The sequence below is a fragment of the Eschscholzia californica genome, unplaced genomic scaffold (genome assembly GCF_041429995.1).
Source record: "Eschscholzia californica isolate CP2 unplaced genomic scaffold, dmEscCali1.0.p SCAF_6, whole genome shotgun sequence".
NCBI classification, from domain to species: Eukaryota; Viridiplantae; Streptophyta; class Magnoliopsida; order Ranunculales; family Papaveraceae; genus Eschscholzia; species Eschscholzia californica.
The window spans coordinates 4702415-4816238 of record NW_028238483.1 but is presented as its reverse complement, the minus strand read 5'-3'; the positions used below and the strand labels follow the sequence as shown (position 1 = coordinate 4816238).

Sequence of the window (113824 nt, the reverse complement as noted above, 5' to 3'; positions counted from 1 at the left end):
TTCAGAAATCATTATATTACCGCGAAACATGCAATTGACGCTAGTGGGTTTGCCTTCAACAATGTAACTTTTCGAATTGAGGCAGATGACGATGCATGGAGAGAATACGTAGAGGTATTTATTTTATTTATACTCTCTTAAAACATTTACAAATAAATTTTGATTTTGTCCTTCACATTGCTTATTGTCGGGCACACCCTAATGCAAAAAATTTGCGTACAAAGAGTTTCCTGTATCAAGAAAAATTAGGAGTCATCGTTGGAACAGAACAAGCCACTGACAATAGACAAGTGGAGGCTGATGATATTTCTAACGAACTACCTGGTTAGTCAATCATTGAAAATTATCAACTTCTAAAAGTTTTAATCATTTTAGTAACACACTAATCATATTTTTGTTATAGGTGAAAATGCTAATATGACGTCCATCAATCTGGATGAAGATGAAGGGCTATGCTCTCCAACTTTCGTTAATCGAGATCAATTTATAGCTCCAAAACGTAGACGACGGTCAGAATCAGATGAAACATCTATTTTACTTGCGCAAGCTGCAAACAAACTTGCCGAAGCAGTTCAAGCTCCTTCAGTTCGTGGTGTGGAAGATGCGTTGATGGCAGATCAAAAACTTGGTGGGCCTAAAAATAGGTCTATTCCCGCAAGTATACGGGGTCAAGTTATAGTATTTATAATAAGATCGAGTATCGTCCCAAGAGATAGGTAGGTAACTTCGAATATTGACGGCGAGTTTAACCCAATAATCAAGATGTCAATAGCTAACTTAGATTAACACACACACACCCCACTTCATAGAATTGATGATTGATTTGTAAAATAAAGAAACAAATAAAACTAACTAAACTATCTAAGAAAGAGGTAAGAGGATATCTAAGGTTATAAAATCCACCGCATAACTTCACTTTATAAAACAAGCACTTAATTACTTAAATCTCTTTTGTATTTACTCGGGATCTAATATAATGAACTATTTGGATTCCGGATGATGTTCTAGATAAAACAATTTTATAATCACTAATTCTAATTGTCTACCTTATTGAGATCCGGATTGCTAAACTATTATTCATCATCTAAAAAGCATACTCCATCTAACAACTTAACGAAAGTATGAAATATCTAATTATGAGGCATGAGTAATGGAAAGAAAATCCAATCCATATAGATAAACAATCAATAGACATTAAAGCACATCAAAGGATTTAATTAATCAAGAACAAGTATTATAAAGATCCAAAATGGGTTTCATTCACAACCTTAGATTGCTAAGTTAACTATACATGGAATCTAGAATAACATTCATTGACATTGTAAAATAAATGAAAATACTAAGAAATTAATGGAAAGAAATCACCAATCAAATTCCATATCCTCATGTATCTCCAATTTGTCTAAGATTTGCTCCATTTGTACTCAAGAATCTTACTCCAAGAAATCCAAGTAATAGCTATTTTATTGCCACCCAAATAAGAAAAAGAAAGAGAGGGAAGAAATTAGATCTAGAAAGAAGTTGGAAAGAGAGGGAAGAGGTTGTGTTTGATAGCCGTTTTTTCCCGAGAAAGTAGAAATTTTTTCTCAAAATTTGATATTTCCTTCTGTTTGGTAGCCAATTTGGAGAAAATAAAGCTTAGTGTCACGTGACTTTTTTTTCTAAAATTTCTCTAAAACCGGTGAAATCTTTTACCCATCACCTACTAAAGAAAAGCTTTCTCTGATGGGTAAAACCATGTAACTACCCTTTCTTGAACTACTCTTCTTATTACATTTCTTTAAACCAGTTACTTATTTCTTTCTCTAAAATTTCTCACCCACATCCTATAACATTTCAATTCTATTCTTTCATTCCTGTTTTTGCCTTCACTGCCCCATCTTCTCTCTCTAGTTTACTTCCATTTTGTTTTTAATGTGAAAGGTCATAATACATTTGAAGCTCTAGAAATTTATTCTTTCTTGCAACGATGGTACTCTTTTCATTACCCTTAATTTGTGACAACTCTAGCTTAAAGTCTAACTTTCTCTCTCTACATACATTTGTTTTTTGTTCTCTCTCTAGATTTTTCTTGTTTTGCTTGAACAAAGAGAAAAGAAGATGATAAGTAACTAGTTTAAAGACAAAATTCCAGAAGCATCTCTGCTTGGTTCTAAACATTCTTTATTAGACACTATTATCTCTCATAAACCAAATCCAATAGTTAAATACCCATCTTTCATCTTGTCTTCCTCTTCTTATTCATTCTTCTTTCATTCTCTTTCTCTCTCTGGACTCTTATGTTATGTACTTATGGCTCACAACATCCTTTCATGGCTACTACAACAGAATTCTTCCTTTTTTTTTATCCGAACAAAAATCTTCCATAACAACAATAAAAATGAGGTTAATAGACAAGAACGATATAAATATAATCATCTTCTTTGTTTATGTTTAAATCTGATTATTCATGAATTTTTTGAGATGGGTTTTTGGTCTTAACAATTGGTAAATTGAGTTCGGTACTTGAAAAAAAATTATTCCCTTGGCGAACCAAACGGTGGAAAATACGAAAATATTTATGGAGAAACTGATTCTCGGAGAAAAAGTTTCTCCGAGAAAAATTTACCCTATTTTTTTTCCTTTTCCCAAATTACTATCAAACACAACCGAAGAGGGTAAAGATGATAGAAGAATATGGAAGGAAGAAGAAGAAGACTATTAATGGAAGAAAGAATAGTAGTAGAGAAGAGAGAAAGAAATAGGTAAGAGGGAATTGAAAGAGGAGAGGGAGATTGAGTAAGAAGAGGTATGAGAGGGTTTGCAAGTCTAGGTTTTAATGGAGGAGAAGGGGATTTATTTATAGGTGGGTTAGGGTTTTTGGTGGGTTAAATGGTAGAAAAGATAAAAGGAAGGGTTATTTTGGGAATTAAAGGGTTAAAATGCACAAAAATCCTAAATAACAAAGTCTGGTCGGCGGCTGGGTAATAAGGTTTTCAATTTCAGATTATTTGGTGTAGCCGGTTGTGAGATAATAAGATGGGACAACACAACAACCGTTCGATCTTGAAGCGCGCGGATCTGGAGGGACGGGAGAGAGCCACGCGTCCAGGAGCACGCTTTTAAGTTGTTTCGGGTACACGGAAAAGGAGTAAAAGGAGCGGATGCACAGGAGCCGTCCGATCTCAAAAACACGGAAGGGTGAGGCTGCGATTAAAACGTGAGATCGGGGCTACCCGATTAAGTTGCAACGGGCTACACAGAAGCATTAGATTGAGAAGGACGCTCAGCAACCGTCGATCTGGGACACGCGGATAAGAACGGTCAAGATTAAAACGTTGAAGTGGGACTACCGAAGAAAGTTACTGCGCGCTCCACCGGATCAGGCATATAGGGTCCACTTCGATGCTTAGCGGAAACACGGGATTTAGATGCACCAGCCTCCATAGCGCGCCACGTTTCTTCCTCCATACCGCGTGCCCGAATCTCCACCGAAAGTCTCCCACCTAGTCAACAACATTTGACTAAACTTTGACTTTGATTTATTCCTTCGTCCGGACTCCGATTTGACTTCCGTTTTCTCCTACGGGCTCGTCTCGACCTCTACTTTTCAACCACGCACTGACCTTGACCAAATTACCAGAATGTCCTTGACTCAAAATGACCAAAATACCCTTCATGCATCTTTTCCTCGTTTTTAACCGTTTTTCACACCTAACTCTCCAAAAGTCACCTAATCAAGAAAACCAACCATTTTATTATAATAAAGACTCGAAACCGACTAACTTGGCTAAATTAAACGACTTAGATGGGACATTTTCATGACCCATCAAACATCCCCAAACTTAGATTTTGCTAGTCCTCGAGCAAAACAAAATAAAAGAAAAAGACCTAACTCACTTTCGGAGGAATCCCGGTTGCATTTAGCGTATGCAACAAGCCGTTAAACCCCTAGGTTGCCCTAGTGGACGAGTGTGGTCTCGTGAGGGTTTCCATAGATGATACCCACAAACATCATAGTTTCAAATACACAAGGGTCCAAAATCCAAATCGTAGATAAGCATGATTGATATAGTAAAGGGTTTAAGCATGTCAACACATAATGAATCAAGTAAATAAGCTCTTGTAAAAGCTAAAGGCCCCTTCACTAATGATCTTACCCTAAAATGCAAGTGTCATACCATAATGAGCACATCTATGTTCCGAAGTCACAAAACCTTGATTCCCAAGTTAGTACATTTCGCCTCGACTTCGGCCTCACGGACATACACTCCAAAAATGAAATCACTCAAGAATGGTTCGCTCGTATGTGTGAGTGTGATCACTTAACTAGGACTCAACACATAAAAAGGGGTGAGGACAACATTTTGGAACGAATGATCTTCGAAAAGGAATTAGCCACTATATAGAGTGGGGAAGCTCACTCGCCCTTCTCACCCATTCTACCCTCTAAAAATGCCTTCTAAAGTTTAGCGGATACTAGAGATGGATGACGATGGTGGATTCCCGAGAATTTTGACCTCTTCATTATGGTAGAACCTCTTAAGCATCTCAACGTTTGTTTCTTGCTTCGAATACTTATTCATGAACAAAAACACCAACACATATATACAATCACATCACTCACACAAAAGAGCTTACACATGCTCAAACATACACAAAAATCACTTTATTTCACTCTTTTTCTTTCTTTCTTTTTTTCATATCACTTTTTTTTTTCATTTTTCATTTTTTTTTTCATTCTTTTTTTTTTCTCTTTTTTTTTTCTTTTTCTTTTCATAACACAAATATAGTCAACCAAAACAAAATACTACACACACAACTCTATTCTTGCAATCAACTTTTCATTTCATACTTGCTTTTGACATTCTTCATTCTTTTATCTCATGTTTTCATTCTCGGGATATAAGATGATGGATGGTGATGGAGTATCCGCTTTCCTCTAGTTGGCATTCTCATTGGGTTTCATGGACTACAAGGGCAAGGTTAATTCGCTATCCTAATGTCACTCCTAGTGGCTAAGGAAATTGAGCACACGAGATCAAATGAGCTCTTTTACAAGTTACGAGGTTGAGTAGCTCTTCATTCTACTCGGAGTTAGCGCAGAAGAGTACACTCGAATGGCAATTTAGGCTTTGAGCTCTCACATGGGTTAAGTCTCCACTAATGACTACTTTAGGTCTCTTAGAAATGTTTCTTCTTCACTAAGATGTAACTCACATGGCACAACACAAACACTAAAAGACTCGACTTTCATGGAAAGGCCATTAGCAATCACAAAACTCATCAACTCGACACATATACATCAAAATTCTTAAAACTATCACTAGAATCACATGCAAATCTACTCAAAATGTTCAAAATTTTCAAATTTTGGCTAATTTGAACCCTTTTGTCATTGAAACCCATGGTCATGCATTGGTTATGGTCATATCCCGCATCCCCAAACTTAAAACTAACATTGTCCTCAATGTTTTAAGCATATACTCACCAAAAGATAAAGAGACACATCAATCTAAAGAGAAGAGTGGAGAGATATTACCATAACCGAAGGAGATAAAAGATGATACTACCAAGGCTCATGTATAAAGAGGTTCCAAGTTGATGCCAAGTTCGCGCCATCCCCAAACTTGGAACAAACCACGCCTTAAAGTAAAACATATAAGAATTGCTCCTAAAATATCAACAAATATCATGAGAATGAATCACATAAAAGACATGACCACATACAAAGCTACCACTAACGTGGGTATACACGATTGCATTGAGCTATGCAATTAGCCTTTAGTTCTCTTGATTTCACACAAGAACACGAGTTATGTCTCGTGGAGGGTTTCCAGAGATGATACCCACAAACATCAAGACCCATTAATCGGCCTAACGATCATAAAGCAAAAGACGAAAATTTTGGGGGTCAACCCAAAGAAAGCTATATGCAGGTGCTAATCGTCTCAAAAAAAGATAAAGAATACGAAGTGCACATGAGACGATAAAAGAAAACAAGCCATCCCCAAACTTAGTGGGTGCACAATCCACTAAGTAGGTATAAATAGAAGGAACGACAACAAAGAAATCATCAAAAGGATCGACATACATGTGAAGAGTCAAAATATCAGTCGAAGACAAAAAATCATCTGGAAGCTTAGTGGACAGAATATCCACTATGTCCATAGACGTCTTCGGGAAGACGACTGAAATGTCCCAAAAGGGATCAACAACCGAGTTTGAGATCATGTGGAAAGTCGAACTAGACTCTAAGGGTAAGGCAATAGGCTCGGGGACCAAATCAAGGTCCATGGCTTCCTTAGGCAAATAGTCTGACAAACTATCCAACATGTCACTAACTACTACATCATCAATATCCTCAAAGGCATCTGGAGCTTCATAATCAATTATAACATCATGTACAGCATCTAAGACTGACTCCTTACAAGTGTCGAAAATTGGAAAGTTCAAAATAGTGTCATCCCCAAACTTGTTCATAGAGCCACCATCTTGCATCTCAAAGTCTAATATAGTTCTATCATGATGAGATGACACATGGTGAGGAAACGAGACAACAAGGTTATCAGTTTGTTCAAGCTCTTGGGTCCTCTCAGTTAATTCGTCGACATTTAACTTAGTACTAGGGTTAGACGTATTACCCTCGCCATCGGACCTAGTACCCTCTTGAGTTTGGGGTGGTGAAACCCCTTCCTCGTCGGCTAATAACTGTGACATCATCATCTCTAATGGATGATTTAGAGATTCTAATTGATGATTTAGAGACTCAAACCTCTGATGTAACTCTTGTTGCATTTGAATCTGCGTCTGTTCAAATCGATCTTGTGTCTCTTCAAGTTGTAACATCATTTCAGTCAGACGACTCACAGACTCTAATTGAGATTTATCTTCAAGAGTCTCTTCATGATAAGGCTCACAAGTGTAATTAAATGAAGACTCTTGATAATAACTCCCACCGTACATACTAGGATCATACCTGCCTCTAAAATCATTGGTCTCAGAAAAGTGTGAAATGTAAGGTCTCTCATACATATTTGATGTCGGACCATATCTATCACTAATCTGATCGTCTCTATACATCCATCGGTATTCTCCTAGGGTCATACGAGATCGGTCAGGCTCAAATGGTCTATTCTCCTTACTAATTGGAGCATCCCTACACATCCTTTGGTATTCACCTAAGGTCATATCAGGTCGGTTAGTGCGGGGAATCCTCGAAATAAGCTCATCATCATCATCAAATGGCCAACCGTTATAAGAACGTGCCATGATCTCACAATGCTCAAGGAACTAACAAACAAGCTATCAATGCAAATCAAAACTTATCCAACCAATCACACACAAGTAAGAAAGAAAGAGATAGAATACGATACTAGCGGATGCTCCTCTCGTTTCGTTCTTCCTTCCGATTCCTTTCTGATTCTTTTGTTCCCCTTCGCTCCTATGTTCCTGTTTTTTGGCTTTTCTCTTAAAGTGGTACCTGAAAAAAAAGAAAAGATAAGAAACTACGAAAATAAAGAAAGAAAAACGTCTAAGTTAACAAATAACACTAAATTAATGAACAAAACAAGCAAACAATATCCGAACTACTAAACCTATCCCCGGCAGCGGCGCCAAAAACTTGTTGGGCCTAAAAATAGGTCTATTCCCGCAAGTATACGGGGTCAAGTTATAGTATTTATAATAAGATCGAGTATCGTCCCAAGAGATAGGTAGGTAACTTCGAATATTGACGGCGAGTTTAACCCAATAATCAAGATGTCAATAGCTAACTTAGATTAACACACACACACCCCACTTCATAGAATTGATGATTGATTTGTAAAATAAAGAAACAAATAAAACTAACTAAACTATCTAAGAAAGAGGTAAGAGGATATCTAAGGTTATAAAATCCACCGCATAACTTCACTTTATAAAACAAGCACTTAATTACTTAAATCTCTTTTGTATTTACTCGGGATCCAATATAATGAACTATTTGGATCCGGATGATGTTCTAGATAAAACAATTTTATAATCACTAATTCTAATTGTCTACCTTATAGAGATTCGGATTGCTAAACTATTATTCATCATCTAAAAAGCATACTCCATCTAACAACTTAACGAAAGTATGAAATATCTAATTATGAGGCATGAGTAATGGAAAGAAAATCCAATCCATATAGATAAACAATCAATAGACATTAAAGCACATCAAAGGATTTAATTAATCAAGAACAAGTATTATAAAGATCCAAAATGGGTTTCATTCACAACCTTAGATTGCTAAGTTAACTATACATGAAATCTAGAATAACATTCATTGACATTGTAAAATAAATGAAAATACTAAGAAATTAATGGAAAGAAATCACCAATCAAATTCCATATCCCCATGTATCTCCAATTTGTCTAAGATTTGCTCCATTTGTACTCAAGAATCTTACTCCAAGAAATCCAAGTAATAGCTATTTTATTGCCACCCAAATAAGAAAAAGAAAGAGAGGGAAGAAATTAGATCTAGAAAGAAGTTGGAAAGAAGAGATGAAGAGGGTAAAGATGATAGGAGAATATGGAAGGAAGAAGAAGAAGACTATTAATGGAAGAAAGAATAGTAGTAGAGAAGAGAGAAAGAAATAGGTAAGAGGGGATTGAAAGAGGAAAGGGAGATTGAGTAAGAAGAGGTATGAGAGGGTTTGCAAGTCTAGGTTTTAATGGAGGAGAAGGGGATTTATTTATAGGTGGGTTAGGGTTTTTGGAGGGTTAAATGGTAGAAAAGATAAAAGGAAGGGTTATTTTGGGAATTAAAGGGTTAAAATGCACAAAAACCCTAAATAACAAAGTCTGGTCGGCGGCTGGGTAATAAGGTTTTCAATTTCAGATTATTTGGTGTAGCCGGTTGTGAGATAATAAAATGGGACAACACAGCAACCGTTCGATCTTGAAGCGCGCGGATCTGGAGGGACGGGAGAGAGCCACGCGTCCAGGAGCACGCTTTTAAGTTGTTTCGGGTACACGGAAAAGGAGTAAAAGGAGCGGATGCACAGGAGCCGTCCGATCTCAAAAACACGGAAGGGAGAGGCTGCGATTAAAACGTGAGATCGGGGCTACCCGGTTAAGTTGCAACGGGCTACACAGAAGCATTAGATTGAGAAGGACGCTCAGCAACCGTCGATCTGGGACACGCGGATAAGAACGGTCAAGATTAAAACGTTGAAGTGGGACTACCGAAGAAAGTTACTGCGCGCTCCACCGGATCAGGCCTATAGGGTCCACTTCGATGCTTAGCGGAAACATGGGATTTAGATGCACCAGCCTCCATAGCGCGCCACGTTTCTTCCTCATACCGCGTGCCCGAATCTCCACCGAAAGTCTCCCACCTAGTCAACAACATTTGACTAAACTTTGACTTTGATTTATTCCTTCGTCCGGACTCCGATTTGACTTCCGTTTTCTCCTACGGGCTCGTCTCGACCTCTACTTTTCAACCACGTACTGACCTTGACCAAATTACCAGAATGTCCTTGACTCAAAATGACCAAAATACCCTTCATGCATCTTTTCCTCGTTTTTAACCGTTTTTCACACCTAACTCTCCAAAAGTCACCTAATCAAGAAAACCAACCATTTTATTATAATAAAGACTCGAAACCGACTAACTTGGCTAAATTAAACGACTTAGATGGGACATTTTCATGACCCATCAATGGCCGTTCCAAACTTGAGCGAACAAGAGATTGAAGATGCTATGTATATGTTCGGAGACAAACCCGAACTTACACGTATATTCCTTGACTTTCCTCAATCGAGAAGAGCATCATGGTTCAAGAGAAAGTTAACCAACGGTTAATCGAGGGTCAATTAGCTGCACCTTTTCGCAAATCGATATACTTTAGTATGACTCAACTTAGCATTAGTATTAGTGATTTAGGAGATTGGATTTTAATAATTTTAGCCACTTATTCGCGTATTCGTTTGACTCGGTTTTAGTTGTTAGACATTTTGAAAGTATATTTTTATGGATTATATGGTTTTATTTTGATGTTTAACAAAATATTTTTCTTGGTAAACCAAACATAGATAAAAGTAAAAAAAGTAAGAAAAATATTCTTTTTCCCTAGCGACCCAAACATTGGAAAATTAAGAAAATTGAGAACTACAAATTTTTCCCTTAATGAACCAAACAATAGAAAATTTGGAAAGTATTTACGGAGAAAAAAATTCTTAGAGAAAAAATTACTCTGAGAAATTTTTTCTCTGTTTTTTTTCCTTACCCCAAATTGCTATCAAACACAACCTAAGTTAATGAACTTGATGACTTTTATTTTTTGACAAATTATGGTGTATACCCGGTGGCAGCCCGACAGGTGCCCGACATGTCCGACTAAAAAAAAAGGCCAGCGCTTTGGGGAAAGCAAAATAGTTTTCGGGGTGTGAAGACTTGGTCAAAAATTGGTCAATTTTGTTTGACAATTTTATTTAGGGGGAAAGCAAAATAGCTTCTCCACCTAAGCTCTCTCTCCACTTCACTTCTCTCCCTCCACCTCATCTTGATGCAGGGGCACCCGGCGTGGACGCTTTTTGCCGTGGCCTAACGGCCACGTAGGCCAATCGCCATAATGATTAGATTTAGGAAAGTCCCAGTTTTAGCATGATTCGTATTGAATCTAGGTTTAAGAAGTTACATTATTTCAGTATTTCCATTAATTGGGAAAGTCTAGTTTGAGTCTATCTATTTAGGAAGTTGCAGTATTTAAGTATTTCCATTATTCAGGAAAGTCCAGTTTGAGTCTAACTAGGAAAGTATGATATCCTATAAAAGGAGGTCTAGTCTGTCTTTTATTTTCATGTTGAAGAGAAAACCCAATCAAGTTTAATCGAGTTTACAGTTATTTAGAGTTATTTAATCGTTATTTTATCGTTCTTCGTATTAGTTTATTTTATTCTTAAATTCCGCTGCGTTCTACATCATGTGGTATTCAGAGCCACCAAAGTTTTTGGCTAATGATTCTAGAAAAATTTTTCCAGACCAGTTACATCAGTATCAATCGGATTTCATACACTGTTCGTGCAAAGTGGGAGTTACGAATCACCTTGGTGGTATTCATCGTATGCGGGTCCATCAAATTAATTTCTTCGTCGAAACGGTTCGGGACGAACCTCGTGGGAGAAGGGGAAGCTGATGCAGGGGCACCCGGCGTGGACGCTTTTTGCCGTGGCCTAACGGCCACGTAGGCCAATCGGCCATAATGATTAGATTTAGGAAAGTCCCAGTTTTAGCATGATTCGTATTGAATCTAGGTTTAAGAAGTTACATTATTTCAGTATTTCCATTAATTGGGAAAGTCTAGTTTGAGTCTATCTATTTAGGAAGTTGCAGTATTTCAGTATTTCCATTATTCAGGAAAGTCCAGTTTGAGTCTAACTAGGAAAGTATGATATCCTATAAAAGGAGGTCTAGTCTGTCTTTTATTTTCATGTTGAAGAGAAAACCCAATCAAGTTTAATCGAGTTTACAGTTATTTAGAGTTATTTAATCGTTCTTCGTATTAGTTTATTTTATTCTTAAATTCCGCTGCGTTCTACATCACATCTTCTCTCTCTCTTCTCCGATAGGTCGCCGGCCGGAAAATTTTCCGGCGGGCGACCATGAAAAAAAAAAAAAAATTTTCACTCACTCACTCTCTCTCTCTCTAGAAACTCCGGCGAAGGGGTTTCCCTTCGCCGGAGTTCCGGTCTGTTCTTCAACAGACCAGTTCCAGTCTGTTGAAGAACAGGCTAGATCCTGTCTGTTGAAGAACAGACCGGAACTCCGGCGAAGGGAAACCCCTTCGTCGGAGTTTCTAGAGAGAGAGAGAGTGAGTGAAATTTTTTTTTCATGGTTGCCGGCCGTCTATCGGAGAAGAGAGAGAGAAGATGAGGTGGAGAGAGAAGATGAGGTGGAGGGAGGTGAGGTGAGGTGGAGGGAGGTGAAGGGGAGAGTTTTTTATTTTGAACCATATTCCCCATAAAATATGTTTCCCCGAAAACTTTTCAAAATTTTGCATATTCCCTTTAAAATTTCACACCCCGGAAACTATTTAGCTTTCCCCAAAGCGCTGGCAAAAAAAAACTAGAAACGGACAAACATTTTTACGGAGAAAAATCGAAATGCCCGTCCGGTTTGTGGGACTGTTACCCATCCCTAGCCCAACCCGTTCAAGCGTCCAACAAGGAATGCTATTCCTTCCAAATTAGGGATGACCGGACGAGTGCCTGCTTACTCTCTCTTAATGAAAATGGTAAGCGAGGCAAGAAATTTGGAGCCAATAAACGAAAAACAGGCACTCTGATCAGAAAAAAGATAGTCTATAATTTCGATTGATAAAAAGAAAAACTCTTTAACAAAATGGCGATTTTGAAGACAAGGAGGAAAAATTATCAACAAAATGCATACACTTCATGGAATCAATTGTTTCCAAGATTTTCTTCAAAAAGACTCTTCCATTTGCTTTTGATTCTTGCTTTACTAGCTGTAATTCCTCCTATTTTCTTTCATCTCAGACTCAGACGATTCCAACAGGTTATAAACCTTACATTTTGTCCATCTGATTACAAACCCTAGAAACTCATTTTGCAAGCTTCTCTTAACATTTTAACCAAACCTTTTTATTCTGTGCAGTTACAAATCAAGAGATGCAGCTGGATAAATAATCCTCCTCTTGTTTGTGCTCATGGTGGTGATCCAACCCAAGCGTTTCCAAACACTGTAAGTACATATTAGGTTCTATGTTTCATTCACTTGATGGATAAATTCTAGTACTATTCGAGATGGTTCATCGAAAGAAGGGTTCGTGATGTAATTAGGCACCAAGAAAAACATAATCACTTCTTTTACTAGGTTCCTACTGTTAGACATCAAGGAATGAAATTTCGGTAGACATGGAAATATTTCAGTTATTTCGACTGAAATATTTTGAAATTTATTTCCTTAACAATTAAGAGAAACTTAGTTAAATTTCGGTTTTGATGCAAAAAAATTTCGGTAGGCATGCATTTTGAAATTTAATTCGTTGCTATTAGTAAGTCGCTGTAGAGCATAAGGACTGTTTTTTTTAAGGACATCATGTCCTTACACTCATGGTTACATCGTAGGGCATTTATTCATCACGAGGATTGAATAAGCACATAATTAATGAGCCATCGGAGAGATACCTAGACAACCCATCACGAGGATTGAATAAGCACATAATTAATAAGCACATAACTCATGAAACTAACCCTAGACAAGCCATCAAACAACTAAGTAGCACTTTTATTTTTTTTTGAAACTTTGAATTAATATTAAACAAGGAAGACTATACAAGGGGTGGGAGGTTAATGGACAGGTTAGCCAATCCACGCCTCCCAATTGAAGACAACATCATTGAAATGGGAAGAACCAATACAATTTAGGTTTTTTTGCCCAGCCAAAGATAACAGACTTAATGTCCTCTACATCTAGGTTCGAGTTTACATTCCCATCCTTAAAAGTCTTGTTATTGCGATCTTTCCATAGGCTCCATACTATAGCTGCTGGTATTAAGTTCCATATCTCCTTCTTTCCTCGCGGCTTAGGGTTATTCTCCCATTGATCGAAAAGGTTAGCCACCGAAGATGGAAAGCACCATTTGATACCTGCCGAATTGAGAAAGTATGTCCACAGACCTTGCGCCACCTTACAGTGGATGAACAAATGAGCACTAGTCTCCTCGCTATCCTTACACATGATGCACCGATTGATAATCATAAGACCCCTTCGTCTGAGGACATCCACCGTCGGGACTCTATTGATGAAGATCGCCCAAAGCATAAATCCAACTCTCGGAGGGATACCTTCCTCATGAGGATCTTCACTAGTGTTGGATGCATGATTTGGTCTCCTGTTTCCATCAAAGAGTAACATTGCTTGACCGTCAATTTCTCTTTCTCCTCCCTTATCCACACCCTAGAATCCTGGTTACTATTTAAACTAACCTCCTGGAGGATCCCTAGAAGCTCCACATAGTCCGTAACTTCCCAGTCATTCAAGCTTCTCCTAGTTTTGATGCTCCACACCCCGGATTCTAAGTCGACCATCTCACATACTTTCGCCTTCTTCTCCACCGCGATGGAGAAGATGTTAGGGAAGCGATCTTTTAGCGTCAAGTTACCTAGCCAAATATCCTCCCAGAACATTATCTTCTGACCACTACCCACTTTCCACTTGGTAATTCTTCTGAAGTCAAACAAATTATTTTGGATTCCTTTCCAAAACCCCACAGCCATAGGATAAGTTTTTAACCTTCTTCGCCCAAGCATCCGGCTCAACTCCGTACTTATCCCCAATTACTTCCTTCCATAATTTGCCATCTTCCTTTTCGAACCTCCAGAGCCACTTAGTTAGAAGAGCCTGGTTCATAGTCTTGAGATTCTTGATACCCAAACCCCCTTTAGACCGGGCTGTCTTTACTTTGCTCCAGGCTGCCCAGTGGATCCTCTTGGTCTGTGATTTTCCATTCCACAAGAAGTTACACATCTTAGAGTCGATCTCCTTCAGGACACCCATGGGAATGGAGAACAGAGACAAATAATAGGTAGGGAGTGCCTGCATCACCGATTTTAGAAGAGTTAACTTCCCTCCTTTCGATAGAACATGCCCTTTCCAAGAGGCCAATTTGCTATTAATCCTCTCCATAACCGGGTCCCACAAAGACTTAGCCTTATATCTATGACCAAGAGGCAGTCCTAGGTATGAAGTGGGGAGAGTACCTATAGGACATCCAAACCCTTCGAGTACCACCATATTTCTATTGCTTTCCCCAGCCTCTAGCACCTCATAAATAAAAGACTTCTTCAGATTCACTTTCAGACCTGAACATAGCTCGTACCAAACCAGAATGTCACGCAGCTTCATTAGCTGATCCATGTCTTCATCTAGAAAGAACAGTGTGTCGTCCGCGAACTGCAAATGATTGATCTTCCTACTCGAGGCTGCGACTTGAAAACCCTTAATCCACCCTCTGACTTCCGCTTGTTGCATGCATTGACTCAGGACCTCCCCAACCAATAGAAATAGAAGGGGGGATATGGGATCCCCTTGCCTGATCCCTCGCGAGCTCTGGAACACAACAGAAGGTTGCCCATTGATCAACACCGAAAAGGTGACTGACGAGATGCAAACGTAAATCCAGACCCGCCATTTGTAGCCGAATCCCATACGGTTCATGATCTGGTAAAGAAAATCCCAATTTATACGATCATATGCTTTTTCTAAGTCCGCCTTGAGTACGATACCTCTGCGACCTTCTTTCCTCCTTGAATCAACCAACTCGTTGGCTATCATGACACCATCCAGTATTTGTCTTCCACCTATGAATGCTCCCTGAAAAGGGGATACAACTTTATCCATAACCGACGCCAATCGAGAGGCTAGAACCTTAGAGATGATCTTGTAAGCCCCTCCCACTAAACTAATTGGTCTGAAATCCGTGAAGGAAGAACTCTGCTTCTTCTTGGGAATCAGAACTATGAAGGTCTGATTAAGTCTCCAATCAAGTTCTGCCGAGCTTGAGAAAGCCTCTACCATTGCCATGAACTCTTCCTTGATGATATTCCAGCATCTACTGTAGAACGAAATAGGGAACCCATCCGGACCCGGTGCCTTGTCTTTAGCCAAGTCGGCTATAGCCTTCCTTACTTCCTCCTCTGAAAAGCTCCTTTCTAACCCGTCTGCCTCGTCGGGCGAAATATGAGGGAGATTCATACCTTCAATACTAGGTCTCCAAAATGTAGGTTCGCAGTAGATCTTACTAAAGTAGTTTACTGCCTCTTTCATGATCTCTTCTTCTTTTGTGATGTTGCCATTATCCTGAATGATGATGCTGATTCTATTTTGCCTAGCCCTACATTTCATTATTTTGTGAAAATAGGCTGCGTTCTTGTCTCCCTCTTTGAGCCATAAAGCTCTGGATTTCTGCCGCATGCTAATCTCCTCCTGAGCCATTAGACTCTCCAATTCTCTTTTCATTTTCTTCCTATCCTCGAATTCTGGTTGGGACAAGGTCTGTTGTTCCTCTTTCTTGTCTAGCACACATATATCCGACTACAGTAGTACAAAAGCCTTATGGAACTTGCTGTATTTCTCCCTTGACCACCCTTTGAGCTTACCTTTCAAGTATTGGAGTTTTTTCCAGAACGTATGGCTTGGAGACGAACCGTTAGGACCTTCCGCCCACCAAGTTGCAACGGCGTCCATGAAATCCGTCTCCCTCATCCACCTCTCCTCCATCCTAAATGGGGGTGGATTAGATTTAACTACCTCTGTCCTCAAAAGGATGGGAGCATGATCTGAGATGGGCCTAGGAAGGATGAGTTGCTCCAACTTAGGATATTTGTCTTCCCAGGCTCCACTGATGAGGAACCTATCCAGGACGTTAAGAACCGGATCAATTTGATTATTAGTCCAAGAATATTCCATCCCTTGTTTGGGAAGGTCCATAAGTCCATTGCGATCAATCCACTCCCCAAACTCTCTCATACTAGTCGTAACTTTCCTGCCTCGTTTCTTTTCATGGATAAATCTTATTACATTAAAATCACCCCCCACACACCATGGCATCTTCCACTTAGACGAAACAAGGTCCAATTCCTTCCAAAAATCTGCCCTGAGATTTCTCTGGCAGGGACCATACACTCCAGTGAAAACCCATTCAAAATCATCTAAAAAATTCTTAAAGTGAAAGGAAAGGCTAAAAGATGTTTTAAACACTTCCTTAACTTCCAACACACTACTATCCCACATACACAAAATACCACCGGAAGCTCCTATTGCTGGGATGGCATCCCATCCACAGCTTCCTTTACCCCAAACAGACCTAACAAGAGACTCAGACACATCTACTACTTTAGTCTCTTGAATACACAAAACAGAAACAGCAAAATCTATAACTACTTTCTTGATGGCTAACTTCTTGGCCGGGCTACCCAGGCCCCTTATGTTCCAACTGAGAAGGTTTAGGGACATTTAAACTTGAGATCCCCCATACTTGGTGCCGAACGAGATCGAACCAGAGATGACGGAGGGTCCGACATACCCCAAGTGAGATTCTTTAACTCCCTGTTCAGCTTTCCTGGACTGGTCTTCTTACCACCTCCCAACTCCTTCTCGTCCTCCTGAATAGCAATAGCCATACCCACCTTTTCCTTTACACCAAAGCTCGCCCCCTTACTACCACTTGACTTATCCATCTGACTGACTCCTGGCTTGATTATGGCTAGAGGTGTTGTGTTGAGTACATCCTCCTCCTGATTAGTCTTCTTCTTCTTCTTTTTCTGTTGTAGCTCCACATCCTGAGCTGCCAACATTTGAACCACCCTTTCATAATCATCCGATCCTGAAAACCCTAACTCCTTGCCTGTCTTAAAGAACTGGGCCATCCTAGCTTCCTCATCGGCGCCTGCAGAAACATGAGTCCCTCCTTGACCTTGATCTGTTGGAGTAACGGGCTCTTCCACCTGCTTCGGCCCAACTGCCTTTGGGCGCCTGTAGTTTTTGGAAATAGTTCTCTTTACCGTTGGGATTCTACCCAAAGACCATAACTTTTTCTTGGACAAATCATGACTTTTCTTGAGGCGTTTGTACGTAATTGACTTTGTCCACTTGTTTGAGTCATTGACCATCTTAGTCAGAGCTTCCACCATTACTGGTCTGATTTCCACCCCCCTCATGTCAGGCATAGAGTGCAACTTCCGGGTTACTTCCTCAGTGCTGACCTCCTTAAAGCCTGCAACTTTAGCTTTTCCTTTCCTAGGATCTCTCTTGGGACTCGAGTCTGCCTTACCTTTGTCAACTTCAGTCTCCATCACCTTATCCTGTGGTAGGTCTGTTTCCATCGGGTCAGCGATAGGGTCATGTACCCGGGCCTCGAAGTTCGAACCTTTGGCAGCAACCGTTGTCTTCTCCGGTAAGGTGTTCTGGTTTACCGGCGAGAAAAGCACCGACGTGTCCTGTCTCCTCTCAGCGACCACTTCCGTTGTGATCCAAATCTGATAACTCTCACCATCCACCAGCAAGGTCTTCCTTTCCGAAATAGACCCGTTCGGTTTTACGTCCACCGACACGCATGCATAACGGAGATCCAGGAGGTGTGTAGTTTCATAGCTTACTGCAACTATCTCACCCAAATCTTCCACCAAACTAGCAAAAGTTCTGTCATTCCATAGGTGAAAGGGGATACCGTACATCTTGACGTCCATCAAAAGAGGGGTAACGATCACTGAGTTACAGTGTGGGTTCCATTTTCGAATAAACACTTTCTTGCCCGAGTTTTCCTCCACCAAAAACTCCATCGCCCTCAATGCGTCAGTAGGAATCCTCGTCTTTACCAAGGCTGCACCACTTTTGAATGGCAAGATCTCCACATCATTCGAACCTAATATTCCTTGCACCTTCGATTCCACCGATTTCCAGTGCGCCGACGAAGATTCTCTCTCGAGGATCACCGCTTTCGACCAATCCATGTTGTGAATATCTACAGATGCCATGTTTAAGTTGGGAGCAGAAGAGTGGTTGGGGGGTGAAGAAGAAGATGAAGGGTATTGATTCGACTGCTTAAAAGAGTGGGGGTATTTATAGGGGGTAGTGGGTTTAAATGAGGGTGGAACATTCTTGCCATGCATTGGCCCAATGAACGGTGGTGGTTGAGAGTTATAATTCCTATCACTGGATACGCCGGCTTGAAGATTATTCCTTTTTGGCGTGTAGGGTTTTGTTCCCTCTTTCCTAGGGATTCTCTTAGACAAATCTTCCTTCACAAATCCCACCTTGGCCTTATCCTGATCATCGATTTCTCTAAGAATATTGAATTTGTTGGAAGATCTAGGGATTGGTTCTATCATAAGGGCCTCTTGAGAGTTTTTCAAGTTATAGAATATGGAAGTCACCTCTGCAATGGCTTTCTCCATCTTGTTCCGCCCTTCTCCTTCCTTGCCTTTCGGAATGCAAATAGATCTCTTACTGTTATCCCCATCCCCTATTCTGTGAGCCCAGATGTACTCTCCCCTCTTGTTACTCATCATCTCCCACATCCAAAGACTGGATCCATCACGGAAGATGGCTAGTTTCAGTAACTCCTTCTGGTTTTTGGTGGCTTTGATCGCATTAAAAGTGAACTCCTTCAAACTATTCATACCTCCCAACGAGAGAGTTATGGCCCACTCCCTGTAATATCCTTGTTCCGAGATAACAAAACGACCTCCGTTGAGTTTGGAGAAGAGGAATCTCTTTCTATCTATGTACACATAGATACCATTCTTGGCTGCCATCGCTTACCTCCGGCAAGACGGTACCCCCCTTTTGATACCACTCAGCACACCAGACGGCGCTATACCTGAATCCAAGATTCAGTGCAATGGCCTTAGCGGTGGGCTGGTTTGCTGCGATCTCCAGGGGAGAATTGCTGCCGGCAATAAACGACGAACACCCTTTTCCGATGAAGGTCCCGAGACACAGAACTTCCTTTAGACTAAGTAGCACTTCATTTACACTTATTATAAATTTCACAGGAGAGGGTAAAATGCATCCCCCAACAATCAAGTGTTGTTATTTTGTTATCTCATCGAAATGTGTTAGTGATTTTGTTGTGAATTTCTAGGAAAGAGTTCAAGATTTTTCTTTAGTTTATAACGTATAAATGAAAAAAGTAAGTTTCTTTGTTAATTTTCATTCAGTGATAAGGTGCTGTGTTGATTGTTCCTTCGTACAAAATAATTATATTTCTTTTTATTTGTCTCCGAAATTTTAAAAGAGGGTGTTACTGAACTAATCCTTTATTAGTTGGTTATATACTTATTTATAGTCTAAATGTTCTTATCTTTTACCTCATATTTAACAGATTTCAGCATATCGAAGTGCTCTTCTTTCTCAAGTAGACTGCATTGAAGTTGATGTTTCTCGTTCCTCAGATAGAGTTCTATTTGCTCTTCATGACAGGTACTGTATCGTCTTTAGTACAGAAGATTCTTACCTTGATTTCTTTTAGGTTTACTACTAAAGATATCAGTCTGTTGCTTGACTTAATTTCTTTTAGGCTTTCTTGCTTCTTGCACTGTAGAAGAAAAGTATTCATAGGTACTAGGAATTCTGATTTCTTACTGCTTACTCAAGAACCACATTGGACTGGATACTAGGGTTTGACTGTTTAGTATTAACAAAAAAGCTAGTACCTAGAATTATAAACCTATAATTTGTGTCCATGAATCTAGTTAAATAGGAAGAATAATATAGAAAGGAGAGGTCCAATATTGCCCGTGATGTTCCTTATGGTGGCAAAAGTCCTTAGTCACTACACGAGGAAAGCAGGGGAGTAAGAATGGTTAAGAGGATTTTAAGTTAAAGAAGGAGGAGCTTCAGTTTATCATCTTCAATTTGCAGACAATACCCTTTTCTGCTTAGCCGCTGAGGAATCTCAACTCCGGAAACTAAAGGATATACTCATTGGGTTCGAACTAGCCTCGGGATTCAAAGTTAAATATGACAAGAGTAGCATCATGCCGGTGAGAGAAGTTGGGATCTTAACAATTTGGCGTCAATATTTAGATGTGCAGTAACCACGCTACCAACCATGTATATTGGGCTTATGCTGGGATACACTTATAGGTTGAATGCTATCTGAATCTTGTTCTAGGACGGACAAATAAGAGACTTTCAGCTTGGAAAGCAAAATATTTGCCTGGGAAGGTAAATTGGTGCTGATTAAGGCAGTACTACCTGCTCTGCCAATGTACTATCCGACCTTGTTCTCCATACCTGCAGGAGTCTGGAGACACATCTATACGAAGATGAAGAACTTCCTGTGAGACAAATTAGAAGAGGAAAAAAGAATTTCATTGGAAAGTCTGGGAACAGGGATGCAAGGGGATAAGAGGCAGAGGCTTAGGAATTAAAAACTTGAGAAACATAAACGATGCACTTCTAACCAAATGGCTTCGGAGATTCTGTAGCAAACGAAAAGCTCTGTGGAGTAAAATATTAGAGGAAAAGTATGGTTCGACCATAAGTGGAAAAAAACCAAAGAAATCCACCCAGACCTACGGTTGGTATGGATGGGCATTATGAACATGCAGGATAGATTTGAAATCATAACCAAGTGGAAACTGGAAAGTGGGGAACAACAATTCAGTGGACTTCTGGAATGGCCATTGAGTTTTTTATTTATTTATGTTGTTTATCAGTTTTGTTCGAAGTTGTACTGCAAAATGGACTATTGAGTATCTTCTTCTCTTCATACTTGTGAAATATGAAGCAAATGAATGAAAAAGAGGTCAATTAAGTGGTCAGGCCCGGGCTGAAACCGACAGATACCCGACGAGCCCGATATAGTTGCTGGTCTCGGATGGGCTTTAGGCACAAGGAACCTAATGTAAGCCCAGCCCTATTTGCCCAACTGCCCTAATGGATTCTCCCTAAGAGTGTCCGAGCCACCCGGCCCCTTGAAGTTGGGGGCCAGTGCCACCCGGCCCAACTTGATTCCCAGTCCTAGTGAAAGATTGAAAGCTAGTTGAGTTTCTAGCTCTTGATTGAAATTGTTCCTGACTGAATCTTTGGGCCACTACTGGAATCAGATGTTGAACCAAAATTCCACATTTGATTATGTGGAAGACTCTAACTAAACCAACATGGACAGCCTTACTTGGCTGCAGGTGGGACCCATGTAGCCGATACGCTACGTAAGGTATCCATAAATTCTTCTAATCTTCTGATACCTCTTAGGCTTTTACTACTCAAGCTTATGAAGATTACTTGGAGGAAGTAGGGTTTCAGTAAACTACATCTTGTCTCAGTGTTTTAGTTTTTCGATTGTCAATGGTCAGATAGCAAATGTTTCCGGAAATTAGTAGGAGATTTGATTTTTACATGTCACAGGCAGGGATTTGCGAAGGATTTCTGGTAACATGACTGTAAAAGTTGGGGACTTGAGCAAGAAAGAGGTAAGATTATTACATGTCAGCATGTTTTTCCAAGGTCTTGATTTTTAACTCATTTTAAAGTGGCCTTGTTTAATGTACTCAACTTTTCTTTGTTGATTAGGTTTCCTTATTTTCTTAATGTATTGTATGTTCTGGCTGTAGATAAAAGAATTGGGTGCCAACCATCTATTCCAACAAGAGTTTCATGAACAAGAAATGTCTACAGTCGAAGATGCTTTGAGGGTATTTTTAAGACCACATTTCTCTCAATATATATTAAGATGGATATGTATGGCATATGTTATGATAACCAGATAAGTCACCCATAGTGGCTGTGCTTATTTAGTAAAATCAAATGCCAATGCATGTAATCGTTGTTTACGATCCGTTTGTGCAGACATAATCACTCTCCATTTTTGTATTTGTTTGTTCTTTTTGCAGTTAATATCTAAATCAGTTCGATATGTGATCCTGGACGCTAAAGTGGGACCACCATCATATGAAGAAGGGCTAGCAACAGATATTCTTTCCATAGTAAGTTATTTATGCTTCTCTGACCTAGTTTAAGCACACAAATTTTGTAGCTTGAGGTTCCGACTTTGAACTTTTGCAGGTAGAGAGAACTCAGTGTAAAAACTGTCTTGTTTGGTCTAAAAGTGATAGTTTAGCCAGGGAGCTAATCAGACTCTCATCAGATATTTCTGTAAGAATTATATCAGCTGTTCTCATCTTTCCGTTGCCCTAATTTGATTTTATTTGATGTATTTATCGAGGAAAACTAGGATCTCAGGTAGAGCCCGATATTACTTAGTTATCGGGATAACTACATGTAGATATTTTAAACAAATGCGTATAGAAATTCTCTAATTCATCAAATTGAAATTTCGTGTTTGTCTAATTTCACGGGCCTGACTTGGTCCTAGTTTGGGTAAGCTCCTACACTTATATTCTGAAGCCTGCTATTGTTTTGGCAGGTTGGTTACATTGTAATGAACGACCCTTCGACCGGTAGTAGAACCAATTTGTTAAGAATGAAAAAAGCCAGTCTTGTTGGTGTTTACCATCCTTTGGTTGACCAGAAACTCGTGAAACTTTTGCATTGGTATGAACTATGAACTCCAACTAAAAATTCTTTTATGTGTCTGGAAGTTTGATATCTCAATTGTTGGAAGTTATTCCCTAAGTTTCTGGATACCATTACTTTCAAATTACAGAAATGCTATTTGTACTAAGAAACGTATTTAAGAGGTTCACTGAAACAGTTATTGCACTTAATTTTTATAAGTTGATAAAAATTTATGGTGGGGACTATGTGCATCACATTTTAACTCAAACCACAAATAAGGCATTTTTTGCATAACAACTAGATCTTCTTATCATGTACAGGTAATGTAGGGAATTCATTGTGCAGCCATGGCTGCTTACAAAGGTGTCCGTACCTACCAGGGCATTTACTGAATACAGTTTTAGGACGCCTATATCTAGACTCATTCTATTTATCTTATAATCATATTTGTAGTTGTTAAAAAACCTACTAGTACAGTTTCAGTCTAATCTTAGGTCGTTCACGAGAGCTACATTAACAGGCTTGTCTGATTTATGTATTAAAAAATCACTTGTTTTTGATAATTTTTAACAGGAGGAATAAGAAAGTGTATACTTGGACGGTGGATGATGCAGATTCCATGAAAAGAATGCTTTTTGAAGGTGTCGATGGCATTGTTACAAGTCACCCACAGATGCTTCAGCGGATCATGCAAGATATACGGACAGAATGCATTGAGGAAGGTTTTCCTTTGCCAAGATGATAGCTAGGCACACCTGGTAGTTAGATTTTGTATGTTCATCTTATGTGTACCTGAACAAAATTGTATAAGGTACATAATTTTTTGCTCTAGGTTATTTGAATAAAAGGTATTTGAGTAAACTGGAGGAGTGGGAGCGTCTATTGGCGCCCCTTTTTTTTAAACTCAATCCCGCTTTCTCCCTTGGCACCCCACGGACTAGTCAAGTCTGAGTGCCCTCGGACTAGGCGTAATCCATGGGCCCCGGACTGTTCAGTCCGGTCCGGAGCCCACGAAAAGTGCTAAGACTGAAGGTGGGCCTGAGTAAAAAAAGGAGGAGCGCCTAGAGGCACCCAAAGGGTTAGGGAATAGGAATAGTATAGAAAAAACAAACAGATGAGGTGGCAAACGGACATTTCAAGTGTGAGGTCCTTTTTAGTTTGTCCTAACTGGCTTTGGACTGCTCTTTCACGTTTTCCTTGACAGGAGTTCCCCCTCTTCAATTCCTTCTTCTCTCTCTCTCTCTCTCTTCAAAAAATGTGTATTTCGTGAAGGCCTCTCTCTGCACAAGTTTTCTTCTTGCTGTTTTGTGTCAACAACTTGGAACTATGGCTGCAAGATCAAGAGGTCTCTCTCTTTCTTTCTCTTTATATATATACATATACCATTCTCTCTCTCTGTCGAACGGATTTGAGTTTTATGTTCTTTTTGTTTACAAATGGTGGAATAATTGGATATATTCCGGATTTGCAACCCTAGAGCCTCCAAATCATTCTTATATGGGTGTTTTTGGGTTTACCCCTATCAGTAATGGGTAATTGAGTTACCCCTGCATCATTATCTATTTAGCTTACCTACTTCCGTGATGACATTATGTTAGACCCATTTTTGGTGACCAAACTTCCCCTTACATGCGGAAATTACGAAATTGACCCCGTGAGACTCCTTCGTAATGATGGTGATACAGAGTCTCACAAGGTCGTAGGAGGTAAACTCAATTACCTATTACTAATACTAATAGGGATAAACCCAAGAAACCCTTCTTATATAGTGCTATAATAGAGAACTTTGCCTATTATAGCACCCATAACCAATATAGATGTCTCCAATAAGTGTTAAAAGTGCCTCTTTCCCTCTTGGCAGATTTTAAAGAAAATTTGCCTGGATGGAGACGCCTTGAAAACTTCCCATTTGTTAATCAAATTGGTCAGTTAAAAATAAATTGAACTACTATTATGTAGGCCATGTTAACAGAGTGTAAGAATAGGTAGGGGGCTGGAGTTTCTAATCTACTACTTATTATCTTGAATACACTAATCACTATCGAACCTTGGCAGGTTAGATTGAATCCATGGAAATATCACCAAAACAGTCCATACAAGATTCCACGCCAGTAACAACGTACGTCCAAGCTGATACAAATAACTTCCGCGAATTGGTTCAACGTCTAACTGGTTCATCCGACGACAGTAGCAAAACTACAACTTCAAATGTACATCAAATAAACAATGAAGGTGAAGGAGCGCCCATCAAAGGTATAGGAGTTAAAAAACCAACATTTAAACTCCATGAGAGAAGATAATACTCAAAATCTAAGCTTGAAATATTAAAACCCAATTCTCAATTCAAATCGGGTTCGCCTCTTTCCTCTCCATCTAGAACCGGTTCTCATACATCTCAATCGGTGTATTCCCCTACTAATATTGGTCTTCTTCCAAGTCCTTCAAACACTTTTTCCAAGTTATCCATCTTTGAAGAAAAAGAGGAGGAAAAGGCGATTAGAGAAAGACGGTTCTATTTGCACAGTTCACCCCAATCTAGAACCGGTTCAGAACCGGAACTACTTGCATTATTTCCACTAACATCTCCAAAATCTAATCAAGGTTGATTTTATATTCTTCGTTTCCCATTAGAGGACATGAAGATTTTGCAAGAGTGTGCCGCAGCTTTGTGTTGCTTGTAAGTTGTAGTGTAAACGAAGAATTTATTTGTTTGGAACACTGCTGACTTAATTCTATGATTTATTTTATGTTCATTAAATTATTATGATTGGTAGTATGAGTAGAAGGTGGTGGCTTTAGAACATCCAAAAATATTGTTGGGGGGCATAAAGACTCGTAGGGAATGTTCTCTTGTGAATTCAGTGGTTTCGTATAGAGGGGCTTTCTTAACAAATATTGGAAGCCCCCATAAAAATTCTCAAACATTATTTTGAGTCCAAAAATTACTTTCTTGATTTTTCGTCCCTAATCTCCCTCTTCACTCTCACCTCTTGTCTTCATTACCCTTCTTGCCATCGCCGCCCACCACCTTCCATCGCCCCAACTAAGTTACGACCAAAGCCACTCCCAAACAAAGTGGTCCCCTTAATTTTATGACCAAATGATCTTCCATAACTAGTGATGCTTAAAAGGCCGGGTCGGGTCGGCCCGGCCCAGGCCTGTCCAGGCCGGGCCAGTAACCGAGCCGGGCCTAGTCAACCCGGGTTGAAAATGTCCCGGGCTGGGCTCAACCCGGGTTGGCTATACAAGGGCCCAGCCCGGGACCGGGTATAGACCCAGGCCTGGCCGGGCCGGGTTGAATCCGGGCCGGGCCGGGCCAGCCCGGATTTTCTATAATATATATATATTTTTTTAAAATATTTGAAAAACCAAAATTTAAATTAAAAAAAATACAAGTCTATTGTTTATTTTGAATATAAAAAACTAAAACTTTAGAGGCGATTTTCTATAAATAATGACATGATTTAGAAATGACTTTTGGAAAGATTTTAGGAATAGTTAATAGGATATAATTTTCATAAATAAGTATAGAAAAGATTTTTAGAAAGAATTTTTTGAATTGATTTTAGAAATTACTTTGTGGAAATAATTAATAGAGGGTGACTTACATAAATAAATTAATAAGTTTAGGAAAGATTCTATGAAAAAAATTTTGGGAAATGATTTTAAAAATTATATTTTGAAACTAATTAGTAGAGGATGATTTATATAAATAGAAGATGATTTACATAAATAGGTTAACAAGTTTAAGAAAGATTTTTGAAAAGATTTCGTGAGAGTGATTTTAGAAATTACGTTTTGGAAATAATATAGAGGATGATTTAAACTGTAACATCCCGTGTTTTTAAGGTTAGTTAAGGGACTATTTGACATTTGGGTCAAATCAAAGGAGGGGCTAAATCAACAAAGAGTGCAAAATAGGGGGTATTTTGCAATCCTGCCAAAACTAGGGACTAAACAGGAATTTCGTGAAACTTCTTTAAAAGAAAGAAAAATCAGAACTTCTTTCTCTCTCTGGTCGACTTTTCAGCAAGGCTAGGGTTTGGAGGAAGCAAAAAATTTGATCAAGAGAGGAGTTGGGATGATTTCAAAGGGGAATACTTGATTTTATCGAATTCAAGCATGAAGAGATGATTTAAGCATGGTTACATGGAATTTGGGTAAGAGATTTACTGTTTCTCTCTCTAGAACCCATTGTTTCTATGGTTTGAGTTTTAATTGAGTTTCAATTCGAATTTGTAGGAAATTTGGAAGGAATTGATGAAGATAGGAAGTAAACCAAAGACAACCTAGGGTTCAAGGTAACAAACCAATGAATTAGATGTTTTGATGTAAATATTCTTAATTCTAGGGTTTAAGGTTTATGGAATTTGGGGATTTTGATGATTCATGTTGTTTTAGGATTTATCTAGTTGAGAATTATACAATTTTGATATAAAAGAAACTTTAGAGAGATTATGTGATATAGGTTATCGATCGAACGACAACTCGAGGGACTGAATTAAACCTACTGTCCGAGCCAATCTGGGATTGATATGTTGCTCGTACGTACTTTCATAAAACACGAAAGTCGTAGCTTAGGTTGTTAGCTTTCCGAAAAGGTATGGTACAAGTCTTTTCGATAATGGACGAAGGAGTTATGACTGTTTTACCGAGCAGCACGCAGTTTACCAAACATGAAAACTGCTTACTGTTTTTAGTAGTTATCTAATCATAGATGTTTCAAATGTTATTGGAGTCTTCTCCATTATTGTAGCTTGTCTCGATACGATTCCAGAAAGGTATAGTACGAGTTTATTGGAGTTCGGATGAGGGAAATATGAGCAATTTAATACGCAGCGTACGATCAGTGAAACTAATGCGCTGTTGCGTATGTTTTGTGATTTTCGGAGATGTCCTAATTGAAATTAGAGGACACACCTTTAGAGGAAAACTTCAGAAATGTTATAAGCTTTCCAATGATATAAAATTGGGTTGAAACGAAATAACTACGAGACAATTATGACTGTTTTACCGAACAGTGCGCTGTTGAGAAAATTCAGTTTTGTTGTTGTATGAATTTTGCAAATTTCGAAGATGGCTAACTTGGAATTTGGCCGAGACCTTTAGTTACTAAATGTTAAGGATATAAGTAAGTTTTCAACACTATTTCATCGACTTGAATTGGACATGGCTATGAAGTTAGACGATGGATCGATATTCGGTTATAGTTGAAGTCTTCGTGAGTTAGCGGTTTTGCTATTGTTTTAAAGATTTCATCGTTTTCTTTTAATTATTGTTTTTGTCGTATGAAGGTTCTTATCGAAGAACCTAATGTTTATCTCTTTTATTTATGGATTGGTAGAGGGGGGAGCCGGAGCTTATCGTTGACGATGATGTTACGGTTTCGGCGGAGCAGAAGTACCGCCAGGTAGGGGTTCTGAATCCTTTATCCAACATGGTTTTATAGATAATGAATATGCTAGATTCTATAGTTATATATGCGCCACTATAACTAGAGTTTAGGTAGCATGAAACTCGATTTTAAATGATGAACTGGAATATGGTTGAATGTTTTTACTGAGATATGAGAAATGCTTTCGAACTGTTTTTACTATGATTGCGAACTACTTGGGATTTTCTTGTATGTACCCGACTGCGGATTATGTCAACCTACGGGCACGTAGCCATTGAGAGTAGGATGACATGTGGACACGGGTGTGAACCGTGTGAGACCGGTGAGGTGGGCGACACTAGTCATGAGACCTGTGGGAGTAGAGTGCTTCACTTGCTGGCCATTGGTGCTCGTGCCTCTAGCTCGAGGCTCAGGGCCGTACACCCTGACCGCTCGTTGGGGAGGCGACATTGATTGGGATCCCTCTGCTTTGTGTGTGATATGGCTATTGGTTGTTCCACTTCCGTGTTTGATAAGATAATGAATTGAATATGAATATTGGTTTTGATATACGAATGAAACTGATTTTGAAAGATCGCATTAGATGCATGACAGGGTACCGAAGAGAATGAGGTTCAGGTCCTTCCATGGGTATTGGGGGACGGCTCTCTTATTCGAACTCGGTGATCAAAAACTTATTTAGATACTTAAGGTATATATGTATCATGAGGTAAACTCTTCAATGATTGCGGAGTCCCTTAGTGGGAGAGGGGCTTATCGGCTAGGGGTAAGTCTCTTTCTCGAGGAGACGTAGTGCATTAGCTAGTGCCATAAATGGGCTGGTACTATCTAACGCACTCTAGGCTCTCCTGAGGAACTCTCCTCTTATTGGGAGCGCACCATGGGTGGACAGCTAATCACTGCTATTGCTTGCTAGATTAAGGAAAATGGTTTTGTATATAGTATATATGGTAACTGGATTGATAACTCGTTTTGTCATGATGTTTACAACTTATTAAATGAACTTTTGAAAACGTGATGGGTTTTGGATTGGTCTTCTACCAGAATAACTCGTGTCGGTGAGTATTCTGACCCCCTACCAGTTGTTAGTGTGCAGGTGCTTTGTCGTAGCCTCGAGGCGGAGTTGTATTCCAGCCGGTGATCGTGTCTGACGAGGCTAGTGGCGTTGTGTCGTTTTCTTTGGTTTTTTTGCTTATATGGTTTTTCGTTATTTCCAAGTTATGTATTTATTGCAGAAACCAAACTCTAAAATGTATATATATAACACTTAGAGTGGTTATAAGTTGTATCGATGTGTAAGAGGCTTTTATAGTTCTTTTTGTGGTTCGGGTTTCGACCCGAAACTGAGTTGAGTTTGTTTAGCTTCCGCTCCATAGTTTATTTTTGGTGTATGCGAATGTATGGTTTGCATGACAGGTTTACAGGTGCGACCGGTTCGATTTACAGAGGAGACTCTGCCGGATTTTAGTCTCGTCTGTGAATTGCCGGGGCGTGGTCGTGTCTATTTTGGGACACGGGGCGTCACAGTTGGTATCAGAGCATTTAGTTCTGGTGACCTATATCAGAGCAGTTAGTTCTGGTGACCTATATCAGAGCAGTTAGTTCTGGTGTCCGATAAATCGTGTATAGTTTAGAGCATTGACTGCTCTAGACTTTAGGGGAAGATAAAAATGGCAAAGACTAGGTGTCTAAAAGCTTCAAGATTAAAAACTATCAAGAATAAAAAAAAAGAAAAAAAACAGGTTTTGACGGGCCGGGCCTGGCCGTCGGGCCCAAACCATAGGCCCAGCCCGGGCCCGGTATAGAACCCGGGTTGGCCAGACCCGTTTTCCGTACGGGCCAGGCCGGGCCTGTACGGAACGGGCCGGTCCCGGGCCCAACCCGGGCCTTTATAACAACACTATCCATAACCATCATCACTATCTTCGCCACCACATCATTCATAAAGAGATTGAAAAAACTTTGGGGCTAAAGTCATACTCACTAACATAGGTTACTAACTTTGAAACAAAAAAAAAACGACCACAATGTTGAAATTTAAATAGAAAACTAGACTTAAAGAGATAAACAAGTTGTATATGTTTTCCCACTTCTATAACTCATACAACTATATATGCTCTTAGAGAGAGAAAGAAGTTACAAATAAAAGGTACTTGGGAGAGAAGAGATGATCCATTTTGTACATGGGGTAATACCTATTTATAGAGTTAGTAAGGAGGTGGGAGAGATAAGACGGTTTATGAATCCCTGCATGCAAACCGCCTATGCAAACCGCCCATGGAAGTAACCTGCTAATTCCTTCCTCCCCAAGTTTCAAATGTAATTGGTTGATCTTTGAGGCAAGTATTATGCTCTAGGCACCCATGGCAATTATTCTCTTGGCAACCACTATAGATAAATATAACACCATATAATGGGCAACCAATATACAACACTCCCCCTTGGATGACCATTGCTCGAAGTAATTGCCTCATTAAAACCTTATCAGAAAAACCCGGTGGGACAAAATCTGATGAAGGAAAAAGAGTACAATAGCATAGATGCTGAGTGGTGTTGGATACGCGAAATTCTGCCTCGTTAAAACCTTGCCAGAAAAACCCAATGGGACAAAAACTGGACGAAGGAAAAAGAGTACAGAGCGTAAATATCCAGTGCTAACGATGCAAAAATCTCCATATGATAATAGGCTCCCCCTGATGAATATCAGATAGACTGATGTAGTCTTACATCGTTAAATTATTCACACGTCGCATACCGATGCCTTCGACTAGTTTTCGGAACGTTGTAGTAGGCAAAAACTTGGTGAACAAGTCAGCATAATTCTCACATGATTGTATCTTCTGGATATCAATCTCATTATTCTTCTGGAGATGGTGTGAATAAAACAACTTCGGAGAGATGTGCTCAGTCCTATCGCCTTTGATGTATCCTTCTTTGATTTGGGCGATGCATGCCGAATTATCTTCGTAAATAACTGTGGGGGAACTTGTGATAGAGACAAGACCACTTGAGCTTCTAATGTGCTCAATAATGGACCTAAGCCATACACATTCTCTTGTGGCTTCATGGAGAGCAATAATTTCTGCATGGTTAGATGAGGTTGCAGGCATAGTTTGTTTACTTGATCGCCATGAGAAAGTTGTACCTCCGCTTGTGAAAACATAACCTGTCTGTGAAATCCCTTTGTGTGGATCAGAAATATAACCAACATCTGTGTATCCCTTCACTTGAGAATCACCAGATAAATTCTTTGAGTAAAATAATCCTAGATCAGTGGTTCCTCTAAGATATCGAAGAATTTGCTTTACTCCGACCCAATGTCTCTTAGTTGGTGCAGAACTATATCTGGCTAATAGATTTACTGCAAAAGCAATATCTGGTCTTGTGCATTGAGCCAAATATGATAATGCGCCAATAGCACTCAGATATGGTACTTCTGGACCAAGAAGTGTTTCATTTTCTTCTTTAGGACGAAATGGATCTTTCAGAGCATCAAGAGACCTAACAACCATGGGAGTACTGAGTGGATAAGAATTTTCCATGTTAAAGCGCTTCAAGACCTTTTCAGTATATAAAGTTTGATGTACAAGTATGCCGCTGGTACTTCTTTCAATTTGTAAGCCAAGACAGAATTTTGTTTTTCCAAGATCTTTCATCTCGAATTCTTTCTTCAAATATTCTGCAGCTTTAGAGATTTCTTCTGGAGTTCCTATAAGGTTGATATCATCAACATAGACTGCGAGAATAGCAAATCCAGCATCCCCTTTCTTGATAAATATACATGGACAGATGAGATCATTTACATAACCTTCTTTAATCAAATATTCACTAAGACGATTGTACCACATTCTTCCAGATTGTTTCAATCCGTATAATGCTCGATTGAGCTTTAGTGAATACATGGTACATGGGTTGCCTTTAGGCAATTTAAATCCTTCAGGGACTTTCATGTAAATATCAGTATCTAATTTTCCATATAGATACGCAGTGACCACGTCCATTAAGTTCATCTCGAGTTCTTCCAGAACTGCTAAACTGATCAAGTATCGAAATGTTATTCCATCCATAACTGGAGAATATGTTTCTTCATAGTCGATCCCTGGCCTCTGCAGGAAACCTTGTGCCACGAGTCTAGCTTTATAACGAACAACTTCATTGTTCTCATTTCGCTTTCTGATGAATACCCATTTGAAACCTACAGGGTTTACATCTTTGGGTGTCGGGACTACAGGTCCAAAAACATCACGATTTGAAAGTGAAGTCAGTTCTGTCAGTATTGCTTCTTTCCATTTTACCCAATCAGACCTTTTCCGACATTCCTCAATGGAATGTGGTTTATAATCATCATTTTCAGTGATAATATCAGTGGCTACTGAAAGCGCAAATATATCATTGATGATTATGTTATCTCGATTCAACTCTTTACCATTACAAGCATAATTTATAGATATCTCTTCATTTGGAGATAACTCATGCTCTTCAGGAGCTTCTACCTCTTCTGGGGCTTCACCCACTTCTAGGGGTGTATTAGCTAAAGGTGTAACTTGTTGATTTGTTGTCTCTTCTGGAACATTACTTACTTGTAGTTGATTTTTCCTCTTCCGGGGAACTATATCTTTAGAACCGATTGGTCGTCCACGTTTCAGACGTGTTTTGGACGTTTCATTTGCTGTAATATTTTTATCTTGTCCTTCAGGGACATCTATCCTTGCTGGAACATTTGCAGCAGGTATATATGATTTTGTCACTCTCGCTGCGTCATTAAATGCGTCAGGCAATTTATTAGCAATCTCTTGTAGATGTATTATCCTTTGTACTTCAACTTCAGATTGATTAGTACGAGGATCAAAGTGAGACAAATCTGGAGTAAACCAAGAAAGTTCCTTTTTAGTAATATTTGCTTCAGGCAAATTTACTCCCCCTAATGGCGGGAAAACTGTCTCATCAAAATGACAATCGACGAAGCGTGCAGTGAAAGTCTCGCCCGTCTGGGGTTCGAGATATCGAATAATAGATGGTGTATCGAAACCAATATATATTCCTAGTCGGCGTTGAGGCCCAAACTTTGTGCGTTGTGGAGCTGATATAGGAACATATACAGCACATCCAAAAATACGCAAATGAGATATGTTGGGCTGCTGGCCTTGAACATATTGCAAAGGTGAATATTGGTTATTTAAAGTAGGACGTAACCTTATCAATGCTGCAGCATGGAGGACTGCGGGTCCCCATGCAGTGACAGGTAGTTTCGTCCTCATCAACATAGGTCTCGCAATCAGTTGGATATGTTTTATGGATGATTCAGCTAGACCATTCTGAGTATGAACATGAGCTACAGGATGTTCAACATTAATTCCAACTGAGAGACAATAAGACTCAAAAGTACTCGATGTAAATTCTCCTGCTCCATCTAGACGAATCGACTTGATCGGATAATCAGGAAAGTGAGCTCGTAAACGAATTATCTGAGCTAATAACTTTGCAAACGCCTGATTTCGTGTCGAGAGCAGATTTACATGAGACCATCTAGTTGATGCATCGATTAAAACCATAAAATATTTAAATGGTCCACACTGCGGGTGTATAGGGTCACATATATCACCTTGAATCCTTTCCAAAAATTTGGGAGATTCGATATGTACTTTAGTCAGGGATGGGCGAGTAATAAACTTCCCCAATGAACAACCTGTGCAAGTAAAATCTCTATCTATCAGAAACTTCTGGTTCTGAAGAGAGTGTCCTTGAGAGTTCTTTATTATTCTACTCATCATGGTAGATCCTGGGTGTCCCAGTCGATCATGCCAAATCTTATAAGTATTTGGATCGTGCAACTTCTGGTTAACAACGACATAGGATTCGACTGTTTTAATCTTTGTAAGATATAACCCAGAAGAAAGAGCTTCAAGTCTTTCTAGAACATGCTTCTGGCATGATATACTTGAGGTGATATATAAATATTCTTTATTATCCTCAGACCCAGTTTCGACGTGATACCCATTTCGGCGTATATCTTTGAAGCTCAACAGATTCTTCAGGGATCTGGTCGAGTACAAAGCGTCGTCTATAATTAGTTTAGTACCACGAGGCAGTATTATAGTAGCTCTTCCGGAGCCCTCTATAAGGCTTGATGAGCCAGCGATAGTTATCGCATTTGCCTCACATAATTGTAAGGTCGAGAAATATTTTGTATCTCGAAGTATCGAATTTGTGGTCCCACTGTCTGCTAGACAGGAATCTTCATCACTTTTAGATATGTTTCTTCCGGAATCCATACCTTACATAAGATTTGAAGAATATAATATAAGATTCAAACCTCACTATTTATATTGATAAAATAAACAAAATCTATTTATAACTATATAAGCTAATATCTTACAAGCAAAAGTTAGCTTACATATTACACGATAACATTATAATAGTTAGGAAAGATAACACACTAATCAGCAATATTAAACATAGCATCTGTTTCATTGGCTCCTTGAGGGAGATAATCTGCAACACACAATGGTGGATCAAGCTCCATAAGATTCATCTCTGGTGCAGCTTTAGATTTCAGAGATGCTTGATATAGGTCAACCAGGTGTTTCGCCGTACGACAGGTACGGGACCAATGACCTTCCATACCGCAACGATAACAAGCTTCTTCACGAGCTTTGGGAGGGGTATTATTCTTACCCTTTGTTTTATCAGGCTTTCCAGCTGCATAATTTTGTGAATTTTCTCCCTTTTCCCACTTCCGGTGGTAAGGGGTTTGCCTGTTTCTCTCCCATTTATTCGTGCGGGATCCACGTCGGTTTCTTCCAGAACCACGTTTCCCTTTGTAATTTTGTTTCTTTCCATGATCATTAGATAATATTGCATGTGCTTCAGGCACAGCCGCAGACCCAGTGGGTCGAGATTCATGGTTATGTAACAACAACTGGTTGTTCTGTTCATTGACCAAGAGACATGTCAATAACTGGGAGAATTTAGAGAAACGTCGCTCTCGGTATTGTGACTGCAGGACAATATCCGATGCATGAAACGTACTCAATGTTTTATCGATCATCTGCTCATCAGTGATGATATCTCCTCCCACTTTCAATCGTGAAACAATTTTACAAAGACTCGAATTATAAGCAGAAATAGAAGAAAAGTCTTGTAGTCAGAGATTAATGAAATCATTTCGAGCTTTTGGAAGGATGACCATCTTCAGGTGATCATACCTATCTTTTAATATATTCCATAAAGCTATCGGCTCTTCCACATACAAGTATTCCGACTTCAGGTCATCATGTATGTGTCGCCTTAGAAAACTAAAAGCATGAGCTCGTGACATTTCGTCTGCAGTATTACCTTCAATGATAGTATTCAAAAGATTTTTATATTTTAGGGTCAGTCTAGCTTCGACTGCCCATTCCATGTAGTTCTTACCTGTTATATCAAGAGCTGCAAAATCTAGTCTAGCTAAATTAGACATCTTGAAAAAAAAATATTATACCTTTCACTGGGCAGAGTAACGGCTTAACTGTTCGATATTTGACGTCGACAAACGGGCAGAGTAACGGCTAGTTTATTCGACTTGAAAGAACGAAGAAATAACGACCTCTCAGTTGGCTAGAGGCTCGTGCTGATAACGTGTTGAAATTTAAATAGAAAACTAGACTTAAAGAGATAAACAAGTTGTATATGTTTTCCCACTTCTATAACTCATACAACTATATATGCTCCTAGAGAGAGAAAGAAGTTACAAATAAAAGGTACTTGGGAGAGAAGAGATGATCCATTTTGTACATGGGGTAATACCTATTTATAGAGTTAGTAAGGAGGTGGGAGAGATAAGACGGTTTATGAATCCCTGCATGCAAACCGCCTATGCAAACCGCCCATGGAAGTAACCTGCTAATTCCTTCCTCCCCAAGTTTCAAATGTAATTGGTTGATCTTTGAGGCAAGTATTATGCTCTAGGCACCCATGGCAATTATTCTCTTGGCAACCACTATAGATAAATATAACACCATATAATGGGCAACCAATATACAACACACAAAGATTACTAACCGAATTAGGTATTTTAAGAAGATGTTAGAAGACTTGTCTCCTGTAATCTACTAGTGCATTTGGATGCATGAACCCAAAGAGGATTCGAACTAAAATTGGGACACACTAGTCTAGGAATGGTGATTCCTTGGTTTGTTTGCAACAAAAATATCTTACAAACATATCAACCATTACTAATTTCTAATTTTGTTTTGGACAAAAATCCAAGTCCAAAGATTCAGTGGCACTTTCGCTATTTGGTCTAAAATCTATAACTACAAACACGGTAATCCTATTATGTTTAAAATGACAATTTTACTCTTCAACATTAACAAATGACATTATTTTGCAACAAAAAAAATGACATTATTACTTCATTATGGGCAAACTGATTTTTTTACCAGTCAAAATGACATTTTACCTTCCATGTTAACAAAATGACATATACATATATATAATAAGGGAGGGGCCCCTCCTCCCAGTGGTTAGGATTTGGCCTCACTAAATTATAAAAGATGCTTCAGATTTGTTTTGTTAAAGAATAAGGGAGGAGGGTATTTCCCCCCCACCCCCCTCTCAATGGCTAGGATTTGTCCTCACTAAATTATAAATGATGGCTCAGATTTATTCTGTTAAAATTTAATAACTGAGATTTCAAGAACAATTGATCCTAAGGGTTTTAAATGAAATGGGGAGAGAAAAAAAATATCTTTGAAAAGATGCCATTTTTTAAAGTTCTTTCCCTAATATCTCCTTCCCGCCCATCTCCCCCTTCTGCGTCTCTCAGTCTCACGCAAGCCCCCCTATCCTCTACTCTCTCATCTTCCTTAGCCTCTCTCCCACTCAATCCCCGCAGGTATCTTTCTCCCCTCTCTCTCTCTCCCCCTCACTCTCTCTATGTCTCACCCTCTTTGTCGAGTTAGGTCTTGAAGTCGAGCACCTAAGAACATCTCTAATACCATATAAGATTGAGGAGGAGACATCTCAGGTATTTTCTTATGCAATAGGGTTGTACTAGATTGGTAGTATTATATCCCTTGAGTCGAATAATTAGTTGACATTTAGGGTTTCTCATTATGCACGACTGAAGATCCAAGAATTCCATTTGGACGTTTTAATAGGGTATGTTTTAATACTTCTCTATCTTTCTAATTTCTAAGTTTTTCATACTTTTAAGTTAAATCGTAAAATACCCATGTTGTTTCAACCACTTCCTCTCCTATATACTTTCTAAAATTCGCTTTAGGTTTTAGATTGCAATAGGGGTTCCAACTTCCAGTCTTCAAATGTTTGCGCGACCGTTAGCGCTACTGTAGTCTTAAAATGTTTGATGGGTTCTTCATTATCACATCACAACTGTTGAAGTATTGAACCGATTCGTGTCATTTTTGGTGATTTCTTATATGAAGTGCATAGTGTCTTTTTTGGTGGGTCTGCTGTCTATCGACTTGGACAGATTTTGGCAAAGATTTTCATTCATTATCTTTTTTCCTTATTATATATATGTTCTCAAAGTACCTAACAATATTAGAGAAGCTCATTAAAACACAACTTTGCATGTTATTAGGAGAGTAGTTGAGAACACATAATGCAATACAGAACTTCATGAAAGAATGGATTGGCCTTCACTTATTACCAGAATGATGAAAAGAGGAAAAAAGATTAAACTTGACACAACAAAACTACTGATGTGTATTGTTGATATGATGTATTAATTTTTCCTTTTTTCATTGAATTAACTCTTCTTATTTGCTACTGAACATCTCTGAGATGCTTGAAATAATTTGTCTGGAGGGACATGTTCTTACTTGGGCAGAAGTTGTTCTGTCACGTGATATTTTTTGAAAGTTTCTTGAATATGAGTTTGATATCTAACCTGGTTTACGACCCGCCAAACCCGCTTACAAGGGTCTCGGCGCGAAATTTTGGACCCGTTAGTAGAGCTGATTACTATGACATGGCTAGTATGCGAAGCAGGGCTCTGAGGTAAAGCTGATCTCCGAGACAGAGCTGGTATGCGGAGCAGAGCTTATGACTGTTATTAGTGTTAGCGTATCCATGTGCATTTCGGTTAGTAAGAAAGAGTCGGTGAGGCAGTGGGATTAGGGTTTCAGTGGCTATATAAACTAAAATCCTAGGAGATATCTGTGTCGAATTCTCATGAATCTCTTGTGTAACTTGTTTGTTTATCATACAGGAAATCATCGCGCCGTTGTCGCCGTGAAGTAGGTCTCACCAACCGAACCACGTAAATCTCTTGTGTTCTGTGTGATTTTTCTTTATTTCCTATTGAATTTCTTGGATTACTTGATTTCGCTTATAACAAACTGCTTTTTTCATAACAAACTGGCATCAGAGCTCTGGTGTTGAGGTTTTTGTGATGGCAAAATACGAGATAGAAAAGTTCGATGGAAGTAACGACTTTAATCTGTGGAAGATTAAGACGCGAGCAGTAATAGTTCAACAGGGTTTGCTGGAAACGTTGAACGGGAAGGATGCACTTGCTGAATCGTTATCAAGATCTCATGGAGAAAGCTCACGGACAGATTTTGTTGTGTTTGAGCAATGAGGTCTTGCGGGAAGTAGCGACGGAAACTACAGCCAGTGGGCTCTGAAGTAAGCTGGAGGCAAGGTATATGACGAAATCTCACTAATTGTTTGTATCTAAAGAAGAAATTATTTAGTTTACAGATGTTAGAAGGGGAATCTTCGAAAGACCATATGGATGAAATTAACCGAGTATTTTTGGATTTGGCAAATATAGGTGTCAAATTTGAAGATGAAGATAAGGCAGTACTATTGCTTGCATCCTGCCACCATCATATGAAAGCTTTGTTGATTCTTTTATTTCTCGTAAAAAAACTACAACATTGGAGGATGTTAAAGCAGCATTGAACTCCAAGGAGTTGAGACGAAGGTCAATGGAAGAAAGCACGTCAGAATATGGTTTGGTGGTAAAGAGAATGTCGCAACAAATAGGCGATGGGAAGGGCCGGTGTAGATCTAAATCGAAACCTAGGAAGTACATGTGCTTTAGTTGTATAAAGGAGGCACAATTCAAGAAGAATTGTCATGAGCTTTGAAAGAAACCAGATGAGGTAGCAGTCATTGAAGAAGAAAACGACGATGATACTGTCTTGGCAATCATTGGAGAATGTGATGAAGCTATTGCAGGGTTATGCCTCTTCTACTAGTGTTTTATGCGGATAACTTGACATCTAATGTCAAATACTAGTATCCCAGGATCTCATGCATAAGCAACAATAATGAACTAAGTAAAACTACCACATAAATACCCTTATCACTATTTTCCCTTGAACCTTGCCGATCGCTATTGAGAAGACCAAAAGCTTCAATTGTAGCTTCTCTACTTGGGACACCGAGTAATCACCTTGATCTTCCACCTTGTTTATTAGCTAGAATAACAATGGTGGTTAGATGAAGAATTCCTTCTTCATTGACTAGATAGATAGTTATGAAAATTAGCTCACTTTACCTTCTCAACTTGATATGGTAGAGCAAGAAAGCTTTATGAGAAATTCCACACCTTATTCAATACCCTAAGGGTCCTTATATAGAGTTTTAAGTTAGAGTCCAACCCTAATTAGATTCTCAAAAGACCCTTTTGAATAAGATTAACGAAATAGCGAAATTTAGAAACTAGTTTTTAATTTCTCTATTCCCTTTGTTTTGGCCGCCCCACCCTTAGGGTTTATAGCCTGATCTGGCCGGCACCTTGTGGCTGCCCATATCACTTTGGTCGGCCACTCTCTTGGGCCCAAATATCCCTTTTGGTGCCCCGACCCAAAGTCCCTTCTTTCGGGCCTTTCGTACTATCTTTGCCTAACCTCCTTTAGGCCTTTGGACATATCTCTATAGGCATCATCCATGTATATGTTGGGATTTACACCCTTCTACTAGTGTTTATAGCGAAAGTAAGACATCTAATGTCTACAGTAGTATTCCCAGGATCACATGCATAAGCTCATAATAATACTAAGTAAAACTAGAAAGATAAATACCTTATTCGCTAGTTTTCCCTCGAACCTTTCCAATTGCTTATGAGAAGACCAAGAGCTTCAAGCGTAGATCCTCTACTTGGGACACGAGCAATCAACTTGATCTCCCACCTTGTTGTTTAGCTAGCACACCAATGGTGGTTGGAAGAAGAACTCCTTTCTTCTTGACTAGATAGATAGTTAATGGGAATTAGCTCACTTTCTCCTCTCTACTTGATATGGTAGAGTAAGAAAGCTTAGAGAGAAATTCCACACCTTATTCTCTTCCCTAAGAGTGTTTATATAGAACCATAATAATAATCCACCTCCTTTTAGGTTTCCTAAAACACCCTTTAGAATAAGATTTAGGAAAATTGTCGAAAATAGCAACTATTGATATTTTCTCAATTCCCTAAGGAGGAAGCGTCCAAACACCACGAAAATTGTCAGATATAATATTTATTATATCAGAAACTAACCCTCCAAAATTCAGCCCAATCTGAGTCCTAGAAGTACCCGAACCGGCTTAGGCCCAAAACCCTGTTTTTGGCATTTTTGTACTATCTTTGCCTAATTCCTTTTTAGGCCTATGAGATATGTTTATGGGACACTCCCATGATTATATCTCACTCCCACTAGTCATATCCTAGATCAATTTTTCACTCTTATGTGTAACCCGTTATAGGATCCGATCGAAGTTCGCCGCGAATTACTTCGTAATTCGACGATCGTAGTTGGCCTCTAGCTACAACTCTACGATCCCTAAATCAATCGGACTTGATGATCTTCTACATCAATTGTCCTATCTGACAAATTGTTCGCATTGTCACCTTGATCGAAGGACATCTCCTTCAACTCCTTCAGTATATATGTCTAAACCCTCTAGCTATATCTTCCGATCAAGTTGACACTCTTTGTGTAACCCGTTGTAGGATCCGGACGAAGTTAGCCGTGAATCACTTTCGTGATTCGACGATCGTAGTTGGTGTCTTGCTAAAAATTACGACCCCTAAATCATTCGAATTTGATGATCTTCTCAGTACAATTGTCCTATTCGATAAATTGCTCTCATTGCACCCTTGGTCGAAGGACATCTCCTTCAGACTCCCAATTGTACTTAGAACAAGTGCAATGCTTGATTCCCATGTCACTTCGCATCCCATCTGATACATCACGTCATTCAGAGTTTCTTGATCTCGACCACAACTGTCAAAACAAATGATTAACTTTTAATCCATTCGAGCACGACCATGCATTTTTAGTTGCTACACGTCAAGTGGTCTGGAGAAACTTTATCCTAATTAAATTAGGAGGACATAGTTCATGCTTGTGCTCCCACTCAACTTCATGTTTATCCTGCCCTTCCCAGTATTCGCTTTTATAACCTCCTTTTACGACACGGCGTTTGGCGAAACCAAAGTAAGACATTCCTTACATAAGACGATCAGAACACTCATGTTCTGAGGAATCTCTAATCTTGTCAATGAGAGACATTCATCGCTTAGATGTGCTCTCATTTGTTGGTTATCCAGTGTATAATATCCATTACACACCCATGTAATCGAGTTGAGTACCCTATTCCTATAGCCCATGAAACTGCGCTATCTCATCGACTTCCCGTGCTAGTCTTCATAAGTCATTGTTGTCCATGTAATGACCTGGACTAGGGAGATGATAATGAAATAATTCCAAGTTCACTAAATAGGATTTCATTTATCAGATCGCGTATCTGACAAGCATATTCGAAATATTTCTTTATCAGTGGACTGTCTCTTAAATACTAAACCTGATTTAAGTGACAAAATAAAACTCCTTTTGTTTTATATATCAAATGTAACTAATTAGATACATAAACTCCTTTATGAATCTAAATTAAATTTTTTTCCATTCCCCAATGTGCTTTATACCAATGCCCCTCATGTGTGAGTTGTGTTTGGGCTAAGGTAACGATTTAGTAAACGGATCGGCTACATTGTCATCCGTATGAACTTTGCAAATGACCACATCTTTTCTTTCTGTGATTTCCCTAATCACGTGGTACTTCTTTTGGATATGTTTGGATTTCTGGTGTGCTCTAGGTTCATTGGCTTGGGTGATTGCTCCATTGTTGTCACAATAAAAAGTTATTGCTTCCTCTATGCCTGGGACGACACCAAGTTCTATTATGAACTTCTTGATCCAAACTCTTTCCTTTGCTGCTTCCGGAGATGCTAGGTTTTCTGCTTCAGTGGTAGAGTCTGCAACAGAACTTTCTTTGGAATCTTTCAGTTTACTGCTCCTCCGTTCAGATAGTAGACATAACTAGACTGTTGTGATATGAAATCGTCTCTATCCGTCTGAAAGCTTACATCCACATGGCCTGCAACCTTGAGTGTCTCTTCCCAGTCGTATACTAGGAAGTGATCCTCAGTCCTTTTCAGGTACTTTAGAATATTCTTAGTAGTGGTCCAGTGTGCTTCTCCTGGATTCGGTTGGTAACGACTACACATGCTTAAGGAACATCTACCATGTATTTTAGCTCATCAGGTTTCACAGAACACTGACTCTTGCTAAGCGTGATGCCATGTGACATGGGAAGGAATCCTCTTTTAGAGTTTTCCATACTGAATTGGTGTAGAATCTTATCTATATAATTTGAATGAGTCAAATCATCCTCCTTGATCTATCTCTATAGATCTTGATGCCCCATATGTATTCTTCCCCCCTAGATCCTTCATTGACAAACATTTCTGAAGCCAGTCCTTAACTGAATCTAACATCTGAATGTTGTTTCTAATAATTAATATATCATCGACATAAAGGACAAGAAAATTAGGTTGCTCCCATTAACCTTTTTATAAACACAAGATTCTTTTGTATTCTTGAGAACCAAATTCTTTGATTGCCTCGTCGAATCGAAGATTCCAACTCCTGCTTCCTTGCTTTAGTCCATAAATGGATCTCTTAAGCTTGCAAACTTGTCTAACATTTTTGGAGTCTTCAAAACCTTCAGGTTGTGTCATGTACACATCCTTTTCCAGGTTTCCGTTCAGGAAGGCAGTTTTTACATCCATTTTCCAAGTCTCATAATCGTAATGAGTTGCAATTGCTAGAATGACCCGAATGGATTTAGGCATTGCGACAGGGGAAAATGTTTCATCATAGTCTATACCATGAACTTGTTTGTAACCTTTTGCCACAAGTCTAGCTTTAAAAACGCTAATGTTTCCATCCTTGTCAATTTTCATCCTCAAAACCCATTTGCAACCGATCGGTTTCATCATAGTCTATACCATGAACTTGTTTGTAACCTTTTGCCACAAGTCTAGCTTTAAAAACGCTAATGTTTCCATCCTTGTCAATTTTCATCCTCAAAACCCATTTGCAACCGATCGGTTTCGCTCCATCGGGAAAATTGACCAAGTCCCATACTTGATTTTCTGACATGGATTCCATTTCCGATCTCATGGCTCTAAGCCATTTTTCAGAGTCGGGGATCGTCATAGCTTCTTTGTAAGTGCTCGACCCATTATCTTTCTAACAGTAGGATATCTGTTTTTCTGACATAATTCCTTAAGTCTTTGAGACCTACGAGGGGCTTGAGCAACAATTTGAGTGTTCTCAACTACTTGAGATGTCTCCTTTGTGTTGGATTGAAACTACTATTTCATAGTTAGAAAATATTAGGATTTCCCTTTGAGGTTATCCCGTATCTTTGATATTTAGGAGTTCCTTTGTTTTAGGATCCTTCATAAATATCTTTCTCTGTTGGTAGCTCCTTAAGGAGATGCTTCCTCCTCCAAAGACTCTTGAAGTCCAAGTTAGGTAAATACTAAAGATCCTCACCAACTAAGATCTTTGATTATATTCGGGATTAAGTCGGTCAGTTTAAACACATTTCTACATCCCCATGTTTCAGGATTAAGGTATCGACCCTGCTTACGTCGACTTCCCTAACCTTCTCGTAAATCCCCAGATAGACTTGGTTGTATTTGAGTTAGGGCAGAGCTTAAGGCGCCTAGGACACTGGTGCGAACCCCCAAGTTCTGGGCTCGAGTGACAGACCTACTTCGGATTCAACCTCCATGTTGATTTGACGCGGGTTGACCCACGGGCTTTCGGTATTTTCTTGACTCATTGACTTTAGTCAACTGATAACCATCTTTGGGATCATCATATCTGAGGTTGCGTTTACTGGTGGCGTTTACACGGGTCAAATATCTAATATAACATAGAAAAGAAGAGAGATTGGTGGCATTTACTGGAAAGACCGCAATACAAAAGTATTCCAAGGTGAATAGATCAGCCTCCGAACCATCATTCATCAAGCTAAGCTCAAACCGAGAGGTTACACTAATCGATCCACATATAACACTAGCACCAGTATACCAGCGTGGTCTCCACCAACAGATGGTTATATTAATATCAACTTCGACGAATCATACTTAGTACAGGGACCTGCCATTGCAATTGTTGGCAGTGATTGCAGAGGTGGAAGGATAATAGAGAGGGTTAAGAGTATAAAAAGCAGTTCGACAGAGCAAAATGAGGGCTCTTCTACTAGCAATGGAAGTGGTGGCGGAGAGACAAGAGTATTTATAGTGGAAGGGGACTGCAAGAGTTTGATCAAGATGGTATCCAACGGTCAAAATCAAGATCCATGGCGAGTGATGCCCTAGAGTTAGAGGGCACGTCGGCTCAACAGAACAAAGAACTTGAGGGCGCTCCAGTACTACCCACGAGAAGCAAATAGTTAACTTCATTTTGTAAGATTAATTAGCCATTCCTGCATATATATACATATGAAGTTAATTTCCAAAAAAAAAAATCAACCCTAAAACAGAAAAACTGACAACTCGAGACCATCTTTTTCTGCCTAGTCGCCTTTTGTACCCATAACCTCACACTTACACTCTACCCACTCGCGACCCCTTATATATATAAACTAAAATTTACGCCATACCCCCTCACCACCCCTAATATGTGCATTCATATATATGAAGCCCACCCGTTCCCAGTTCTTGCTTTGTGACACCGTAAGCTTTATGTTCGGATGGTACAGAAGAATTGTCATCACTCCCCGTGTTACTCCATATTTTCCAACACAAGATGACACTTGATAGCGACGATCACTAAACACCACCACATCAGCAAGCCAGTCCTACCACTGAAGATTGATCGTCAGTAGCTGTGGCATCATCACGATTTGGCTTACCTTCATTTGCATCACCCTGCAATGGTAGGAGCTTCACTTTGTGAGACAGTTTCTTCACCTCCTCTGTCGTGTATATGAAGATCTTCCTCACCATCCCACAGAACTCACTGTCCCACAAAAATTAAATAATTTGTCGATCAGAATTAATTGCCTTAAAGTGGTTGAAAACTAGCTACTAGACGATGCTAATTGGTATCTACAGTTCGAGTTTCAAATAATCTGATCCACCACCTCCTCCGTAACTCCTTCAATACTAGATTCAGGGGGAATTTGTTCAAATAACCGAGTTTTCCTAGGGTGTGGCCTTGCCCGACCCATTAGTAAGGTGCATTAAATTGTGTCACCTACTTGCCTATAAAAAGATAACACTATTGACCCACTTGGAACTTTCAATTTCTCTACATGGAGGAAGACCTCATCTAGATTTCGAGTTCTAAGCAGAAATTTCGTTATAAGCAATCCTAGATTACCCATTACAGAATTTCTCATCTTCACAATTACAGATAAGAAACACCTCGTAGAGTTTTCATATCACAATCTAATACGCAGTTAGCTAATAATTTGATGAAGAAAGAGTAAATAGTACTTAACTGCCATGGGTCGTCTCCAACCATCATCATGTCATCCTCATTATCTGTGTAAACCACCTGCCATTTCTTCGATGGACCACAAAGTTCGCCTTCGATGCTAAACATACCCTCAAGCTTCATAAGAAGGTCCTCATAACAGTCAAACCGTGTCAAATCAACTGCTCTACCGACAACCATTCCTTGCATGTGAACTTGGATACATTTAATATTAATTAGAAAGACCATACATCATGCATGTTAATTAGAAAACCTAAGTAATAAACATAAACCATTAACAACATGCACGTAGTTGTCCAAAGAGGTATAAATGCAGAGACCAGTACATGCCTAAATGGATAACCGAATGTACAGTATCGAGATGGAATAGAGATATGTAAAGGTCTACTCTCGAACTTGGTAGAGCAAATACGACAAACAGATATATAATCATATACCAGATCAAACTGGAAAAAAAAATTAAAAATCAAAAAGAAAAAACATCTCCGTTGTTGCCATTCTGTGTACACATACTTGTAGGACAACTAAGATTCATTCAGTGAAAAGAGACTACCAACTTTTATTGAGTTGCATATTATGAAACATATTCCTTTTTGAATAAACTCTAAGCAGCTTAATCGCATATTTTAAATTTGCTCAAGCGATTGTATATTTGTATTACCTTCTTGCAGCTCCGAGTTTGCTTGCTATACATCTTCTGTGGAGACCTCAGGCATGACTTCTCAGGGTCACTGCTTACTATGGGAATATCAGAGTGGTTGATATATGATGAGAGAGATAGACGGTCAGACTCTTCATCCTGAGAGATAACTAATTGGTCTTCCATCGTTTCGCCGAACCCAGTCACATCAGCTGAAGTTTCCTCCATTATAGTGCTATCAATTAACTAGCTGAATCCCGAAGAGTCTGTTTCCATTGCCAGTTTCCTGTTGTTTTTCGTTAGATTCTCTATTAATTGTTGGCGTGAAAGAGTTCACCGGTGTTTGTGTCTGGTCAGACCAATAAACTGGATTGCTGGAAACTGCCACAGGGGAACTCCTCCCACTGAACCCAATGGTGCTTGCTTTTGTAAATGAGGAGAATGTAGATATTGAATTGGGTGACTGGTATAGCTCTCGCCCTCTTTTTATACCAGATGGTGAGAAAGTTGAAGGTTCGGCTTGAGATTTCCACATTCCTAATGAGAACAGAGCATCCCCTCTATAAACTTGTGTGAAGGGAAATGAAGGGAAAAACAAAATATCTAATTTTGATACGGCACTCTAGTGAAGTATCATACCGAATGCCGACAGGTCTGGAATTGGTGGAGGTAAGACCTGTGGTCGAGCCCGTTTATTCCTAACAATACCACTTTCCAGGAGTAAATAAACGTTGGCCAAGTGAAAATGAAACCTTAGTAGTTATAGTAGTAGAATCTTAAGATTAAACACAGGAAGGTAAGAAACTATCTTACTTTTAAGGATCGCCATTCCGAACCCGCCCAACACTGAGATGCATTTTCTCTGAAACCAATTATGGTCCCACTAAACCTAACCAACCATAAGAATAAGAAGCATATTATTAAAGTTTATAGGTCAGAAAAAAAAAGAAATGACAATGAAATATACCTTCTTTACGGGGCTTCCTCGCCCTCAAATCTCATATTAAACCTCATCCCAACGGAAAGCTTTTGTTCCCGGGCTTCAAGGTACTTGTTAACACTTACAATAAACTCCGAGCGGCTTGTTCTGCCGATAAAATAATGCACGTTGAGTGAAATCCTTCAAATCTTTAACACAACTAGTATCTGAAAATAAGATCGAAACAATGTTTTTGAAACTGAGAATTAATATATTAATGATTCGAAAGGAATGCAAGATAAAAGGAATTATTTGTTCCTCACTATTGTGAAGGTTATAATTACAAAATTGGGTTAACTCTGTTTTGGGCCTTTTGGCCCCTATTTGTGACCAGCTGGCTGTTACATAATCGTCCGGCAGTTCGTTTTGGCCCACAAGGGCAAAAAAAAATTAGTTGTTTTCCCAAAATTACCCTAATGGCGTTTTGTTAAATAATTACTTTTTATCTTTTATCCACATCATCTTCTTTCTGTCCTCCACTTTACTCTCTCAATCCTCCACTTCATCTCTCCCTCTCTCACCTCACTTCTTCTCCCTTACTACAAAGGTCGTCATAAGAAAAAATTATCTCAATTTCTTCCTTTTCTTACCAGCACCACTATCTTTTTCCCTCTCTCTCCGGACCTCCCTCTGTCTCCCTCCTTCCGAAGAAGGGGAAAATTCCCTTCGCTGCAAAAAGCTTCTTCTGAACCTGTGATTTCTAGATCCGGGAGAAGCTTTTTCCAAACAGCAAAAAGGAAGAGAGAATGGATGAGAAAGAGAGTGGAAGAGGGGGGAATAGAGAAACAACAAGAGGGGAGAAAAGATGATGGTGGTGGTGCTGGTGGTGAGAAGAGTAAGAAGATGAGAGATGTTTTTTATAAAGGTCATCGGCCACCCCAAATTGGCTGGTTGGAGGCTTTCTGTGTCGACCTTATTGAGAGAGAAGAGGTGAGGTGGGGAAAGGGAGAGATGAAGCGAAGGAACGAGATAGTTAAGAAAAGAAAGAAAGATAATGTGGATAAAAGAAAAAAACTATTTACAGAAATGCCATAAGTGTAATTTCGCGAAAAAGCAAAATATTTCTAGTTCTTGGGAGCCAAAACGAACTGTCGGCAGCTTGTCTAGTGAAGCTTGTCTAGGGCAGCTCCGTACCCTGGATAGCCTGAAAAGGCGAGGGCTGTCTATTACCAACTGGTGCACTCGTTGTAGGATGGATGAAGAAACGGTAAGCCACCTTTTCATCCACTGCAATGAGGCGTCGAAGCTGTGGAATTTCTTCATCGGTGCGAAGGGAGGGAAATGGTGCTGCCCCAAGTCGGTTTCTATGATGATGGACTCTTGGAGAGGGTTGCAAACTATCAAGGGCAGGAGGGACATTTGGTCTCTAATCTCTCACGCAATCTGCTGGTCGATCTGGAAAGCCAGGAATGAGGGTATTTTCAAAGACTCGTCTAAGAGTCTTAGGGTGGAGGTGGAGAACATCCTTGGGTTTCTCTTTCACTGGACTAGAAACTTAGGGAATTATAGGAACTTGTCATATCTTCATTTCTTATCCAATTGGGAGAATATCATGAAGTAACATCTTCACTATATGATTCCCCTTTTTTTTTCCTTTATTGTATTATTTTTCCCTTCAATATTAGTTCAAACGTTTCAAAAAAAAAAACGAACCGTCGGACACTATGGTGGCCAACACGGCCAGCTGGTCACAAATTAGGGGCCAAAAAAGAATTAATCCTACAAAATATAGAGTCTCTCAGTTACAAAGAAAGTTTGTAGAAGAGTTTAATTTGGCCCAAAGATATTCCTACTCCAGTGGAATAACATCCCTTTGATATGGTTTATGGTCTCATACATAGATTTTCCATTTTCTATGAAAATTAAATTGCTTCTTCCCTTCCATATACAGAATATGATGGCTACAAAGATTGTATTCCAAATTTCTTTTCCTCCTTTTGGCTTTGTCACGTATTCCAATTGCTCTTGAGGCTCCTTCAACATCTCGTGGGCAGCACCAACTAAAGCCAAGAGAATTTGCTAAGTAGTTCCATCTCCCATGTATGTGAAGGTGTAATACAGTGTAATAGCAGATGGTTGATGGTTTCCTCTGGTTCCTTACACATCACACATTGGTTAACCATGACAATCTCTTTTCTTGTAAGTTCGTCATGGGTTGTTGTGGCCCACAGTGTAAAGCCTACAATTGGAGGGATGGGGTATCTCCAAATAATTTTGCTAGCCAGGAAATCCTCTCTTTCAACTAATTATAACTATTGTAATAATTCCTGACAGAGAGGTCTTCTTCCTTGTTTTCTTTCCAGACCATCTTGTCCTCTTTTTCTAAAAGCATAATTCCTTCTAAGGTGGACATCAGTTTGTAGGGATTTACACCCTTCTACTAGTGTTTATAGCGGAAATATGACATCTAATGTCTACACTAGTATTCCCAGGATCACATGCAAAACTAGTAATTAATCTAATGGAGATAGTAGATTACCTTAATCGCTTTTCCCTCGAACTAGTTGAATTGATTGAAGAAGACCAAGAGCTTCAAGTGTAGCTCCTCTACTTGGGACACGAGCAATCAATTTGATCTCCCACCTTGTTGTATAGCTAGCACACCAATGGTGGTTGGAAAAGAAGAACACCTTCTTCTTTGACTAGATTGATAGTAATGGGAATTAGCTCACTTTCTCCTCTCTACTTGATGTGGTAGAGTAAGAAAGCTTAGAGAGAAATTCCACACCTTATTCTCTGCCCTAAGAGTGTTTATATAGAACCCTAATAAGAATCCACCTCCTTTTAGGTTTCCTAAAACACCCTTTAGAAAAAGATTTAGGGAAATAGTCGAAAATAGCAACTATTGGTATTTTCTCAATTCCCTAAGGAGGAGGTGCCCAAACACCACGAAAATTGGCAGATATAATGTTTATTATATCAGCAACTAACCCTCCAAAATTCAGCCCAATCCGAGTCCTAGAAGTACCCGAACCGGTCTAGGCCCAAAAACCCTGTTTTTGGCCTTTTTGTACTATCTTTGCCTAATTCCTTTTTAGGCCTATGAGATATGTTTATGGGACACTCCCATGATTATATCTCACTCCCACTAGTCATATCCTAGATCAATTTGTCACTCTTATGTGTAACCCGTTGTAGGATCCGATCGAAGTTAGCCGCGAATTACTTCGTAATTCGACGATCGTAGTTGGTCTCTAGCTACAACTCTACGATCCCTAAATCAATCGGACTTGATGATCTTCCACATCAATTGTCCTATCCGAAAAATTGTTCGCATTGTCACCTTGGTCGAAGGACATCTCCTTCAACTCCTTCAGACTCCCACTTAGACTTAGAACAAGTGCAATGCCTCGATTCCCGTGTCAATTTAGTATCCCATCTGATACGTCACATCATTCAGACTTTCTTTATATCTGAGTACAACTGTAAAAGACAAACGATTAACTTTTAATCCGTTTGAGCGCGGCCACGCATTTTCAGTTGCTACTCATCAAGTGGCCTTGAGACACTTTGTACCTAATGTGATTAGGGTGACACAATCCATTCTTGCGCTCCCACTTAACTTCATGTCTATCCTGTCCTTCCCAGTATCCGTCTTTATAACCTCCTTTTACGGCGCGGCGTTTAACGGAACCAAAGTTGGGCATTCCTTACATAAGATGAGTGGAGCACTCATGTTTTGAGGAATCTCTCCAATTGTCTTTATGAGAAGTATTGACGTTCATCACGAGTGATGTACTTCTCATTTGAGGGTTATCCAGTGTATAAACCTTTTATACACCCACGTAGTCGAATAGAATATACTATTCCTATAGCCCATGAAACTGCGCTAACCCATCGACTCCCGTGCTAGTCTTCGTGAGTCATTGTTGTCCATGCAATGACCTGGACCAGGGATTTTTGATAATAAATATTCCAAGTTCACTTAATAGGGTTTCATTCATCAGATCACGTATCTGACAAACCTATTCGGAACGTTTTATTATCGATGGACTGTCGTTTAAACACTAAACAAAATTTAGACGACTGGTGAAATAACTCTATTATTTCTGATAACGAGAGTTGTAAATCTGAGCCTCTTCCGTAAAACTCTTTTTACCCACTCAGTTTTACTTGTCGAGGTTTAAAATTATACCTCATGCCTTAGACTGTGTATGAATCTCATACTATGTCTAAGGTGACAGTTTAGTTTGACTACCGTGGTAGTCGGTTTTAAACTTTGCTTATTATCAATTAATTTGAAGATTACTATCTTCAACCTTGATAATATCTAGTAATCTTTACTAGAGTTAAGGCCTTTAATTCTTTGTGTAGTATTTGCAACAGTTCCCGGCTTAAAACACTTTTAGCCTACTTTCCTTCCATGTCTGGAAGTTTGCTACGATGACATGTTCAACTTTGTACTACTTCATCCTTTAGCCTTCTAGGATGTACTAAGTAGTGTTTCGGTTTTCCAATCCGAATTCGGATGTTTAAATGCTAATCATGTCCAACATGATTGACTTTATGTTTTCGAACATAAATGTCTCTCTCATGCGTGCTAGCTCATCGGTGTCTTTTAGACTCCGAGTTTTGCAACGCCCTCTGTCATGAGTTTTTGGGTCGAAATTCTTTTAGACTTTCCGAGTCTTAGATTTTCTGTTTCGGATCTCAAGCATCTCAGCGTACTGAGTCTCTCTAATCCTATCATCCTTTTGATCTATGCTTATAGATCTTCAGATGCCCAAAATGGCATTTTATCCTTTTGTGTGTGGTCCTTTATTGAGTCAGTTCGTTACTGTTATACAACACCTTATGTCGTACTCAATCTTTTGTATGTACTCTGCATACGGACCCGGAAGGTTTGTTTACTCCCACTTACCTTCTTGAAACTCGTGATTCAAGATTTTCTTCATTCCTCAGGAATCAAATTTCTCTGATTGCCTTTTGAATCGAAGATTCTAACTCTTGCGTGCTTTTAATCCGTCGATAGATTTCTGAAGCATGCTTGTGGACATAACTTGATTGGAAGAATCTTTATTCTTCTTGTCTCGTTTCGGGAAACACGAATGTTTCCATCCTTCTCAGTTTTCTATTTTGGAAAACCAATTTAGGTCTTTTGTTGACTTAAATTATCAAGCTTCATGTCTTGACGAGATATGGATTCCACGATGATTTTGGCTTCTAGCCAAAATCTAGAGTCAGTTTCCGTTTCTGCGCAGGTCTTTTATCTCTTCAGAAATAACCTTTATTTTCTGTGTCTTTGAGATTTGACCTTTTAGGGCTTTTGAACAACAATTTGGAATTTTCTCAACTACTTTGAGATATTCCTTTAGAGACACTTTCATTTGTTTTGAGAGTTCTCCGGCGAATGACATTCGCTTTTGTGGGGTGGGTTTATTAGATCATGTCTTTAACCTTTCCTTTTCCGAGGAGCCGCAGTTTGTTGCTCTTGGTCGAATTTAATCGTCTTGTACAAGTTTCATGATTGTTCTTCATGACCCTCCATGATTTTTCTCATGATCGAATTAAATCGACTTGTACTTTTCTCCCACTTATTCTTTTAATAATTAGTGTTTTCTCCCAGACTACTAGGTGTGCTAATTATTAGAAGAATACTATCATGAGCAACAAACACTTTGTTCTCTTGATTAGTTATGGAAGAAGCCCAAATTTCTTTTAAAAGAAATTGCGTCAGATATTGGCTAGTTTTGTAATGCTTTTACAAGCTTAGCTGTTAGACGGAATTTTGGTAGTTTTGTGAGAAGCTATGTCTAGACTAAATGGATTTTGGAGGATAGAGTTTGATTCGTGTTCTTCATCTTAATCCTTTTGGACACTCCAAATATGGATAGGTTAGAAGTACGTTTGAAGATCAATCTCTGTTTTTGACTCAAGGCTTTCTTTCTTGTCAGTTTGATTCATGTTTTGGTTATAGTGGACTTGTTGTCCTCATCCCTTTCGATTGGGATGAACCTATCTTATAGGTTTTTGACCAAGTTTAGAATCTTTTGGTATAGTTTGTTAAACTTAGCACTTATTAACATCTCAATTTAGAAATAAAATTCTTTATTGATTCTCCATAATACTTAGTACAGAGATGATGTTAAAAAACTAGAAAACGATTAATCTAGAATAGTGCCTAAAGTAGACTTTGATCCCTTTCAGCATCCTTAGCAGTCGAGGCTTCTGCTCCCTCTTGGATCTTGTCTTCCTTAGCCAAATACTCAGTTCCCAGCTGCGCCTGTACATTCACAATGAAAGGGCAATTTTAGGTATCATATACCAAGGTTTGGGAATTTTCAGTATTTGATAAGTTAACTGTTTATACCTGAATTGGAAGCCACTGTTCCATTCTTTTTGTCCTCCAAGAACTTAGGGCAGTTTCTTTTCCAGTGGCCTATGCCACTGCAGTAGAAACATCTTGACGTAGATTGAATACCTTTGTTTTGAGGTTTAGCAATACGTTTGCCTTTTCCTTTTAACGCGGGTTTCTTCTTCTGCCTCTTGTTCTCTTGAGCCACAAGAATCTTATTCTTTGGCTCCAAGTCCATTGTTAGTCGTTCTGCTGCCTGAAGCATTGCATCAAGTTCCTCTAAAGGCTTGTTCCATCCATTCATCGCATATTCCATCTTAAATAGATTGAACCCTTCATGAAGTGAATAGAGGATCATGTCATTAGCCGCCGATTGGCTAACAGGAGAACCCAGCTCTTCTAGTTTAGCAAAGAGTTCTATCATTTGCCGAACATGAGGACCTACTGGTTTTCCTTTCTCGAGGCGCAGACGCAATAATTTACTGGTTGTATCAAACCTCTCCACTCTCGCTTTGCTTCGGATTGAATCCTCAGTTTTCGGAGTGATGGAGGGGACTTCCATGTTCAGAGGTTTCTCGTTAAGAGTAGCCTCCATGGCTGATAACAATCGAGAAGTCATTGATTCTGGTTCAGCCCTCTTTTGATCATCCTCTTGATGCTCTATTTCCTTAGCAGTCAAAAAATCCAAAAATGGATAGTCTGAGACATTTAGCTTGTTTTTAAACTCTCCATCCAGTATTTGAAGTATCTCCCGATTCCTTCCTTCATGGATGTTTTCGTTTAACACCTTCCTTAGGTATGTTCCAAGGTCGAACTTGTTTCCTTGTGTCATCTTTAAAACTACATAAAGTAATGGCAAAGTTTTAAAACTCGTTATCGTTTTTGAAAAACATTAGTTTTCCCACATTATTCAATATAAATCGTCCCCGATTGAATAAGTGATTCCAAGACCCCAGTTCTTCGAAGTAAAGCGGACGAAGGCCCTACCCTTTGACTCCGTCGTTCCGGGTGAGCGAACTACTTCACTGATCATACCTTATGACTCTTGGTTGATAGATTTCATTAATGAATGACTAATCTATCCTTTTGCCTCGAGTATCCAAGACTCTCTTGCTGATCTCGTTGAGTAGAACCATTTAGACGTGTAGGCCTCTTCTATAGACCTACCCGCATTGTCCCAAGGTAGAGGAGGTACTCTGCGAAGGCCGACCCACCTTCCTCGAACAAGGGCGCAACGAGTGTCTTAATCTGGATAGGCGATTACTCAAGATTACTTTTGGGGACTTTTACGCTAGTCTGGCGTTTGTTATAGTGAACTATTTAGCCTAACTAACATCCACGACATAAAGCGTAAATAAGTAAGTAAATGCGCGCGAGAAAGTAAATCAAGCAGACATGGATCCTAGTATGGCCCCTAACCTAGAAGATCTAATCACCCTTGGTTTTCTTCTTGTTTCGCCTTTTGGTTCGTCTTAGATCGCCATCTTTGAACCTCCATTGATTTCTCCCACTCGCCTTTGGATTTCATCCTCGAGTTTCTTCAATGGACTCATAGACCCTAAACTCTAATTACAAGACTCTAACGATTCGCAGATCGTATAAACTTGAAATTAAAATTAATTACAAAGCATGCACCCATCTGTGCTTAAAACAAGAATAAAGAAATAAATCTATGGCCATACTAGTTTCCCGCATTCACATCACATGCAATCATATAATATATCAAGGCTAAGAATTATATATGCATGATTATCTTAGGAGATACTTTTGTTGACATCACATGTCACATTATGGACCTTGAGTCTAAATTCGAAGAATTCTACTAATGGTGCTTTCCGGTTTTATCTTTTATGATTTCTAAACTCATCTTTAAGAAAAACTCCGTTTTGGGCTCGAGAAAGCCCGGGTCAATTTCGGAAAAAATATTGGTTCGATTCTTAATGATTTCATAAATCAATTTAAAGAGAAATCCGTTTTGGGCTATTGGATGGCCCGGATTGATTTTGGAATTATTTGGTTGGAATCGGAAAAAATTTTGGCAAAAACTCCCACTCGAATGATGGTCCCTTTTCGTGGTCCGAAAAGCCTAAAAAAAAAAGCCCTGGACAAGTCCTAGACAAGTCCCGGCCCAAGCCCAAAAAGGGCTCGGACAAGGTCCGGACATAGCACGGCCCATAGGGCCGGCATGTCCTGGCCGAGGCCTATCAAGGCCTGGTCTCGTCCTGGCCGGAGCCAGGACGCTAGTCCATGTACCAGACGCGTCCTAGACGTGTCTGGTACTGGACCGGACCAGCACTAGGTGTCTCGGACTAGTCCGAGACACCCAGAACCTCCCAGACGCGTCTCCAAGACGCGTCTGGTCGAGTGCTCTGGACGCGTCCTAGACGCGTCCAGGAAGCTCCTTCGCAGCTGCTGGTCGCGTCTTCAAGACGCGTCCTTAGTAGCTGCTCTGGACGCGCCTCAAAGACGCGTCCAGAAGCTTCTGTCGCAGCTACTGGTCGCGTCTTCAAGACGCGTCTCAGCAGCTGCTCTGGACGCGTCCAGAGGACGCATCCAGGAGCTTCTGGTCCGGCCAGGAAGCTTCCTGGCCGGACACTAGGGTTTTTCAAAACCCTAGTTTCCAAAAAGAAATTTTTTTTTTTTTTTTTTTCTTATGCAACTCTAAGTTGCTATTTTCCAATTTTAAAGCTTTTCTTAAATTTTGAAATTCCTTTTAGAACACTTCTAAAATTTTTTTAAAACTTTTAGAAACTTTTAAATTTTTCCAAATTTGTTTTGAGAGCTTCCTAAAGTCAAAACTACTCTTTTTAGAACACTTCTAAAATTCTAAAATTCCAAAATTTTGTTTTTCAAAAGTTTCCAAAACTTAAAAACAACTCTTAATCAAACCAATTTTGGATCAAAATCTAGGTTTTTGAAATTTTTCAAAGAACAATTTTGAAATCAATTTTGAAAAATCTTTGAATCCAATTCAAAATTAATCAAATTTTATGTTTTAAAATCTTTTTAAACATAACTATCAATTTAATCAAGCATGGATTAGTTTGAAATTCAATCAAATTGAGACTTTTAAAACACTTTTAATCATCAATGTGATTCTCAATTTGAAAATTTATTGAATCCTATCAAATTATGAGTTAAAAATACCTTTTAAAACACCTTTTAAAATACTTTTATAAACTCAATTTTCAAACTTAATCGAGCATATGAATTAGTTCGATTCTTAGCAAAAACTAGTTAATAGCAAGAGGCTCTGACGCCACTGTAGGGATTTACACCCTTCTACTAGTGTTTATAGCGGAAATATGACATCTAATGTCTACACTAGTATTCCCAGGATCACATGCAAAACTAGTAATTAATCTAATGGAGATAGTAGATTACCTTAATCGCTTTTCCCTCGAACTAGTTGAATTGATTGAAGAAGACCAAGAGCTTCAAGTGTAGCTCCTCTAGTTGGGACACGAGCAATCAATTTGATCTCCCACCTTGTTGTATAGCTAGCACACCAATGGTGGTTGGAAAAGAAGAACACCTTCTTCTTTGACTAGATTGATAGTAATGGGAATTAGCTCACTTTCTCCTCTCTACTTGATGTGGTAGAGTAAGAAAGCTTAGAGAGAAATTCCACACCTTATTATCTGCCCTAAGAGTGTTTATATAGAACCCTAATAAGAATCCACCTCCTTTTAGGTTTCCTAAAACACCCTTTAGAATAAGATTTAGGGAAATAGTCGAAAATAGCAACTATTGGTATTTTCTCAATTCCCTAAGGAGGAGGTGCCCAAACACTACGAAAATTGGCAGGTATAATTTTTATTATATCAGCAACTAACCCTCCAAAATTCAGCCCAATCCGAGTCCTAGAAGTACCCGAACCGGTCTAGGCCCAAAAACCCTGTTTTTGGCCTTTTTGTACTATCTTTGCCTAATTCCTTTTTAGGCCTATGAGATATGTTTATGGGACACTCCCATGATTATATCTCACTCCCACTAGTCATATCCTAGATCAATTTATCACTCTTATGTGTAACCCGTTGTAGGATCCGATCGAAGTTAGCCGCGAATTACTTCGTAATTCGACGATCGTAGTTGGTCTCTAGCTACAACTCTACGATCCCTAAATCAATCGGACTTGATGATCTTCCACATCAATTGTCCTATCCGACAAATTGTTCGCATTGTCACCTTGGTCAAAGGACATCTCCTTCAACTCCTTCACAGCTGTGCTAGAATTGGAATTTCCTAGTCATATAACTTTTGTCTCAAATTTAGTTGACACCCATGGTTTTGGCTGTCTTAGGAATTCAACCTTCTTTGTTATTGATAATAACATGAATAGCTCGGAATCTATCTTTTAAATTGATTTTTGTGAACCAAATATCCTCCCAAAAGCTTAATAAGTTCCCTTCGCCCACCTTCCACTTCAACTTATTAAGTTGTTTTCTTTGTTTCAAATGCCTCTCCATACCTCACACCAGTGTCTCTCTTTTGGTCGGGAGGTTTCACAGCTTCATCTATATTCTCCATATTTTTCCTAATTAATCTTCTGCACAGGTTATATTTCTTAGCTTCAAATCTCTGAAGCCACTTATAATAGTAAAACATCGTTCATGTTTCGAGATTTTTTTATCCCCAACCCCCTTTGATAAGTCTTCGCAGATTATGTCCCAAGCCACTCACTACATTCCAAAGGAAGTCCTTCATTTTCCTCTCTATTATGGGGATGGAGAAAAGGGAGAACAAAGAAATACACAAAGCTTTAAGCATTGTTTTGAGAAGAGTTAATTCACCTGCTTTGGAGAGAGTTCTGACCTTCCAAACTGAATGCTTCTTCTTGATCCCTTCTAAAACTGGATCCCACATTGATTTATGCCAGTATGTATGACCCACCGGCAATTCTAGGTAGCTCGATGGGAGTTTGTCATCCTTGCATCCAAAACTCGCAACTAAGCTTTGTATATCTGAGGTCTCCCACACTATATAGGCGGGTATTTCCATAGTTTACCTTTAAACCTAAAGTACTCCCAAACCATACAAGTATGCATTTCAGCCTCGTCAGTTGTTCTCTGTCATCGTCAATGAGAATAGTACATCACCAAGAAACTGTATAAGGGTTATGGGCATTCCAGTAGGAGAGACCTTAAAACCACTGCTCCATCTCAATTCTTGAGCTCGGGTTAAGCATTGCTAAGGACTACAGTCACTATCAAGAAAAGAGGTGATAAAGATGTAGGGTCCCTATAAACGAAATTTCAAATATTGAATATCTAGCATTAACTTCATTAGGATTGCATGGAAAAATTTAATGAGTTAACTTAAGACTGTAAAAACATAACTTTGTTTCGCTTTCCGCCTATTAAGGCTAATGCCCCTTCCCGTATGAAGATCAAGAACTTTAATTGAGGTCCCCTACTTGAGACACACGAGCAGTGGCACCTTGATCTCCACTGGAGGTTAGCAAGAACAACGATGAACTTGAAGAAGAAAACACCTTTTCCCTCTCTCTTCAACCAACAAGGTTTCTTTCTCTCTTAGGTTTCAGTCAAGATGAAGAGAAACTGACATGTATATATTTTGCGGTTTTCGTCTAGGTTATATATATAACCTAGACCCGAAAGCTCAAGGGTGGAGGAACAAAGGACGGGAACCTTATCGGCCTAGGCCCTAATCCTAGTCGGACTAGGACTCCTGTACGGGTACAACAACGCTTGCATTGCGAGCGGCCTGGGACCTGCCTTGGGCGCAGCTGTCCAAATTGATGTTGTTACCATGGATGCTATTGTTTGGTGGTCGATGTATGGATCAGAAACTCTGAAAGACGATGTAGCAAAGAAGGTTATTCTGTTTACTAATTTTTGTTAATACTTTTTTTAATATATTTAACAAAATTTTAAACTTTCTACTATTTCATTATATAAGGCATTGGCTCAACCAATTACTAGCTTATCTGCTGAAAGGAATTCGAGTACCTACTCAATTAAACAAAGCGTAAAGAGAAACATATTGGATTCTGCTCGAGCTAATAATTGGTTTATATTCATTCTAATATTCATCTTCAATCACGTCTCAGCAAAGGTTATAAGAATGGTCCTTATAAAAAGTGGGGCATTGATCCGAACACAATAATATATAGATGATTTTGTTGTAAGACTCGAGGATACATCTTGGGGGTCTCTCGAAGATGATAGTGTCGATGTTCACAATGAAGAAAATATTAACATACAACCTAAGACCTATGTTATTTGAGGCATGAAGCGATGCGAAGAGTGAGCTTGTCGGCTAGGCGAGGCCTCACATCTCCATGGCAGCAGCTGAAGTTAGGGTTTAGAAAGATAAAGAAGGTAAAAGAGAGAAGTAAAAAAATAACAAAATCTGAGACATAAATCATAAAACTTCTTATCCTCCCTTTTTAAAATGGTGTACTATCCTCCTATTTAAATTTAAGAGAAAGGAGGGCAATCCTCCCTACCTACACTATTAAATAGCTAACTCAAACTTGGTTAAGGGTGGGCACCATCTCTTTTTATAGCTGGAAACACCTTCTCTCCCTAAAAAGTCGAAATTGGCCCAAGTAAACATTGGATCAACTTAACCAACAAGGCTTCATGCTAGTTAACAGATCACGAACAAGGACGTGGATAAATCAATTGATCACATATTCATCCCCTGTCGGGTTGTCCCAGGATTGTGGAGTTACTTCATCAACTTACTTCACATTAGGTGCAACCTGACACCTTAAATCATCTTTTGAAGCAAGGGACCGAGAAAGTGAAGAACCAGAAGGAAATATGGTATACCGTATATGGTCCCAAAAGTAATTATACGGGGGATTTGGAAAGATAAAAATCACAAAATTTTGAAGGAAGAAAATTTATGTACTAACTTAATGGAAGAGAATGTAAAAAGTCATTCTATTTCATTGGATCTAGAAGCCTTAAGTTGGCAAAAACGATATCGTATAATGACTTCGTCAATAATTGGGAGGCTTGGATGTTGAAGCATGTAACCTAGCTTCCTAAAGCTTTCTGTATTTTAGGTTTCTTATAATGGTTCAAAGTTTCAAAAAAAATGTCAAACCTTGGTTTATAGAAGACGGAGAGGAGTGTTCCAGTTGCTATGGCATGAGAAGCAGTAGCAAGAACTCCAAGATGCATGCTGTGACTCGATATTACAGAAGGCGGCATATTGCTAAGTTGCCTCATTAGTCTCCTCACTCTGACACGCAGCTCACCATTTTCACCTCTGCACAAATTTTGATGCAACACTCATGGTCAGATATGAGGTAACTAAATCAATACCAGCATAATGCCCTCACGGGCCTCACCTTAGGAATATGAAAGCATCGCCAACTACCAGTCTCTTGGAACTGACAAATACACTCCACCCTGTCGTAAGCAGGTGTCGCCGAGGCTGCCCTGAGTAACATTTTAATCTGATATATGGTGCCAATAGTGTACTGATGGGCCTAAAAGGTTACCCTAAATAGGTCTACACCCGCAAGTGCACGGGTGTCAAGTTGTAATTTTTCCGGTAAGACCGGTTCGTTCCTCAGAGACTAGTTAAACCTATTCTAAGACTTGGAAGTATCACGATTTATCTTTTTTTAAATTGAGTTTTTGGGATAAAATAATAAAATACTAAAACAAATGTATGAACTCAAATGGGGGGAGATGATCTGGGATTTTAGAATCCATCCATGGAACAATTCTAAAGATGATCTTACTCAATAGTCAACCAATTCCTTTTATTACTCGGACCTCAAAACATGAAATTTCTAAAGTCCGGAAGATATCCTCATTAAAACGATAAAAATTAAAGATACATGTATCATTCCCTAAATACTAATTACTCCATTATTATGCATCAACTAAGAAGTATAACCCATCAAAGCATTCTATTCTAAGCATGGAATATCAACTTAAGAAAGATGAATAATGAAAGAACTAATTAATAACAAGAATAACGCAAGTTAGACATGAACGACCAAAGGACTAATTGACTCGCATTGAATCACTGCTAGAAAGTAAATGAACTTCATCAAAGACTTAGTCACATGTTCAGTGAGGATTTTAAAGAGGATTTCATTACAAAAATTAAGATCAAGAGATAAGAGGTCACCAAATATTAGACTCCTGGTTGATGGTGATGACAGATGACCATGGAGGAATGTGATGAATTTTTATCAAGGTCCCTCTCACAAAGACAAAGAAAATTCAACACATGAGCATTCTCTTTAATCTCTCTCTCACAAAAAGATTAATAGATCCTGTCCTTCTCTCTCTCTCTCTACAATAATTTCTTTTGACTAGAAAAATAGAAGAATAAAAAAAAAACACTCTATCAAACTTTCTGTCACTAAAAGTTTTCTAGTAAATCTCTTCTTCTTTTTTCTCTCAACAATCTTTTTATCTCTTTATATAATAATAAGAACATGAAATTTGAATAACAGAAGCAAAACTCTATTTCTCCTTAAACAATAATTTCTCTCAAAATCCCAAAATCAATCTTTGAAATCCAATGGAAGATGAAGAAGAAAAAAAACAAAATCAGAGAACATATATAAAATTCTTTCTAAACTCCTCTCTATTTTCTCCTCACTCTCTCTACAATAATCTGCTTCTCTATCTCTCTCTCTCTCTCTCTCTCTCTCTCTCTCTCTAAAATGTATACTTGAAGCCCGGAGAGGAGAAGAAGAGCTCCCTGTTTTGTTGCCCCAAAGATGAGATAAAATCCTGCCTCTGTTCTTCTCTGTTCTATATAGAGAGGAAACCAAATTCGAATTCCCTTCTCTAGAATATATTTCCTTACCAAACTTCACCTCCTAAAATCATAGCCGAATCCCTCTTCTCTGTTTTTCTATATTAGTTCTCTCCCAAAATCTCCATGAAAATCTTCCCTTTAAAATATCACAACTCATTGAGAATCGAATCTCTGAAATCTTCTCTTGATTTTTGCTTCAAGAATATCTCATGAATCTCTATTTCTATTAAAGCATCAGAGAGTATTCTCTCTCTCTCTAGAAATACTAAAATCTATCTCACCAATCGAAAATCTCTTTCTATATAATGAGAATATCTTCAATCTTCTTCCTGACTTCTAAATATCTATTACCTTCTTCAGCCGAACCCCTCTCTTCTCTGTCTACTATGGAAATCTTCATCTTCCATAACTGAGAGCTTTCTCTCTCTAAGAATTAGATTCAGCTAGCCAAGCTCATCTCTCTCTAGAATCTGTCCTCTATATAGTAGGAAAATTCTTCTCTGTCGATCACGATTTCCCTCTTTAATTTCTCAATCAGTCTCTCTAAATATATCTCAAAACTTTTAAACAGTAGAGAGAGAGATATAGGAACCGAGATGGAAAGAAAGATTTCCCATAAATTTGGGCGTCAATGAGATGAGGACGTTCTGTTCAAATAAAACTGATTCAGTGCTTCGCGGGATAACGACACAGTGTGTAACGTTCTCCTGGGATCATGCCACGTGTTGCTGAAAAGAAGTTGCCCGCTGGATTTGAACGGACAAGCGAGAGGAGTACGGTGAATCTTGCGTTGGGCTACAAGGGATCATGAACTCCTGGAGAATCCTAATACACACCCGTGCTGACCGAATATGGCCCGCATAATCTCGCAATCGTCTGATTTGGTTTCCTTGAGCACGCCACGTGTCTCTAGAAGATCTATATTGCCTTGATTTTGACTCAAACTTTGACCTGCTTTCTTTTTCTTATCCGGACTCCGATTTGAGTTCTGATTTCGCCTACAGGTTCGTCTTCGACTCTACTTTCATCTGAGTATCATCATTAGCCAAAATTACTGAACTCCCCAAAAGACCAAACTACCCTTTTGTGTCTCTTTCTCCCGTTTTTAATCACTTTCAGTGCTCAATTCCATAGAAACCTCCTGAGTAAGAGAAACAACCAATTCATCAGAGTAACTGCCCGAAATAGACTAACTAGTCCAAGTAAAGAGATTCAGATGAGACATTTTCATGTCTCATCATGTACGTAAGAACCAAACAGAAATTAAATGCAACATAGAGTATCACGGTCAACAAATAATATTTGAACATCAACTTTCGCAACTAGACATTCTCAACATTCTAATCTAGAACAACCTACAACTTGCTCATACAGAAAGTAAACCTCGAAAAATATGCCGAATATGCCATTCATTTCCGTGTAGATCATCTGCAACTAGCTCTTGCCAGGGTGGATTCTGGGACATATCCTGAATGATAAACAAGATAGACGAGGAAAAGAAGCCAACAATAAGAAAACCTAAATGTTCCAGACACATGTATATCTTTTAACTGAAATCTCACCAAGGGCGGCAGGCATTCATCTGCATGCCTCCGTAGAACAGAAAACCCTCCATGCGTGCTTGTATTTGATGCAGTAAGTGTCTTGCAGAATGAATGGACAACACATCTTGGAGGCTCGGGGAGTGGAGGATCTGTGTTGGAAACCTCACTTTGCTGAGATAAGTATCAGAGGTACACAAAAGCACAAAATGAAGAAAAAAGAGATAAAGCGTGAAAATGTCGGTATTAAAGCTACACGTCTCGACTATACATAACTGAAAGTAAAAAATGAGTCGAATTTAGTAATCTATAGAATTCGCTGGAAGAGAAAGAGAATTCAAGGAAAACTAACATATGATTCTGGTTGAAGAGTTATCTGCGCATACACCTCATCTGTTTCAGGCTCAGCCTATCGTTCCAAAGAAATACTAATAAGTGAACTAGAATGACAAAAAAGAAGAAGAAAATGCAAGAAAGTAGCTTTTCTTGTTCTGCACCATGGAAGCTCGTACGCTCATAACAGTCTTACCCGAAGCTGAACGTGAACAACTTTATAGAGGATCTTAAACGGTAGATTGAATGAAGGCATCTGCTTGTCAGATGGCTGATGTGTTGATGCTTCAAGATGCATGAGTCCAGGAAGAAACACTGAGTTCACTTGTGTGGTGCAAGAATTAAAAGCCAGGATTAAAATTCTAATTAGCAGTTCAACAAAATTTTTAGAGATCATGCTTCTGTTGCAAGTGTAAAAATAATATGAAACAAAAAAAGGGAGTATGTGGTCCTTACGATATAACAACTAGTAAACTTTACACATCCCATTCAGCAGACGGCAAAAAAGAGAGATCAAGCACTTCTAAATAGTGGCAGCTACAGTGCTTGATCTCTCTAGAGAAGGCAAAACCACTCTCATCAAATCAGTTCTCCAAGCCTTACCCACATATTTTCTTTCCCTTTTCTCTATCCCATCTAAAGTTCTTAAGGAGATAGATAAGAAAATGTGTAACTTTCTCTAGGAAGGATCTAAGGAACAAACGAGAATGCACTGGGCAGCATGGAACCTAGTTTGTACTAGCAAAAGAAAAGGTGGTCTGGGTGTAAAGAATCTGAGGCAAATGAATAGAGCTCTACTCATGAAGTGGCTTTGGAGATTTGATCAAGAAAAATAAGCTCTTTGGAGAGATGTGATTAGTGACAAGTATGGGGCTAATAAGAAGGAATCGGAATCGAAAACTAAGAGACTATCTTATTGATGCAGCGTATGGAAAGAAATTCAGGCCAACAACAACACTTTTGGAACTTAACTAGATGGGAGATAGGTAGTGGCGAATCAATTAGTTTTTGGTCAGATAGCTGGGCATCATACTCCTCTCAAGGACAAATTTCCAGAGATTTTCAATCTAGCCAGGAATCAAGCAGCAACAGTGAGCGAAAATTTTAACACAAACTTTCAAGTATGGGAAGTTATTATTAGGAGAAACCTCAATGACTGGGAGATTCAAGCCTATGGAGACCTTCTAGATTCTATTCAATAATTTAGGCCTTCAAACAAACCAGACAAGAGGGTGTGGAGAGCAAATGCTAAGGATAAACTATGTGTTGGTAAGTGCTACAACCTCTTGGAGCAAGACATACAACTACTAGACCCCACTCATATCAGTATTATTTGGAGGAAGGCCATTCCCCCAGGGTAATTTTCTTTGGTTGGGCGTTGTTTCTCCACAGAATCCCAGCTATTGATTCTCTGCAAAGGAAAGGTTTCTCTCTTGCTAATAGGTGTGTCCTTTGCAAGGAACAGGGGGAAAGCATAAACCATCTCTTCTTAACATGCCCAATTGCGAGCAGCATTTGGAGTTATTTCATAGCTTCATCAAAGACTCAGTGGTGTAGCCCTAACACCACAACCAAAATGTTAGAGCAATGGGAGGGCATCCACATTAGAAAGGGCAGAAAGAAAGTTTGGGAGGTGATTCCAATGGCCATCATTTGGAACTTATGGAAGGACATAAATAATAAGATATTCAAGGATATGAATCTAGACACAAATGTGGACATAGATGCTATCAAAGGCACCATCTACTCTTGGCTTAAAAACTTAGATGCTTTCAAAAGCATATCTTACATTGATGTAGTTCAAAATTGGGAGGCGTGGGTATCGTGAGGAATCCACTAGCCTAACCCTACTCATATTGTATATTCTTTTTCTTCTCATTAATTCAGTCTAAGTTTCAAAAAAAAAATAGTGGCAGCTAAAAAGTTCTTAATGAAAAAGATATTTATAAAAAAAAAAGGTCAACTACTCAGAAAAGAGGGGTTGTGAGTAGGGTGACTAAGGTACCGAGTACAAGCGAAGACACAACAGTAATAACAATAAGAAAGAAAACTAAGATTACTTTAGAATAGCGATTTGAAAAAAAGAGAATACTGACAGAAATATGGTTGTATATGATACATAACCATGAAAAGAGTTCCCATTGCCCAAATTTTTGGAACTCGATGTAAAAATCTCCCAGAGAACAAGTTAAAAAGCTATTAGTACACCACTAAGTTGTTCCATGTCTTAGTATCAACTGCCAAACCTTTAAGAAATTGAAATACACACTCCTCTACCTTCCTAAATATGCCCTGAATAAACAAAACCAGGACTGACTTGGTTCAGCAAAAGCAATTTATCAGAAACCATAAAATCACAAGATTAAAGGAATATTATTTTATTTTTTTGTTTGCATCTTTATCATGAATGTATACAATCAAGTTATATATTTGTAGTCCCAATGTTTAAAAAGGCACATCTAGGCATACGCCTCGAGGCAAAATATAGGTGTATAGTCAGATCTTGACAGTTATTGAGGAGCTAAGGCCTCTGAGGGAGAAGAAAACAAGAAGATAGGGAGAATAGAGAAGGATGAGATCTCGGTTAAGCCATGTCACAAAAGACTGCATCCACCAGAGACAACCCTCAACTCCAATCTTCATAAGATCATTTGGAATGCAAAAATCCCGCCAAGAGATAGTTTCGTGATATGGGCGGCTACACAAAACAAGGTTCCAACAGTGAATACCCCTCAAAGGCAAGGGATGCCAATTCCAAATAGATGCATCAGATGCAACAGCACAGAAAAGGCTCCGGAACACTTATTTCTTCATTGGGAGAAGGCTAGAGCCTTTGGGATTTTTTCATAGTTTTTTCAAGGAATCTATGGTGTTACCAAAATCAGTGGCACAAACTTTCGAACAGTGGAGGCATTTCAAAATCAGGAAGAGAAAGAAGTATAAGTGGATCCTAACATCAGCAATCATACTGGCTATTTGGTAAAATAGGAAACCAAATTTTTTTAAAGACCTAAACAACAACAACCGCATAGAGGTGGAAGACATTCTAGCAATCCTATACCATTAGAGCATACTAATACCATGGGCACAAGTCCTATAGTGGTTTTGTAATTAAGTGGAATGACATTATGATGTAACATATTGTTTTACTTTTCTTTATATGTACACCTTGTACATTCTTTCCCTTTCAAATCTTACTTCAAAGTTTTCAAAAAAAAAAATATAGGTGTACCGCATCAGAATTTACGCCTCAGTGTGGTAATAACTTTCTTTATTATCTTTTTAACTTCTAGAGATAGTCAAACTCAAAAGAGTAGAAGTGACCGAAAGCATTCATATCCTTTAACTTTACTATTAAGAAATTAAATTTATGTAGTATTGCAAACAAATTCAATAAACTACTATAACTAAATTAAAATATATGAGATTGAAGCTACGCCTCTTTACCGCCTCGAGGCACCGCCTTGCATTGTCAAAGAAAACCACATCGAGGCATAAAAACACTTTTTTTTTTAACATTGTCTAGTCCATCCTTAAACGAATGCTTCAAACAGTCTAGTGCACCAACCTCAAATGACCTCAAAGGAAGTACGAAGTAGTTTAATTTCTAAATGAAACTCTTAATGTGTGTGTGTGTGTGTGTGTATATATATATACTTGCTCCATATGACCTTGAGGGAAATAATAAACTCGCTCGTCTACACGAGGTACAGTGACCAACGGTCCAGCACAGGCATGCCAGAGTTCCCTGTATAAACCATCATTGAAAGTACCTATAAAAGAGAGAATACATATTATACAAATCAAGATCAGCAAAATTCACAATATTTACTATAGGCAGTTGAAGTCTGACGTTCAAGATCCAAACCTGACTTCGATCCTTCTGCAGATGAGGAATGATGAGTAGTCGTGGGGAACGCCATAAGAGCAACAGAGAAATCCTTTTGACTAGAAAAACTTTCAACCGTTTTGAGAGGAAAAAAAAGTGATATTGCCTGGTAAAATGTATGATCACTTGAACTACCACATTCTTCTAGTAGAGATTACAAAATGAAAAAAATGAGTACTAAGGCAATGGATGATTTCACATAATTTCCCTAATACAAACCCTAGAATGTACAATTAGTTTCAATAAATAACCTATTGAGCGTCTCTCTCAGTTATTCTTCCAAAATGAACGATAATATTGCTTCTTTCTTCTTCTCCAAGAACTGATTAAAGAGTCGTGGTCTTCACTATCGAGGACCGGAGTGCATAATGCGCCTATCCCTCGTTCACTAAACTTCTCTCTCTATCCGGAACTGATGGCACCGGTCAAACACGGTATAGGTAAATTCATTGGTAACACTTTTAATTGCATCCACTTCAAACGGTTTGGAAACTATGGATCATGCTCTACTTCGTTGTTCTTATGCTAAACTGATTTGGTCTTACTTTTCTATAAGCTCAGATTATTTTTTTTTTTGAGAAATCGACTACGATCTATGATAGTTGTTACAAGGCATACATCATGCAGATGTGATGAGCACGATAACCGCCTAATTTAAAACATAATGATAGAGGCCTAAAGCCCGACAACATTAAAGAAGCCTAAAGCCCGACAAATTTTGTTACAATATTTACTTTATATATTGCCTAAATTACATGGGATATATCTTGATGGAAAACTGCTTCCACCAAAACTCGATCCCACGACTTCATGGGCTTAAGAAGGGTGTCCAACTGTTAAACCAAATGGCGGTTGACACGCTCAGATAATGTTATTACTGTTAAAGATTGGATTCTATCTTGGAATTACACTCACCAACCTATGAATGTGACTTAATCAAATTTAGATGCTACGACACTCTGGTTCATCTGGAAATCCATATGTGAATTATGTTTCCAAAACACAGGTACAATCACCAATGCAGGTAGTTCGAAGGATTTTGGCAGTCCCGGGGGGCAAACAACGAAATTGCAAAATCAAAACTACAGCTTTAAGCTCCAAATGGATCCCCCAAACACCCCCTTTCACCAAAATCAACACAGATGCTTCATTCAAAAACATCACCGAGGTAGCAGGCATTAGCTGCATTATCTATGATTACCATTCGATCTTTGAATCTGCTCTTTCAGAACCAACCCGACGAAGAAATGCAGAAGAATGTGAATCCAAAGCATCATTACAAGGTATTTCATGGGCCCTAGAGAAGAGAATCGAATACTTACAGATTGAAAACTACAACAAATCCATCATTGACCATCTAAAAGGATCCACGCCGACGATTTAGTGGCAATCACAAGGCTAAATCGAAGCAATACGAAAGAAAAGTGTACTCTTCAAAGAAATCATATACTCACACACTACGCGTCGTGGAAACCTTCATGCAGACAAGCTAGCCAAATGGGCTCGTAAAACAATTATAATCGTGTTTGGGATGATGTCTTTCCCTCTTTCCTTCTGAACTAGTTTGTATGTTGTGTTCTTTACTATGTTAGATGTTTTTCAACAACGAAAAAAAATAATCAAACCCCTACCAGCGCGCAGAACAAGAGGAAGGGAGCAGCTAATAGCACCCGTTCAAAGTGTTGTACCCCCCCCCCCTCCGGATGTAGAGATTGACTTGGTCAATCTTGTTTGACTACAAAAATCTGTTGGCACCCGGTTGACTTTCATGATATAAATAGTATTTTGTGGGTGATTTTAACCCAATCTAGACATGCAATCTCTTATTCACCTTTATCCATTCAAACTCTACCTAGAGATCTAAACTCCATAGATCCCACCGACCACCTCTGAAATCAGCCGACATCGATCACCACCGCAACATTCTCACCTTACATTGCTTTCATCATCTTCCATTGTGTTGGTGTCCATCATCCAATACTTGTCTAGAAAAACACCACTACTTCTTACTTCCTCTCTCATACAGAGGACCCAATCCTCTGCCAAGCAACCTACAACTTACTTTATCCTTAATACCCATCATAGGTCAAGCCTATATTCTCGCTCTCATACATAGGACCAGACTTCCAAGGAACGACTACACTGCTACCGCCAATTATCATACTCTTTCCTCATCACTCACATGATTTCATTTTGCACCATATAGATGACTGTTCATTATTTTCGCACATACGAGGTCGACCGCTTCGCTAAGGCAGATCTTCCACTTTATCCTCAACGACAAACCTCACAAGGGATGCCTTACTTCACACATCAACGACATACCTCACACGCTATAATATTTCTCATAGAACAACTCAGTCATATTCTCTTTACAATCTAGTTAATTTATCCCATAGAGGTCGACCTTCTGCCACTCTACGAGTCATTCTCCAACCATCCATCTCGACGGTAACATTCTAGGTACATCATCCATATATTTATTACTCATAAGACAGATGGATATCATTATTTCTTGTGTTTTCTTATATAACTGTTATTTTTTCTTTGTGACACCGGGGTGGTGCCAACCGTAAGATCCTTGTGACACCGGGGTGGTGCCAACCATCCATCGACTGTTTATTATTTCTCGTGTTTTCTTATATAACTTTTATTTTTTCTCATAAGACAGATGGATATCATTGTTTATTACTACCGACCAGTAGCAAGACTTTGATAACTTTTCAATATGATAAAAAAATAAATAAAGAGTATTTGGCGAGATAACATCGTTTTTACGGCCTCCAACTATTGAGTGTTATTTGCTAAAAAAAAATACGTAAGCAGCTCCCAAATCTTCTTATCTTTCGGCTAAAAAAAAATGTTACCACTACTTTTCTCTCAAGAGCCCTACCACTACTACGGTCGTCTTGTGTCTTTTGTAAATCCATTAGATAAAAACGCAAAATACATTGAATGACATCTTTTCATGTGAAAAAATTTATTGCTTCTTTTAATTACTTATCAACTATCTGACATGCTTCATTAACCGTTTTTTATGTGCAAGAATATATGTTTTCTCTCTACTGTTACAGCGCGATTGTATCATAGTCGTCGACTCGTGGTCAAAGACAATTTTATACAATATTATTTTATTAAAGTAAGTATTTGAATTTAGGTTTTTTAATTATTTTCCTTACTCTAACTATCTGCTGCCTAAATAGAAAAATCAATACGTATACTTTAACAAAATTATATAACAGACGATCTTCTCTTTCTCCCTCCTCTCCTCCTTAAAGAACTACTAAATAATAGGTTATTTTCTTTATATAAACAACCATAACATCTTCTTATATTTTTAACAAAATTAGCTAGTAAATTTTGAATTAAAAACTACTATACCTTAGATATTTATTTACAAGTAATGTTAAAGCTTATAAAAAATGTAGTGACAGGATTATTAGGCTAGAAAATGAAAAGCAACTAGCAAAGAAAAATGTCACTTCTATTTTCGCTTATACGAATAGTTATTTATTTTAAAATTATTAAAAAGTATTTAATAAAATATTTATTAAAATATTTATGAAACTAATTATTAAAATATTTATTAAAAAAATTATTAGCTTATTTTATTAGAGTAATTATTAAAATATATATTATAAATATTCGTCTTCTATAGTTTTAAAAGATTATATCTTAGTTATAATATGTTAAAAAGCCTATATCAATATACAGGTGCCTAAAGATAAACAATCATTAATCTTCTCATATTCTTAAGACTACAAAACCATGATAATGGATTAAACCAACAACATTACTATGAAAAGATTATTCATATTGGAAAGGAAGGAGCTTGGACCAGTCCTGTCTTCAATGGAGGGAAGGGGAAGCAGCCTACCTTATCGAGCTAACATCGCACTTAAGGGATCACCCTTGTTTGTTAACCAAAAACAAAGAAAGTCGCTCCAGCCCTTAGCCACCCTTGCGGTCGGAGAGAACAACCGTAGGACGGCTTCTCTAAAAGCTAATCCTTCAGTTAGGGAGCCAGACCTATCGAGGTACTTCCATATACTTTAGAAACCTTGGCTCGAGAGACCTTATCTCGACTTAGAGTAAATCGGGCATCAAGGACGAAAAAGCCAAGCGAACCCAGTCCTATACGCCGCAATGGATGATACTATAGCTAATAGCAGAAACAATTAATCTTCTCATATTCTTAAGACTAAGATAGATGAAAAATTTGAGTAAAGAGCTAATTGATCTTAGAGATTCATTTACAAGTAATTTTATAGCTTATAAGAAATGTTATAACAAGATTATTGTTATAACAAGATTTATTATTAAAATATATATTACAGATATTCGTCTTCTATAGTTTTAAAAGATTATATCTTAGCTATAATATGTTAAAAAGCCTATATCAATATACAGGTGCCTAAAGATAAACAATCATTAATCTTCTCATATTCTTAAGACTACAAAACCATGATAATGGATTAAACCAACAACATTATTATGAAAGATAAACAATTAATCTTCTCATATTATTAAGACTAAGATAGATGATAAATTTGGGTAAAGAGTTAATTGATCTTAGAGATTCATTTACAAGTAATTTTATAGCTTATAAGAAATGTTATAACAAGATTATTGAGCTAGAAAATAAGAAGGAAATAATAATAAAAAAAATACAGCACTTTCGTTTTAGCTTCTACAAATGATTATTTATTTATAAATTATTATAAAATATTTATTAAAGTACTTAATAAAGTATTTATTAAAAATATTCTTCTTCCATAGGTTTAGAAGAACATTTGTTATGTTTTATTTAATAGAAAGGTTTTTTACTTTTATTAAAAAACATTTATTAAAGTACTTGTTAAAGTATTTCTTAAATTATTTATTAAAAATATTTATCTTCTATAATTTTAGAAGATTATCTTCTTCTGTTTTACGTAATTTCTACAAATTTTTATTTACTTTTAAATATTTACAAAATATTTTTAATATATTTCTTAAAGTATTTATTATAGTATCTATTTAATATTAAAAAAAATAGTTTTTTATTTACTATAAATCATTAGAAACTTTATTTATCTTTAATTGGTAATAGTAATAAGTGGTTGCATTTAATTATATGAAATAATTTAAATATATATAAATATTGACGTATTATATGTAATAACGTATATATTTAATTTTCAGTGGACGAGAGATAAGGAGAGTGGTGACACTGAGATGAATATGAGAATCAATAAGATTAAAAGAGATTAAGAGGGACAGGGCCATTTTTTACTAGCTCTGTAAATATTAGTGGCCATTTTTTTGGTATTTCAGCCATTCTTTTTTGGTATTTCTATTGACCGATAAAAAAAAATGGGGTCAGGGTAAAGTGGGGGTTGGTGTAACCACACCGGATGCACCTCTTTACCCACGCCTTCACATCTAACATGTCGACTAAGGGAAAATGGTATGAACATTCATTTATTTATTATCAAACAACATTTTGTTTTAATAATTTGAATGTTGTTTGACACTAACAGTTAGATCTAGCTAGGCCAATATGGCAAATATAGTTAGTTGCATAAGTGCGATGGTTGACTCACACATCCATCCAAAATAGGAGCCTACATTCGTCCAGTAATGTATGGTAAAATAAATAAGAACATCGTGTAGAAACATTAATCACACAATTAATTAGAAAATAACTGTGCACAACTAAGCCTAGAATATAAATTACATGAGAATTTTATTCATCCCTCCTTTGGTCCCTCCCCCAACCCTCTACCTCATGTGGCGACATATCACTTGTGCGTGAAACAAATAGAGAGAATGGTGGGAGTATGTGATCTAGTGAGACATTGTCACGTAAGGTAGAGGGCTGGGGGAGGGGCCAAATAGAGGGATAAATAAAATTTTGTAGTTACATACTGTAAATGGTAACCAACCTAAAGAGATATCTTTTACCCAATATAATTCAAGTTGAATTAACACATAGTAACATACATATACATATAAAGAGAGAGAAAATTCTACATAGGATTTTCCCGTCATGTGCCCTAGGGACACACGATAAGTATTAATTTGTTTCTTTCTTTAGTACAATATATAATTTTCAACTATCCTTTTGATTGTGCCGATTTCAAGATTTCTAAGTTAAAAGTAGAAAATAATTAAGATCTTTCTAAACAGGACATTGTTTTGTTGGATTATTTGGGAGATCTTTCTTGTGCCCCTACTAGACATACCTTTTTGTATCAGTGAGCTTGTTGACTATGAACTTCAAAGTGTGCTAAAAACAGGTATCTACATATACTTATATGTCGATCTTAAGTTATTTTCTTCTTGTATCATGTATTATAGTAGATTTAAAATAAAGGCAAAGAGAAACAAAAACCCAAAAAGACATTAAATGTGGTAGAGGTTTTTAAACCACTCCATGTCCAGCATAATTACTATTCTGTAATGGATTTATTTGTACGATGGCTTTAGTAACCTAAACATTATCGGTTTGCAATCCTGCTATGAAGGAGTATAGTTTCTCCTGTTTTTAAGAAAAAATCTTAAATCAATATTGAGATTCTATGAATGAGTTGTTCGGATAACAATCACTATTGGTTAGAAATACGAAAAAAATTGAATCGTTCTCTTCCTTAGTATTTCTCCATTTGGAACAAATGTATTTTCAATTGATTTACCGTTAAAAAAAGTAAGAACCAATTTCACTAGTTACTTAAGAGACTCGATATTGAGATTCGACTATGAATGATCTGTTCTGGATAACAACCACTATTGGTTAGAAATACGAAAAAAATTGAATCGTTCTCTTCCTTATTATTTCTCCATTGATTTGGAACAAATGTATTTTCAATTGATTTACCGTTAAAAAAAAAGTAAGAACCAGTTTCACTAGTTACTTAAGAGACTCGATGAGTCAACTCATTGAATCGTTACATCGAAAACAACACTCCACCATGAGTAGTTTCTAAATTTTGGACATAATCAAATAGTTGAATAAGTAGGCTAAATCGAGGCTATGTAATATGCACATATTAATCATAAAAGTCACCAGGGGCTTGGGAGAGGGGGTGCAACTGGTGCGGTCGCACCGGCCCCCTCCACCAAAGGGCCCCATTTTAGTGATGGTAAAGAAGGTTAAGTACAATGTAATATGTCTGTGGTTCAAGATCTTTCAAAGATAGTCGGTAGTTTAGCTGGTGAAGTAGTTTTCTATACACACAAGAGGTCTCGGGTTTGAAACCCTTCATACACAACTTCAAAATCTAGTTTATCAAATGTTTTGTCGCATATCATAACTAAGGCCACCCAGTCCAAGTCCACCTTACCTTATAGCTATTCTAAAGGCTTCTTTTTCTCTCATTGTTTTTTATCGATTTTAACCTAACTTTGTTTCATGTTTTCACTTCTTTTTTATCTCTACTATTATCTTTCTTTGTTCTTCTCTTTAGTTTTCTCTTTTTCTTCTCTCTCTTAGCTACTAAAATAGAATACCGTTGTATGTCTTCTTCTCTAAAGTGTATATTTTTCTTTATCATCTAATATACATATCCAAGTCCACCTTACCTTATAGCTATTCTAAAGGCTTCTTTTTCTCTCATTGTTTTTTATCGATTTTAACCTAACTTTGTTTCATGTTTTCACTTCTTTTTTATCTCTACTATTATCTTTCTTTGTTCTTCTCTTTAGTTTTCTCTTTTTCTTCTCTCTCTCTTAGCTACTAAAATAGAATACCGTTGTATGTCTTCTTCTCTAAAGTGTATATTTTTCTTTATCATCTAATATACATATGCAAAAGGTATAGGATTTTACGTGTTACATCGGGTTCTCCAAGTCATACTTATTTGTTATACGAACGTTTATTTAATTCATATAATTGCATCTTTAGAATATTTAGTTAAGTTGTATTCGTAGATTAATTTACTTACATCAATTATTATTTAAATATTCTTACTAGTAGTATTATGTAATCATTCATGAATTAGTATTTTTACTTAATGTATTTTTGTCATGATAAAAATTTGTTCAATTAAACCGTTTACATATTTTTACTAATATATCGTATGTGAAAAAGTTCGGTTTTTACATCATATGAAGGGCCCCAGTTTAAAGTTCGCACCGGGCCCCCAAAATCTCGGCCACGCCACTGAAAGTCACTCATAGTAATGTTACTATTCATATGTGATGGTGAGAGACTATTGATTAGAGTCCAAATCTAAAGCAACCAAAGCAGCCTCTTTGGACTTCAGCGTGATGAAGGACCTTTTGATTTGGATTTTACGTGTGGGTTGCAAAATAATAATTATATTGTCACTAATCTTTAAACATTATGTAAGTAGTAAATTAGTGGTGAAAAGTTTAGATGACACGTAACCGATCAAAACTTTAAATCCTCTTGTAAACATTATTAGAAATTTAATTTTGTCTAAGGTGTCTTACATTTTCATCCATTATTACCGATTTTGTAAAGGTCAATATGCCAAGACCCCCTCCCAACCTTGCAACAAAGAAAAAAAATCCTCTAACACTTGGAACACATCTTGGATAATATCCGTTTTTTTTGTTTTAGGAATCTGGAATCTTCAATACCTATTGGTAATATATATCGGTGATCGGTCCGAATATATATTATATATATATATTTAGGAGATAATTTACAAACACCATGTGTGTTTGCATGTGCATCCAGATAGTTGGACTTGCACAGTGTCACCTGACCCGGCAGGCAATATTTGTGATCAAATGGACACACACAAAAAAAAAAAGGTCAAGTCCTTTAAAAAGTACTATAGAGAAATGAATCTTTTATTAGTCTTGTCTTTTCGTCAGTGCTTACCACCATTTCCATATGGGCCCTCTCCTAACCATAACCATCCAAATACTCCACTTAACTACTCAATTTCGTGTCCTCCCTTCCTACTGACATTGACTATCATCATCCAACGGTTGTTATTCAACATTCTCATAATCCTACGGTCTATCTATTCTCAATTCTCTTATTTATAATCTTACCTCCCCCATTTTCAATTCTCATTATCATTGGTATCATAAAACCTAGAGTCTATCACTCTTCCCAACTACTATCTACTAACAAAATTCCGGAGCTCTCTCTCTCTCTCTCTGAGATTTCTGCTCAATTACACTAACCAGGTCAGTCACACTCTACTTGCTTTAGGGCTTCTTTTGTTCTTTAATTGTAACCTGACTATGTAATTTTTCTATTTCATCAGTATTTTAGTAAACCTAAATGTTGTAAAATATGAATTTTAAAAAAGTTTTTGTAATTGAGTTTTTTTGTTTTTTAATCCCATACATTTTGGTTATTGATTATAGAATGAATCAAAGAATCATATATTTCGAAATATTTTGGTGGAAATGACTAGATTACTGTAATATTTCCATGTCTACCGAAAATTTCCATGGAATTAACTTTGGGGTTACTCAAATTGGGTTGAAAATAAGTTTAGATCATTTATACTTTATGTGTTGTATACCCAATGTTAGACAAAATGTTATGTTTACTTGTTGTTAGTTTCTTTTCTAGCCTGAGCCTAGTGAACTGAAAAAACCCTTTTCTTTGGAGCTAGATTCTCTATTGGCATGGAAACCCAGGTATAAAGTTTAACTGGGTTTTTGTAATTATGGCGTAGCTCGAATGTTTTTACCAGAATGGGAAGTAGGGGTTCTTTTAGCAATTGTTAAACCTGTTACCTATCTAGAAGAGTCATCTTATATGTTCACATCACATAGTAGAAAAAGCTCTCAGCTTCCTACGAATGTGATACAATTTTATGGTGAAGTGAAAGTTAGTTTATCGGGTTTGGTAGATACACTCTTTTTGGGATACAATTAATGTGGTTAATAGTTCAAGTAAGAAAGAATTCTAGTGTAATCCAACATTTCTTTCCTGCAATGGCTCAGTCAAATATGTGTTTACTTGCTCTATGATTCTATCAGTATATTTGTCAAACTTGGTCACCTTTTAATGGTTTCATTTCTATTTAGTTTAATTAATATTTTTGCCACCATTGTACTGAGCCAGTGAAACATGAAGGTGGCCATTTCCGAGGCTGGGCCTTCATGCTATATTAGACCAGAGGTATTGCGATCTAAACCAGATCAAAGTGTGACTTTTAGCTCGGGAAACAGTATAGCAGATTATACTGTGTCAAAGCACAATGCATCTGATAAAACCAGGGGAAATTTAAAGGTTTTCTCTTCCTTATCATGGAATGCTAAGAAAACTCGACAAACATCACATTTTAGTGGCGCAGGATCCAACCAACGGTTGAATGTAGTTGTTGGTGCAAGCCCCCCAGTCGAAGATTCTGTAATTGCAACAGATCTATTAACAAAGGAGAGCCTCATAGGGTACCTTGCCTCTGGATGCAAGCCGAAGGAGCAATGGAGGTTTTTTCTTACATTTTTTTTCATAAGTATTTTTTGAGCTCATCTGGAAATAAGCTCACATAACTGGACCGTATTTTGGCATTTTGACATCCTTTTGATCTAAAGAGTTGTTATATGACATTATTTCTTGGAAATCTATATGTATTATGATTTTGTGTTTGCAGGATAGGTACTGAACATGAAAAGTTTGGTTTTGAGATTGAAAGTCACCGTCCAGTGAACTATGAACAAATTGAGGGCTTATTAAATGGTCTTGCTGAGAGATTCGAGTGGGAGAAAGTAATGGAAGGGGACCACATTATTGGACTGAAACAGGTAAGAGTACTTCCTAAAAAGTTATACAGTATGGAATTTTCTGTTTTACGTATTGTCGCTATGGATTGAGGTGTTAGAATTTATTTACATAGTACATACTTGCAGTTAGTACAGAAAATTTCAGTGCCACATCTATGGAGGGGCGAGGAGAAGCTATAGCTCTTGCATCCTTACGTAATATAGTTTGTGGTGGTGCATCTGATACACCGTAATACTGATTTCATACTAGAGTAATGCTACAAAGCTTGACACTTACACGTCATTAATTATTCGTATGACTTTTCCCTTCAATAGCTCACTATCTTTTCCTTCCTGTTGTGTCTTTTATATTACTTTTTTTGTTTGTATTTTTCCCCGAAATTTATACCCATAATCTGAAAATTTGAAATGGATTGTATGAAGATGTTAATACTTCCCCCATTGTAGAAGCATCTGATCTTGTCTCCTTTTTCGCATAGTATCATCGAAGGTTGTGATATATTTTGCAGGGGAAGCAAAGCATATCATTGGAACCTGGTGGTCAATTTGAGCTTAGCGGTGCACCTGTTATAACACTGCATCAAACTTGCGCGGAGGTTAATTCACACCTTTATCAGGTACTATCTCAAGATCTTTCTACGATCTGGTTGTAATAAATATATTTGTGCTTGAGCCTTTAGAATATTACCTTCCTCACAGGATCCATCAACAAGTTATTCATTAATGAAATAAAAAGGAAATAGCTGGCTTTTACATTACCTTGGGTATAAACACGGAATTCTTCCAGATAGCTGGATTTTATCTTCATGCTGTATGAACTGATATGGTAGTATGTTGAACAAAATTTTCATGCGTTAACAGGTTAAAGCTGTTGCTGAGGAAATGGGAATTGGGTTTTTAGGCATTGGGTTCCAGCCGAAATGGGGTCTAAAAGACATACCTATAATGCCCAAGGTACTTCCTTTTCCGTTGTCAGAGTAATTGCTACGCCCTTTAGATATAACTCTCGTCTATTGGTGCATTGCATGCATGATTTGTGTAAGTATTGTATTTGATGTTATCTTTTTGTAGAAATTTACACATGCAAGCACAGTTAAGTACATGTTTAATTTATTGAGTACAGTGATTGGTCAAGTTATCTGTTTTTGTCAAATACTACCTTAACATGTTCCAAAATTGATCTTTTTTCTGGTGTTCCTTTTCTCTTGTGCCATTTATTGTTGACCTTAATTGTCAATGGTTGAACCTCTAGGCTCTGTGTTAATATCAGTGTTCTTAAATCTTTTCCTGTTCCCTTCTATTGTTTTGATGGTTATGAATATGTTTGTGTGCGCGAGTGTGTGTTGCCTAACTGAGAATATTTTGACACAGGGAAGGTACGATATTATGAGGAATTACATGCCAAAAGTTGGGTCTCTTGGTCTTGATATGATGTTCAGGACATGTACCGTTCAGGTGAGAATTTCACAATTATTTTGTTCTCTTCCGTTTTGCCAGTGGTTGTTCTTAAAGTGTTTAAACATTCTTATCTTTTCTTTTTTCGAATCTAACATAAATCATCTTTTAAATGGCGGACTTTCACTTTGTATGGAGTTGAGAAACAAGAGTAGTTCATGAACTAATGGACGTAGAATTTTATTTTTGCTAGGTCAATCTGGACTTCAGCTCCGAAGCTGATATGATCAGAAAATTTCGTGCTGGTCTGGCATTGCAACCTGTGAGTAATTGTACACCATCAACAATGTTACTTTTTAGAGTTCATCTGGTTAACATGTTACTTTACACTTTTCTATTCTGGAACAGATTGCCACTGCCCTGTTTGCAAACTCACCTTTTACGGAAGGCAAGCCTAATGGTTATCTGAGCATGAGAAGGTTCTTAGAAGTTTCTATGTTCAGTTTCTACTAAACATTTATTTTCTAACGTCCTATCTTCAAGAATCTGACGAATCACTTACTGCAGTCATATCTGGAGTGACACTGATAGAAATCGTACAGGAATGCTTCCCTTTGTTTTCGATGACTCGTTTGGGTAAGCTTTTGCATGTTTGTGTGACTGATCCATGATTTGTTTGCTTTAGTAATTTCATGATTTTATTTTTGTTCTTGAATATCTATCTCAATTCACAAACCGAATGCATACTACAATTGCTTTTTGCTGCTTGAAAGATACAGACACCATGCGCACTATTATAGCGTAGAATTAATTGAATTTTAGTAGGCTTAGCAACATTTGTGGGTTTCAAAATTCAAATTGAAAAAAAATGTTTGCAGGCATTTTCATATGTATAGAGATTTAGGACTAAAAATTCTTTTCTTTACCCTTTTACTCCATCTAATGGAAAAAGATAGTTTTGCACCAACGAACCAATTAGATTGTCGATATTCATTAATGAAGTTTTTCACTCCTAGTATCTTTCCCTTTCTCTTTCCCTTGCATGTGTAAGTTGGTTGATTTTTTTTTATATGTTTTTCACCTCTCTTTAACTGGAATATGTAAAGTTGTTTAAGAACATTTAGTTGATTCTTCGCCCTTCCGCTTTTTTCTGTTTTTCAGGTTTGAACAGTATGTAGACTATGCTCTTGATGTTCCCATGTATTTTGTCTATCGGAATAAAAAGTACATTGATTGCACAGGATTATCCTTCAGGGTAAGTTATCTTTTATGGTCTTTCATTTCTAGTAGTTTCCTTTCTCTGATGGTTGGTCGTTCGTAGAAATCTTTTTCCCTTTTTATCTTATTGCTAGGGGTCTCCAGGGCATAATGCTTGTAATACGTTTGCAGGACTTCTTGGCTGGAAAACTTCCTTCAATCCCTGGCGAACTGCCAACATTCAACGATTGGGAAAATCACCTGACGACAATTTTTCCCGAGGTTTATTTGCATAGATTGTGCAGAATCTTAAAACATTTTTCTTTAAGGTAGTAAAAAAATTTTAGCATAAGATTTCGTTCTCGTGCAGGTCAGGTTGAAGAGATACTTGGAGATGAGAGGTGCTGATGGAGGTCCTTGGAGGAGATTATGCGCACTGCCAGCGTTTTGGGTACATCTCCTTTATAAACTTTATTTACGTTAACTGAGACTTTTTAGTTATTATAGATATGTAAAAAGTTCAGGTCAGGGGATAATATAAAGAGGACGAGTTTAGTTTAACTTGAACTTTTGAATATATTTACCTCCATTTTACACAAGTTTTGGAGTGCGAGACGCTGGGGAAATGCTTTAGAGCAGAAAAGACCACATTCTTGATGCAATACAAGAAAACAAATTGTAGGGGATAGAGAGATAGAGAGAGTGGAGGGTTACCACTTACCAAGTTCGGCCATGTCTTATTCTGAAAATTCCTTTTTATTGCAGGTGGGCATTTTATATGACGAGGTCTCACTACAGACTGTTCTAGATATGACGGCTGACTGGACCCCAGAAGAAAGACAAATGCTCAGGAATAAGGTGTTAAAGTGTTCTCTTATAATTGTTATCAACATAAGGCCTTAAATTTGAAATGTACAGAAACAAAACAGAATTTGACTTGCTCTCCTCCTCAACGGGTTATCTTATCCCACATAGGTCATTGATGTTTCATTGTTGATATATCTGATTCTGCATCATGATATATCTCTAAGTTTGTAATTCAATGATTTTGACTGTTGAGAAAATGAGTTCTTGAAAACATCACTGGGACCTAGAATAGATCTTCAAATCCTTAAATGAAGCCGAAACTATATCCATACTCATGTCATGGCAGTTTTTTGTCTTACTTTGGGCTGCCCCTGGGCTATTTCAAGGGTTGCACTTCTCTCGATTGACAAACTTACATCTTTGCTTCCGTGCAGTATTTTTCTCTTAATATCTAACGCCGAGACTGTTGAATGTTAGCAGGTACCTGTAATGGGTCTAAAGACACCGTTTCGGGACGGTCTACTAAGGCATGTTGTAGAAGATGTCATCAAATTAGCTAAGGTATCTTCACTGACAGCATCTTTACAACTTTGGAGTTCTCTCTCTAGCTTCTGTTTTTTGGTTAAAGTAGTTAATGCATTCTTGCGCAGGATGGGTTGGAAAGAAGAGGGTACAAGGAAGACGGTTTCTTGAATGCATTGACTGAAGTGGTCAATACAGGTAAAACCTGTTTCCAAACTTTCAAGTATATCAGTTTTGTAGTTCTTTCCTGCGCCGCTTAGCTTCATTATTTCTTCTTTACGATTCAGATCTGAAGTTATTCTTTAGTTTTCAAATACAATACGGCAACGACGTCGCTATTTTGTCAGATGAAAAACCTCATCACGTCTAAAATTTAAAGAAAATTCAGAAGTCCTTGAGGCGCTACCCTTAGAAATGTTTGCACCTTTTAACTTGGTTGATGAATAGACAGGCAGTATGTATTGAGTGGTATTTGGTGTTTATGTGCCATCAGGTGTGACGCCGGCGGAGAAGCTTCTCGAATTGTACCATGGGAAGTGGGGCCGTAACGTTGATCCTGTTTTTGAAGAGTTGCTTTACTAACAAGGAACAAATCGTCCAGATACTTCTTCACTATGAGCGAGAGTGATATGAACCCCTATTACTGATACTACGAGGGAGCATATGTTCTGAATTGTTTTATCTCCTACTAGTTTACCTATGGTTATTAAACTAGTAAATAAAGTTTGATTTGCTTTTATGAAACTTGTTAAGTTTGTGGTCATTCAACTCAAAACGAATAGAGAGGACCTAGACATTATATTATTGCTTGCTAGATAGCCATTCTCCTATTTGGGACTGTTCTCACGTTCTCCCACGAGTGGCGCTCTCTTTGAGCTTCACACGTATTTTTTTCTTTTCGGGTGGCATGGAGCACGTGTAGCTCTTAAGCCTAGCAAGTGTGGCCTTAGTTGTGTGATACCATGTTAAATTTGTGGTCACCAAATTCAAAACCAATTTAGAGATGACCTAAACATTATATTATTGATTGCTAGATGTCCTTTTTCCGTGTGAGATTATTCTCAGAAAACTCTTAGTAATTAGTTATACTGAAATTTCGAAATACATTTAGAAAAAGCATAATTCCATTTTGGCCCCCTAAAGATGACCAATTCACCAAAATGACCCCCTAAAGATGACCGACTTCTATTCTGGTGTCTTTTTGTTTTTTTTTTTTTTTTTGGGTTCCTAGTCCAAAAATCTACACCTAAACACACATTTAGTCCACCTTAATATTAATATATAATTGGAAATTTTATAAGGCCTCCCCAATTTTGTTAAAAGGCCTCCCCATGAACCATTTTACTTGCTTAATTATCACTGAGGGGAGGCCTTTTAACAAAAATGAGGGGGCCCTATAAAATCTCCCATATATAATTTCAAGCAAAATAATAATTATAATGGATGTTTAGTCCAAATTGACCCATCTCTATAAAAAAACAAATTTCTATCGTTTCTATTTAATCATAATAGTCATTATAACTTTTTATATAAAAAATAACTCACTTTTGAAAACCAATCCCCAAAATTATCTTTTCTTTTTCTCAGATTTTTTCGATTGATTTCATACTTACTATCTGTTTCCCAATATACACGTTATTCAGTATCAATAACGTATATTTCTACACCAAAACACATTTTGTATAGTTAAAGTATGTCTAGATGTCAAAGTTACAGTGTTTTTCTATTTATTGATTTTTGTTTTGTTTCATAAATAACGTGTTTCTTATTCATAAAGTTTCATACTTTATTTCATTTTTTTATGTGTCATACATAACACATTATGTCTCAACCATGTTTCTTTCAAAAGGGAAAAGAACTAAAATCATATTTTCTGGGAAGATTGGACTTTAATCTCTTTTTGAATTTTCTTTCCCGTAGACCTTTTTTTTTTTTTTTTTTTTTTTTTTTTTTTTTTCTGTCAATAGATTTTAACTGTTTGCTTATTTTTTCCTCTTCAACACTCTTTAAAACTCTTTTCCTCCTTATCCTATGCCTTGCTTTGCTGCTGAGTTTGTACAGAAGGGAGTCTAATCATGGAGCTCTAGCCGACGTAACCGGTCACTTTCTTCTTATCGGTCATCGGAGGTGGACATGTTGTTAGGTTAATCTCACATTGGTTGTGGAAGGGGCAGGGGGTGTGTTAATAAGTGTGGGAGAAGCCTTACCTCTTGAGCTAGCTTTTGGGGTGAGAGAGGCCTAAGACCACCCAACACTGGTATCAGAGCCCGGGTAATAACAATTCTCGCCCCAATAACTATTGATGTTAAGAGCCAATGTGTGAGGGGGAGATTGTTAGGTTAATCCCACATTGGTTGTGGAAGGGGCAGGGGGTGTGTTAATGAGTGTGGGAGAAGCCTTACCCCTTGAGCTAGCTTTTGGGGTGAGAGAGACCCAAGACCACCCAACACAGGTCTCCGGCCAGCGATCACCATTAAGTGTGTGTTTTCCGACCCTATCATCATCACTAAATGGTCGATTTTGCAAAGCAAATTTTTAAGGCAGGTTCTTTTTCGGCCTAGCCTTTGAGCTGGGTCAAGTTTGGCACTACACATGAATTTGACTTCCAAAAAAGTTGGAGACCACCTTGGAGTATATGTTTCCAAATTAAACCTGAAACTTATTTTGAAAATCTAATTTTGATTGGAAACATAGAGGTGAAACGTCTTTTGGATGGGACAAGGCCAAGAGTCCGGGTACGAGATTGTCTCGGACTGGTGTCTCATGTCTTGGATCTGTCTAACTCTTCTGGACAGTAAGTCCAAGTCTCTCTTAGACAGGAAGTCCGAGCCAGACTCCAAGTTAGGGACTGTTTGGACTCTGTCCAAGACAGATTCAACCATGACCGGGACCTCTCGGCCACCATGCCCAAGACCTGTTGACAACAATTGTCACTGGAGGGAGTCGCGGGATCACAGATCTTTTTCATCAAAATCGAAATGTTGTTTTTCCTCCCTTCTTTTTATTCTTCAAAAACATTTCTCATTAAATCAGAACGTGTTAACGTCTAATCAAAGCTAATGAAAGTTAACTTGCCCAAAAGGCTCTTACGCTACTCGTGGATTTTGATAGAGTATATAATACTACTAGAATTCAGATGTTTAACATCTAACATTAACTACTTAGCTATAGGTTGTAGAAACATATACCTTTAATGTTTCCTTTATATGATTCAAATACCTTTAATGTTTCCTTTGATCTTGACGGCAAGTTAGATAGAGCACGAAGAACACCTTCTTCTTCTCCTTAAATGATGAATATTAAGAAACCAACTTTCTTTTCGACTAGAATGAGAATTTTGTTAATTCCGGAGTTCCCCTTCATATAGTATGCAAAAGAAGAAATCTTAAGAGCCAAAATTTTGTCTCTTTCTCCAACTGGTCTAGGTTATTTAAATAGTCTAGACACAACTAGGATGAGGGTGCGGGAACCGCATCTTCCTCTAAGATGGCTGCCTTGTCGGGCCCGGCCTTGGTCTGGGCATGGCCTTGGCCTTGATCTGGGCATGGCCTTGGCCTGGCCTTGCCGAAGCTACGCCACGTGACAGGTCCGGTGTGTCCCATGCACGACGCCATGCCCATGGTGGTCTCCACCCCTTTGCCCAAGACCCGCACCTTTCTTCCTTTTTTTAGTTGCGACATTTGATCAAGTCCGACATCCTTATGTGTGTAGGATCCAGTTGCCATTAGCCGGGAATCAACTATTTGGCTCGACGATGGTATCTGGTTTCCAGCTAAAACTACAATCTCTAATGCGATTGAACTTGATGATCTTCATCGATCCTTTCTGACTATTTGATCAAGTAAGTTTAACTCTCCGTTCGATTTACATACACAGTCATGCCATGAATATGCTATGTGTGTATTTATACTTGATTATTAAGAAGCATGAAGATCCGATTGGGACCTTTTCCGCCACATATCAATGATATAATATTTTTTTAAACGCAATGAGTGCGCGCATCATGCATACTGACTTATGTGAATACTTGCATTGAAATGTATTTTTCTCAAACAACATAGAAACTATTTATAACGGGAAAATCAAGCGTGTCTCATAGTTATTACGGAGTAGTTACACAACCTCAGTTCCATTTTTACCGATATGTATAGTAGTATAGAGTGAACTAGTACCCGTTCATGGATCGTAGGGATTTATTATATTTGAGCCATTTGTTGCATGTTGATTGGGTAACAATCAGAAGGTGGACCTCTCCAAACTCTTTCGGCAAGGATCGCATTCACTGCTTGTGTCGGATGGAAGGCATCCCAGTACACATATTGATTCCTGTTTGGACATGGAATTGAGAAGCGACGACAAGTTATTCCTGGACTTCCTTCATTTCCACAACAACCTCTGTTGACCACATTTAATCCTGCCAAAACCATTACCTTAATATCAAGTTCACCACAACCAAACTTGTAAGTTATTTTGGACTTGAATATGAAAATAACGAAACATCAATCGATCTTACCATAAATAGCTGGATTATTGAGAATATCGCCGAGGGCACCATACATATTAGAATAGACAAAGATGGAACCTGGATGATTTTGATTGAGTTGATCAACTAGTGTATGAAGACCAACATTGAAGGTTCCAACTATCTCATTCGCGTAGGAAAAACACCTTCCCGGTGGAGCTTGACCAGTAGCTAGTTGATTAGGAGTGCATCCTAATGGCCCAATACCTGCTATCAGAAACTTCCTTAGCCCTACACTGTAGAGTGCCTGTCATTAGGAAAATAAGAAATTAGAGCATCTATTATTATAGGTAATTTTAAGTTTGTGATCTTCTAAACGAAAATTGATTGGCAATGAGTGGAGAGGACCTAGACATTATATTCTTGGTTACTAGATTGTTGTTCTCCCCTGTGGGACTATTTTCACAGGTAAAAGCAAAGATATCAAATTTGGGTCTCTGCCGGAAACAAAAAAGTTCCATGGGAAAATTTGGTTGGCACGGAAAGCATATTGCTCATTGATAGATTTTGTTATTCCTTTTTAGTTGAGTTTGAAATCGAGATATTATGGTCACTTCGGTAGAAACTTGACATTCAATATTGTTGGTAAGCGTTTGTACCTAAAATTTATAAGCTTACCAGAATCTGACGGGTATAGCTATTAAGGAGAAGGTTGGCGAAGTCCTCTGGACTGTAGTTATCGCTAGAAGGGTAGAGAGAGGGCATGAGGTAATTGTTGATGTAATCATTGCTACCGAAGGCCAACACTGCAATAGACCTAGCCAAATAATGGCTTAGGTTCGTACTAGGTCCCATCTGAGCCCTTAGTTGGTTCAACGTCGTCTCGAAATTCAGGACTTGTTGGCTCAAACTATACCTTTCTCCCTGCAAACCAAAAGTTTTATAATAAGGGTGAACTCTTTTGAATGGGCAGTATGTAATTGAGAAAGAAGTCGACGAGGAATAAGTACATAATGTTGGCCGGTCTCATCAAGAATGCCTGCACCTGCTGTAGCATAATTGACTCCACCAAGTATTCTTGCACCTCTTGTGTTTGGATCGGCATAGACTGGAGCATATTGAAGACCCAACTTCTCCACTGCAATAAAACTCAGTCTTCAAATGAAAGAAGAGTTCGCGGACTAGGCTGGAAGGTTCATGTATTGATCTTAGTCCTACAATACTGATCTATTAGACCTAGTTATAAGGTTGTACATATCTAACATGTATATGTACAATTCGGCTAGGCTACTTGGTACATGCCTAAGTTAGTTTAGTGGAGACGAAACTTGGGAGTGCTTGAGGGTAGGTTTAAACCAGCGTCCATTGCCACAATAACTGATTTTGAAACACAAATAAATGTAAACATACAAAATAAGAATGCAAAAGTGTTATCCTTCCATTTGGCCTCTCCCCCAACCCTCTGATGTGGCGAACTTTCAGTTGAGTATATTCTCTCTCCATTTGCTCCACGCTCAAGTGATATGTCGCCACATCAGGCGGAGCGCTGGGACAGAGACCAAGTGGAAGGCTGAATACAATTTCTCATGTAATAAATATTTTACATGGTATGTAATAAGACTTTTTCATGAGAAACTAGATTTACAAACAGTGGTTGAACAAGTTAAAAACTTAACACCATTTTAACAACCATTTCTTCCACCATTTCAAGAAATTGGATGACTATAAGTACTTCACTGCACTTCTATTTCACAGTCCATGCTTGGGTCGATGTCATGGTGCCTATAGACAGCTCAAGTGTCATATGGGTCCTATAGTCGTGTGGGCAGCGTCACTGCCCGAAGTAAAAAAACATGGGAACACCCCGCTTCACTTTCTCGAATTTCATACTCCATTTAGAGATGGAATTTGAAGTCCAAATCTTGCTAGTGCCTACAGAAAAACAAACTCTAACGAATTCGACCCAGGTTAACTGGAGCTTACAGGACTCTTTAGGAATTATATGGCTGATAATGAAGCGGGCTTTCAACAAAAAAGAAGAAGATTATGAGACGGCCCATGGATCAATACATGTATGCCTAAAGTCTGAAGACTAAAACTACATCAAGTTTGACGTCTCGCTAACCTTTGCGAAAGTGCTTTAAACAAATTACCACATTAGAATTGAAATTGCTGAGAAATTTTGAACCTCATACTAAAAGAAATCATGTGGTTAAAGTATGATACCAAGAAGATCAACAATGGTTCTTCCATTAGAGAATCTCCCAGTAGCCCATCCGTTAAAATCAACTCCATAAGGTCTGTAATTAGCTTTCGCTATAGAATTAAGATAATTGCTATTTCCAGTATCAACCAGTGAGTCTCCAAAAACAAACATTGCTGGGACCATTGGTGCAGCTCCTACCACTCCATTTGAGCAAGTGATCAGGAGGAGTGTAACGATGCCCGAAACACCGACAAACCACTCTCCTCTTTCTATATCTCTATTAAGCATCCTAGACTCAATTCTTCCTTTTCCCATTATGTATTTTGTGACTACACATGAAATGTGGGTAAGTATGTTTCATGGATATAAAGGGTTTGTAAAGATGCAGTCTTGTCTGGTATAAGAATTTAGTTTTGTAACGTATAAAAGAATAACAAATTGTAGGTAAGCAATCCCATGAATTTCATGCTTTTCGTGTTAGCTTCATTTTTTTTTGTTTGTAGTACTATTGCTACTTTTTCTTTTTGGCCGTTTAAATTTGTTATCCAGTTTGTCTTTAGGTTTATCTGTGGTTGTATTTTTAATGTGTTTGACGTGGCGTTTTTTGGTGATGTCGAACCCTTTTTTCTAGTGCCACATCATTTTCGGATACATAGCCTGCCGTTTCATGGGTAAGGCATTTTTAGTTATCTAATGTATAATGAAACAAATTTAATTTAGAAGCTCTGACAAGTTTGAATAAATTACATTTATTTGGTAGAGAGGAGTTTTTTTTGTTGCAATGGTGGAGAGGAGTTGAACATAGAAGTCTACACCTAATGAAGAAAACTAAACTTTATCTAACGGTCTCAAAACCACATGTGCTTTCCTGTCACTAAAACGCTACCGGTATAACCATCTATAGTGTCTTACCAGTAGGGTGTACAACTACAATCGCACATGAGAAAGATCACCACCACTACCATCACAACCGTTATCCTTAACCATCATAAGAGAGAGAATCAATGATAGTAATAAAATCAATGTATATGAATTTATCTTGTTATTTGTACTAAATGTGCCTCCACATACTATAAGTTCTGGCCTAGCCACTGATGTTAAGGTTGAAGATATTTCTACTGCACAAAATGTCTTGGTTTTAAAATAATTGGGGCACGAATAGTGGTAGTTTCAGGATTTACTTCCACAAGAGGTGAAAGTAATAGGGATGAACTTTTTTCTGGCTGAGTTTTTAATAATTTGGATACCGAGATTTCAAATAATATTTTTTATTTCAAAAAACTAGGCCTATCTGTTGCGACGAAATAAAAAAAAAACCAAGAAAAACAATAGGACATAAACAATCACAGAACACAAAGAGATTTACATGGTTCGGTTGGTAATACTTACTCCACATAGAACAATGATGCGATGATTTCTACTATGATAAGCAAACAAGTTACACAAGGGATTCATGAGAATTCTACAACTAAGATAACCCTAAAGTTTTTGTTTATATAGCTACTGAAATCCTAATCCCACCGACTCACCGACTCTCAATTTCTAATTCCAGAAATGCACATGAATACAACTAACATTGGTAACTGCCTTCAACTCTACTACGCATACCAGCCTTGCTTCTGAGACCAACCCTGCTAACGAGTCCAAGACACTTTCAATAGTATTCAAGCCATGCAAACGGGTTGGCGGGTCGCAAACTAGTTTAGATATCAACTCATATTTAGGACACTTTCAACACTATTTTCACAAGGGAAGTTTTATAGGCAATGCCCAAAGTTGTTAAAGGCAACGTTTTTCTCACCCACGACTTGGTTAAAACAAATTGACCAAGTATGGTTAGAGGCAATGCCCATCATTCTTGTCCGGAAAAAAGTCTTCAACCGACGACTTAAAATAAAATAAAAATCTTCTTCTTCTTCTTTTCATTGATCGTTTTAGTTCGATTTTCCTGAAGAGTTTATGTGGTTTTAGTTGTAATTTCTTTATGTTTAATGCTTTTAAAACATTTTTAGCTTCAGAGAAATTTGTTCGTTTAGGTACTGTGAAGATACATATGAAGGATATAGTCCTTCGGTCTGAAGGAGATGTCCTTCCGAAGGAGTGTCCTTCGACCAAAATGGCAATGCGTACAATTTTTCAGTTAGGATAACGATGACTTATTTGGAAGATCATCTAGTCCGGTCCAATTAGGGATCGTAATGCTTAGCTAGAAGCCGCTTACGATCGTCGGATCACTTCGGTAATCCGCGGCTAACATAGACCGGATCCTACAACGGGTTACACCAAAGAGTGGTAGCTTGATCGGAGAGAGTTGACTCGTGGGAGCTTGCCTATAGATGGACATGATCCAGTCTGATAGTGTCAAAAAGATAGAAAGAATCGGGCTCAAAAAAGGAACCCAAAAAAGTGCAAAACCCACTGGGTGGGTGCCCGGATCACACCCAGTTAGGGGCAATCCAGGGCCGGCCTATGGGGGCAATGGGCCGGACATATCAAGCCAATAAAGGGGTTGTATGGCCGGCCAAGGCACTTAAAGAAACCCATTAGGGTTTCGGGTCAGAAAGGTTCTAACAGTTTATCTTCTCTGGGACTCTTATGAAACCTAATTTGAGTGAGACTCCTATTAGGGTTTCTCTATATAAGGGTCATTATAGAACCAGAGAAGGTCGTTGGATTTTTCTCAAGAGAAAACAACTTCTCTCTCACAATATACAGCTAAGTGGAGAGAGAGGGTTTTAGAGAAAAAACTCTCAATCTATCTATGGAGTCAAAAGAAGAATGGTTCTTCTTCTCAACCTTCAATAGAGTTCTAGCAGACAACAAAGAAGGGAGATCAAGTTATTTTCTCGGGTGTCTCAAGTAGAGGAGCGACAATTGGAGCTCTCATCTTCTTCGGGATAAAGTTATTGGAATCTAGTTTGTGAGAAAGCGAATCCAGGTCTTCTTCTTTCAGTTTCTAGTTCATTATTAATTCATGCATATGATCCTGGATAACTAGTGTTAATCATATGATGATTGAGATTCCGCTTACAACATTAGTTAGATGATTATGTGTATTAGATACATGTAAAACCCTACAACATAGTAACTTGATAAGCTTTGTTAGGACTTCTATTACTGTTTCTGTTTTTAATTTCTTCGAAAGATGTCTTTCTTGAGATGTTTTTCTTTAGGTTTCTAGATCTACGGCTGTGCGAGTCGTGGATTGTAACTAACACCATCATTGATTCATAAAGATGCACAAATCTAATGGTTTTGATATTTTCTTGGTTTTTTGGCACAAATTAGGGTTATGTAGAAGAAGAAGGAAGGAGGAGGAGGAGGAGTAGGAGGAGGAGGAGGAGGAGGAGAGAGTCGAAGATGGACATTGCCCTCAAGACCACATTGCCTCTAACCATTCGTGGGATTGCCTTTAGTGATATTTCCTTTAACAACTTTGGCCATTGCCTATAAAATCACCCTTTTCACAATATTGTCTTTCCGGAAGAAATTAATCTTTATAGACGAATAGGCAAGAGAGGCGATTTTACATCAAATGTTCTTTCTTTAGTAAAATCAAATCTTGTCAGCAATGTAGGTCATATTATGATAACTGAACTAAAATATTAACCCATGTTGGCAATGTTTTTGATGACACAAAATAACACTTAGTAGAGATATTCAAGGAAGAAGTTACAAAATTCATGCATCCTAAGGTTAAAAAACAAAATGGGGTGAGAGAGTTTGGAACATGGGATTAGAGCTAATCTATATTATAAGAGAGGAGATATCTTATAAGAATATACTCTCTCCTCTAATGGATGGGATGTTCTCTAAGTTTATATTAGATATTTGAGATTTCTTTTCTCATTTATGAAAACTCTAATTTTAATCATCTAATAGGGTATTATAGTAATTAAAATCACTCCATTTTGAATCTGTCCGCCCAAACGAAAAAGACACGGTAACTTTCCTTCTCTTCCACCATCTCTTTTCCATCTCTCAAGCACAAAAGCTCGATGAAGCTCCCTTTCTCTCAATCTTGTGTAACATCCATCACTTTAAACCCCAAAAACAACAATCTTAAGACAAAGAACATCCTGGCATTAGTACCGAAACCAGTACGGTGTTTGTCTCCTAGGATACAACAACTTTACCTTTCAGATTGACGATGAAGGTACTTCAAGTGTCTGAAAGCGGACGAACTTAACTAAGCATTATAAACTTATTTCATGAATTGATTCATGAATTTAGATGAAATATTTTGTCTAAAGTACTCTAGAATACACTATTACTAATGAGAAATCCACTGGAAAAAACGAAATTAAATTTGGAGTTGTTTTTGGTCTTACAAATAGGAATTGAATGGATACATGCTTTAGGGGCGTGTCTGTTGGACCTGACCCACTATTGGTGACGGTTTCACTATAGAAGTGACGATTCATCAAGATCTGTTGGATTGAGAGTGCAAAGGGCCCGAATTGTACCCACGTAGCGCCTAAATCAAGTCATAACTCTATCAAACTTCGATCGAGCATATCTCATTCATCCGGAATCAGATTTGAGCAATTCTTGATTTTAAATTGAAGAGATCGACGAGACGAACACAATGGTGTGTGTATCTTGAGTTTGACTATTCGAACCAATCCTAAATTGGCTCTGATTCCAACAAAAGATTCAGCAACAACAACAATTCCTTTCATGCCTCCCTTTCTCTCTCAATCAAAGAACTGTCTAATTCTGATTTAGTTTGATCCACATACTTTGATGTACTGTTAATAGTTTCAATCTATTTAGTCTTAATCCTCTGATTTACTGTTTCATTCGAATATATTATTGAGTTTTTAATAGGATATTAGGGTTTATGTTATTTAGGGTAAATAGGTTTCAATCTATTTTATGTCATTCAGGTTTATATTATATAGATGTTAGTAAGGGTTTATGTCTAGGTTTCTTATCTATGATTTCATATCGAGGTATTTGATGTCTAGGTTTCAGATACCATTCTATAGGATATTGGGGCACCCACTGTTTTGGTAATTTTTCCCAAACAGTAGTAATATATAGAAGAAGAAGAAGATGAGCTAGATAGGTCCTTACGCTCCATAGATCTCCCTGAATGACATATTAGAGCGAATTATATGTTCTTCCATTAACAAATATATTTATATTTTATAGAAAAAATGCTTATTCTAGATTTGAAGTTTTGTTTTGTGTTTTGGAGATAACAATAAGAAAAAAATTATATGAGGAAATGCTCATGAGAGACTAGAAATTGTGAGGAGCAATCTTAGAGAAATGAAAGTTGTAAAAAGTAATGGCTTAAGTAATAAAGAGGTTTAGATCGGTCATTATCAAAGAAATTAAGGGTTTTAATTATGATTAAGAGTTAGGATTTTAGCTTCGTACAAAGGTTCTTCCCACTTCCATTTTCTTTTTCCAATAACTTTTCATCTTTCTCAATTTTTTTTAGTTTGGGTTTCAATTATTTTGGAGGTTCATTTTCACTGTTCTGTATTCTTCACCCATCTATCTGTATTCTTCATAGTAACTGTGAAGTTCTTTCTCATTTACGTTTTCTATTGTGTCTTGGGTTCCTTTTATTAAATCATACAATAGTTGAAATTTTTCCTTGGAATTGCTCGATGAATTTCTTGAATGAAATTTTAGTCGCTTACACCAGACTGGGTTTTGTGCATTTTTAGGAGAAATTAATGTTAGGTTTTAGTATGACTTCGCCCTTCATTGCAACTTTCCCGGGTAAATATAGTTTGCTGATTTTTTTCTCATTCTTTCTACATTTTTATTGAATTTTGGTTTCTTAGGGTTTACTATGATTTAAGCTATCATTTTTATTACAATTACGGCTTTTCAGGTTTAGTCAAACTTAGGACAAATCAATGTAAATGATTGAGTACATTATGTTGATTTTAGGGTTCGAACACGGTATCCGTGACAACAACACCGACACAACTTAACTGGTTCGTTGGTAATCATTGTCAATCTTTTGGATTTTGCCAATACGCCTCTCTATACCAATTTGATTTTGTCTCTTAAGTGTGAGTTTCCAACATGAACAACTTCTCAAGTTCATTATATCATTCTTTAATATTTTATTGATCTAATGGATGTTTGTGGAAAGGTGTTCATTATATTTTGTGATTATTTCTTCTTCATCTCGAAAAGTTATTTATGCACGTAAGTTGTTTCCTAACTTATTCGGTTTACTTTTATTACTTTTTGTTAAGGTGTGTTCAAGGTGATAAATGATGAGGAATGTCGATGTACTAGAGGCCATTCATAGGGGAGAAGCTGTAACACCCCTAATTTTTTTTTAAAATAGAAAATTAGGTGGAAGTAACAAAACTCTAGGTCAGTTTGGTTTGGATAAAATACTGGTGGGTTTCAAAACCCTAATCCTCTTCATTTTAGAACAAAAACATGTAGAAAAAAAAGATGGTGACAGCTGCTCTTTAGTGAAGGAAGGGTGAAGAAAGGAGATAGATTTCCTATCTTTTATCTCCTCATTCTTTTGTAGGCTCTTTCAATTTATTCCATGACAGGTTTAGTACTGCTAATTCTTAAAGGCGTCTAAGGCGAAAAGAGGTAGATTTGTTATCTCCTAATTCTTTTTTAGGCTCTTTTAATTTACTCCATGCTAGGTTTAGTATTGCTAATCAAATTGTTCCTATCAAGAATGACTAAATAGTTTAATATTAGTTTTATCTAGAATTTTATTAAGGAACATCTAGAATTTTGGTCTAGTATAAATTGAATCTGGTATTGATAGGTGACAAATTTGGTTGTCTTTCTTATATACTTGGAAAGTTCTGTTTGTCTACTTTCTAATGCTTCAAACGATACATTAATCAGAGTTCCGAGAGAGGAGTTATGATAGTTTTTGTACAAGGTGTCAGAACAGTCTCCACTGTATTTCAGTCTCGTTTAAAATTGAAGCTGGAATTGCATAAGTGTTGAATTTGGGTTTGATTCTTATATTTCTGAAAGGTTTTTGTTTGTCTACTTTCTAATGGTTCAAACGGTGTATAAATCAAAGTTCCGAGTGAGGAGTTATGATAGTTTCGTACAAGGTGTCACAACAGTATCTACTATATTTTGCTCTAGTTTAAAATTGAATATGGTATTGATAGGTCATGATTTTTGGTGTGTTTCTTATATTTATGCAAAGGTTCTACTTTCTAATGCTTGAAACGCTGTATTATTCGGAGATTCGAGTGAGCAGTTATGATAGTTTTTGTGTAAGGTGTCAAGACAGGCTCCAATGAACTAATTTATTTAGATAATTCACATGATTTCTGTTGTTTAGGCAATGTATCTCTTAGATTGATACCTTCTACTGGTGAGTTTATACTTTTTAATTATTATTGTTATTATTTATTTGAGGTTGTGATATATGTGAGGATCTACTATGAGCATCATCTCTTTTTGGCTCTTCGTGTTTCGTCGATTTGGTATGTTTAGTGAACTTGTTTATAATTTATTATGAGTGTCAATTTTTGTTGCATATAGGTCTGAAACACCAATTGAGTATTTGATGATTTTGTCTTTTGACATAAATTTGTGTTGACTTACATCACTAGTTTGGATGATATAAAGGTTTACCTTAGTTAAAGTCATGATATTTTATTTTTATTGGAAAAAGAGGAAAAATCGTTGTAATATGAGGGTTAGTATTGGATTAGAGTACGAGAACCTTGAAAAACCTAATAATCAAGAACATAAATTATTAGTTACTATAAGCGTGAGGTAAATCTCGTTGTATAATGCTTGTTGTCTCTGTTGAATTTCAGAGAATGACAATTATCAATATAAAAGCAATGCTTCCTTAATTGGGGATTGAGCTTGCCTAACCAGGCCTTAGGTTTGTTGAAATATACTGTAGTTGGGTTATAACCCAACTATTTTTTTTCAGATATTGATTGTGCACTCATGGTAGGCGTTTTTTATGGATCCAGTTTGAAGGTCTCAAGTCTTTAATTTCAAGGTGGTTAGCTTGAGATTTGGGATTTAGGGCACTACAAAATGATATCAGAGCTCTCTGTTTAGTGGTCCTAGGATTGTATTGTGGGTTTGATTGTCGACGTTAGACACATCATTAATAGGAATATGCTGATTAGTGTCTTGCACAACTGGTTGAATTTAGAATATGTGTTCTTAAAATTGTTTTCTTGTGAAAACTTCAAAGAAGTTTGTCTTTGTGTTTTCTTAATCTAAATTATGAATGTATCATTCATATGAAAGATAATGCCTATTGATATGATGTACTTTTGTTTGTGATACGTGTGAGCAAATATCTTATTTGGCTGTGATGTCATACCTAAGGTATGTGATTGTGATTATACAATCCATATATTTATGATGTACATGAGGGTAGTGAAGCTCCCTACTTTTAAGGGGCTTTGAGTTGTTTGAATGTAAGTTGTGTGCTAGTGTATCAGTTGGTTATAAATCAACTTAAAAATTTGATTGGGTGAGAAAATGTTAACCCGATTAGAGGTTGGCTCGACGAGAAGGTCGATCCAAACACAGCTTCGCCAATAAGGTGGGCTTCCTAGTGGACTATGACTTAAGTCCTGATTAGATATTTGATTGTTTAATCACCATTTATTAGTGGTGGTTTCGACATGAGATTTGATGCAAACACAAATCTGTCAACATGAAATTTGACTACCTGGTGGACCATATAATTGACTTATAGTGTAAGAATGATTAACAACTAACGGTTGACTCGACGAGAAAGTAAATGCAAACATGGGTTAGCTAATACATAATTAGGCTACCTAGTGGACTATAAAATTGGTTGTTATGAAATGATGATAAATCATAACTAAGAACGATTTGCTCGACATGTAGATCGATGCAAACACAGGTGTGTTGATGTGATATCAGACAACCTAATGGACCATGATCTTGAGTTCTGATAGTGGATTGAAGTAAGACTAGTTGGCTCGACATTTGAATCGATGCAAACACAAGTGTGTTGATGTAACATCAAACGACCTAGTGGACCATGATCTTAAGTTCTGATAATGGATTGAACTAAGACTGGTTTGCTTGACATTTGATCGATGCAAACATATGTGTGTTGATGTGATATCAGACAACTTAGTGGACCATGATCTTGAGTTCTGATAATGGATTAAACTAAGACTGGTTAGCTCGACACGTGGGCCGATGCAAACACGAGTTTGGTGTCGTGAGAGTGGACAACCCAGTGGACCGTGGTCTTGAGTTCTAATGTGGAATGACGGTTGTAATCCATTATTAATTGGTGGTTGGTTCGACATGGTGATCGATGCAAACACAAGTTTATTTTTGTGGACCACATACTTTTAGTTTAAGAAGTTATTAATTATAGGTTGGCTTATTTCCTACTCATAAACTGTGCGATGACAGAGCAGTCACATGGTTTATTTGAGAGGACTAAGTCAATGCAAACACGGATGACAAGTGAAGCTATAAAGTGGACCTCGAAATTGGATATAACCCATAAAAAGGGAAACCCAAATGTATGGGTCTCTACAATCGCATAATAAATCTGTGTAAAAGATGTTGTTATGGAAGTTTTGATATCATATGAGTTTGCTATTGTGATCTATAGATTGTACATCACTTTTGACTCACTTGTATAAAGTCTGATTATGTGTGACTTATGATTTGTTTAGCGAGCTTGTGAATGTTGTTGGCTTAAACCTCTGGGTACGGAGTGGCTTATGCAATATTTTATTTCTTGTGCTTGTATAACATATATGTTCTAGCACTTTTTAGTTTGTTACACTTGATTGCATATTGTCTGTAATTGTGGTATGTTGATTTCAGTGACGAAATCCTATTTTAGGGTGGGAGATTGTAACACCCCTATTTTTTTTTATATAGCAAATTGAGTGGAAGTAACAAAACTCTAGGTCAGTTTCATTTGGATAAAATATTGATGGATTTCAAAACCCTAATCCTCTTCACTTTTGAACCAAAATCATATAGAAAATAGAGATGGTGCAGCCGCTCCTTAGTCAAAAAGGGTAAATAAAGAAGAAAATAGATAGAGATAGAGTTTTGTAGAGAGGGAACGAGCATGATTGTGCTCTTAAAGACGTCTAAGGCGAAAAGAGGTAGATTTACTATCTCTTAATTCTTTTGTAGGCTCTTTCAATTTATTCCATGATAGGTTTAGTATTTCTAATCAAATAGTTCCTATCAAGAATGACGAAATGGTTTAGATATTAGTTTTATCTAGAATTTCATAGAACGTCTATAGAGGACAGTATTTGGGTCTAGTATACATTGAATCTAAGGTGAGGAATTTTGGTCTATTTTTGATATACTTGGAAATTTCTGTTTGTCTACTTTCTAATGCTTCAAACGGTGCATTAATCGGAGTTCCAAGTGAGGAATTATGATGGTTTTCGTACAAGGTGTCAGAACAATCTCCATTGTATTTCGGTCTCGTTTAATATTGAATCTGGTATTGCGTAGGTGTTGAATTTGGGTTTGATTCTTATATTTCTGAAAGGTTTGTTTGTCTACTTTCTAATGGTTCAATGGTGTATTAGTCGAAGTTTCAAGTGAGGAATTATGATAGTTTTCGTACAAGGTGTCATAACAGTCTCTATTGTATTTCGGCCTAGTTTAAAATTGAATCTGGTATTTAGGTGATAATTTTGGGATAGGTGATGATTTTAGGTATGTTTTTAATATTTATGGAAAGGTATGTTCATATACTTTCAAATGGTTCAAACGGTGTATTAATCGAAGTTTCGGGTGAGAAGTTATGATAGTTTTTGTGTAAGGTGTCAAGACAGTCTCCAACGAACTTATTTAAATAATTCACATGGTTTATGTTCTTAAGAAAATGTATCTCCTAGTTAGATACCTTCTTGTTGTGATTTTATGCTTGTTAATTATTCTTGTTATTTGGGTTATATCCCAAATAGCCCCCAACTTTGAGGTTGTGATCTACGTGAGGTTCTACTATGAGTATCATCTGTTTTAACTAGTCATGTTTCGTCGAGTTTGTATGTTTAGTGAACTTGTTTGTAATTCATTGTGAGAGTCAATGTATGTCCTGTATAGGTCTGAAACACCAATTGAGTATTTGATGATTTTGTCTTCTGACATAAATTTGTGTTGACTTACATGTCAAGTTTAGATGCTATAAAAGTTTACCCTAGTTAAAGTCATGAAAATTTTATATATATTGGAAAAAGAGGCAACATCATTATAATATGAGGGTTAGTATTGAATGAGAATACGAGAACCTTGAAAAACCTAATAATCAAGAACATAAATTATTAGTTTCTATAAACGTGAGGTAAATCTCGTGCATAATGTTTGTTGTCTCCGTTGAATTTCAGAGAATGACAATAATCAATAGGGTTATTTCCCAAATGGCCCCCAACTTTGTGACCAGCTTCCTGCAGGCCCCCTACTTTAGCAATAATTCTCGTATGACCATCTTTTTCTGTTATCTTCAACATTCCGTTACTCTCTCTCCTCCATCTCATTTTCTCTCTCTGCCACATCATTTCAGCACGCCACATCACCGTCTTCACCGGCTGGCGATCCTCAAGTTTTTTTTCTCTCTCTAAAAAAATATATTTTTTATAAATTCTCTCCTCTCTCTCTAAAATCCGGCGAAGGGGTTTCCCTTCGCCGGATTTTAGAGACAAGAGAATTAAAAAAAAATATTGTAGAGAGAAAAGAGAAAAAATATTTTTAAGGTCGCCAGCCGGCGACCCCTGCCGGTGAAGACGATGATGTGGCGTGCTAAAATGATGTAGCAGAGAGAGAAAATGAGCTAGAGGAGAGAGAGTAACGGAATGTTAAAGATAACGGAAAAAGGGAACCATACGGGAATTATTGCTAAAGTTGGGGGCCATTTGGGAAATAACCCTAATCAATATGAAAGCAATGCTTCTTTAATTGGGGATTGAGCTTGCCTACCCGCGCCTTAGGTTTTTGGAAATCTACAGCAGGTTGGTTTTAACCCAGCTATTTAGTTTTTCAGATATTGATTGTGCACTCATGGTAGGCGTCGCCCGTGGATCCAGTTTGAAGGTCTTCAAATCTCTAATTTCAAGGTGGTTAGCTTGAGATTTGGTATTTGAGGCACTACAGAAGCTATACATACATTTCACTGTAGAGTTTCTTGACTCTGTGACTCCTGAGCAGTGCACTGTACTAGAGACTGTGTACATGCTAGGTCAGTAATTCAAATGACAGATATAGAGTTAGACAAATGGAAGGAAACAATAATGCATGATATGAACATCAAGGAATAGATGATCCTTTCTTAACAAGCTCAACCTCAATAGGCATATGAAGGGGATGAAGATATGCATGGTTGCGCCAAGAGGGTCCAATATGTCCGGCAGGTGAGTATGTCGGGAAAATATCTTCCTGATGATCAGGATCTCCGATCAAAAGATGAATTTTCCTAGGTTAATGGTAAAATTAGGTGGGTAAAAGCCTCATAAAGGTTTAGATAAAATACCATATGAGTTGTGGAAAGCATTTGTACCTAACCTGAAAAACCTAAATGTGTAGGGGTGTCTAGCAGGGTTATCTGACTTTAGAAAGGTAAATGTTTGGCCTTAGAGATTGCACTCTGTCTTTATTGGTTATGCACAAAATAATGTTGCATATAGATTCATTTTATTTAATGATAATGTAATAATTGAATCTAGACGTGCTAAATTCTATGTGATGATATAGATAAGTGGTTTTTCCGGCTATCTTCCTCACGATCAAGATCTCCGATCAGATAATGAATGTTCCTTAGGTTACTGGTTAAATTCAAGTGGGTAATAACCTGCAGAAAACAAAAAAGACACTTCGATGTCTGAGATGTTTTTTGTAGTTGAAAGAAATAATTCAAAAGGAGTGTAGAAGATGATCTTGGATCCCTTTTTAGAGCAAAAGTGATATGCTGATATAGGTTTGGATGATCGCGACAGAGCATGGTGAGATTATGTGGTGGAGATCAATCTTGATAATAGGCACGTGTGCGTCGCCATTTGGAGGGTAATATATGATGAGTACGTATCTTTTACACTGACATATCCTTAAACATATAACAGTTTATGTGTCAAAAGTTGACGTTTGACTCTGTTTGGCGTCCCACGTCATTGTTGTTCTCTATAGGGATATCTGAGCTCGAGAAGACCGAGTTTACTATAGTTCTCCTTATTTTGAGTCTCTGAGGCTTAAAATTCGACTCGGATCCACCTTCTCCTTGCCTCGAGGTAAAGTAGGGCTAAGCAGGCTGAGGTGAGTTTTCCGGACTTCCCTCCCCTATTCAAAGACCAAAGAAAAGTTCTTACTGGATCTAGCTCGAATTCAACTCTTCTGTAAAAGAAAAGAAGCTAAGGAGTAGAAGAACTTTTTGTCGCTTACCTGTCGAGGTTAGTTGTATAATTTCATGATACTGACGTTTTAAACAGGAAACACATAACTCTGCAAGAGCAGCTGGTTGTGTTCTCAATTGTCATCTTATCCTTTATTCCTAAGGCATTTCATTATCGTCATAGGGTAGAGTTGCCCGAGCTATACATTTTGTACCTCTTCTGGCATCATCCAATGTTTTTATTAAGGCACGTATATAAACTTTGAAACCTCCTCATCATCAAATGATTTCTTGGTAATCTAATGTTCCTCTTGATGGCACACGCCTTGACATTTTTCCTGATCCTAGTGGTCGTCCTAACCCTTGATATTTTCCCTTATCATTACAACATGTCTTTTGTCTTTTTATGAATGTTCTTCTGATTGTCTTTCTTTACACGATCAAGAAAGTCTCTCTTTCCCTTGGTTCTTCTTGATGTTTGGTGTAAGAGGTTGAAATTGCGGGTCATGAACTTAGAGGAGTCTAGCGGTTGACAAGAAGTCACCCCGTCAGTCGTAGTTAATTTATGGGCAGTGTGACGTCCTTGGGGTTTAACATGTCTGGTAAGAAATGAAAAACATGTGACCCTAAGATCCTTGGGACACCGGGGAGGTGTTAGCCAAAGGGACTCTGACGGTCAAGTCAGTAAACTTGTATGTGAAATAACAAATACGTGCGTGATGCCTTTGAAATATTACGTCCAAAGAGATGGTCGGAGTATGGCACGACTCGTAGAGTGGTCGGAGCTCGATATCTACGGGTTAGTTGAGTTACAATAAAAATGTATCTGGCTTTTAGAATCACCTGATAGGGAAATATGTGAAATGACTGCTTAGGGAAATGTCTGCCTTACATGGAGAGAGAAAATGACCGCCATATATAGTTTTTGTCTGTGACTTGCCAATACTGAGTATGGACGAAAGAGAAAGATGTTGTCATTCTTCACTAAATAAAGTAGGGCAACCCTTGGGTATGTAAGAAAGATAAAATATAACGTTGTTGTTCAAGGTATGTATGAGACAGAAACTGGAATGCCTGCTTAGTGAATATTCATCTTGTATGTATCATGGTAATGAATAGTGATTTTGTATATTATAAAAGGAGATCACCTGGATGAAGAAGGAATAGGACAACCGTTCGATAATAATTTTAGGGCATTATTTTCTAGACAATCATTCTTTTTTTGGGGAATTGTTACCTCTGTATGAAAGAAAATATGTTTACTATGTATGAGAGAAAAAGTAAGACAATAGTAGGATTTTTAGCTGATTACTCGATGATTTGCATGTTGTCTGCTTCAATTTGTTATGAACAAATCAAGTAATCCAAGAAAAAGAATGGGAAATAAAGAACAATCACACATAACACAAGAGATTTACGTGGTTCGGTTGGTGAGACCTACTCCACGGCGACAACGTCGCGATGATTTCCACTATGATAAGCAAACAAGTTACACTAGAGATTCGTGAGAATTCGACACAGATATCTCCTAGGGGTTTAGTTTATATAGCCACTAAAATCCTAATCCCACCGCCTCACCGACTCACTCTTTCTAAATCCGAAATACACATGGATAAGCTAACACAAATCACCGACATAAGCCTTGCTCCGCATTCCAGCTCTGTCTCGGAGTCCTGCTCTGCCTCGGAGCCTTGCTTCGCATACCATTGTCTTGTAAGTGGGTTGGCGGTTCGTAAACCGGGTTAGATATCAACCCATATTCAAGACACTTTCAACACATTTGATAGTGCCATCCGGTAACGCCTGCTATAATGGATATGTTGACGCATCCCTCGATCAAGTATAATATTAAATGGAATGCAGTAACGCCTTCAACGGGTATATTGACGGGAGAGGATCATGGTGAACGGTTTCCTCGCTTAAATCTCTGATCTTCATATCTAATAAATGCTTGTGCAGGCACAAACATTCTTTGTTTATTCCGCGCAGCCGGAGGTGAGTAGGTCAGACCCATTTACTGTTTAATATCTAGGATTGGCTTGTGCACAAGCCCATTTTCTATAGATTTATGGAGGCGCTCGTGAGAATGGATTTTAGCTCATACAATTTGTCCCCTACTCTTTGAGTTAACGGTGGAGGCTTAGAGAGTGGTTTGGAGTTGTATAGACCAATTTGGAGTTTGATCTCGTTGTATTTCTAACCTGACCCGTGTCCCGTGGGGGACTTGTTCGCAAGAAGTGTCGTGTTTAGTAAATCAATCTAGATAGCGCAGATTGTGAAGATATATCAGAATGATCCGATTCTGTAGAAAGTCTCAAGTATTCTTGATCTTCCGAGTTACTGATGGACGGTTGCAAATTGGTGGTGGTGTATAAAATGACGGTCGACGAAGATGACCGATTTTTTGGATCCTGCCAGATTTAACATATTGTTACATTTATATGTTCTTCAGAAACATAAAAATGATTAACATAACTGGCAAAAATTATTTAAGCAGAATGGACGAGTTGGGCGAAAAATGCTCGATCGAAACAATTTTAAGAATTAAAAGTTCTCCGACTTATATCACTAGTAATTTTTTGAAAATTGTGTAGCTGGGTATGAATGTTTATAGACAAAAGGAAAAATAAATTAAAACAAATGCTCTAAATATAAAAACATGCATAGTATCAGCCTTCCGTATGCACAACATACTGACGTTGTTAGTGCAGTATGCTATGCATACTGTTAGTTCATTATGCATAGCATACTGAACGTGTGATAGCGTATTGTTAGTTCAATATGCATAGCATACTGGACGTGTCCTCAAGGCACCCCGATGCAGTGTGCTCTAGGCACAACGACGTAGAGTGCTCTGGGGACACCTATGTACGGTCCCCTCGGCACTACTGCAAACACATATTTTTATTAAGTAAAGACGCCTTGTAGTGTGGTGATGCAACTGACAAAATAACATTATAATTTTATGCTAAGTGGGCCCGTGACAAGTCAGAGATTGGATGACCTAGAGGAAGATTTTCTATTTTTAGTAGTTTCTGAATTCTAATGAAAGACACTAGTTGATATCAGAGTTTGCGTCGATCTTTAACAATGCTACCGAAAAGACAACCTGCTAGAGGTAGGGAGGATCCCATGGATGTTGTTAATGAAGGAGCTGAAGCTATAAATTAACGATTAGACGGTGTTGATGAATGGCGACAACAGACGACTCGAATGATGAAAGTTTATGCATCGGTTAGATTCTTACATTGTTCATCAAAGGGAATTGATTTCACCAAATCGTCACTCGGTAAGGGATGATGAATCTACTGAAGATGATTTTTATAATCCTTTTGCGAGGGACGTTCGAGGCAGAAGGAACCAAATCAATCACGGTTCTCGGAAAAGAAAAGTGGGATTAAGGATTGATATCCCGGAATTCAGAGGGCGTGGTCAACCTGAAGAATTCCTCGACTGCCTAACTGCGGTTGACGATATTCTAAAGTTTAAGGGGATACCTCAGGATAGACAGGTTCCTCTTGTGGCTACTAGACTTCGTGACAGCGCTGCTGCATGGTGGCAGCAACACAAGTTAATGTGGTATAGAACAGCGAAATCAAAGGTAACTTCGTGGGAGAAGATGAAGAAATATATGCGTGCAACTTTTCTTCCACATAACTACACCAAGTTAATGTATCAAAAATCACAATAAGTGAAGCAAAGAAATAACACTTGTAGTTTTCAATTCGACAAGAAGAAAATCGTGTTGCTAAGCTAGTAGAGAGATTCCTCTTACAACTAACAAAGGTGACACTTCAAATTTCTTATCTCGTGAGTTATTCATTGAGGAGGTTGAACAAATTGATGTTCCTACAACTAACAAAGGTGACACTTCAAATTTGTTATCTCATTGGTTGTTCATTGAGGAGGTTGAACAAACTGATGTTGAATATATGAGATTGGTAAGAAAAGTGGTATTGTGGATGAGGTAATTCCATATTCTGTTTTCCCAACATTGGTAGAAATCGCGAAATTTTTCCCTACATATCTATCTGACGGTTTACCACCGCTAAAGGATGTTCAATACCAAATAAATCAATTTTTTAGTGTGACTTTACCGAATATAGTTCATTATGGGGAGAGCCTAGAGGAACACGTGGAGTATGAGGAGGGCGAGTATGTTTGGGTTGGTTTAACCAAAGAAAAATTCCTAGTGGGTGAAAATAACAAGTTATCAACAAGGAAAATCATACCACTAGAGATACATGACAAAATTAATCCAAATGCTTATTGTCTGAAATTGCTAAGGCATGTGCACTCCTCAGATGTTTTTAATGTCAAAGACTTATTACCATATTCAGGAGATGATTCAGACGAGGACGATTCAAATTCGAGGTCGAATTCTGACCAAGTCGGGGAGGATGATGCAGCTGACAAAATAACATTAAAATTTTATGCTAAGTGGGGCCGTGACAAGTCAGGGATTGGATGACCTAGAGGAAGATTTTCCATTTTAATTCCGAATTCTATATTTTCTTAGTTTTAGTAGTTTCAGAATATTAGTTGCTTTACGGAAGATTTTCTAGTATTTAGCACTTTCTTAATTTTGGTTGTTTTCCTAGTTTTTAGCAATTTTCTAGATATTTTAGAGTTTTAGTAATTTTAGACTTCTATTATTTTAGGTTTCAAGCCTATAAATAGGTTTTTTTATGTTCGTTGTTAAGAGAGCTTATTTTTATCGAATAAAGTTTTTGTTTGATTTAATCAATCATAGAGGAGCGATCTCTATACTTTTTATCTCTTGCCTACTACGCTCTGCACCATGTGGTGACGCATGTATGAATTATGAAATTTCTATAATTTCATAAAAATGCAAGATATGTTTTCAGACACGAGATTGACTGCTACCTGTTTCATTTTGTTGGATAGGGCAGATCAACCGAACTCACCTGCTTCTAGGTTTTCTTTGCCATCAAATTCCAAGTATGCTCTTCTGGGGGTGTGAGTTCTACGCATTGCAAGGTAGGAGGCAAGAAGCTCCAAGATCATTTTGTTTCGCTGGAGATGTCTGCCTCGTCAATCAAGAAGTGAGAGAACTTTGACGGCGAGGACTTTGTTTATCCTGGTGTAAGAGGGAACGTTCTTCCCTATCGAGTGCTAGGTGTTGAAGTCAGCACTCGAACAAGGGTGTTCCATTCTGTCAAAGGTCTAATAAAAAAACTCTGCTCCGCCAAATGTTTGCTGAAAGTCAGACATGAAGCTCTATTCTGGTAAGAATAAGACGGGCTGGTGTATTATGCCTGGAAGTTATGTTACGCTATCTTGGTTACATAGACATTTCACTCCAACACGACTGTCACACAAGCAGGTGTTGAGGACAAGTTCTCAACATGACATTTCACTTCAACTAGTTTTTGCCGACTCCGGATTTCGTTTCCTTCTCCTTCCTTGAGAACGATCCCTTTTACCACCACAGATATTGGTGACCCTAGCCCTACACCACAGAGAACTCCATTCATCTTACTTCATAAATTATTGATAGCGGTACTTCGAACCACGTCTGTGTTTTCTTTACAGCGTTTTAGCTCGTACGAACTTGCTCCTCCATCATTTTACGTTCAAATTCCTGATGGGAGTACCCTTATTTGTAAACATATCGGTAAAGTAGTTTTTTTGGCTCTTTACATATCGAAAATGATTATCATATACCTAGTTTCAGGTTTAATTTGATTTTTGTACGACGATTATGTAAATCTTTAAATTTTCTTGCGACTTTCTCACCTTCTCAATGTGTCTTTACAGAGGTTTTAACAACCCGCCTTGAAGTCTACAAGGTCAAGCCGGCTTAAGGTAGCAGGTCAGCTGAGATCCAAATGGTCCACCGAATATTCCCCTAACTAGGAGGTCGGCAAGAAGAAATCAGCCCTGCATTACGCCCTTGGCATGGACAGATTAGCCCTGGGGTCTTCAAAGGAGTAAGGGGGGTCCACACAGGTTCGACCAGTGTCTTACGCCCAGAACTGGGAAGGCAGCAGCGCCAAGCGACCTACCGACTTAATCCCGAAACTTCTAGAAGGATCTCAGTCGGCTACATATCTCGAAGTGTTTAGGCCAGTTTCGACTCCCCGTATCTAAAGGAGGAAACTTCTCTTTTAGAGTCTATCACACCGGCAAGATATCTATGGAGAATCCTTGAACTTAGGAATTCCACTTATCAAAGATCCGGGATAGACTCTGAGCGAAACCTTAAATACTCAAGAGAGGAAACTTTTCCTTCGGTTTGACGGCAACTGCCTCACCACCGCCACTAATCACAATCGGCCTAACATCGCCTATAAAAGGCCCCCCACATCGTCCTTCACAGGACACGATCTCTCTACCCCAAAAAGATCACAAGAAACTCAGAGTTCTCATAACTCTCCCCCAAAAGGATCAGTAAATATTCATTCTTTTACTGCAAAGAGCACCAGTATTAGCTTGAGCGTCGGAGCGGTTTTCGAACCCTTTGCAGTTTTTCCGCCTCAGGATCAGACGAACACGAACAAGGAGCAAGGAGAAGGAGCGGGAGCAAAGAGCATGAACAAGGAGCTAGGAGCGAGGAACAGGAGAAGCAGAGCACCAGAGCCGGAAGCAGATTCAACCACTAGAGTCTGACTTGACTTAAGAAAACAATCAACTTAATGGAGGTTGTCATGCACCAGCTCCCTGTTTCATGCTGCTAAAATGGAAGGCCCCAATTTTTGACATCAGCATTTGGCGCTAGAAAAAGGGGATCTATCCAGCAAAATCATCAATTCGGTAACCCGAACCCTATCTCTTAAACTTTTCAGACTAACTGCTTCCCTGAGTCCCTCAGGCAGACATGTCAGCAGAAGACTACCCGCCCGGCGAAATTCGGGAAACATCCCTCAACTACATGATATTCACAACGACCCTCAAGCGGCTCGAGGCCGAGAGAAGGCAGCAAGAGGAGAGAATCACACAGCTACAAAGGAACCTTAGCGCGGCGAAACCGCGCTAAGAAAGCCGGTGCCGGAAACACTTGAATCTCTGCTCTCGGAAAACCTCACGGAGACCAACGGCCCAGTCGGCCCCCTAACCCTAGGCCTGGGATTGTACTCCGGGTTGGGAGACCAGCGGAAATTCCTTGAAAATTACGTCGCGATAATGAGTTTTCGCACGACTAATATGAACGATTGGTGCTCGACCTTCGCTACCTTGCTGCGAGGACCCGCCCGGGATTGGTACCGATCACGGAATCTATGAGGTCCTTCGAGGAATTCGCTCATATCTTCCTTAAAACTTTTGGGAAAGAACTGACCGACAGACAAGCCACTCGCTCCAACAAGGATAGCCAGACCGACAATCAGACGCTCCGAGAGATGACTTTCACCATAACAATGACTAGGCGCCTAGCGGAGCTGGCACAAGAATTCAACAGCATATCTAAAACCTTGATAAAGGAGCTCACATGGAAAGAAACGGAGTGGGAGTTCGAAAGCTGGGAAGACGTCAATGTCATAGCTGGCGGACCAACCCGCAAAAGATACAGGGATAACAAGAGGCGCCAAAAAAACATCGAAATCATGTCGATACACGACGAAACGACGCCCCCCGTGGTCTTCACAGAGGAGGATCTAAGAGGGGTAATCACACCCCACATGGACCCTCTAGTGATAACAACACTAGTGGCTAACTGGAGTGTAGGGCGCATCCTAATCGACACCGGCAGCTCCAACGAAGTTATAAGCAGAACATGTCTCCAAAAACTTCAGGTAAGGGCACACTGTACCGAGATCTATGAACACTACCTAACAGGATTTGGATAGGATCAAGTGAAGGCTGGCGGGATGATCACCTTACCTACACTCATCGGAGAAGGGACGGCTAGCAGAGCCATGATGCTAAATTTCGTAATCATCGACAAGCATACAACATCATCTTGGGAAGAAATTTCTTGAGAGAATCAGGAGCTATAATATCGATGAACCATCTGATGATAAAATTCCCAATCCCGGGAACAAGTGGCGTGGGCACGGTGAAAAAAGACCAAGCGACGACCAGAGAGTGTTACGCAGTTTCGGCTCGACACTACAGAAGAAGGGCAATAGTTCTAGCCCCCACGGGCGAAAGAGAGGTCGCCAATCGCAAACGCGTGACATACATGTAAGAATAAAGCTGCGCAGGTCACCATCTCATTTCCCCCTTGGTTTTTTACCCTAAATATATTTCTGCGAATAAAGTCGTTAGGCGGGAGAAGTAGCGCTACAAGCTACATATTTTATGAATAAACAAAATATTTTTAGCAAAAAGGCGACACTATAAAAGGAGGAGTCCTAGTCAAACTCATTTTGCTTCAGCAAAACAGGTAGCTTTGGTAGCTAAGGCGACGACCAGAAGCCTCAAGGAGCAGTCTTAGTTAAACTGAAACTTTACTCGAGTAAAACTGACCCTTCACCAAGGTCCCAAGGAGGAGTCCTAGTTAAACTGACAGTGCTCAAGCCGGTAAATTAGGCAGCTCTGGTAGCTACGTCAACGACCATGAACCTTGAAGGAGAAGTCCTAGTTAAACTCACCTTACTCGAGTGAAACACGGTCCCCACTGAGGATCCCATGGAGAAGTCCTAGTTAACCTACAACCCTAGTAAAGGTGACCGGGGGTATAAGGAGAAGTCCTTGTGAAACTAGTCATGCTTAGGCAGACAAAACATGCCTAGTAGCGAAAGCAACGACCGGAGGTACCAGAGGAGTCCCGGCGAAGACTAGTTGCGCTCAAGCCAACGACACCAACCCTGGTAGCGAAAGCAACGACCAAGGGTCCAAGGAGAAGTCCTAGTTAAACTAGTTGCGCCCAAGCCAATGAAACCAGCCCTGGTAGCGAAAGCTACGACCAGGGGTCCAAGGAGAATTCCTAGTTAAACTAGTTGCTCCCAAGCCAACGAAACCAACCCTGGTAGTGAAAGCAGCGACCAGGGGGTCCAAGGAGAAGTCCTAGTTAAACTAGTTGCGCTCAAGCCAACAAAACCAGCCCTGGTAAGCGAAAGCAATGACCATGGGTCCAAGGAGAAGTCCCAGTTAAACTAGTTTCGCTCAAGTCAACTAAACCAGCCCTGGTAGCGAAAGCCACGACGAGGGGTCCAAGGAGAAATCCTAGCTAAACTGGTTGCCAACGAAAAACAACCCTGGGAGCAACAGCCATGATGAGGGGCAAAATTCAAACTCGTAAAACATTCGAAGCTATGCGGTTACACTAATTTGGGTTCTATTTTGCAGAAGGAATTAGTAAGCCTAGATCATACTAAGATAAATCTAAGTTATTCTTTTTGTAGGGGCGATCATTTGGAGCATGCGTAGTAAGATTAGGAAAACTTCATTAGTAAGCGTAGGACTAATCAAATTGATTGCTAGTTTTGGTATGTACATACACATATAAAAAAATAAAAAAAAATAAAAATAAAAATAAAAACAGGGGAACGTCATTCATGAACAACTATGGCACATCGGAGGAAGAGGAAGGGACAGCAGGAGGACCGCCAACGACCACTGAGGCTTTGATAATCACGACAAGTAACCGACCAACCCCACGAAGGCGAACCAAAAACCCGACGGTCGATAAAAGAGCAGGTTCAAAGGCACTTGTGACTCCGATTAATGAATAAACCAGGGGATAGAGAGGATTGGCTACGACCAACGCCGAAATATTGTCATCATCCAGATTGTCTCGAGGACGAAGGATATCAATGAAAACTTCACCGACCACTTCCATGCACAAGTTCTCAACAGAGGAATCATCGTCATTCAGGACCATGTAGAAAGAGACCCTCACGTCGCCACTAGGAAGAGTTCCATTAACCATTAGGAGACTCATGGAGAGAATTGCAAGATACTCGTACTGTATTTTCAGGCATATTTATAGCACAAAGGGCCGTCATGAATGGGCACGGTCACCGAAGAGTCACGACGAATATAAGTGAATGTAAGACCAACAGATTGGCGCGCAAAAGGGAAATATCAAGATAAACAACATAAAGGCGAAAATTAATTCCATTAATCCTCAAATCAGGACCTATTACAGAAGAAATTGCAGAAAAGGACACTGAAGTTACGACAGGCATTCAGGTCTACAAAAAAAATGGATACAAAACCCTCAAAGAGAAGCCGAGGGCAAGGAAAAAGCCAAAGAACGTGAACGGCTAAAAGAGTAGTCACGCAATTCGGTTGAAAAAAAGCTGAGAAGTTACCAAGTACCCCTTTTCAAAAGAGCTCCTGAGACAAAAAGACAACCGAGGAAACGAGGAAAAAATAACCTTCTTTCCACTGCTGTCAAGTTCTCTGCACACCAACAAGAGGCGACACTGGTAATCCTACTTCCTTGCGGAATCCACATAATGGCACATAAGGTTACCACAGCCATTATGGAGAAATCCGCCCTTTACCACGACCATCATGGAGAAACACTCATCAGGCAGGCAATAAGTATGAAATTAAATAGAGGCCTCATCTTGGATCTCCGATGAAAACAGAAGATAAAAAGCAAAGTAGGGAAAAATATTTGCAGAGGAAGGACCTTCTCTTCTCTGA

General features: G+C 38.3%; 3 protein-coding genes, 1 long non-coding RNA gene and 1 pseudogene across 6 annotated transcripts; 3 read left to right on the top strand and 2 right to left on the bottom strand.

Annotated features, from left to right (window-relative positions):
* Positions 1 to 12171: 12171 nt before the first annotated feature.
* On the top strand, positions 12172 to 25752 carry GDPD4 (PLC-like phosphodiesterases superfamily protein). Of its 3 annotated transcripts, none has more exons than XR_015227682.1 (10): positions 12172 to 12529; positions 12629 to 12715; positions 19860 to 19957; positions 21894 to 21954; positions 22096 to 22176; positions 22375 to 22467; positions 22547 to 22636; positions 22908 to 23035; positions 23573 to 24344; positions 25055 to 25752. XR_015227682.1 is itself a non-coding variant. In XM_086648093.1 (9 exons), the coding sequence occupies exons 1-9, from the start codon at positions 12356 to 12358 to the stop codon at positions 23739 to 23741; spliced, it is 981 nt and encodes a 326-aa protein (XP_086504219.1). In that variant the 5' UTR covers positions 12172 to 12355; the 3' UTR covers positions 23742 to 25752. The 3 variants fall into 3 exon arrangements, 1 of the variants encoding a protein (XP_086504219.1); XR_015227683.1 differs by having other exon boundaries at positions 12198 to 12529; positions 23573 to 23810; positions 25055 to 25142; XM_086648093.1 differs by having other exon boundaries at positions 23573 to 25752.
* Positions 25753 to 27008: 1256 nt separating this feature from the next.
* LOC147530932 (uncharacterized) lies at positions 27009 to 30104 on the top strand. The gene is made up of 4 exons (XR_015228287.1): positions 27009 to 27159; positions 27242 to 27300; positions 28344 to 28409; positions 29477 to 30104. It is a non-coding gene; the product is annotated as an uncharacterized LOC147530932 (long non-coding RNA).
* Positions 30105 to 34830: 4726 nt separating this feature from the next.
* Positions 34831 to 70588, bottom strand: LOC147530931 (auxin response factor 1-like; annotated as a pseudogene).
* Positions 70589 to 77463: 6875 nt separating this feature from the next.
* LOC147530930 (glutamate--cysteine ligase, chloroplastic-like) lies at positions 77464 to 83993 on the top strand. The gene is made up of 16 exons (XM_086646046.1): positions 77464 to 77779; positions 78672 to 79039; positions 79204 to 79354; positions 79843 to 79950; positions 80195 to 80287; positions 80705 to 80788; positions 80982 to 81050; positions 81137 to 81207; positions 81296 to 81364; positions 81890 to 81983; positions 82118 to 82207; positions 82296 to 82376; positions 82691 to 82783; positions 83213 to 83293; positions 83383 to 83452; positions 83748 to 83993. Exons 2-16 carry the CDS (start codon positions 78678 to 78680, stop codon positions 83834 to 83836), a joined length of 1605 nt encoding a protein of 534 aa, XP_086502172.1. The 5' UTR covers positions 77464 to 77779; positions 78672 to 78677; the 3' UTR covers positions 83837 to 83993.
* Positions 83994 to 87272: 3279 nt separating this feature from the next.
* LOC147530929 (GDSL esterase/lipase At1g71250-like) lies at positions 87273 to 90318 on the bottom strand. Its single transcript, XM_086648241.1, has 5 exons — positions 89943 to 90318; positions 88727 to 88854; positions 88395 to 88640; positions 87768 to 88023; positions 87273 to 87668 (listed from the first exon to the last, which is right to left on the bottom strand). The coding sequence occupies exons 1-5, from the start codon at positions 90235 to 90237 to the stop codon at positions 87451 to 87453; spliced, it is 1143 nt and encodes a 380-aa protein (XP_086504367.1). The 5' UTR covers positions 90238 to 90318; the 3' UTR covers positions 87273 to 87450.
* Between the last annotated feature and the right edge of the window lie 23506 nt (positions 90319 to 113824).

Excerpts from the sequence above, each read along its gene's own strand:
- GDPD4 (XM_086648093.1), top strand. The coding sequence starts at position 12,356 with ATGGCGATTTTGAAGACAAGGAGGAAAAATTATCAACAAAATGCATAC. Across the intron at positions 19,958-21,893 it reads CTATTTGCTCTTCATGACAG|GGATTTGCGAAGGATTTCTG; the intron begins GTACTGTATCGT and ends TGTCACAGGCAG. Across the intron at positions 23,036-23,572 it reads CTCGTGAAACTTTTGCATTG|GAGGAATAAGAAAGTGTATA; the intron begins GTATGAACTATG and ends AATTTTTAACAG.
- LOC147530930 (XM_086646046.1), top strand. The coding sequence starts at position 78,678 with ATGAAGGTGGCCATTTCCGAGGCTGGGCCTTCATGCTATATTAGACCA. Across the intron at positions 79,355-79,842 it reads ACATTATTGGACTGAAACAG|GGGAAGCAAAGCATATCATT; the intron begins GTAAGAGTACTT and ends TATATTTTGCAG. Across the intron at positions 81,051-81,136 it reads CTGGTCTGGCATTGCAACCT|ATTGCCACTGCCCTGTTTGC; the intron begins GTGAGTAATTGT and ends ATTCTGGAACAG.
- LOC147530929 (XM_086648241.1), bottom strand. The coding sequence starts at position 90,237 with ATGGGAAAAGGAAGAATTGAGTCTAGGATGCTTAATAGAGATATAGAA. Across the intron at positions 88,855-89,942 it reads AACCATTGTTGATCTTCTTG|TGGAGAAGTTGGGTCTTCAA; the intron begins GTATCATACTTT and ends GTTTTATTGCAG. Across the intron at positions 88,024-88,394 it reads GCTATACCCGTCAGATTCTG|GCACTCTACAGTGTAGGGCT; the intron begins GTAAGCTTATAA and ends TCCTAATGACAG.